Here is a 144,179-nt window from a genome sequence, read left to right as displayed (position 1 = left end):
CCGGTCACTTTCTATACATTCTCGTTAACACCTTCTGATATTACGTCAGCCATACAGAAGTCCATATTTTGACCAAAGGAACATATTTCTGGCCAAAGAGTCCTCAATCTTGAACTTTCTAAACATATCTCCTTCTGATGCTTCATAAGCCATATATGGCCATATCTGACCTATTGAACTTATTTCCGGTCAAAGGGTCTTAAGTTTTTTAAAAAGTTATAGACTACTTTTGATGAAAAATCTGCCATACAGAGTCTTTGAATTCTGTATACAGAGGTCACTTTTTGACTTACTGGACATAATCCTGGCCAAAGAGTACCTGAACATTAACTTGCTATTCATAAAGATTGACTTGTTGGTTATATTAGCCATACAGAGGTCCATATTTGACCCTAGGCAAATATTTCTGGCCAAATAATCCTCAATCTTGAACTTTCCATACATACTCATAGACTCCTTCTGATGCTTCATTAGCCAAGTCCATTTAGAAGTCCATATCTTGACTGATTTAACTTATTTCTGGTCAAAGGGTCCATAAATGGTTTTAAACTATATGAACTTAGAGACGACTTCTGATGTTAATCAGCCATTAAGAATTCCACAATTGACCTACTGAACATATTTTTGGCCAAAAAAAATGACAAAAGTCCATATTTGACTTACTGAAAATTGCTCTGGCCAAAGAGTACACGAAAATTTAACTTTTTATACATACTCGTTAACACCTTCTGATATTACGTCAGCCATACATAAGTCCATATTTGACCAAAGGAATATATTTCTGGCCAAAGAGTCCTCGATCTTGAACTTTCTATACACAATCAAAGACTCCTACTGATGCTTCATGAGTCCAATAGATATCCATTTCTTGAATGATTGAACTAATTTCTGGTCAAAGGGTCCTTAAATGGTTTTAAACTATATAAACTTAGAGAATCCTTCTGATGTTAAATCAGCCATTCAGAATTCCATATTTGACCTACTGAAAATATAACTGGCCAAAGAGTACTCATAGATTAACACTATACATTCAGATTGATTTCTTCTGAGGTTATATCAGACTGAAAAAAGTCCATATTTGACTTTCTGAAAATGGTTCTGGCCATAGACTACTCGAAAATTCAACTTTAAATACATACTCATAGACTCCTTTTGATGCTTCATAAGCCATATATGGCCATATCTGACCTATTGAACTTATTTCCGGTCACTTTCTATACATTCTCGTTAACACCTTCTGATATTACGTCAGCCATACAGAAGTCCATATTTTGACCAAAGGAACATATTTCTGGCCAAAGTGTCCTCGATCTTGAACTTTCTATACATACTCAAAGACTCCTATTGATGCTTCATAAGTCCAATAGATATACATATCAGGTCTATTGAACTTATTTCTGGTCAAAGGGGCCTCAAAAGATTTTAAACTATATAAAGTTATAGACTCTTTCTGATGATAAATCAGCCAAATACAGAGGTCCCTTTTTGACTTACTGGACATATTTTTGGCCAAAGAGTTCCTGAACATTACTTTGCTTTTCATAAAGATTGACTTGTTGTGATGTTATATTAGCCATACAGAAGTCCATATTTGACCCAAGGAACATATGTCTGGCCAAATAATCCTCAATCTTGAACTTTCCATATATACTCATAGACTCTTTCTGATGCTTCATTAGCCATATAGAAGTCCATTTAGAAGTCCATATCTTGACTGATTGAACTTATTTCTGGTCAAAGGGTCCATAAATGGTTTTAAACTATATGAACTTAGAGACGACTTCTGATGTTAATCAGCCATTCAAAATTCCACAATCGACCTACTGAACATATTTTTGGCCAAAAAAATGACAAAATTCCATATTTGACTCACTGAAAATTGTTCTGGCCATAGACTACTCGAAAATTAAACTTTAAATACATACTCATAGACTCCTTTTGATGCTTCATAAGCCATATATGGCCATATCTGACCTATCGAACTTATTTCCGGTCACTTTCTATACATTCTCGTTAACACCTTCTGATATTACTTCAGCCATACAGAAGTCCTTATTTTGACCAAAGGAATATATTTCTGGCCAAAGAGTCCTCAATCTTGAACTTTCTACACATACTCATAATCTCCTTCTGATGCTTCATAAGCCATATATGGACATATCTGACCTATTGAACTTATTTCCGGTCAAACGGTCCTAAGTTTTTAAAAAAGTTATAGCCTACTTTTGATGAAAAATCATCTGCCATACAGAGTCTTTGAATTCTGTATACAGAGGTCACTTTTTGACCTACTGGACATAATCCTTGCCAAAGAGTACCTGAACATTAACTTGCTATTCATAAAGATTGACTTGTTGGTTATATTAGCCATACATAGGTCCATATTTGACCCTTGGAAAATATTTCTGGCCAAACAATCCTCAATCTTGAACTTTCCATACATACTCATAGACAACTTCTGATGCTTGATTAGCCATATTGAAGTCCATTTAGAAGTCCACATCTTGACGGATTGAAATTATTTCTGGTCAAAGGGTCCTAATTGGTTTTAAACTATATAAACTTAGAGACTCCTGATGTTAAATCAACCATTCAGAATTCCCTATTTGACCTACTGAACATATTTTTGGCCAAAGAGTCGTCAATCTTGAACTTTCTACATATACTCACTGACTCTTCTGATGCTTCATAAGCCATATATGGCCATATCTGACCTATTGAACTTATTTCCGGTCAAAGGGTCTTAAGTTTTTAAAAAAGTTATAGACTACTTTTGATGTAAAATCTGCCATACGAGTCTTTGAACTCTATCTTTCTAAACATATTGACTCCTTCTCGTGTTAAATCAGCCATACAGAATTCCAAATTTGACCTACTGAAAATATAACTGGCCAAAGAGTACTCATAGATTAACACTATACATTCAGATTGATTTCTTCTGAGGTTATATCAGACTGAAAAAAAGGCCATATTTGACTTTCTGAAAATTGTTCTGGCCATAGACTACTCGAAAATTCAACTTTAAATACATACTCATAGACTCCTTTTGATGCTTCATAAGCCATATATGGCCATATCTGACCTATTGAAATGATTTCCGGTCACTTTCTATACATTCTCGTTAACGCCTTCTGATATTACGTCAGCCATACAGAAGTCCATAGTTTGACCAAAGGAACATATTTCTGGCCAAAGAGTCCTCAATCTTGAACTTTCTACACATACTCATAATCTCCTTCTGATGCTTCATAAGCCATATATGGACATATCTGACTTGTTGAACTTATTTCTGGTCAAAGGGTCCTAAGTTTTTAAAAAAAGTTATAGAATACTTTTGATGAAAAATCTGCCATACAGAGTCTTTGAATTCTGTATACAGAGGTCACTTTTTGACTTACTGGACATAATCCTGGCCAAAGAGTACCTGAACATTAACTTGCTATTCATAAAGATTGACTTGTTGGTTATATTAGCCATACAGAGGTCCATATTTGACCCTAGGCAAATATTTCTGGCCAAATAATCCTCAATCTTGAACTTTCCATTTATACTCATAGACTCCTTCTGATGCTTCATTAGCCAAGTCCATTTAGAAGTCCATATCTTGACTGATTGAACTTATTTCTGGTCAAAGGGTCCATAAATGGTTTTAAACTATATGAACTTAGAGACGACTTCTGATGTTAATCAGCCATTCAGAATTCCACAATTGACCTACTGAACATATTTTTGGCCAAAAAAATGACAAAAGTCCATATTTGACTCACTGAAAATTGTTCTGGCCATAGACTACTCAAAAATTCAAATTTAAATACACACTCAAAGACTCCTTTTGATGCTTCATAAGCCATATATGGCCATATCTGACCTATTGAACTTATACATACCCATACATACTCATAGACAACTTCTGATGCTTGATTATCCATATTGAAGTCCATTTAGAAGTCCATATCTTGACTGATTGAACTTATTTCTGGTCAAAGGGTCCATAAATGGTTTTAAACTATATGAACTTAGAGATGACTTCTGATGTTAATCAGCCATTCAGAATTCCACAATTGACCTACTGAACATATTTTTGGCCAAAAAAATGCCAAAAGTCCATATTTGACTTACTGAAAATTGCTCTGGCCAGAGAGTACACGAAAATTTAACTTTTTATACATACTCGTTAACACCTTCTGATATTACTTCAGCCAATCAGAAGTCCATATTTGACCAAAGGAATATATTTCTGGCCAAAGAGTCCTCGATCTTGAACTTTCTATACACACTCAAAGACTCCTACTGATGCTTCATGAGTCCAATAGATATCCATATCTTGAATGATTGAACTTATTTCTGGTCAAAGGGTCCTTAAATGGTTATAAACTATATAAACTTAGAGAATCCTTCTGATGTTAAATCAGCCATTCAGAATTCCATATTTGACCTACTGAAAATGTAACTGGCCAAAGAGTACTCATAGATTAACACTATACATTCAGATTGATTTCTTCTGAGGTTATATCAGACTGGAAAAAATTCCATATTTGACTTTCTGAAAATGGTTCTGGCCATAGACTACTCGAAAATTCAACTTTAAATACATACTCATAGACTCCTTTTGATGCTTCATAAGCCATATATGGCCATATCTGACCTATTGAACTTATTTCCGGTCACTTTCTATACATTCTCGTTAACACCTTCTGATATTACGTCAGCCATACAGAAGTCCATATTTTGACCAAAGGAACATATTTCTGGCCAAAGAGTCCTCAATCTTGAACTTTCTAAACATATCTCCTTCTGATGCTTCATAAGCCATATATGGCCATATCTGACCTATTGAACTTATTTCCGGTCAAAGGGTCCTAAGTTTTTTAAAAAGTTATAGACTACTTTTGATGAAAAATCTGCCATACAGAGTCTTGGAATTCTGTATACAGAGGTCACTTTTTGACCTACTGGACATAATCCTTGCCAAAGAGTACCTGAACATTAACTTGCTATTCATAAAGATTGACTTGTTGGTTATATTAGCCATACAGAGGTCCATATTTGACCCTGGGAAAATATTTCTGGCCAAATAATCCTCAATCTTGAACTTTCCATACATACTCATAGACCACTTCTGATGCTTGATTAGCCATATTGAAGTCCATTTAGAAGTCCATATCTTGACGGATTGAATTTATTTCTGGTCAAAGGGTCCTATTTGGTTTTAAACTATATAAACTTAGAGACTCCTGATGTTAAATCAGCCATTCAGAACTCCCTATTTGACCTACTGAACATATTTTTGGCCAAAGAGTCGTCAATCTTGAACTTTCTACATATACTCACTGACTCTTCTGATGCTTCATAAGCCATATATGGCCATATCTGACCTATTGAACTTATATCCGGTCAAAGGGTCCTCAAAAGTTTTTAAACAATATAAAGTTATAGACTACTTTTAATGAAAAATCTGCCAAACAGAGTCTTTGAAATCTATCTTTCTAAAGATATTGACTCCTTCTGGTGTTAAATCATCCATACAGAATTCCATATTTGACCTACTGAAAATGTAACTGGCCAAAGAGTACTCATAGATAAACACTATACATTCAGATTGATTTCTTCTGAGGTTATATCAGACTGAAAAAAAGTCAATATTTGACTTTCTGAAAATTGTTCTGGCCATAGACTACTCGAAAATTCAACTTTAAATACATACTGATAGACTCCTTTTGATGCTTCATAAGCCATAAGCGAAAATTTAACTTTTTATACATTAACTTTTTATATCTGACCTATTGAACTTATTTCCGGTCACTTTCTATACATTCTCGTTAACACCTTCTGATATTACGTCAGCCATACAGAAGTCCATATTTTGACCAAAGGAACATATTTCTGGCCAAAGAGTCCTCAATCTTGAACTTTCTAAACATATCTCCTTCTGATGCTTCATAAGCCATATATGGCCATATCTGACCTATTGAACTTATTTCCGGTCAAAGGGTCTTAAGTTTTTTAAAAAGTTATAGACTACTTTTGATGAAAAATCATCTGCCATACAGAGTCTTTGAATTCTGTATACAGAGGTCACTTTTTGACCTACTGGACATAATCCTTGCCAAAGAGTACCTGAACATTAACTTGCTATTCATAAAGATTGACTTGTTGGTTATATTAGCCATACATAGGTCCATATTTGACCCTAGGAAAATATTTCTGGCCAAATAATCCTCAATCTTGAACTTTCCATACATACTCATAGACAACTTCTGATGCTTGATTAGCCATATTGAAGTCCATTTAGAAGTCCACATCTTGACGGATTGAATTTATTTCTGGTCAAAGGGTCCTAATTGGTTTTAAACTATATAAACTTAGAGACTCCTGATGTTAAATCAACCATTCAGAATTCCCTATTTGACCTACTGAACATATTTTTGGCCAAAGAGTCCTGTAAGGCTGGAGAAACTGGTTGGAGAGATAGACTGGTCTGTGAAACAAGGGACCTTGCTGGAAATTGACATCTGACCTCCCCCATACAGTTTCACTCCCTCTCACACCAAAGACTCACACAAGAATATATATGTGGTTTAATGTGAATGATTAATATGTTTAGTATCATTTAAATTGTCTCAGAGTGAGTGGTACAAATGTCTCATTTCCAACTAAATTAAACAAAAAGAAATCAGGTTTTGAGAAGTTTAGAGAAACTGACACACAAAGGAAGGTTGTCTCTGGCAAATGGTCTCCTACCCCCAAAAGGTGTCAACTCTGAATGTAAATTCCCATTGTTAACATATGAAAGAGGTTTTGGCTATTTAATGGAATGCGGCAGAGGAATCGGGGCGCTTTCTGTATCTAGACTGGCCCGTGATGGCTGGGAGTGACCGAGACTTCCAGCCTCATGTATTTGCATCAGGTTGGGTTCGCATCTCTTCTTTTTATTCATGTTTTATATTGATTATCTTTGAATTGATTATACAATTGACCTGATACCTGATTTAATAAATTGTTACATTTGATTATTCAAACTGATTTTGACCTTGTTCATTTAATAGCCTAGTCTAAAAGTAATAATCAAACATTCGCTCACTTTTAGTGATGCATAGATATTATCAAAACCTTTCATTTATGGAGTCAGATGAAATAACGAGTAAATACATATGAGAAATGTATTGCATTTAACCCAAATTACTTTGAGATGATGGAAAGACGGAACGCGCAAGAAACCTTCCCGTGTTATTGGAAACCCTCATTGGACCAATATAGCGCGGCTTTTACAGTGGTGTCCCCGACGTGATCTCAGATGGATTTCGCGAGCAAAGTCTTTTCCAGAAAAGTTTTGGGAATCTAAAATCAACACAGAGGTTTGAACATCTTCTCTTTCTTCCGCCGCTGTGGTAAGTCAACTTTTTCTGCCCTTTTTAGAAGTGTTTAAGAAAATGTTTGCATTCTTTACGGGTCGGAAGGCTTTTTGTCTAGAAACACGTGTGAGGACGTGATTAGATTAGCAGCGGCAGTGCAGATGAAGAATGAAAACACTTGTATAGATTTGAAAGATCTCTTTGTTTGCCTAAGCAACAAGAAACGAAATCTGAAATTGGAATAACATCTTCCAAATAATGAAAAACTCGACGAAGAACCGAAAAAATAAAGCCGAAAAGTTTTAAAATCAGCAGCATGTCTTTGCCATTGTTGTATTGGCTTGTAAACAAACCAGCAACACAAAGAGAATGAGCAAACAACAGAAATAAAAATCTAAGTTTATAAACGATCGAAAAACGCGTTTTATAAATAAAAAGGCAGGTCGATTAATTGTTTATGAAAAGCAAAGAAAGTTTGGAAAAACAGGATGATATGATTTACACAGGCTAGAAATCAGATCTCGGCTAAGCTAAATGCTATTGTCCATGCTGCTTCCAAACGCTTAACCCTGCTTTGTGTCGCCGGCCCACCTGTAGGCCCAGAGTCACATTGAAAGCATTAATATCCTATACTAAACCTAAACTAATCTTGACAAACTACATTTGAAAGCTTGAACTTTAACACATATGAGATTAAAAAGCATGCAATAATTCTGTTAATTTTCAAATTGGAAATTGTATGAACGCATTATGCTCATAGAACATAATTTAGTCGTTTGTACAACAATGTGCATAGGCTAAATTTAAGTTTATTCTTTAAACACGGGATTGCTTTACTGTACGTGTACTAAAAACACTTAGGTAAAGGCTGTAGATATCCTCTAGGCCATGTGTCCTGTGTTGAACTGAATTAAACACGTGTGTCTATGCCATGCTATGATGTGATTCGCAATGAATTTGAAAATCAGAAACCGCAAACGCACATCTTATTAATCCTGAAACAACAAAACTCTCATATTCAAAGTTCCAGAGAACGTCGCGCATTAGGGTTCAGTAACTCTGAATCTTGAACAAAATTTATGCATTGTTACGTTTGAATTCATTCTAAATGACTCTGAGGTTGTTTTTTCCTAAACATATTATTGGATTCGTATATTTCCACAATTCTGCGACCAGATCAGCAAGGGGCTGAGACCTGGCATCATTGCAAGTATACTTGAATGCAGGAGCGGGTTAATTTCCGTTTAGAAATAGCAAAAGCTATTTGATCAATCTAAATTTGGGTACGCTTATACCTCTGTTCTTAGTTTAATGTTACTTTAGATAATTATCTACTAAAGTAAATGATTGGATTAAGTTCCTGAGGGGGCATTCAAGGAGGTTATGAAAAAAGTATATTTTATTGTGTACGTGTGAATTACGGCAAATCTTAGATATATAACCAATTACCTCTGATTGATGACCAGGACTGGCGAGTTTGTGTCGAGAGACCTGCGAAAGACCAGGACCTCTAAGTGATATAGTCTTCTAAATCTAAGCGGATAGAATATAATCAGAGTTTAAAAGAGAATCCTCAAACATTATAATTATAATTTGAAATGAAAGAATAGAAATTTGAAATCTAAAAAGAGAAACCGCGAACGCGCATCTCATTAATCCTATAACAAAAAAACAAAACAAAAAAAAAAAAACGTTTCCATCATTGTGAAATTAAGCAAATATAAATTGGAACATGGATAATGAGCATGTCCTGTTTAAACTATGGGCAGAAAAGGTCGAGCCTACACTGTACAAACTCAGTAGAAAAGGTCTTACCATAGACACTATTGACAATGAAATTTTCACTTGGTGGAAAACAGTGGGTAGCAGTGTTGTTTTTGGCAGCCCTTTTAGTTTTAGTCTTAGTCTTTTTGACGAAAATGCTTTTTAGTTTTAGTCACATTTTAGTCACTTATAAACTTGATAGTTTTAGTCAAGTTTTAGTCGACGAAAACGCAAAAAGGTTTTAGTCAAGTTTTAGTCGACGAAAAAACAAAAAGGTTTTAGTCAATTTTAGTAAAAAAAAAAGAAAGAAAAAAAATAGTCTTTAATAAATTAATTTAGGTTAAAAAGTATTGGAAATGGGCTTAGGTTTGACAGGTTGCAGCAAGTTGCAATTCATAAAACAACAGTTAACCTTAAAACCTTTGCATAATAAACTAGACTTTCTGAATAATTCGATTGGTTGGGTCCTTACATGCGCTTCGTGAGGCACACACGCACACTAAGCACACACACGCAAGGTCTCTCGCTCCCTTTCTCTGCTGTGCGCGCTACACATGCGTGCTCTTACTCGCTCTATCTAGATTCCGAGAGATTCAGATTTGCGGGCAATTCTGAAATTATCGTACATTATGGGATTTTTTTCATTATTGATCGTACATCGTACAACAACGATTAGAATGCGGCATTGCTGATACTTTTTTTTTAGCTCAAAACAGACCGATTTCACGCAAAATAGGCAGAAATGACATTGTGAACGTCAGACTTATAATCATTTTCGTTCCATCTCGTCTCGTCAACGAAAACTCGAAAACGTCTCGTCGTGTTTTAGTCACCTTAGAGCCTTTTTTAGCTAGTCATCGTAACGTTATCGTCATAAAAAAAAGGTGCGTCAACGAAATAATTGCGTTATCGTCATCGTTGACGAAAACAACATTGGTGGGTAGTAAGCAGAAGAAATCAAAACATGGTGAGACAATTGATGCTTTAAACTTCATAAGTTATAAAAAGCTACATAAGTCAACCAAATTTCTATCTTCGCTCATGGAGGTTAAATGTGAAGAAGTGCATTCAAAAAATGCGGAGGCACAAATGTCAGAGGCAAAGATTCAAGATCTTCAAACACAGCTAGATAGATTACTATCTGAACAGTTAGCCCTGACTAAAAAGTGTAAAAATCACAAAGACACCATTGCAGATCTTAAGGCTAAGCTAAATGCTAAAAAGTCCAAGTCTCCCATTACGCTCAACAGCGATGAGACGAAAAATGTGCCCTTCTTAGATGAGGCAGCCTGCTCTAACAATCGTGCATCTTTTCAGACAGATGAAGCATGTGATCAAATTTTGAAAAGAGTGCCTGTCTCAGCCCTTAACGTGATACGGCACCCAAACGGCACAGAGTCAAGCATCCGACGTCCTTTAACGGTAACTGAATGTAACTTGTTTAAAGCACAGATCGGACCATTCCCCTTGAAAGGGCCATTCGAACCATGGTGGCGACGCATTGTAAGTCTAAAACATGCATTTCAGCTCGAACCAAAAGATATTTGGCAAATTGTTATCAGCTCAATTCCAGATGTTTTGATCTACAAGATACCACAGGTTTTGATGACAGGCACCATTGTGCAGTCAATGTGTCAAAATGAGCCTGAGAGTGAAATCTTTAATAGACTCAAACAATGCCTTCGTGATCTGCGTGGTTGTAGTCCTGTTGGATGGGAACTGATTTTCAATCGGAAACAGAATCCTGAAGAATCGTTTGAGACATATGCAGAAAATATGTTTGAACTTTTTGAGGAGTATGCTGGAATTGAAAATGTTAACCACAACAATCTAACTCTCCTTGAATTACTGCTTACAAATGCAGGTCCGCGTGTACAGCAATCGCTCACGTATGGTGCTTCTCCAGCTCAAAATACATTTGAAGGTATAGTTGGCTGGGCAACACGAATTGAGTCACGAAAACAAATGCATTGTGAGGTAGCTGTGTTAGAATGTCATGAAAATCATCCGTCTGCAGGAGAATCCAGGAAGCCACACTGTGGCAAACTGAGCAGATTCTGTAATTCCTGTCACAAAACAGGCCATACAGAGGAAAAGTGTTGGTCCCTGGACAGAGGCAGACCTCCACCCTATTTCAAAAAACGCAAACAACCACACTCTGACAGAAAACAGCACTCTGCAGATAACCAAAGCTCAAAATCATCTAAAACGCTCACTGAGCTGACAACGTTGATTACTCAAGGTCTTCAGCTATTAGCGTCATTTGCTAGTCGGGTAGCAGCCCAATAGCAAATGGCTTAATAGTTTAACATCTGAATTCTTTTAAATATAGCGATTGTATTATAACTCGAAGTATAATATCATCCTTAAAATTGAATTTCATTTGTGGGCTCACCAGTGCCAAACCGGAGGGGGGTATATCTTTATTTTTGCCTTTACCACTGCAAACACCACTGCAAACATGTGGCACAGGTAACAGCCAAATAAAATTGAATCTGATCAGAGAAGTAAAGTAAGGAGGAGCTGAAACAACAGCAACAATTTAAACCTGGTCAATGAAACTCGGTTTCATGTGAAAACAGGAATTAAAAAAATTTTAACCGTTGAAAATATCTGAATTAACTGTGGTTCTCTCTGCATTTGTTTCTGTCTCAGGTTTTAACACTAAAATTCCTCGAATGACGGAAGCCAGGACGGGCCGGACTCCGCCTGCACCAAAGCAGGACAGCGGGATTGTAGAATATAACCTGAGATGGGTGAAAAGACAACACAAGAGGCCACTCACACATCACAGTAACACACTACTGCATAACTATGGCCTCCCAGTTAGAACTGGATCTAAATTTACAACACAATTGTCATATTTGATACCACCCATCTCTTAGGCATGAACACTGAACACACACCTCCATTACCGCTGAACTCTACACATAGGAAGATAAAGATGGCATAGAGACCAAAAGTGACACTTCACTAATGATCTATTGTCCATCATCACACTGAACAGATCCAGACAGCTTCACACACATAGGATGGTAAAGCTGATCCCATGATGACAGTACACACTACCAACTCATGGGAAAAGACTGTAACATACACATGAATGGCTACAGTCACAAATTGATAATACAAATTCTAAAGCAGAGGCAGACCTGCTATTAAAATTCAAAAATGTTTAACTGATTGTTATTGGTGTGGTTGGAAAATCATAGGGCCCATGATTTCTCAACAATGCTTCTAATAACAGACACATTATAAAAACAAACTAGATCTGAAGTGTGAACGCTTCAATCAATTACACAAAATTACAATTCAACCCTGTCCTGTGACTTAGCCAGCCACACACACACACAAAAAAAACACACACACACACACACACACACACACACCCAAAAACACACACACACACACACACACCAAACTGTCATATGACTAAACACACACACACACAAACAAACACAAACACACTGACACAAGGAATGAACGATCTCCATTCTTGTATTATGCATTGGAAGATTACTGATTACTGAACAAACAATGATTATTATATATGTATTTCTTCATGATTTTTGATTAGATATTATTATTACTGTGAATACAAGATTTGTTGATGCGTACCATCGATTTGATTATTTAGATTACACCGACCTCTTGCTGCATTTCCTTTGAGTAAGTCAGACCAAGAATATTTAAATTCCACTATTTAATATCATCACGGGGGTAGTGAAGAATTGGATATTTAAAATGGGACCACCCTACCTGACCTTGAGGAACACTTGAGACCAGATGTACCATTCACACTTGCTGACATGAACATGATATTTTATATTGAACATGACTTGCTTTTGTTTTGTTGCATTCTTATGCATTTCCTTAAGGACTTTAAGTTCATAAGTGCTCAATCGTGAAGTGGACATTTAAGATGCTTGTCAGGTGTCTCACACAAAGCAGTGTGGAACAAAGGAGAAGCCCTTCTTCCACTGAGGTCTGCCCAGACCACCGTACCGCTGGAGGTGACAGGATTGGTCAAGGAGGGAATCAGATTATCATCATGGGGAAGGTGCCAGAGAAGCAGAAGTTTCTCTATGGAGGAATGACACGTCAACTGAACAAGTCACAAAGGTCCAGATTGACTCTATGAACTTTGCTTACATCACAGGATCACAAGAAGAAAACCTGAACGCATTCATCCACCTGCTGGACTCAAGCTACATACACCTGGTGAGACCAGGTGTTCTGCAGGTGAACACAGCCCACTGAGCTTCTACAGATGCTAACATTATAAAGACACTTTTTGAGTTACATCTCAAGGATTACAACAAACGTCTTACTGTGACCCCGTAAGTGTTCATCCGAATGTGACCCACGGGGCCAAGGAGGGACTGTAAGGCTGGAGAAACTGGTTGGAGAGATAGACTGGTCTGTGAAACAAGGGACCTTGCTGGAAATTGACATCTGACCTCCCCCATACAGTTTCACTCCCTCTCACACCAAAGACTCACACAAGAATATATATGTGGTTTAATGTGAATGATTAATATGTTTAGTATCATTTAAAATGTCTCAGAGTGAGAGGTACAAATGTCTCATTTCCAACTAAATTAAACAAAAAGATATCAGGTTTTGAGAAGTTTAGAGAAACTGACACACAAAGGAAGGTTGTCTCTGGCAAATGGTCTCCTACCCCCAAAAGGTGTCAACTCTGAATGTAAATTCCCATTGTTAACATATGAAAGAGGTTTTGGCTATTTAATGGAATGCGGCAGAGGAATCGGGGCGCTTTCTGTATCTAGACTGGCCCGTGATGGCTGGGAGTGACCGAGACTTCCAGCCTCATGTATTTGCATCAGGTTGGGTTCGCATCTCTTCTTTTTATTCATGTTTTATATTGATTATCTTTGAATTGATTATACAATTGACCTGATACCTGATTTAATAAATTGTTACATTTGATTATTCAAACTGATTTTGACCTTGTTCATTTAATAGCCTAGTCTAAAAGTAATAATCAAACATTCGCTGACTTTTAGTGATGCATAGATATTATCAAAACCTTTCATTTATGGAGTCAGATGAAATAACGAGTAAATACATATGAGAAATGTATTGCATTTAACCCAAATTACTTTGAGATGCTGGAAAGACGGAACGCGCAAGAAACCTTCCCGTGTTATTGGAAACCCTCATTGGACCAATATAGCGCGGCTTTTACAGTCCTCAATCTTGAACTTTCTACATATACTCACTGACTCTTCTGATGCTTCATAAGCCATATATGGCCATATCTGACCTATTGAACTTATTTCCGGTCAAAGGGTCTTAAGTTTTTAAAAAAGTTATAGACTACTTTTGATGTAAAATCTGCCATACGAGTCTTTGAACTCTATCTTTCTAAACATATTGACTCCTTCTCGTGTTAAATCAGCCATACAGAATTCCAAATTTGACCTACTGAAAATGTAACTGGCCAAAGAGTACTCATAGATAAACACTATACATTCAGATTGATTTCTTCTGAGGTTATATCAGACTGAAAAAAAGTCAATATTTGACTTTCTGAAAATTGTTCTGGCCATAGACTACTCGAAAATTCAACTTTAAATACATACTCATAGACTCCTTTTGATGCTTCATAAGCCATATATGGCCATATCTGACCTATTTAACTTATTTCCGGTCACTTTCTATACATTCTTGTTAACACCTTCTGATATTACGTCAGCCATACAGAATTTCATATTTTGACCAAAGGAACATATTTCTCGCCAAAGTGTCCTCCATCTTGAACTTTCTATACATACTCAAAGACTCCTATTGATGCTTCATAAGTCCAATAGATATACATATCAGGCCTATTGAACTTATTTCTGGTCAAAGGGGCCTCAAAATATTTTAAACTATATAAAGTTATAGACTCTTTCTGATGATAAATCAGCCATATACAGAGGTCCCTTTTTGACTTACTGGACATATTTTTGGCCAAAGAGTTCCTGAACATTACTTTGCTTTTCATAAAGATTGACTTGTTGTGATGTTATATTAGCCATACAGAAGTCCATATTTGACCCAAGGAATATATGTCTGGCCAAATAATCCTCAATCTTGAACTTTCCATATACACTCATAGACTCTTTCTGATGCTTCATTAGCCATATAGAAGTCCATTTAGAAGTCCATATATTGACTGATTGAACTTATTTCTGGTCAAAGGGTCCATAAATGTTTTTAAACTATATGAACTTAGAGACGACTTCTGATGTTAATCAGCCATTCAAAATTCCACAATTGACCTACTGAACACATTTTTGGCCCAAAAAAATGACAAAAGTCCATATTTGACTCACTGAAAATTGTTCTGGCCATAGACTACTCAAAAATTCAACTTTAAATACATATTCATAGACTCCTTTTGATGCTTCATAAGCCATATATGGCCATATCTGACCTATTGAACTTATTTCCGGTCACTTTCTATACATTCTCGTTAACACCTTCTGATATTACGTCAGCCATACAGAAGTCCATATTTTGACCAAAGGAACATATTTCTGGCCAAAGAGTCCTCGATCTTGAACTTTCTATACACACTCAAAGACTCCTACTGATGCTTCATTAGCCATATAGAAGTCCATTTAGAAGTCCATATCTTGACTGATTGAACTTATTTCTGGTCAAAGGGTTCATAAATGGTTTTAAACAATATAGACTTAGAGACTCCTGATGTTAATCAGCCATTCAGAATTCCACATTTGACCTACTGAACATATTTTTGGCCAAAAAATGACAAAAGTCCATATTTGACTTACTGAAAATTGCTCTGGCCAAAGAGTACACGAAAATTTAACTTTTTATACATACTCGTTAACACCTTCTGATATTACGTCAGCCATACAGAAGTCCATATTTGACCAAAGGAATATATTTCTGGCCAAAGAGTCCTCGATCTTGAACTTTCTATACACACTCAAAGACTCCTACTGATGCTTCATTAGCCATATAGAAGTCCATTTAGAAGTCCATATCTTGACTGATTGAACTTATTTCTGGTCAAAGGGTCCATAAATGGTTTTAAACAATATGAACTTAGAGACTCCTGATGTTAATCAGCCATTCAGAATTCCATATTTGACCTACTGAAAATATAACTGGCCAAAGAGTACTCATAGATTAACACTATACATTCAGATTGATTTCTTCTGAGGTTATATCAGATTGAAAAAAAGTCCATATTTGACTTTCTGAAAATGGTTCTGGCCATAGACTACTTGAAAATTCAACTTTAAATACATACTCATAGACTCTTTTTGATGCTTCATAAGCCATATATGGCTATATCTGACCTATTGAACTTATTTCCGGTCACTTTCTATACATTCTCGTTAACACCTTCTGATATTACTTCAGCCATACAGAAGTCCATATTTGCCCAAAGGAATATATTTCTGGCCAAAGAGTCCTCGATCTTTAACTTTATATACATACTCAAAGACTCCTACTGATGCTTCATGAGTCCAATAGATATTCATATCAGGCCTATTGAACTTATTTCTGGTCAAAGGGTCCTTAAATGGTTTTAAACTATATCAACTTAGAGACTCCTTCTGATGTTAAATCAGCCATTCAGAATTCCATATTTGACCTACTGAACATATTTTTGGCCAAAGAGTCCTCAATCTTGAACTTTCTACATATACTCATTATCTCCTTCTGATGCTTCATAAGCCATATATGGCCATATCTGACCTATTGAACTCATTTCCGATCAAAGGGTCCAAAAAAGTTTTTTTAAAAGTTATAGACTACCTTTGATGAAAAATCTGCCATACAGAGTCTTTGAACTCCGTATACAGAGGTCCCTTTTTGATTTACTGGACATATTCCTGGCCAAAGAGTTCCTGAACATTAAACTTGCTATTCACAAAGATTGACTTGTGATTTTATATTAGCCATACAGAAGTCCATATTTGACCCAAGGAAAATATTTCTGGCCAAATAATCCTCAATCTTGAACTTTCCATACATACTCATCGACAACTTCTGATGCTTCATTAGCCATATTGAAGTCCATTTAGAAGTCCATATCTTGACTGATTGAACTTATTTCTGGTCAAAGGGTCCTAATTGGTTTTAAATTATATAACATATTATAACCAACATCTGACTTCCAACATGACGTAGAAAAGACCTCATTTGGAGGTAACTTTGCAAACCTAGATCATGTCAATTTCCTGCACCTGTCTTAGACGTTGCATTACAATGCATTCAAGAACTATCTCAATCCAAAGTGCACTAAAGATATTTGCGATGCAATCTGCTGTTGCATCGCTTGCTTATACGCTCAATTGTGCAATGAAGAATAACAATAAAAGTATCATGCACTTTGTTGCCTTGAAATGCATTCAAGAACTAACTCATTTTGAGTTGCATTGCATTGAAGATATTTGTAATGCAATCTGCTGTTGTATCGCTTTGCACATATGTTAAAGTTTTGTGCATTAAAGAATAAAAACAAAAGTAACATGCACTTTGTTGCATTACAATGCATTCAAGAACTTACTCAATCCAAAATGCACTGAAGATATTTTCAATGCAATCTGCTGTTGCATAGCTTGCTTATACGCTCAAGCGTTGTGCATTGAAGACTAACAATAAAGGTATCATTAACTTTGTTGCCTTGCAATGCATTCAAGAACTAACTCATTCAACAATGCATTGAAGATATTTGCAATGCAATCTGCGGTTGCATCGCTTGCTTATAAGCTCAAGCGTTTGTGCATTGAAGAATAACAATAAAAGTATCATGCACTTTGTTGCCTTGTAATGCATTCAAGAACTAACTCATTCAACAATGCATTGAAGATATTTGCAATGCAATCTGCGATTGCATCGCTTGCTTATACGTTAAAGCGTTGTGCATTAAAGAATAACAATACAAGTAAAGGCAAGTGCACACTACAGGATTTTAAAACGTTGGGCTGAACTGTGCAGTTCACACTACATGACTTGCTCTCTGTGAAATCAGGAGTGTTCAAGTTGTTGAGCTGTTCACACCACACGACACAACGTGATTGATCCGCAACAGGAGGTAACTCACTACACGAGGTGACAACAACTCTGTCAGCCAACGATTCTATCTTGTCTACAAACCACGTTTTATCACGAAGAAATCACGCGATAAAACGAACCGGAAATTACGCAATACAGCACGCGCGCCACCACCCAGCGAAGAAGAACACAAGTGCACAACACGCGAGTCTTTGTTTGAATATGGACGTCAGAAAGAAATTAGTGCTGCAAACTGTTTGCGCGATGATTTGCTCTGGAAAAAAAATTAAAAATTCCCATAGACAGTATATAAACGGTATTTTCCCAGTGACCTCAACCCATGCCTTGCTCTGATTGGCTGTAGCTCATGGCATCACATGTGGTTGAGTCGTGCGACAGCTCCAGATATCTAGCATGCTAGATATTTTTCTGGGCTCGGCGACGCGTCCGCGAGGCGTCTGCGAGCGTCTTTGATGCGTTGTTGGCTCTTTCATACTAACAGATTGGCGAGCGTTCATCGGCCGCTAATCCCCCGCGATTTGCACGCGATAACAACCCGACCTGTCGGCGAGCTCAACGATTTGCAAATCGGGCTTAAATCGGGCTTAAAATCCTGTAGTGTGAACTAGGCATAACATGCACTTTGTTGCATTACAATGCATTTAAGAACTAACTCATTCAAAGGGGCGTTGACGATACTTGCAATGCAATCTGAAGTTGCATCGCTTGCTTATACGCTCAAGCGCTGTGCATTGAAGAATATCAATAAAAGTATCATGCACTTTGTTGTCTTACAATGCATTCAAGAACTAACTCAATCAAAAGTGTACTAAAGATATTTGCAATGCAATCTGCTGTTGCATCGCTTGCTTATACGCTCAAGCGTTGGGCAATGAAGAATAACAATAAAAGTATCATGCACTTTGTTGCCTTTCAATGCATCCAAGAACTAACTCATTCAAAGGGGCGTTGAAGATATTTTCAATGCAATCTGCTGTTGCATCGCTTGCTTATACGCTCAAGCGTTGTGCAATGAAAAATAACAATAAAAGTATCATGCACTTTGTTGCCTTGCAATGCATTCAAGAACTAACTCATTCAAAGGGGGGTTGAAGATATGTTCAATCTGTGTTTGCATCGCTTGCTTATAAGCTCAAGCGTTGTGCAATGAAGAATAACAATAAAAGTTGTTATGCTTTTTGTTACCTTGCAATGCATTCAAGAACTAACTCATTCAACAGTGCATTGAATATATTTGCAATGCAATCTGCTGTTCCATCGCTTTACACATATGTTAAAGTTTTGTGCATTAAAGAATAAAAATAAAAGTAACATGCACTTTGTTGCATTTCAATGCATTCAAGAACTAACTCAATCCAAAATGCACTGAAGATATTTGCAATGCAATCTACTGTTGCATCGCTTGCTTTATACGCTCAAGCGTTGTGCATTGAAGAATAACAATAAAAGTATCATGCATTTTGTTGCCTTGCAATGCATTCAAGAACTAACTCTTTCAAAGGGGCGTTGAAGATATTTTTAATGCAATCTGCTTTTGCATCGCTTGCTTATACGCTCAAGTGTTGTGCATTGAAGAGTAACAATAAAAGTATCATGCACTTTGTTGCCTTGCAATGCATTCAAGAACTAACTCAATCCAAAAAGCATTGAAGATATTTGCAATGCAATCTGCTGTTGCATCGCTTGCTTATACGCTCAAGCGTTGTGCAATGAAGAATAACAATAAAAGTATTATGCACTTTGTTGAATGCAATGCATTCAAGAACTAACTCATTCAACAGTGCATTGAAGATATTTGCAATGCAATCTGCTGTTGCATCGCTTTGCACATATGTTAAAGCGTTGTGCAATAAAGAATAAAAACAAAACTAACATGATCTTTTTTGCCTTGCAATGCATTCAAGAACTAACTCATTCAAAGGGGCGTTGAAGATATTTCCAATGCAATCTGCTGTTGCATAGCTTTGCACATACGTTAAATCGTTGTGCATTAAAGAATAACAATAAAAGTAACATGCACTTTGACAATGCATTACAATGCATCTAAGAACTATCTCAATCCAAAGTGCACTAAAGATATTTGCAATGCAATCTGCTGTTGCATCGCTTTGCACATATGTTAAAGTTTTGTGCATTAAAGAATAAAAAACAAAAGTAACATGCACTTTGTTGGCTTTCAATGCATTCAAGAACTAACTTAATCCAAAAAGCATTGAAGATATTTGCAATGCAATCTGCTTTTGCATCACTTGCACATACGCTCAAGCGTTGTGCATTGAAGAATTACAACAAATGTATCATGCACTTTGTTGCCTTGCAATGCATTTAAAAACTAACTCAATCCGAATTCCTTTAAAGATATTTGCAATGCAATCTGCTGTTGCATAGCTTGCACATACGATTAAGCGCTGTGTATTAAAGAATGACAATAAAAGTAACATGCACTTTGTTGCCTTGCAATGCATTCAAGAACGCATTCTGAAGTGTATATAAGTAACTTATTCAGTTGTTTTTTGAAGGGAAATTATTTTATCAGCTGTTGCAATGCATTAGAAAACCTTATTCCAATGTGCAAATAACCTATCATATGTGCTCATTGGATATGAAGAATAACATAAGGAATATGCACTTTGGTTGCCTTGCAATGTATTCACGAACTAACTAAATCCAAAGTGCGTTGAAGATACAAGGCAATCTTCTGTTTCATTGCATTGCTTTACGATCAAGCGTTGTGCATTAAATAATAACATATGAGGAATATAAACAAGAACTAGCTCATTCTGATATAACTAACTCATTCAGTTGATTATTGAAGAGAAATCATTTTATCAGCTGTTGCAATGCAATAGTTTTATTGCATCTATATAACAGTAGATGTTATATTAGCCATACAGAAGTCCATATTTGACCCAAGGAAAATATTTTTGGCCAAATAATCCTCAATTCTTGAACTTTCCATACATACTCATAGACAACTTCTGATGCTTCATTAGCCATATTGAAGTCCATTTAGAAGTCCATATCTTGACGGATTGAATTTATTTCTGGTCAAAGGGTCCTAATTGGTTTAAAACTATATAAACTTAGAGACTCCTGATGTTAAATCAGCCATTCAGAATTCCCTATTTGACCTACTAAACATATTTTTGGCCAAAGAGTCTTCATCTTGATTTCTTCTATAAATACTCATTGACTCCTTCTGATGCTTCATGAGGCATATTTTGCCATATCTAACCTATTGATCTTATATCCGGTCAAAGGGTCCTCAAAAGTTTTTAAACAATATAAAGTTATAATTTACCTTTAATGAAAAATCTGCCATACGAGTCTTTGAACTCTATCTTTCTAAACATATTGACTCCTTCTGGTGTTAAATCAGCCATACAGAATTCCATATTTGACCTACTGAAAATATAACTGGCCAAAGAGTACTCATAGATTAACACTCTACATTCAGATTGATTTCTTCTGAGGTTATATCAGACTGAAAAAAGTCCATATTTGACTTTCTGAAAATTGTTCTGGCCATTGACTACTCGAAAATTCAACTTTAAATACATACTCATAGAGTCCTTTTGATGCTTCATAAGCCATATATGGCCATATCTGACCTATTGAACTTATTTCCGGTCACTTTCTATACATTCTCGTTAACACCTTCTGATATTACGTCAGCCATACAGAAGTCCGTATTTTAACCAAAGGAACATATTTCTGGCCAAAGAGTCCTCAATCTTGAACTTTCTACACATACTCATAATCTCCTTCTGATGCTTCATAAGCCATATATGGACATATCTGACCTATTGAACTTATTTCTGGTCAAAGGGTCCTAAGTTTTAAAAAAAGTTCTAGAATACTTTTGATGAAAAATCTGCCATACAGAGTCTTTGAATTCTGTATACAGAGGTCACTTTTTGACTTAGGCCTACTAGACATAATCCTGGCCAAAGAGTACCTGAACATTAACTTGCTATTCATAAAGATTGACTTGTTGGTTATATTAGCCATACAGAGGTCCATATTTGACCCTAGGCAAATATTTCTGGCCAAATAATCCTCAATCTTGAACTTTCCATACATACTCATTGACTACTTCTGATTCTTTATAAGCCATATATGGCCATATCTGACCTATTGAACTAATTTCCGGTCAAAGGGTCCTCAAAAGCTTTTAAACAATATAAAGTTATAGACTACTTTTGATGAAAAATCTGCCATGCGAGTCTTTGAACTCTATCTTTCTAAACATATTGACTCCTTCTGGTGTTAAATCAGAAAACTTTCAATACATACTCATAGACTCCTTCTGATGCTTCATACTGTAAAAATGAAAACATAGATTTTATTTATATCTAATTAATAAAAATGAGGCAACAGATTACAAGCAATATTATTAATTAAATTTAACAAATTAGAATTGAGTAATAATTAATCAAATTAATTCCTTAAAAATTACAAAATATATGTTATTGCCAACATTGAAGACACCTGATGTTAACAAGCAGAATCACTGAAGGAGAAAACCATAATTAAAGTCACCATTATGGAGATCGGTGTGTGTTTTAGTTGGGCTCTTCACCCTTAAATTATTAACTTTAAGTTTAGTGTGGCTGCTGTACATGAGTTATAACAGCCAGATGAACAAAGAGAAACGGTGATCTGATGGTGTTGGTTGTGTATTAACATAATCATTATTTCACAATCATTTAACCTGAATCACTGAACTTATGTAGAGTCCAATTTATGAGTTAGGTTTATTTGGTTAATTTTAGCTGCATAATATTTGTAGCTTTTTAAATGAAATTCAAACATATGTGCTACAGCAAATATCTTTAGTACACTTTGGATTGAGTTAGTTCTTGAAGGAAGGAGTTTATGAACACACACAAACTGTGTGCCTGTTTTTTTTTAGGCACACACAGACATCAAGATTTAGCGTATGAATCTCAGCAATGGTGACAAACAGATCACCTCTGATCATAAGCTCATTATTTATTCATGCAGCAATGCATGATGGGAGCCATGAATGAGTTTTGATTGGTGCAACCCAGAATGCACTGCAACATGCTATATAATTGTCACCATTGTTGAGATTCACAGGCTGATTATTGATGTCTGTGTGTTGTCTTTTTTGTACAAGAGAAACTTTTTAGTTATTATTTAGATTACATTGTAAAAGTTAATAATATTATGGTGTACAAGGCCAGTACTACTATAGTTAATAAAGTTAACCTAACTCATGAATTGGACTCTATATGAGTTCAGTGATTCAGGGTAAATGATTGTGAAATAATGATTATGTTAAAACACAACCAACACCATCAGATCACCTTTTCTCTTTGTTCATCTGGCTGTTATAACTCATGTACAGCAGCCCAACAAAACTTAAAGTTAATAATTTAAGGGTGAAGAGCCCAACTAAAACACACACGGATCCCCATAATGGTGACTTTAATTATGGTTTTCTCCTTCAGTGATTCTGCTTGTTAACATCAGGTGTCTTCAATGTTGGCAATAACATATTTTGGTCATTTTTACTCATTTTAAATGGTTAACATTTAAGGAATTAATTTGATTAATTATTACTCAATTCTAATTTGTTAAATTTAATTAATAATATTTCTTGTAATCTGTTGCCTCATTTTTATTAATTAGATATCAATAAAATCTATGTTTTCATTTTTACAGTGGCGGATAATGAATTCACAAGGAAGCATGTATAGAAAGTTGAAGATCAATGACTCTTTGGCCAGAAAATTATTTATTAGGTATGGAGACATTATTAGAATGCTATGAGAATACATAGTATGCTACCCTTTGATTACTATTTGGCCAGAAAAAAATTAAATAGGACAAATATGGACTACTGTATGGCTGATGAAACATCAGAAGGAGTTTATGAGTAAGTAAAGTTAAAGTTCCAGGATACTTTGGCCAGAAATATGTTCAAGAGGTCAAATATGCACTACTGTATGGCTGATGTAACATCAGAAGTAGTCTATAAAAATGTATATAAATTTCCCTTTTGATGACTTTTTGGCCTGAAAAATGTTCAATAGGTCAAATTTGGACTGCTTTCTGACTGATAAAACATCCGAAAGAGTCAATGAGCATAGAAAGTTGAAGTTTGGGGACACCGGCCAATATTTATATTCCGTAGATCATATTCGAACTATGGTTGATGAAACATCAAAAGCAGTCTATGAGTATGTAAAGTTCAAGATCGAGGACTCTTTGGCCAGAAATTTGTTTAGTAGGTCAAATATAGACTACTGTATGGTCGAGGTAACATTATTAGAAGGCTCAGCACAGTATGTTAGCCTTTGGTGACTATTTGGCTATAAAAATGTCTGGCTAATTAAATATCAAAAGGAGTATGCAACGTTAAAGTTTCAGGACACTTTGGCCAGAAATATGTTAAAAAAAGGTCAAATGAACATAGAAGTATGTTCATTAGTTTAAACATGGATAACTATTTTGTCGATATGACAGTCTCAGAATTCTCATTCTTCAATGCATATTGAAATCTTAGTTGTAGGCAGAGCAATAAAACACCAATCTTTATTATTTCTCAATGCAAAATAGAATACTATAGTTAGTGTATCGTTAGAATACATTAGTTCGTTAGTATATTGCATGTGTTTTTCTTACATGCACAAGGGATTCAGTAATATCTTGTATGCAATGCATATCTGAAACAAGTGCATATCTTGTATGTTATTCTTCACTGTGCAGCGGATTAAGTTACATCGTGCATGCAATGCTAAAGCACATATTTTATGTTATCGCGTTAATGCACTTAATAAACTTAATAAACTTAATAAAACAAATCTTGTATACAATGCAATGCAACAGCACACATTGCAATTGTATTGTCTTGTAAGCAGTGCAATGAAACAAACCATATATTCTGCTATATTCTTTAATGCACAATAGAATAAGTTATTTCTTTGTATGCAATAAATAATATGTCCTGTTTCATTGCAGTGCTTACAACAAACATTCCATTGTGCATTGAAGACATGAACATATGAACACATAGCATGTTGTGTTGCTTTGCATTGCACACACGATCTATCTTAAAAAGATATGCATTGAAAATAACATCAAAGATATGCACTTGTTTCAATGCATTGCCTAAAATATCGTTCTTATTCAATTGTGCATTGAAGAGATAAAGCATAACATCTATGACGTGCGTTGCATTGCAATGTGAACACATAGCATGTTGTGTTGCTTTGCATTGCACACACGATCTATCTTAAAAAGATATGGATTGAAAAATAACATCAAAAATATGCACTTGTTTCAATGCATTGCATAAAATATCTTTCTTATTCAGTTGTGCATTGAAGAGATAAGGCAAAACATCTATGACGTGCTTTCACAACCTTTCTTAAACATTTGTGCATGAAGAATAACTCAAAAGACATGCAGTTTCAATACATTTTACAAAATAACTGTTGTGATAACTTGTGTTGTGATAACTTATGTACTATTGCATTGTATGGCATACACGATGTAACAAACCGTGGTGAATTATCTCTTTATTGCACAACTGAATAAGAAAATTAATAACATATATGATTTTTCTCCAATGCATAAAAGGATAAGTTAGTTATTTTAAGCAATGCATCAATACAATTGCATATCTTATATGTTTATTCCTCAATGCACAAAGGTTTAATTTCGTAATGCTATACAATGCAAAACGACAAATGTTTTGTTTTCAATCCACAATGGAATAAGGAATTCTTCATTTTTTTTTTTTTGTAAGCAGTGCAATGAAACAGCACATGTTCTATGTTGTAATATTTAATGCAATATAGAACACGTTAGTTTGTGTATCCAATTTCAAGAAACAGCTAATTTCATGTGTAATTCTTCAATGCACAAGGGAATAAGTTAGATCTTAAACAAGTGCATGTTTTATGATACTCTTCACTGCACAACGGATTAAGTTAAACCGTTTATTAAATGCAATATAACAGCACATATTTTATGTTATTTCTTAAATTCTCAATGAAAAAAGTTAGTTTTTGCATGTAGAGTAGTCAATAAAGTAGTCCATATGGCACCTTTTGAACATATAAAACTCTGGGCCAGAAAAGTCCTCGAACTTCAACTTTTTGTATATAGTTCCCTTTAGATATGGCATTATCCTGAAAGTAGAGCATATTTGACCTGATGAACAATTTTTCTGGCCCAGATCTTGATCTTTCTATACATGTTCACAGATCCCTTGTGATGTTTAATCAGTAGTGCATATTAAACATATTTCTGTGCCAAAGAGTCCTCGATTTTGAACTTTCTTCTGATGTTTCATCAGCCAGACATTAGTGCATATTTGACCTATTGAATATATTTCTGGCCAAAATGTCCTGGAACTATAATTTTACATACTCATAGACTCCTTCATATCTAATCAGTATACAGTAGTCCAAATTTGACCTTTTGAACATATTTCTGGCCAAAGTGTCCTTGATCTTTATCTTTTCATGAATACTCTTAGACTCCCGATTCTTCATGAGACAATTGTCTATATTTCACGTATTGCACATAATCATGGCCAAAGCGTCCTGGAACCTTTACTTTCTATACATACTAGAAGACATCTGAGAATGTTACATCGACCAAATAGTTATCTATATTTAAACTAAAGAACATATTTCTGGCCAAAGTGTCTTTGATCTTGAACATTTTATACATGCTCGTAGTCTCCTCTACTGTTAAATCAGAGAGACTGTTAGTTCAAATTTGACCTAATGAAAGCTTTAAGCCAAAGAATCCTTGAACTTTTACATTTTTAACAAACTTTTAGACTCCTTCTGATGTTTCATCAGCCATACAGTAGTGCAAAATTGACCGATTTAACATTTGTATGGCCAAAGTGTCCTGTAACTTTAATGTTAGATTCTCATAGACTACTTCTAATGTTTCATCAGCCAGACCAGGCAAATATCTGGCCAAAGTGTCCTGGAACTTTAATTTTACATACTCATAGTCTGCTTTTGATGTATCATCAGCCAGACAGTAGTCTTTATTTTTCCAATTGAACTTTTTTCTGGCCAAAGAGTCATCAAAGGCTAACATACTATGCATTCTCATAGCCTTCTGATAATGTTACCTCGACCATATTATAGTCAATTTCATCAGCCATACAGTAGTCCAAATTTGTCCTATTGAACACTTTTCTGACCCTAGTCATCAAAGGGTAACATGTAATGTTACTTCGACCATACAATAGTCCATATTTGACCTACTAAACAAATTTCTGGCCAGAGTCCTCGGTTCTGAAGTTTACATACTCATAACTCAGCCAGAAGTCCATATTTTTCCTATTGAACAAATTTCTGGCCAAAGTGTCCTGGAACTTTAACGTTACATACCCAGACTACTTCTAATGTTTCACCAGCCAGAGAGTAGTGCATATTTGATCTATTGAACATATTTCTGGCCAAAGTGTCCTGGAACTTTAACTTTACATACTCACAGACTACTTAGCTAGACAGTAGTCTTTATTTGTCTGATTGAACATTTATCTGGCCAAAGAGTCATCAAAGGGTAACATACTATGCATTCTCACAGCATTCTAATAACGTTACCTCGACCATACAGTAGTCCATATTTCACCTACTAAATACATTTCTGGCCAAAGAGTCCTTGATCTTGAACTTTCTGTAAATGCTCATTGACTCTATTTTGATGTTTCATCAACCATATAGTAGTCCAAATATGATCTACGGAATATAAATGCTGGCCGAAGTGTCCCCAAACTTCCACTTTCTATACATGCTCATTGACTCTTTCAAGTTCATCAGTCAGACAGTAGTCCAAACTTGACCCATTTAACAGTTTTTAGGCAAAAAGGTCATCAAAGGGTAAATTTATATACATTTTTATATATTACTTCTGATGTTACATCAGCCATACAGAAGTGCATATTTGACCTCTTGAACATATTTCTGGCCAAAGTATCCCGGAACTTTAACTTTACTTACTCATAGACTCCTTTTTCATGATTCATTGGCCAGACAGTAGTCCTTATTAGTCCTATTGAACATTTATCTGGCCAAAGAGTCATCAAATGGTAACATGCTATGCATTCTCATAGCATTCCAATAATGTTACCTCGACCATATCCAGTCCATATTTGACCTACTAAACAAATTTCTGGCCAAAGAGTAGTTTTTGGCCAAAGTCTCATCGATCTTTAACTTTCTATACATGGTCAGAGATTCCTGTTATGTTTCATTAGCAATACAGTAGTCCATATTTGACCTACCTAACTACCTAATAAACAATTTCATGGCCAAAGTGTCATCGATTTTTAACTTTCTATACATGATATACATGAATTCCTTATGAATTCATTATTCCTTGTGTTGTGGGTGAATTTGACCCGTTTCGATTTTCTAGTTGATGGAAATACTGGTTAACCTATGTTTTTTTTCTTGATATTTTGTTACTTTTTTCTCATTTATCTTCATGAATATGCATGCAAAGTTTCGACATGCTCATGTGTTTTGACATATACAAACAAAATTTCTATTACGTTCGTGATGTTCGCGGGTCAATTTGACCCACATATTTTAACGCTCTAAGGCAACTGTACCGACCCAAAATAATAACATTTATTGGTTATATTTTGTTATTGTGGCTTTTTACTAGCTTATGAAGCTAAAAAATTCGCTTTTCCATACTTTTTTCAATACAGAAAAATATTTTGTAAGCCACAGATTGTAAAAATTAGCGATCATTAATTTTTTTCAAGCTACCTGAAATAAAATTAAACCTTTTTTCTTGATATTTTGTGACTTTTTCTCATTTATCATCATGAACATGCATGCAAAGTTTCAACATGCTGATATGTTTTGACATATACAAACAAAATGACTATACGTTTGTACTATTACTAATAGTGTCAATTTGACCCTCATAGGCAGCTATTCAAAAGAAACTGTACATACAAAAAATTAAAAACATTTATTTTATGTATGGCAGGGCACTTGTGATGTGAGGTGTGCCCATCCAAGTGCGAGAGCAAAACCAGCACCGTGTGTGAAGTGCAAGAAATTCATATGCAGAAAACACACACTTGCTGTGTGCTCATCATGTCAGAAGTAACTTCTTGACTTTATGAAATGAGTCTACAAAACAAAAGTTGAGCCAACTTAGGAAAAGTAAACATTATTTTCAGTATACAGCTAAATTTAATTGTTCAGTTAAGATGTTCCAAGCATAAAATGTAAAAATATATATATATAAACAAAAACGTAAAAAAAAACAAAAACAGTATACTGTTAAATAATAATAATAAAATGTTGTCAAAACAAAACTGTTTTAAAAATATTTTCATAAATCATATTTTCATATTTTAAAAAAAAAAAATTATGTTTGACAAATGTTGATATTAAAAGTTTACAATTTGTACCTGAATCTTTGTTGTTTTTCATAGTGCGACTTTTGAGGAATTGTATTGAATCCAATTAGGGTCAATTTGACCCGCACCATAAAGGGTTTACACAGAAATCGAACAGTGCACAAGGGTTATCTGTACAGTAGTCCATATTTGACCTTTTGAACATTTTTCTGTCCTAAGAGTCCCCGATCTTGATCTTTCTGTATATGCCCATTGACTCCTTCTAATGTTTCATCAACCATATAGTAGTCCAAATATGATCTACGGAATATAAATGCTGGCCGAAGTGTCCCCAAACTTCAACTTTCTATACATGCTCATTGACTCTTTTGAACATATTTCTGCCAAAGAGTCCTTGAGCTTGAACTTTCTATACATACTCATTGACTCCTTCGGATATCTCATCAGACATAAAGTAGTAAAAATTTGACCTATTGAACATATTTCTGGCCAAAGTGTCCTGGAACTTTGACTTTACATACTCACAGACTCCTTTTGATGTTTCATCAGCCAGACATAGTCCTTATTTGTCGTTTTGAACATTTATCTGGACAAAGTGTCATCAAAGGGTAACATACTATGCATTCTCATAGCATTCTAATAATGTTACTTCGACCAAACAATAGTATATTAAACCCACTAAACAAATGTCTGGCCAAGGAGTCCTCGGTCTTGAACTTTACATACATGCTCACAGATTCCGTGTGGTTTCATTAGCCATAGAGTAGTCCATATTTGAACTATTGATGATATTTCTGGCATAAGAATCCTCAATCTTTATCTTTCTGTACATGCTCATTGACTCCTTCTGATGTTGCATCAACCATAATAGTAGACCAAATATGACCTAATGCACATAAATGCTGGCCGAAGTGTCCCCAAATATCAACTTTCTATACATGCTCATTGACTGCTTCGGATGTTTCATCAGTCAGACTGTAGTCCAAATTTGACCTATTGAACATATTTCTGGCCAAAGGGTCATTAAGGCTAACATACTCTGCATTCTCATAGCCTTCTGATAATGTTACCTTGACCATACAGTAATCCACTTTTGACCTACTAAACAAATTTTTGGCCAAAGAGTCCAAGATCTTGAATTTCTATACATGCTCACAAACTCCTTCTGATTTTTCATCAACCATGGTAGTCCAAATATGACATACTGAACATAAATAATGGCCAAAGTGTCCCCAAACTGGATACTTTGGCCAGAAATATTTTCAATAGGTCAAATTTGGACTACAATGAGTCAATGAGCATGTACAAAAAGTTGCATAGTATGTATAGAAGTTTCCAGGACCCTTTTGCCTGAAATTATGTTCAGCAGGTGAAATATGGACAATTGCCCGGCTGATGAAGAAACCAGGAGTCTAAGAGTATGCATTAAAAGATAAAGATCAAGGACACTTTGGCCAGAAATAGGTTCAAAGTTTCAAAAGTTAGCTTTTGTATGTCTGATGAAACATCAGAAGGAGTCACTGAGAAGAAAGTTAAAAATCGAATTCTCTGGCGAGAAATTTAGTTTAGTAGCTCAAATATGGACTACTGAAAGGTACTGCATAGTATGTTAGCCTTTCATGCCATTTGAACTAATGTCTGCCTGATTTAACATCAGAAGGAGACTATGGGTGTGTATAGAATGTTCAAGATCAAGGAAACAAATACTTTCATTAGGTTAAATACAGTCGATGTAAAATTCTCAGAAGTCTATTAGTATGTATAGAAATGAAAGGTTCCAGGACCCTTTTGCCAGAAATATGTTCAATAGGTCAAATTTGGACTACTGTACAGCTGGTGAAACATCCAAAGAGGTCAATGACCATGTAAAAAAAGTTGTATAGTTTAATTTATAGTATAATTTACATTTAAGGCGAGACACTACAGGTGAATAGGGTACAAAATAATAAATATCACCATGAAACTTCCTCAGTTACACAAGTTCATAAAAAAAAATGTATTACAAGTTTTTGAAATTTGTATGTCAGACGGTCCTCGGTCGGTTCTGACCGAAATATTTTCTGTTTTGAATTTCTAAAAATCACAGCTTCATCGGAATGTTATGAAACTTGGTGACTTTTATGGCATTAGGTACAATCTACAAATCGGCCACAATCCTAAAAAAAGTACACAGCAGGGGGGACACTCTACAAAATCAAGAGTGCAAAACAGACACACCCACCCACACACACACACACATACAAACACACGTTTATACACATACACACCAATAAATTCTGATTACAAAAAATATGTTTAGAATTTTTAAAAATCACAGCTTCATCGGAATGTTACGAAACTTGGTGACTTTTATGGCATTATGTTAAGGTCATGATCCGAGCATGCTAAGTGGTCATAAAAAAATAGTCACACTTGTGGTCTTTGGTCAAAAATGACCCCCATAGGAAATGTACATTTTAAGTACACAGCAGTAAAGGGGTGACACTCTAAAACATCAAGAGAAAAAAAAAGTAAAAAAAAAATTTTTAGAATTTTTTCCCCCCAAATTTTTTATTTATTTATTTGTATGCATATATATTTGAAACATATATATTAAACATCATTATATCACTAATCCATGATGACATATTAGGTGGATTGTGTGATTTCCACTCTAGAATAATTTTTCTAGGCAAGCTTCTCTTTCTAACACAATGTTTAGGTTTGACTAATCATAATGCAAAAACTAACCCATTAAATCACTATTTCTAAAAAAAATAAATAAATATAAAACTTGATAAGAAATAGTTTTTGAGATTGTTTAAATATATATTCAAATCCACCAAAAAAAAGAAAAAAAAGTAAATGTGTTCATAAACAGCTGGGGAAGTCACATGCCTCTCCATAGAGTGCTGTTTATGCCATCTAGTGGTTACAACATGGTTCTACGCTTTCTCTCCATACTCTAGCCAGATAGTGCTAATCTGCTTCAACCATTTTTTTTAAGGCCTAGACTCTATATTAAACTAAAATACTGCATGAAAAAAAAAAGAAAAAAAAAGAGGCAAAAATAGACCATCAATATTGCATACATATTAATAAATTCAATAAAATTCTCTCAAAATACAAAATTAAAAAGAAAAAATACTATAGAACAAAAATAAATTGCATTGGTTTTACTGGGATGGAGGAAATAAAACTTTTAGGAGTCCGGTCACTTCTGACCAGGAAGGGCCAGGAGGTGACTCCGAAACGAAGACCATCTGAGGGTTAATTATGCAAATTAGGCATTTTCTCATTAAATATGCGCAATTTTGCATATATTTTCGGTAGATAGATCTGAACATATGATAAAGCCAGGTGCAAAATTCTTTTTTAATTTTGATTACACACAAGATGAAAGAAGATGTTCAGAGGGATTTCAGGATGTATGCTTTAATTACCTAGGAAATCAAAATATACTGTCCACCTTAAAAAAATAATTTTCGCCATATTTTTTTTGATTAAAATGTCACATAAATCAGGCCAGGAATGATTTATTAACAAATCCCTCTGAACATATCTTCAGAATACTGCTAAGTGTATAACTGGAAAGTTTGGTGTACATCGGTGCTACATAGGCTGAGATGTTTCTACTGGAGAATGACAAAAAACTCATTTTGAGAAAAAGGCATTTAAAGATTTGTAATGTAAAAAATCATACTTTTTTAGTGGAAACAACTATTTACTGACACAATATTTTATCAAATCATTAGCAACAACAATACAAACCACATAAATCACATCAAAACTTATAAACACAGCATTTATGGCCTTCAACTGAACAGAAAAACAGCCAAAAACACACATCTAAATGTCAGAGCGCGTCACGTGATGCATCTGAACCAATCACGTTGTCAGAAATTGACATCAGCCAAGGAGATTTCGCTTTTAGAGTTAAATGCCCATATACTTTCACGTTTGGTTGCTGATGAAAAGGAAATGACCATATTTGCATCCGACAGCATTGTAAAGGAGAGAGAGCACTTTCAAGCGATGTGTGAGAACCTACTCGGTTACTAATGTAACCTCGGTTCTCTCTAGAGAGAGGAACGAGTACTGCGTTGTCGTAGCAACGCATTGGGGAAAATCCTTTTCCACGAGAATACTAAAGCAAAAAATTATCCTTAATTTTGTATCAATGTAAAGCGCATTGCCACAGCATAAAGACCTAGGCGAGACAGCTCGCGCGCCTATTGGCTGCTGTGCGGCAAATGCTTAAGCCAATGGAGCGAGCCCTAGAGTGACGTCACACCCAATGAGTGATTTTTAAAGCGAAAAAACCAGAGCGCAGACACGGCAAGAAACGCAGTACTCGTTCTCTCTCTAGAGAGAACCGAGGTTACGTTAGTAACCGAGTACGTTCTCTTACGAGAGATACTCTCGTACTGCGTTGTCGTAGCAACGCATTGGGGAACACCCTGTAAGACGCCGTGTATGCAGTGATCCGACACCATAGACCCAGAGCACTGAGCTGGGGTTCATACAGTACATAATCACCTATAGGACTCACAGAGAATCCTGAAAGAGGTGGGTTCTAACCACCATCTCTCACAAAATCGACTGCACATAGCAGATCAGCATAAATTGACTGCACTCAGCAGCTCAGCATAACAATGCCATAAAACGGCGACTGAAATCTCAGTCTAATATAAACACGGTTATCTTAAACCGATAAAATCCTGGCCTGTAAGGCGGGCACCTCGAGGTTGTAAAACCTGATAAATGTAGACTGTGAGGCCCAGCCTGCCGCCATACAAATATCCTGTAAGGCAATCCCACTCGACCAAGCCCACGAAGAAGCCATACTTCTCGTGGAGTGCGCTCTAACACCCAAAGGGCACTGAATGCCTTTGGATGCGTACGCTAGAGCTATCGCGTCTACTATCCATCTGGATAGACTCTGCTTCGAAGTGGCCAGTCCCTTGAGACACCCACTAAACGAAACAAAAAGCTGCTCCGTCTGTCTGAAAGCAGACGAGCGCGACACGTAAGCTCTCAATGCCCTCACTGGGCAGAGAAAATTATCGTCCATATTGTCCCCGGTGACTGGAAGGGCAGACAGGGAAATAACCTGCGCCCTAAACGGTGTGTTTAGGGATTTTGGAACGTAACCATGCTTAGGTTTGAGCACGACTCTGGAGTCATTAGGCCCAAATTCCATGCACGACGCGCTCACGGAGAGCGCGTGCAAGTCCCCAACGCGCTTCACTGAAGCGAGAGCCAGGAGAAACACCGTCTTGAGCGACAGGTGTTTCAAATCAATCTCCTGAAGAGGCTCAAAAGGAGGACCCTTCATGGCGTCCAGCACCGTAGAAAGGTCCCAAATGGGAACAGTGGGAGGTCTGGGTGGATTAAGTCTCCTAGCTCCTTTAAGGAACCAAATGACTAAATCGTTCCTTCCTATGGACTGGCCGTGAGCGGTTTCAGAAAAAGCCGCTATAGCCACCACATATACTTTGAGCGTGGAAGGGGATCTCCCATTATCCAATAGCTCTTGTAAGAAGGACAAAACCTCTGTTACTCCGCAGTCTTGGGGGTGACACGCCACGAGACGTGCACCAGCCAGAAAAAACAGACCATTTAGACGCATAGAGCCGTTGCGTAGACGGAGCTCTAGCCTGTGTGATCGTGTTCAGCACTCCCTGCGGGAGGTCAGCGGATACCCGTTGATGGCCCACACGTGAAGGGACCATAACTCCGGGTGAGGATGCCAAATCGAACCATTTGCTTGAGAAAGGAGATCCCTCCTCAGAGGCACTGGCCACGGGGCGGTGCTGGCTAACTGCATCACAGCTGGGAACCAGGGCTGATTCAACCACAGCGGTGCTACCAGCAGCACTGAGCATCCTTCCTCCCTGATCCTCTCCACCACTTGGGTCAGGAGGGAGACAGGGGGAAAAGCATACAGCGGGCGGCGCGGCCACTGATGAGCCAGCGCGTCCCTGCTCTTTGAGTAAAATTCCAGACAGTGAGCGTTTTCCGGAGACGCAAAGCGGTCTACTTCTGCTCTGCCGAATTTCTTCCACAACAGTTGCACTGTGTGTGGGTGTAACGACCATTCTCCTGCCGGAACGCGGTTCCTGGACAGTACATCTGGTCCAACATTCAGGTGTCCTGGCACGTGCGCCGCCCTTAATGAAAGGAGGTTGCAGCGCGCCCATACCAGAAGGCGTCTGGTCAGCCTGTATAATGACAGGGACCTGAGGCCGCCCTGGCGATTTATATATGACACCACTGACATGCTGTCTGAACGTATCAGTACGTGGCAGCCCATAAGCAGGGGACGAAAGCGAGTGAGCGCTTTGCACACTGCTAACATCTCGAGGCAGTTTATGTGGAAGAGCTTCTCTCGCTCTGACCAAAGGCCAAACAGCGGTCTGCCCTCGAGCAGCGCTCCCCACCCTGCGTTGGATGCGTCCGTAGACACCACCCTCAGACTCGAGGAAGATGTCACGGGGTGACTTTTGTATGGGGCGGAACCATAGGGGTGGAACCATAGTGGCGGAGATTGGTTCCGCCCGGATCAAACACCTCCACTTCCGGTTCCCTTCCCGGCTCCAAAATCAGGGTTAATCGGTGGCAGGTGCACCAATGAACAGCGCGATCTCCAGATTGGATGAAGGGGAAGCAGGAGGAGTATAAAGAGAGCTTCCAGAATTCAGTTGTCGTCAGTTGTTGCAGCGGTCTTACACAGCCGCAGCTGTTAGTTCCGGGTCGGGCTCAAGCCAAGCGTGGTGGGAACCTCTTCCAGCCGTCGCGGCGATAGGATCTGGGCATCTGGGCAAACACAAAGAGGAAGGAAAGAGACGGGGCTGAGTATAATACAAACCGTGTTTTGCATTGTGATTCAAGTGTCAAGTGTGTGTTCCGCTACTGGGAAGTTACATGCAGGACAGCTTCCCGGAAGTGTTGATAAACGAATCCCTTCGGGAGAGAGAGCACAGCAGCCAGGACGCGAGCCGAACACTGCAAGAGAGAATAAGACGAGAACACGGGTTGGTCAACGTGTGAGTACCCTGAAAAACTTATGCAGTAGAAAACTCATTGGAAGTGTATCATCTGTGAGCTTTGTGAAGTTGGATCTAGGAACACGAGTGGCCCCACTGCGGAGAGTGACCGTGGGAAAGCCAGCGACAGTGGACAGGAAAGACGCCGGGGTGGTGCGGCAGCGACGTTCTCCCTTGCTGGTCCTTCGCTATAACAGCGCTTCAGCGATTCCCCCCCGAGATAAACGACGTGGAAAAAGTGGTCTCTGGACCTTAAGTGCACCTGGACTGTGTGTGGAGTGCCGTGGGTGAGTCAGTGGCTTGACTGTGAGAGTGTACACTTGGAATTTGCCGTGTTGAGCTGTGTTGTGTGCGTGTTTTCACAAAGACCACTTTCCAGGCCGACCCACCCTCTGGGGAGGACAAGATCCCGAAGCTGGCGGAGCCCATAGATTTATGCTGTGAACATCACCCTACCCTCTGTCTCTACGACGATTGTACGATCGGAGCCAAGTAAGAACCCCTTGAGGAACTGTGTTGATACGTGGCTGTGTTGGAGGAAATTGTGTGTGCAGTGCCTGAGTGGAGAGGAGGGAAACGCTTCCGCACGCTCTGAGCAAACATGTCCCGGGCGGATATACTTACCTGCACTTACCTGTGTGGAGTCGCCTGCAGAAGCGTCCGATCCAGCATCACCGCCGTGTTCGAGCCCGCGAGCCATCGCTATCACAGAGCCCGAGACGAGGAGAGAAACAGATGTACCGTGCCTACGAAGTCTGTGAGTGACATCCAGTGAGCAAAGTTATACGTACCTGTATACCAAACGAAAGTCCCAGTGTTGACCCCGATCCAGCGGATGCCCTGGAGTTGTTTACCGTTATACCGCCGGACCACTGACCCATCCCTAAAGGAAGCCGCCGAACCACGCCCGAGACAAGAGGTAATCCTGTCACCCCTCACCCCAGTACTTCTTTGTTATATCTCTGTGCCCAGGAGAAGGAGCGCGCCGTGGCGTGAAGGTCCAGGAGGTGCTTACCTTTATACCGCCAGACTACTGACCCATCCCTCAAGGGAGCCGCCGAATCACGCCTGAGGCAAGGAGTGCGACCTGGGAAAGAGAAGGAGAGACGAGTCAGCGAATAGAAGGACATTGAGGCCAAATATCGAGTCCAAGGAACGAGACAACTTATCTGAGTTTCCCCTGTGCCCGGGAGAAGGAGTGAGCCGTGGCGTGGACGCCTGGAAGGTTCAACCTAGGAAAGAGAGGCGAGTAAGCCAACAGAAGGACATCGGAGCCAGACATTGAGTCAACGAACGAGACGACTTATCTGAGGTTCTCCCGTGACGGAGACTCCGAGGCGGCGTCCTCACCCTCCAGTCCCCCTGGATTTTAGCCCTTCATCTCCCCCTCCCCTATTTTAAGTAAATTAATAAAGAGTTGTATTTTAAAATTCCATTCCAGTGTCCTCGTTCTGTCTGGTCGTCTGGGGTATCCCTGGGAACCTCCCCGAGGTGGAGATCAAGGGAGGGGCGGTACTCACGTGGTCCGCTCCGACCTGTGACAAAATCCCTAGGCTTACACCTGACAGGGACCAGTCTTTTGACTTCCACGGTTTCAAAGCTGCAACGCAAGCTTGATTGACCTTGAGGCGAAGCCGACCGGTGGCCCATGCTTTGCAGGGCACCCTCCCTTTGAGCCATATCTGCAGCGGGCGCATGCGCAGCAGGCCCAGCTGCAGTACTGCAGATGTTGAGGCCATCAGACCTAGCATTTTCTGAAAGCTCTTTAGAGGGAGAACAGCGCCGCAGCGGAATGAGCTGACTGTGCACTGGATGCGCAGCGTGCGCTGTTGTGACAGCTGCGCTGTCATCGACAGCGAGTTCAGTTCCAGTCCCAGAAAATAAATATTCTGACTGGGGGATAGCGAACTCTTTTCCCAGTTTACTGTGAGACCGAGATTCTCGAAGTGACTCAGCAGCAGGGCTCTGTGCGCCACTATCTCTGAATGAGATTGGGCTAGGATGAGCCAATCGTCCAAATAGTTCAGCACTCGAACACCCTGCAGTTTGAGGGGAGCGAGTGCTGCGTCCATGCACTTCGTAAATGTACGGGGTGCTAGAGACAAGCCGAACGGCAGGACTTTGTACTGGTATGCCTGGCCCTCGAAGGCGAATCTCAAAAATCGCCTGTGACGTGACGCAATCTGTATTTGAAAATACGCGTCCTTTAGATCTACTGACACGAACCAGTCTCCTTGGCGAACATGCGCAAGGATTTTTCTGGTCGTTAGCATTCTGAACTGGCGTTTCACAAGCGCTCTGTTCAGCTGCCTCAGATCTAGTATGGGTCTGAGACCCCCGTCTTTTTTGGGTACCAGGAAGTATCTGCTGTAAAGCCCCCCTTCGCTCTGAGCCTGAGATAAAGGTTCGATAGCCCTTTTTCTCAGAAGTTTCTGAATTTCGGCTCGAAGTAGGTGTGCTACATTCAAATCTACCGAAGTCTGCGAAACTGTAGCGAATAGCCTTCTTTCATGATGTTTATCACCCATTTTGAAACCCCGGGAAGCTTCTCCCATGCATCTGCACGTGTAGCTAGGGGTTGAGTGAAAAGCACGCTCTGATCGACTCGCGATACAGCGGCTTTCGTGAGCTGTGACAGAAATGTCTCGCTCGCAACATCTGAGGCCAGGGCCGCGCTTATGAAAGCGGGCAGAATGTCCGCGCTCGACCCCTCGACAGCATTTAGGCGGGAGAGGGAGGGCTGGACGGGCTCCGTAGGAGCCGTGATGCTTGTGTGGGAACGCGGGCACTGGGGACCGGGCACGTTTACCACCTTTATAGCATCGCTCGCCGGAGCGGAGCGCCTGCACGCAGGTTTCGTTTTTACAGAAACCGTGCGATGAGCAGGAGGTAGCATTAGTGGGCACAGGGTAGTGGGCACGTGTGCTACTTTTAACGCGCAATCGAGCTGGGTCGATTTTATGTGCGCGGGCCCTGTGGGTGGGGCCGTGTTTGTGTGTAGGGATGTGCACATTACAGCGGGCAGATTTACTACACAAGAAACACCATCGGCCGTGGCCGGGACACCAGAAAATGCACTCTTTAATGGATTTATCTGGGTAGCTGTGAAAACGGCTGTTGTGTGCAGGCAAGCGGCCAGTGAGACACGCCTGTTGGCTGCAATGATCGCTGGTACAGTCGCTTCGCTTGGGACTGCACGAGCGGTGAGCTTCGGTGAGGGTCCGGCCGCAGCGGGACTTGAACACCGACGCTTCCCTAGCAGTGCTAGGATGTCTTCGAGGGCTCTGGCTTCAACGCTACCTTCTGTCGCGGGCCACGCGGCGCGGGGCGGCAACCGGAAGAGCGAGAGCGCGGTCTCGAGCTCTGCGTCTGGCGGCGTTGAGAAGAGGAGCTGGGCGGCGGTCTGGGCTGTGAACTCTGAGCAGGCGGTTTCGCACGGCCTGCTGCTGAGTTGGAGCGCTTCAGCAGGAAGTGCTTCATCGCCTGGGTCGCCTTCTGCACCTCAGCATACCTGTCAGTAAATTCCTTCACCGACGTCCCGAAGAGACCAGCAGGGGAGAGCGGGGCGTCGAGGAACGCGGTCCGCTCCGCTTCTGGCATGTCTGAGAGCATGAGCCAGAGGTGCCTCTCAGACACGGTGAGCGCCGCCATACTCCGTCCGATGGCTTGGGCCGCAGACTTCGAAGCGCGAAGAGCCAGGTCTGTAGCGCTTCTCAGATCCGCCACGCAGATCGCATCGGGCCTGTTCTCATCCAGCTTGCGGAGGAGATCGGCCTGGAATATCTGCAGCGTCGCCATGGAGTTCAGCGCTGACGCGGCCTGTCCGTTGGCAGCATAGGCGCGATGGAGCAGGGATGACGTCGTGCGGCAAGCCTTTGAGGGCAGCGCCATCTTAGCTCGCTGTCCAGCGGAGGGCGGGCATAAGTGGGCCGCGATAGGCTCTTCGACCGGCGGGAGGGAAAGGTAACCTCTGTTCTTAGCGTCGTCAACTTCGGAGAACGCTAGAGAAACAGATGACCTCGTCCTCGAGGAGAACGGGGAAGTCCAAGCTCTCGCGACCTCCTCGTGAAGCTCAGGAAGGAAGGGGGCGGGCTTAGACGCAGGCGTAGACTTTCCCCGGGCAGAAAATAGCCATCCAACCGGTTGTGGGCAGGCTGCTCGGGCGAAACCCACTCAAGGCCAAGGCTCGCCGTGGCTTGAGTGAGCACGCGGATGAGCTCCGCCTCGATGCTCGCTCTCTTTCCTTTGGTCGCGGGAGTGGGGGGCGCGAGGTCCGCAGAGCTCGCCCAATCCTCGCTGCCGGACGCCAAGACAGAGCACGAGTCCTCATCGCTCAGCATGGCGTCGATCTCATCAATGTCGTCGACGGAAGCGGCGGCAATCTGCGGCCGCTGTCCGTCGGGGATCGAAGCTGAAGAAGCCGGAGAAATAGTTCGCGGGCGCGCCGGCGAACATTGTCGGCCAGGGGATGGTTCAGGGTTCCGCTGTGCACGGCGCTTTTTACGGCGCGGCACAACAGCGGAAAACACGGGCTCCTGGAACGACGCCAGGCGAGTCCGCAGAGTCGCCAAAGGCAGAAGTTCACAGTGATGGCAGCCGCCATCCGCAAGTGCGATAGCCGCGTGTTGCTCACCCAGGCAGGAAGCGCATATAACATGACGGTCCCCGTCGCTGAGTGTTACACGGCATGAGCCGTAGGAAGGCATCCTCGGAGAAGACGGCTTCCTGGATACAAATAACACGTGTGAGTCGCGCCAGCGAACTCACACACACTCAAATAGAGGCAAAAGGATATAAGCGCCGGAACGCGCAGCTGGAAGGCGAAGAAGGCGGCGGTGCCAGCGGCTTCACGTCCTCTCCCGCTGAAGTGCTCTCTCGACGGCGCAGCTTCTCCTCGGATCAGCGAAGTAGGTGTTTCGCTGAAGGATAAAAAATCAGAGTTCATAAGCCTGTGAGCGGAATATATAGCCCTAAGCCACGCCCGTTTCGGCGGGACGTGACGCGGGAGGGCGCGAAGCGCCCTCATTGGGTGTGACGTCACTCTAGGGCTCGCTCCATTGGCTTAAGCATTTGCCGCACAGCAGCCAATAGGCGCGCGAGCTGTCTCGCCTAGGTCTGTATGCTGTGGCAATGCGCTTTACATTGATACAAAATTAAGGATAATTTTTTGCTTCAGTATTCTCGTGGAAAAGGATTTCCCCCAATGCGTTGCTACGACAACGCAGTACGAGAGTATCTCTCGTAAGAGAACCCATTTAAGCCCACCGGCAACTATAGTTTCCACAGTGCATAGTTGTCATTTTCCTTTTTTTAAGAATTTTTTTAGATGTTATCCATGTTTTATTTCTCAATGACATGCAAGCTAACAACCAAATAAAGGATAAAAAAAGGTATTTATTTCCTTCCTGTCACATGAGGCTGTCAACTTCTTACCTCTTCTTCCAAGAAACATGGCGAAGGCAAACCCTCCCAAAGAAAGGTAATTTTCATTTTACTAACAAGTATTTTTGGTTGACATTTATATATCTACATAATCATGAAGGTCTCTAGAGTCATCCAAACAAAACTAATCTTACAAAAGATCTATAGTTTTTTATATACTTTGTCAAAAGTCCAAGCGGCAACTATAGTCTAGCCTTGTAAGTACATATATCATGGGGAAATGCGGATACTGTGTTAATAGGTTAATAAATCAAGGTTATTGGTCTTTTTTAGTGCTTTTTTCTTTCATAATATCATACCTAAAATACTTTAACTAACATCTCTACTGTCCATTAGACCTTAATTTGATAGGGAATAAATCTGTCAAAAGGAGGAGATGAGAGAGCAGTCTTTCCACAGCTCTACTGCCCCACCCCCATGTCTGCTGTAACTATGGGGGGATGGGCTGTCTAAAGTGACAGCAGCAGTTTCCAAACTTCAGTCAATCACACAAAAGGAAGAATGAAAGATAAAGAGTTAAAGCATGGGATTAATTGCTGTAGATTATATTTTTCTCCCTTTTATGATATTATGTCTTGTAAGGGGCAAAATATTGAGGCCCCTTCATCCAGTTTGGATGCGTTTCATTCTAATAAGTCAAGGACCCTAATTATTTTTATGACTAGTAGCTTATGATTCCATTATAATGTTGAAATTCAGACAAGTAATGAGTTTACTTTTACATTATTATATGAAATCACCTATACTATAGTCAGCCATTTAAAGGGCACCTATTATGGATTTTTGAAATTTACCTTTCATGTAGTGTGTAACATAGATCTAAGTGAACAAAAACATCCTGCAAAGTTTGAAATATGAAAGTGCACCGTATATAAAGTTATTGTCTTTCAAAAGTAAGAGTCGACTCGGAGTCATTTTTATGAATCGTTAGAAGACCGAAGCTTTTTCTCTGACTAGATGACGTCAACTTGTCAAGTTATTTGAATACGATACGCCCACTTATTGTGCTCCAAGGCCGCGGAAAATATCATGGCGACGAGACGCTGTGTTCTGAAGTGCGACTCAAAAGCCAACTTTTTTCATCTGCCCAAGGAGGAGCATTTGAAGACTAAGTGGCTACAATTCATATAACTATACCACAGAAGTATAGTCCGAGCCTTGTGCTTTGTTCGCGCCATTTTGAAGACGATTGCTTTTTAAATGCAATCAAACGTGGATTCGCGAGCCGGCTGATATTGAAGGAAGGTTCATTTCTAAGTGTACTGTATTTGCATCAGCTTCCTCCTCCGTATCACAACCTGTAAGTGTTATTAATAATTGTTGCATTTATGTTTTATGTAGCATGGTTAATAATTATTTTGTTTGTTGTGTAAGCACCGTTTAGCTTCTAGGTCTTCAATGACAATTGTATTGAGATATGTGAAGTGTTTGTCGTTGTTTTCGGAGTTGTCTTAAAGAATAGAATAATACCTCGTAGTAACGTAACTGCATTTTTTTTGTTGTAAAAACGTTATGTTTATGCATCGGGCTGACAAAGACTGATTGTACTTTTACAATATGAACTCTGGGCTATGCTCGCTAACATAACATTAAATTCTTTATCTTATTTTTAGTTTTTTACTACAAACTACAAAGCAGTGGACTATAATCATTATTATAACACGATTTAATTGATAAAAGCATCATTGTACTCCGTGTTAAACAATAAGTATTATCTCTGTAAACACTGCTGGGTCATCTGACCAATCGCAGATTAGCGTCGCGCAAAGGAGGGGTTTGGAAAAATGAGTCGTTGAACGAATCATTTGGGAGTCGGTGAGCAAATCAGGTAAAAATAAATGCATATTATACGAAAACAAAAGTGTTTTTTGACATTGCATGCACGTAAAACTGTTGTTGGGGACTCCCTAAACAACATTAGGAACATTTTAAATGTCATAATAGGTTCCCTTTAATACAATGGACCTAAAAAAATCCGTAATTTTCTTTCAGGTATACCTTGGCAGAGCTTTTGGATTTTCTTGATACAGATAATCCATCTGGAAATTTTTGTAATGTAACAGTTGTGCCAGAGTCTGAGAAGAAAGCTCATGACACAGATTGTGACAGCGATGGATCTGATGATGACGTGGCATGCGATTACAAGCGCCTACCATCAAGGTTGCTGAAAGGAGAGGGCTTAATCTCTGATAATGCTTTTCAGCTACCCCTCCTTGACATGGCAGATGTACTTGAATGCCCTGCGGCCTTAGTGAGTGCATCTACAGAGCCAACCATCATCAATGCTGTTGAGGAAAAGGAAAATAGTCCAACAACCCCTGGTCCCATGCTTAAGAAAATGAAAAACAAAGAGCGGAAGTTCAAGAAATTTAAGGCAGATACCAAAAAAACAATACAGGCTAAGCGTCATCAACCCAAGCCAACCAATCCCATCATCACATCAAATGATCCAGCAGACATCTTTCTCACATTCTATCCCAAATCACTACGGGATATCCAACCCGTTCTCATTCCCAGGGCGTTATATCCTTACGCTTTTGTCACGTCCGTCGGCGTCTACTTCCAACGCACATGGCACCCTTCAGCGTCTATAGGAAACGCACAGAGCTTTCCACTAACTCCAATGTAAACCCATCCGCGCTACTATTGGACGCCCAGGGCAACTTCGTCAGTGACCAACTATCCAATATAAACCCGGATGATGGATAATGATATCCTTAATAAAAAAGGTTGATAATTCTACAAAACATTATGATCATGTTATGGACATTATTATTTTATTTTTTTACCCTTTGATGCAGAGAAATAAAGGAATTTGTTCACACTTTTTTATTTTAATGTAATTAAATGTTTTAATGTATTTTGTTTTAATATCCTCAACATTTTATAACTTAATAACACGAAAGTGTGCTTAATAATTCAACAATGCAATAGGATAAATATAACAGTTATTATTATCGATCACGTAGGCTTTATGCCGTTGCACTGGTCAAATGTAGCCAGGGTGCCACACGTTTCCCGCGTGATCAGAACCGATCGGAGCGCACGGATTAACTCTGAAGTGATAAGTAAGTTAGTTATAAACTCTCCAGATGATTTGTATGTCGTTAAAAATGTTTATCAAACATGAAATATTTTCAGAAAGCCGTCTGTTTACCCAGAGAGAACTAATACCGCTGCAACATATTTTTCTTTTGCAACATATTTTGGTGCAAAAAACACTTGCATAGCCAGCTAGCCTGAATTAGCTTTCTTAGTAGATTTTGAAATTAAGTTTGATGGCAATAGTCAGCTAGTCATCTTCTATCTGTTTTCTAAAGATCATGTTCACTTAAAGGAATATTAAGATTTACACTAAATAAACTTTCAAAAGCCAGGACTAATTGGATGTGATTGAGGATACCAGGGCTAACATTTCTCTTGCCACTCGCATTCCAGTAGCCTGTTGGTTAATTACTTACTCCTGTCCCACTATCCTGTGGTGCTATACTTTAATTTTCTACAGTGAATTGAATTTGATATTAGCTTCTGGGGATTTAATTCTGTCTTTGTCTATTGTAGTCAATTCCAGCACTGTGATGTGTAATTTGCTTTAAAAGTAGATTTCCTAATATGTTGAGATGTTAGCAGTTGGTGAAGTGCTGGAAGAGTAAGGGAGTAAAAGTAAATAGTTTACTGTCAAAAAAGTGTGAGGTGTTTGATATTTGTTGCACTAAGGAGAAAATCTCAAAATATTGCATGACTGTAATAACACAAGTGCAGTTGTTAAAAGACTTAACATTAGCTCAGATACTATATTTTCTCTAGGGAGCAGGGTGGCTTAAGAAATGTATTAATTAATGAACAACTACTCTAAGTAATGATATTTCCAATTCCTGCCACAGATAAATGTCAAATTAATGATCAGGCTTCTCAGTTTATTTAAACGTGTTTTATATAAGGTTATTCTCATCTTATTATACTGTTCAAACTGTATCTTCTTTGCATTTAAATCTACTCTTACTGAGTCTTATGAATAAATGAACATCAGCTGCAGATGTCACTTAGTGTTGCTAGCTATTATTTAATAATAACATGTGCTGTTGTTAACAAGTATTGCATAATTTTAATACGAAATTGATAATCCTGACATGATTCATTTTCATTTGCAGAAATGACAAATCCGAAAACCAGACCATGCCCTTCCTGCCAGACTTCTAACAGGCTGAACAGAAAGACCTGCGTTGCCTGCCTATGCTGCCTCCAAATCAATCTGGATCTAATAAAAAAACACCAAAAAGTTAAGAACAGCAACTGGGCCTCGTCAGTTAAAAAGAACCGAAATTTTAGCAAAATTGTAAATTCTGCCCAGCTGTCGGTAAGTTTTCATAATTCTGATTTAACAAGAGGTAGGCCTACCAGATAATTAAATAATCATCACAGTTGTAAATGCATTTAATATCATTAAGAGTTAGAAGGTTTGTGTTTTGGTTGCCAGAAGGGCAGGACAAATATAGTTGGGGTTTAGGACAATTTTAGCTTCTAAAGCTGAAAGCATCCACACTTATACAGGCTACATTGACCTGTCAGAGGAAACTTTTGCAAACTGTGATCTATACAACCATTTTTGCTTTCACACAAGTGAATATGCCCACTTCTTTGCCATCATCAGAGCTGCAATGAACCACGATTCCTTAACAAAGTTGCAGCTCTTGAGTTGGTGCTGTTTAAACTGGCCTGTACTCACCTACACTGTACCATAATCTTCTGTAATACTAATTTGTCAAACCAGAGGATACAAATATTTGTCTTCATTGTTGTTCTTGCAGGTTTTGAAACTCAACGCACTGGGTTACAAGGCCATCCTTTTTCTGGGCCATCAAGACCGCAATGGCCAGATGATTGGAGATATGATCCACTTTCTTGAGCCAGCAGAAGGGGCTGCTCAAGATATCATCATGAAGATGAGCAAGCTGTATGAGCATCTGCTGAGAAGTAAGTTGTCCTTAGTTTAACATGAAAATATATACTGTATTTATGAAAAGTACTGAAATACTGTATTTTGATATACTTTAATTTCCCCCATATAAAGTATTTAGACTCTATTTAGTAGTATAGTATTTATTACTATTCATATCTACATACATTCAAGTGCCTTAGTAAAAAGTTATCAACATATCATAGTGCCCCTGTAGCTCACCTGATAGAGCACGAGCATCATGTACTAAGGTTACCGCAGTTTCCCAGGTTTGACTTAAGCCAATGCCCTTTGCAGCTTGTCATCCCCTGTTCCTGTCATTCTTTGATTGTCCCTATGCCTTTATTCATTAAAACAAAAAGAAAACTATTGCACTCTTTCAAAACCACATATTAGACAACCTGTCCATCCTAATAAAGTCCCTTTAGGGCAGGGGTCGGCAAATAAGTCTGGCATCGGGCCAAATTTTTTTCAAGTCATTAGATGGTGGGCCAGGACATGGTCAATTGACCATTTATATTCTGACATTTGCCGTCTGTGATATTAGGTCAGTTGGTAGTGCACAGGACACCAGTTCGGGGGGTCGTGTGATCAGTCCTCACGTGCTGAAGTAGTATTTATTTTTTTCTTCCTTTAAAAAAATAAATGTGTGTGTGTGTGTGTGTGTGTGTGTGTGTGTGTGTGTGTGTGTGTAGATTAGTTATGTTTGTGATTTAGTTAATAAAACTTGTGCACAATACATGTTTGGTTCTGATTCTCTGCCAGCAACAAGGTTTATTTTACGATTTAGATTTTGACTACAGGCTCTTAGTTGTACAATACAGTAAGAAAGACATTTCCCTTCCCCGGAAATGAATATTTCTTAGAATTAATAAACAATTAGCACTGAGTGTTCACAGGACGAACAGGTGGGTTGATTGTAATATTAACTTTACTAATTATAACAAGTTATTATTTATTATTAATATTTCATAGTTAATTCGTTACAGGGGCCAGGACAAAGAGACACTTAAAGCACTTTAAAACACACAGGAAAAACCTGAATAACGACAATACTATGTATTACATTACAACTTGTAATCGTTGCTGCTATGTAAGCTGCAAAAACATGTCTTATTTAATATGTATACTGTGTATATTTATATTCCACCCAGTTTCACTTAATCGCATTTAATATTCAAAATTTGCAGAATTATGTGCTCATCAACCAGCTTCAGCTACGACGGGGACAGCAGCCTCTGGACCAGTTCCACCAGTGCAGGAGGACTCAGCAGCTGGAGTAGCTCCAGTGGCTGAAGAATATGTGCTTCATCTTGTCCCTGTGTCTCCCCTCTCTCACCCTCCTGCTCTCTCTTCTCCCCTCTCTCACCCTCCTGCTCTCTCTTCTCCCCTCTCTCACCCTCCTGCTCTCTCTTCTCCCCTCTCTCACCCTCCTGCTCTCTCTTCTGTCTCCTCTCACCCTCCTGCTCTCTCTTCTCCCCTCTCTCACCCTCCTGCTCTCTCTTCTGTCTCCTCTCACCCTCCTGCTCTCTCTTCTGTCTCCTCTCACCCTCCTGCTCTCTCTTCTGTCTCCTCTCACCCTCCTGCTCTCTCTTCTGTCTCCTCTCACCCTCCTGCTCTCTCTTCTGTCTCCTCTCACCCTCCTGCTCTCTCTTCTGTCTCCTCTCACCCTCCTGCTCTCTCTTCTGTCTCCTCTCACCCTCCTGCTCTCTCTTCTCCCCTCTCTCACCCTCCTGCTCTCTTCCTCTCTTCGTCCTTCTTGCAGCCTACTTCTGGCCTTCCAGGAGAAGGTGCCACAAGACCCCCAAAACGTAAAATAAAAGGTAAATAATCAAAAGACTGTTAATGTGCAAATGTAACGGGGTAACCTGAGTTGTTTCTTGTTGTGAGTGGTCAAATCGAGATTTGGCGGAGAAACCCTTAGATTTAGTAGCCTGACGTTGTCATACTCAGATTCTAGACAGAATATGTGTCTGATACTGCTCCATTGGGCTGTGATTATGGGGCGTGTTACAACTCTGCACTCAATTGGATAGACCTACAACCAATCAGCATGTAGGTCCACCTCGTCATGCACGGCGAGTTGCATCGCCGTGATGCCCATTTTGGTTGCTTCTTTCATTTGGTCCTCCATGAGTGCGACCATTGTTGGAGAAACAACAATGACCACAGGGTTTTCATTGCACCCCATCTTCTTATAAACCATCGGGACCAGCTGATAAATTAAACGCTTGCCAAATACGTAGGAAGGACGGCAAAAACATCTTTCCGATCGACAAATGCCTTGATCGCGGTTCTCTGTTCCTGTTAAAATAAATGTGCTGTCTACATCTTCTCAGTTCTCCAGCGGCAGCAATTCTTTGTTGTAAACGAATTCAACCAGTTCAGGCATACTTGCTTCTCAACGGATCAAGTCCAGACCGAACTTCCCCACCGTCAAAGTTCGGCTGGCATCCAGGCTAAGTTAGTTTGGGGGGGGAGGTTCCGTTGATGACAACATCAATCATGCTTAAATATGTGTTAATTACATAAATAGAGCCCAGGTTGAAATTAACCAAAGTTTCCCCTTTTAATGCCCAGTTTGACTAGAAATGATGGTGGACCAGAAGTGCCACACAACCAGTAGGGTGTTGACCAAAATCCATTGATCGACCGATATAAAAAAAAACTTTAACCTCAAATTCATCCTCAGCACTGCACAATTAACTATAGTTTATTTCAGTTTAACATTTTAATTAGTGTTTTTGTATTATTGTACTGTATATTGACTGCTATGTAGCAGAAGGGAGTTACAAACTAAATTTCACTTTACAACCTGTTGTAATGTTACAAATAAATCTACCTTGTATATCTTGCTAAACTTTAGATATCTGGGTAGGAACACTGACCCAAAACTAATGCAGTCTACTACAAACCACATATCATTTTTCATTTGTAATTTTTCAGAATGCAGAAAACATCGTGCCCAGAAAATCTTCCCATACCAAGGCATCGTGGACAGAAGAGTTATAAATGTGAGTAATTTTCCCTTTGTTCCTCTTGGTCTTTTGCCTTTGTGCCGGCAAAAGCCATGGCAGGAGACATTATGACTCCACTTCCACACCACTGTACATGAATGAAGCCAAAACATCCAGAATACTCCCCCTCCCTTCCACTAGGCTGGGCGTGACCTCGTAAGAGGGACTCCAAGCCTAGAGTTACCCTTAGTCTAACGGCAAGTTATATGTTTTTTTTTTAAGATTCAGAAGTGATGAATTAAATTACTCAATTGTAAATATACTCGTGTATGCTGGCTTCAAGATTAGCGTGATCCTGCCTGAAATGAGAGTAAGCTATTCGCAAAGCAAACGGGTTCAGGCAGCATGCATCAAAACCAGAATGCCCCCACTCACTGTGAATCCTATTTGCACATGGCCTTAATGAGACATTACACATGATTTGTACCAGGGAGTCGGCAGGATGATAAGTCCGAACCGAATGATTCACAGGGTTGTGTTTACTCTGTTAATGTCCGGACATCTTAGTTTGTGAATGCAGCTATGGAGGGTGTGGGATTAATGGACTATGGAGATATAGAGAGAAAGGTGATTCTCCACAAAATGGACACAGATTTATAGTCACAATATACTCTAAAACCTGGCTGTATATTGTAACGCATAATTTGATAGTATTATGGAAAAGGATTAACTTTATAACAGAGTGACATAGTAGAAATGTGCTTTTTCATAAATCGTCTCACAAAAGCTCTAAATGCAACTCTTGCTGCTTTCTTAACTAACTGTAACTTCTGTCTATATGTCTTGGGTTTCAGGGAAAAGAAGAAGTCAAAGTAATGTGGACACCTTGCTCATTATGGTAGGTCCTAACCCTCCTAGATGAAATAAAGTGGTGTTATGGACTGAAACCAGGTTTATACATTGACAATACAGTAGTAACCGCCATATTTTGAATGAGGTTATTTGGACAATCATGTTAAAGGAGAACTCTGGTCAATTTTAACATTGAGCTCAATTTTTAGTAAATTTGGAGTGCTGTCAATACAGAGAACAACGACAAAAATCGGTGTTGCCTACACTGTGTTATCCTCTTTTTAAAATTTGCACGCTATTGACTTGAATGGGGCAAATTTTAAACCTGCTTTTATCCTCTTAACATCCTTAATGTGTCATTACAAGTGCCCAGCCATGTTGAGTGATTCCTTCAGAGTGAACACGGTGAATCTGACTGCATTAGATGTGAAAGATATGAATAAAAATGATGTTAATTCAACAAGCGCACATACCTGTATTTACTTCCTGTTTTCGGTCGAAAGTCCACAGTAGTCGACTGTCGAGTTCACACGCGTGATCATAGAAAACTAAGCAACAGTGGAGACTCAGACTGACAGCTGTCAGCCGAAGACGGTGCTGTGGTGTTATGAGAATATCAGCTCTGATGGATATTTCTTCCGAATCTGAGTCTCCACTGTTGCTTAGTTACCTATGATAACGCACGTGGACTTCGACCGAAAACAGGAAGTAAATACAGGTATGTGCGCTTGTTGAATTAACATTATTTTTATTAATATCTTTCACATCTAATGCAGTCAGATTCACTCGTGTTCACTCTGAAGGAATCACTCAACATGGCTGGGCACTTGTAATGACACATCAAGGATGATAAGAGAAATAAAAGCAGGTTTAAAACTTGCCCCATTGAAGTCAACAGGGTGCAAATTTTAAAAAGAGGATAACACGGTGTAGGCAACACCGATTTTTGTCGTTGTTCTCTGTATTGACAGCACTCCAAATTTACTAAAAATTGAGTTCAATGTTAAAATTGACCGGAGTTCTCCTTTAAGACAAAGATTTTTGTTGTTTTTAAGATATAAATAATTCTGTACATGTGTAGTATGACATAGGAAGACAAGAGGGCATGTTTCACATGTCATAGCTGAGGTTATTCTTTTAACTTTTATTGTGTGTGTTCTTCCTTTCATTCCTGGACAGTGGCAAAGTGTGGAATGACACCTGGGAGCCAGCACAACAATATGCATGACTCCATGGCAACAGCAGCACATGCAGAAACTGGTGGCTCTGACAGTTTTGGCACAGTTTCTACTTATAATAGAGCATGCTGTCATTTATAAATTGTTTCTTGATCATTTCATTGATGTTCACTTTTTAAATAAAGTTGTTGTTTTTTCATGAGTCGACGTGTGCTGTTTATGCATTATCAATTTTGATAAAAATGACAATCATGATAAAATACTGCCTGTGCTTTTATAAGCAACATATGCCTTCACTGCCAGTTTGAAAACAGTCTACAAACACCCTGAAATAAGTTTTAGAAAACATGTTACATCTACCGCATTCTAGAGTTTCTGTGTTCAGTTTTGTTAATTTGTTGATTTTCGCCACCTTATCGTTATGCACATACATGCAGGTAAATGGCTGTTCATAAATGTATTTGTTAATGTTTACATTGCACTGTAAGAAGAAAACTGACATTTCAGTTTACCCTATCTGATGGGGTCTCATTAGACACATTAGAGACATTCAATTCAATTTTACTTAAATAGTGTTTAAACTATTTTTCACAAAGCACTTTACAGAACCTGAACCCTGTATAACAACTTGGTAGACAATAGGGCCAGGGAAAAACTCCCTATTTGACATGAAGAAACCTTGAGTAGTTACCAGACTCAAAGGAGGTACCCATCAGCTTGTGACTGTCAGAGTATAATATAACAATTAATATAATAATTAGTAATTTAGCTGACGCTTTTATGCATTGTGCCTTACAATTGGCACACAATCGCCTTACAATATACCAGAGGTTGCACGTGTCTCTGGAGCAACTAGGTGTCTCGCTGGTGAACTAGAAATTGAGAAGAAGACGGAATGCCAATGATCCTGCATCAACGATTTTGTACCTCCAGCTCTTCGGAGAGATCCATTGTCAACCTACTTCAAACTGACTCAGATTGGATGATTGAAGGTCAGGTATATTTGCTTTACAACATTATATGGTCAACCTCTTTTGGCAACATTGAGGTAATGGATCATAAGCCTCATCTTTGAGAGCAAGCTGGCACACAGTATGTCAATGCATCACATGCAGAGCAGGGTCTGTGTGCAGCAGGTCGATGGGAATAGGCAGCTATAAGCATAGGGCCTCTAGAAGTACTGTAGATTAGATAGACTGCAGAAGCAGCATGCCAAAAAGGAATCTTAAAGTTATAAATAAATAAAATATCTGGGGTATTGTAAATAATAGCCTATATAAGCCAACAAACTGCTAAGGTGAATGGGTTGGCCCTTAAACCAATCTTTTCAGGCCTGTAGTAATTCCATATAATTATTTATTATTATAATTATTTTTATTAAATGAAGCTGACTCATTTTGCTCACATAAAAAGATAAAAACAAACAAACAAACAAAAAACAAGCAAAACGCTTCTTTGTATCTTCAAAGTGCTCTTTGAAGCGTGGTCCTAGATATCATATGGACCTAGAATGCCAAAATTAAAACTTTGGATTAGAGCCAAACCAAGTACATAGTTGGAAAGGTCACGCCCTGGAGAGTAACATATGTCAGTAAAAAGATTCTTCATGGGTCCTGCTTTGGTATATTGACATTTGAACCCTGACCTCGGTGCATATATTAAGTTCTATAATTAAGCAAAAAAAATAGATACAGACATGGGACCAACTGTTATGGAAAGCTCTTGACCTCATCTAACATGTCAGTGTGGTCAATAACAGGGGGCGCAATCACATATAGGTCAAATATATTTTCACCCATTTCACAATTATATATTTAAAATCTGAATACACACATGTGTGTATCATCCCCTTAAATACCACAGTAAGCTCTCACTTCAGTATTTACAACTTCCAATTCTAGGAAGAACAGTAATGTAGACTAAAAACTACAATTCCCTACAGCCGCGCTATGCAGCTGTATAAAATAAGCGCCATATATGTAGTTTTTTGGTTTATAAACCCTAGTTAATACCAATTAGAGTTGTAAAAACATATATCAGCTTCACATATAGCCTAAACTATATATTACAGTCAAACTGTGATTACACGGCACCTATCAAAATAGCACGATTACTGTTAACTTAAAGTAAATATCGCGGTTGATTTAAGTTATTTGAGCAAAAACACTAACTTCCGCATGACGTAAGTGTCACATTGTTAATTGTTTTCTGTTGTTTCCATGGACTTTTAGGTTGTTTTTTCTCATTCAGTGTTTTTCGTCATCTCTGTCGTCATTTTCATTAGTTCATTTTCATCACCTGTCTAGTTAATCAGTTAATCACCCTTCATTGTCTTCACCTGTTGTACCCTCGTCATCCTCTGTATTTAAGTTCCTGTCTTTCTCCCTTCTGTTGTCGGTCAATGTTTGTTTGTTTATGTTACGTTGTATGGAGAGTGTTACCCTTGCCTGTACCAGTTTTGTTTGAGTTTTATTATAGTAAAAGTTTGAATTGGAACTTTGGGCCTCTGCCTGTCTTCATCCGCACCATACCCGTGACAGATTGACCGACCACTGAAGTAATGGAGGACGCTATGGAGGCATTTCTGTTTGATCAGAATGGGAGTTCATTGGAGGAGTTTGTGGATGTTTACCTGCATCTACATCAGGATGTTTACTGGGAGGAAGAGTTTCTTAAGCAACGGTTCTGGAGAGGACTTGATGATCCACTGGCCCAGATATTGCTGCGCAGGGACTTAGATCGACCGTTTATTGAGTTTATGGACAGAGCTCTTTGGGTTTGTGGTTCCTCCCTCACGGTAACACCAGCCGATCCAGAGCTTCCTGCACCGCTGGTCTCGTCCAGCCCAGAGCTTCCTGCACCGCTGGTCCCGTCCAGCCCAGAGCTTCCTGCACCGCTGGTCCCGTCCAGCCCAGAGCTTCCTGCACCGCTGGTCCCGTCCAGCCCAGAGCTTCCTGCACCGCTGGTCCCGTCCAGCCCAGAGCTTCCTGCACCGCTGGTCCCGTCCAGCCCAGAGCTTCCTGCACCGCTGGTCCCGTCCAGCCCAGAGCTTCCTGCACCGCTGGTCCCGTCCAGCCCAGAGCTTCCTGCGCCAGAGCCCGCTGATCCTGCGCCAGAGGCCGCTGATCCTGCGCCAGAGCCCGCTGATCCTGCGCCAGAGCCCGCTGATCCTGCGCCAGAGCCCGCTGATCCTGCGCCAGAGCCCGCTGATCCTGCGCCAGAGCCCGCTGATCCTGCGCCAGAGCCCGCTGATCCTGCGCCAGAGCCCGCTGATCCTGCGCCAGAGCCCTCATCGCTGCCCAGCACAGAGCCCTCATCGCTGCCCAGCACAGAGCCCTCATCGCTGCCCAGCACAGAGCCCTCATCGCTGCCCAGCACAGAGCCCTCATCGCTGCCCAGCACAGAGCCCTCATCGCTGCCCAGCACAGAGCCCTCATCGCTGCCCAGCACAGAGCCCTCATCGCTGCCCAGCACAGAGCCCTCATCGCTGCCCAGCACAGAGCCCTCATCGCTGCCCAGCACAGAGCCCTCATCGCTGCCCAGCACAGAGCCCTCATCGCTGCCCAGCACAGAGCCCTCATCGCTGCCCAGCACAGAGCCCTCATCGCTGCCCAGCACAGAGCCCTCATCGCTGCCCAGCACAGAGCCCTCATCGCTGCCCAGCACAGAGCCCTCATCGCTGCCCAGCACAGAGCCCTCATCGCTGCCCAGCACAGAGCCCTCATCGCTGCCCAGCACAGAGCCCTCATCGCTGCCCAGCACAGAGCCCTCATCGCTGCCCAGCACAGAGCCCTCATCGCTGCCCAGCACAGAGCCCTCATCGCTGCCCAGCACAGAGCCCTCATCGCTGCCCAGCACAGAGCCCTCATCGCTGCCCAGCACAGAGCCCTCATCGCTGCCCAGCACAGAGCCCTCATCGCTGCCCAGCACAGAGCCCTCATCGCTGCCCAGCACAGAGCCCTCATCGCTGCCCAGCACAGAGCCCTCATCGCTGCCCAGCACAGAGCCCTCATCGCTGCCCAGCACAGAGCCCTCATCGCTGCCCAGCACAGAGCCCTCATCGCTGCCCAGCACAGAGCCCTCATCGCTGCCCAGCACAGAGCCCTCATCGCTGCCCAGCACAGAGCCCTCATCGCTGCCCAGCACAGAGCCCTCATCGCTGCCCAGCACAGAGCCCTCATCGCTGCCCAGCACAGAGCCCTCATCGCTGCCCAGCACAGAGCCCTCATCGCTGCCCAGCACAGAGCCCTCATCGCTGCCCAGCACAGAGCCCTCATCGCTGCCCAGCACAGAGCCCTCATCGCTGCCCAGCACAGAGCCCTCATCGCTGCCCAGCACAGAGCCCTCATCGCTGCCCAGCACAGAGCCCTCATCGCTGCCCAGCACAGAGCCCTCATCGCTGCCCAGCACAGAGCCCTCATCGCTGCCCAGCACAGAGCCCTCATCGCTGCCCAGCACAGAGCCCTCATCGCTGCCCAGCACAGAGCCCTCATCGCTGCCCAGCACAGAGCCCTCATCGCTGCCCAGCACAGAGCCCTCATCGCTGCCCAGCACAGAGCCCTCATCGCTGCCCAGCACAGAGCCCTCATCGCTGCCCAGCACAGAGCCCTCATCGCTGCCCAGCACAGAGCCCTCATCGCTGCCCAGCACAGAGCCCTCATCGCTGCCCAGCACAGAGCCCTCATCGCTGCCCAGCACAGAGCCCTCATCGCTGCCCAGCACAGAGCCCTCATCGCTGCCCAGCACAGAGCCCTCATCGCTGCCCAGCACAGAGCCCTCATCGCTGCCCAGCACAGAGCCCTCATCGCTGCCCAGCACAGAGCCCTCATCGCTGCCCAGCACAGAGCCCTCATCGCTGCCCAGCACAGAGCCCTCATCGCTGCCCAGCACAGAGCCCTCATCGCTGCCCAGCACAGAGCCCTCATCGCTGCCCAGCACAGAGCCCTCATCGCTGCCCAGCACAGAGCCCTCATCGCTGCCCAGCACAGAGCCCTCATCGCTGCCCAGCACAGAGCCCTCATCGCTGCCCAGCACAGAGCCCTCATCGCTGCCCAGCACAGAGCCCTCATCGCTGCCCAGCACAGAGCCCTCATCGCTGCCCAGCACAGAGCCCTCATCGCTGCCCAGCACAGAGCCCTCATCGCTGCCCAGCACAGAGCCCTCATCGCTGCCCAGCACAGAGCCCTCATCGCTGCCCAGCACAGAGCCCTCATCGCTGCCCAGCACAGAGCCCTCATCGCTGCCCAGCACAGAGCCCTCATCGCTGCCCAGCACAGAGCCCTCATCGCTGCCCAGCACAGAGCCCTCATCGCTGCCCAGCACAGAGCTTCCTGCACCGCTGGTCCCGTCCAGCCCAGAGCTTCCTGCACCGCTGGTCCCGTCCAGCCCAGAGCTTCCTGCACCGCTGGTCCCGTCCAGCCCAGAGCTTCCTGCACCGCTGGTTCCGTCCAGCCCAGAGCCTTCGCCGCTGGTCCCGTCCAGCCCAGAGCTTCCTGCACCGCTGGTCCCGTCCAGCCCTGAGCTTCCTGCACCGCTGGTTCCGTCCAGTCCAGAGCTTCCTGTACCGCTGGTCCCGTCCAGCCCAGAGCTTCCTGCACCGCTGGTCCCGTCCAGCCCAGAGCTTCCTGTACCGCTGGTCCCGTCCAGCCCAGAGCTTCCTGCACCGCTGGTCCCGTCCAGCCCAGAGCTTCCTGCACCGCTGGTCCCGTCCAGCCCAGAGCTTCCTGCACCGCTGGTTCCGTCCAGCCCAGAGCCTTCGCCGCTGGTCCCGTCCAGCCCAGAGCTTCCTGCACCGCTGGTCCCGTCCAGCCCTGAGCTTCCTGCACCGCTGGTTCCGTCCAGTCCAGAGCTTCCTGTACCGCTGGTCCCGTCCAGCCCAGAGCTTCCTGCACCGCTGGTCCCGTCCAGCCCAGAGCTTCCTGCACCGCTGGTCCCGTCCAGCCCAGAGCTTCCTGCACCGCTGGTCCCGTCCAGCCCAGAGCTTCCTGCACCGCTGGTCCCGTCCAGCCCAGAGCTTCCTGCACCGCTGGTCCCGTCCAGCCCAGAGCCTTCGCCGCTGGTCCCGTCCAGCCCAGAGCCTTCGCCGCTGGTCCCGTCCAGCCCAGAGCCTTCGCCGCTGGTCCCGTCCAGCCCAGAGCCTTCGCCGCTGGTCCCGTCCAGCCCAGAGCCTTCGCCGCTGGTCCCGTCCAGCCCAGAGCCTTCGCCGCCGGTCCCGTTCAGCCCAGTGCCTTCGCCGCTGGTCCCGTCCAGCCCAGGACCGCCTTCGCCGCTGGCCCCGGTCAGCTCAGAGCCCTCTTCGCCGCTGGTCCAGTCCAGTGCTGACCTCCCCAAGAAAATTTTGGGGGGGGGCAATAAGTCCTCTGAGGGGATCGTGGAGGCCCTGCCGACACGGTCGCCATGGCCGCCCGAAGGGTCCTCACCGCCATGGCCGCCCGAAGGGTCCTCACCGCCATGGCCGCCCGAAGGGTCCTCACCGCCATGGCCGCCCGAAGGGTCCTCACCGCCATGGCCGCCCGAAGGGTCGTCTCCGCCGTGGCCACTCGAAGGGTCCTCACCGCCGTGGCCGCCCGAAGGGTCCTCGCCGCCGTGGCCGCCCGAGGGGTCGTCTCCGCCGTGGCCGCCCGAAGGGTCCTCACCACCATGGACGCCTGAGGGTCCGTCTGCTCCGCCATGGCCACGCCCTCATCCTGCTCCGCCCTGGCCACCTGCACGTCCTGCTCCGCCCTGGAGGCTTCCTGCTCCAGATCGGCCACCTGTTCATCAGCCTCCAGGGCGCCCACCCTCCCACCCCTTTGGATGTTTTACGGCGCGAGGACGCGCCTGGGGGGAGGGGGGGGTTCTGTCACATTGTTAATTGTTTTCTGTTGTTTCCATGGACTTTTAGGTTGTTTTTTCTCATTCAGTGTTTTTCGTCATCTCTGTCGTCATTTTCATTAGTTCATTTTCATCACCTGTCTAGTTAATCAGTTAATCACCCTTCATTGTCTTCACCTGTTGTACCCTCGTCATCCTCTGTATTTAAGTTCCTGTCTTTCTCCCTTCTGTTGTCGGTCAATGTTTGTTTGTTTATGTTACGTTGTATGGAGAGTGTTACCCTTGCCTGTACCAGTTTTGTTTGAGTTTTATTATAGTAAAAGTTTGAATTGGAACTTTGGGCCTCTGCCTGTCTTCATCCGCACCATACCCGTGACAGTAAGTGAATATGAGCCAATGGGAAGAGTGAAAAACTCCCCGCCCCATGGGGTACGTCCGCGCGCGTCGCTTTTATTATTGTGAAGGTGCACGTCATAGACTCGTCTCAGAAGTATAAATCAGAGATTGAACGTGACAATATTAATTGGAAGACTGCTTTCTTTTTGTAAAAGTGGGAAAGAGGTGTTGATGCATATGTTTTTTGAATGCAAAATTATCCAAATTTTCTGGAAGGAATTGACAGAATTTATCTTTAATTTAGTTAAAATTAAATACTATTTTACATTAAAGGATATTATTGTATATTATGAAAACAATGTGAACAAAGGTCTTGAATACATTGTTAATTTATTTATACTTTTGGCAAAATTTTAAATTCATTAGCAAAATAAACTATGTGGCACAGTCATAGACTAAACTATTTGAACTATGACTAAGTACCTATACAGTAACTTCCCCATTCTTTTTTTTTACAAATCGAAAATAGTAGCAGTACCCCTCATTTAAACACTTTGAGCCCAAGCATTGTTTACAAATGTGTCCTTTCAAAAACATGGTAACAGAAACAATTATATAGAACATGTTTCCCACAGTTTCCCACAAGTCTTTAGAAAGCCAGAGATAACATCTAGAGAATTTGTGTTTATTGTTCAATAACATCAAGTCTTAACCATGTTTTTTTGGGGGGTCAATTGCCAGGGCAGTTCATAGCTCAGGAAAATCAGACTGGTAGTTAGACTAATCAATTAATCTGTAACATGGCAACATATACTGACAAGGTGAAAACACACGCCTCTTTAATCTTTTAATGACTAGCCTACACAACCAAGGTCTGTGGAATTTACTTTCAATACATCATGGTAAGCTAAGTTCAGTGTGAAACTATGAACCTAGACAACAGTAAATAATACACATTAGACAAACAATTATTAAGCACAGAAGACAATATACACTGTACTCACAAAATCTAAAGCATTCTCTGACAGTATTAATAAAAATTGCCACAGGATATTTACAGGAAATGTAAGTGCTGCTTCCTAAGTCAGGTTTAGAGGAAGTGTCCTTCAATGCAATGGGTATACAACTTTTAAATACAGGATGAATTTGCTGCGGAGACCTATAAGGTTGCTGACATTATTTGGTAGAATCAAATTCCTCTACAGTACATTCAGTCTTCATCTGAAGTGCTGGAATCCAAGTCAGCTGCATCACCTTCTGACATCTCCTCCTCCGACGAGTCCATTTCCAGAAGTGGTTGATGGCTGAGAATTCTACTGTAAAAGCCCTTGACTTTTACCATTTCTGCTTTCAGTACAGTTTGTTTTTGAAGAACCAGACACTGTAGTCCTCTTTGTGCATCCTCAGACTGGTCAGCAAAAGAGGCTGTAAAAACAAAAGATTTCACACACTATTCTTAAAGTCAATAATGACACTTTAATAAGCATTTACAAAAGTAGGTTTCAATAGTCATATTACAACAGGGTTGTGAAATGAAATTTAGGTACAAGCTTCAGGGGGCAGTTTTTATATATATATATATAAAAAATAAAAAAAAATTATAAAAAAAAAACACTCAACAGTTGTACAGACATTTCCCTTTCAGTAGAAGAATGTGGGAAAAAAAAACCTCTAGTGACAAATTTTGCACAGATACAATTTAGTATAGTCCAGATCTAAAATATTTCAGAAGACATACATACTTTAATTGGAGGGGATCAGTAAAAAAAAAAAAAAAAAATAGCGCTTACAGTTTGCAGAGAGAGTTGCCAGCATCATAGATTGTGCCTTCATTGCTGTCCAGTGTTGCTGCATCTCTTTACAGATAATAATTTCCTCCTCCTTCAGACGTCGCACAGCCATAACCTTCTCGAACACTGTTCTTTTGGTGTGAAGGTCTGCAGCAGCTTAAATTCATCAACATCAAAACAGAAGACAGAGTTAGAAGTTTTGTTCTTTGGATTAATACAAATAACATTATGCAAGAAGTGCTCAGATATAGATTTGATTTAAATGGATAACTTACTTTCACTTCTGTTGTTCCAAGGCCATGCATCAGTCAGGACACTAGCATCAGTGGACACAATTTGCTCAGATGGTTCAGCCAAGTTGTTGTACTCAAAAATGGTCGCTGCCAAGCGTTTTTTCTCATCAAGAATTACTTTTCGAATCTTGTGACGCCTCTTGTTGCTATCTGCAACAACAACAAAAGTCAGAGTATGTATGTATAGAATCAAATGCAAATCATGTGCATTTTATTCCTTTAACCAACCTGGATCAGATTTGTTGGTGTTTTCTGAACTCCTGCATAGGTTACCATGTGCATTTTCTAACTAGGAAAGTGTCAAATGTCTGCAACTGTGACCTACCAGTTTGTTTGTAAAGATTTTGGGTTCGCACTTTGATGATGACTGCTAGCTCCTCTATTCGTGCCTGCAATGCCCCAAGGCTGCCATCACCTGGATCAGTTTCTAAATCAGAGTCACATTATTGAGTATACACAATCACAATCATTCTATTACATTCAGCAATAATTTTTCTTTAAGCACAATTCGGCTAAACCTGTGGTTCACGTTGGCTCTGTTGTGTAACCCCATAACCTTCCCAGGAATTTTAATGACAAGACCACTGCTATACAGTGTGTGCTATTTATAATAATTAAACGCAAATGTGCCGATAAGGCAAGCAAAGCAACCTTTCAACCAGCCAACTCACCCTCAGCCCATTGCTGCACTTCAGACACCCATAGCTGCAGTGTGTCATCATCTACACCAAGCTCATCTTTGGTAGCATTCAGGATGTCCACTTGTTCTTTGAGCATCCTTACGGTCTACAATAACAAATGTCCGTACATGTACACATGTACATTATTTGTGTTTATTTTTCATTATGATATCTACATCACTGTTAAAAAAATTACCTTGGTGTATCTCTGGCTTAAAGTGCGGCCCATATTCTTGACTTTCTTTTTATTCCACCCGGAAGCCAGAAGGGTCAGCATGTTTGTTCTTCCTGAATTCAATGTCAGTACAAATTATTAACAACAACAACAACAACAACAACAAGTCCCCCCCACACCACACCACACACACCTGCTTTGGACATGTACTTGGTCGTGATTGCTGCTCTGGACAAGAAACTGTTCACTTGCTCAACCTCTTCTCCAATTGTTGAGCCTGCACCTTCCTGAAATGCGCCTCCCCATTTGATCTAATAAGAAGTGCGTACAATAAATGTTATTTCTAAATTATTCAATGACTCAAATGACTACTAACTTAGTCATTAACGTTGCAATGTACCTCGCATTTCCCAGTGTGAGCCTTTGCATGCATTACAGACAGGAAAGAACGCATGGACAGGAGCTTCCTCATCTCAGGGCATTGCTGAGCCACCTTGGACAAATATGGGAAATATTTGCATGCCACATCGGAGCAAAGGAATGTGATGTTTCCTGGGGCATTTTCTGCTAACATCCTTTGTAGGAAAAGAGGGTAGGCAAAAATCTCCCCTCGATACATGTTTAGTGCTCCAAGGAGGACTCCATGGCGACAGACAGCAATTTCAAGCCCTTCCTCATCCAATTTGCTGGTGTTTTTCCTGGAAGACTCCTTAGCTGCTCTCCAACTTGAAGATACACACGACCCTTTTCCTGAGATCTATAAATTGAAAGACTATACATAAAACTAAATGAATTTTTAAACCCTCTAAGAATTGTGACTGTCAACAGGTTCTCAAAGTTACAGGACTGGATGATGTGTTCTGTTTGCAGAACTAGGATAAACTAGTTTAACACGTGTGGAACCTCCAAATGTATGGATATAAAAAGCCATCACTGTCCTTTTGAAATAGATATTTTTTTTTTTATCTGAGCTTCATTAAGTTTTCAGGTATGCCTTTTCTTACCTTAAAGTAATTTTAATAAGACATTAAACCCTGGAGAAGCCTAAATCAAGCAAGTCCAAAAAATATCAGTAATTTCCTGCACAGGTTACACTTTCTGTTCTTACTCTTTCATGAATAAGTATGTATGATTATGTTATTGTACTTAAAGTAAATAGTGTCAAGACAGCAGTGAGACAAAAACAAATATTGAAACTTGCATGATTTGTTTGTCTGTGGATGTTGTCAACAAACTCAGCAACCTCCTCATCTTTCTGAATAAAGACACCTTCAAAGTTGCCTGGCTCTGAAGTGCTGAAACAATACAATACAATACTCTGAAGTGCTGAATGTTGACATGGGCTACTAGTTAACTTAACCCATATATCTAATGCATAAAATATAATTTCATATAAAAATTTCAACATTTTGGCTCCTTAACCTGATTTGGCTACTATACATTTGAAGTTTAGGAACCAATAGTTAGGAATACTTTTTTGGTCTAAAACCCTAAATGTGAAATACCTTGCATTTGATTTGAAGCGATAAAGCTTGCGGTTTCCGTCAACTGACACTGCAAGCATCTCTGGAGTGCAGGCAGGGCAGTCAAATGATTTATCACGGAATATCTTCTCCACCTCGTACGTCACAGCGACCCACTCAGAAAAGCTTTTGCTGAAGGTATCAGCTGATATTTTGCCAGCCTTTTAGATATAGGACAAACATAAGAGAAAAGTATAAGGAAAATAATATTTGTAACTCACCATAAACACTAACTAATAAACATTGCATGCATCTTCATTAAGCTTGGCAAAATTGAAAACTCACTCTTCCGAAGCGCCCTGTTCTTTCATCAAGCATTTTGATGTACGCCTTAAGTGATACACCTGGTGCGGCCATCTTAAGGTCATAGAAAGACTGAAAGACATCAGTGGTATACAGGGTGCAGAAATTCATGGTGCCAGGCCAGTATCCATCACGCTGGATGTCCTTAATGGTGGGGGACCATGTTAGGAAACAGCTGGTGCAACTCACAGCTGGCAATACAAGGTTGTAGCGGCCTGTAGGGAGCATTAATTCAAATGAATAAATTAAGTAATACTGTTAATTTATCTCAACAGAACAAGGAAACAGGCCGTTGTTTCTAATTCCCTCTTTCTGATAAGTTTAAATGGTTATAGGAAAAGTTCATGCAATTCTCAGCGGGCACAACTCGGCACAAGACTGGCAAGCGAGCAGAGCAGATGTCAACTATATGCCTCAGTTTAGCTGTGGTAAGTTTACAGGGTGAGTTACAGTGACTAAATAATAGAGACTGCAACTCTGCAGCTTCTCAAGATTAAAGCGAAGCTACCATGTGTAAAATGTCCACTTACCATTTATGGTAATGACAGCCACATTTCTGCCAGGTGACACATGAATGTTGCCTGTTGAACAGCCACACACACGATCTGGTCTCTGTATAGGTAACAGCCGTGCTATCAAAAAAATTGTGTATTGTTTAGATACCCCAAAAAAAGCACACACACTAACTTGTTCTGCAAATAATAACTTTTTCTTCAACTAAAAAGATGCATTGCATAGAAAATTTGAAAAACATCAACATTTGGTTTCTTAATGTGAATCCAGTAACAGGAATAGCCCATGTTTCATACATAGTAAGGCATAATACTTGGAAATGGTCTTACACATTTGCTGATGCAACTCTGACAAAGGCTGCAAAAACCCTCCAGTTAGTGACTCTCTGTTGTGCAAGACAGCACGTGAATGAACAGCAGTATCACAGTCCTCACAAAGGAACGGGAAAGGCAGGCAGTCCAGACACCTCACAACAGCTTGCTTGCTGCACTGGCACCCACAATGTGGATGTGGATCTTGGGTAGCCAGCATATTCTCAACAAGAAATGGCCTGGCCTCTTTCCACTTTTGTGAGGACACTTTGTTCCTTATCTCCCAGTCAGTAGCGGCTGACTCAGGTGACGCCTCCCAAGTCACTGCTGTATCCTCTGTACTGTCTACTTCGTCTACTCCATCCTCAAGCAGCTCAAGGAGCTCCTGACGAAGCACCTCAGTTTCAGATCCTAACAGAAAAAGAATTAAATAAATAAACTTCACCAATAAACCAACTCTATTGTTTCAAATTGACAACAGCTCATTCATTTCTACCTAAACCAAAACTGTCAAGAAATGACATATAAACTAATTAAAAGTATAATCTATCCAGGCAATTACAGAACACTGTGCTTTAATGATGTACCTTTTATTAGGTTGACACTGGCAACAACATCAGTGGGTGCCACACATCTGGGCTGTTCTGTGTTAACACATTTTTTTAAGGAAATACAGGTGTCAAAGATATGCAGACTTTATAAGGGAGACTATCAGTTTTCAGTACAATTCTGACAACAACATTTGCTCTGTTTCATTAACTGATGGTATTGCTGATGAGACTGCAACCCCTTCAACGTGACATAAGGAGAGAAGAGAGACAATCTGGAACTTTGAAACTCCTTTTCACAGACTTAATAAGGTTATGGAGATTAAAACCATGTTAATATCAATCTTTATTAGTTTTTCATTAAATCACAAAATTAGTTTTTGCTTTACCTGTGCGTTGATGTTGCTTAGAAGTTGCTGCTGAAAATGACATTAGCCCCATTCACACAGCACTTTGAACCCGGCAAATTGCCGGCAAATTGCCGGAACGCCTTCTGTGTGAACGCAAACACGACCCGGGTTTAATGCCGGGATCGATGCCGGGTTGGGGACCTAGTAACATTGCCGTGTTCAGACCCGGAACGCGCGCTGTGTGAACAAAAGCCAGGACAAATGCCGTAAGGGGTGTGTCGTAGTGATGATGCACGAGCCTTCGCAATGACGTAGTTATCGTGCGACTCTGTTACTCTGTTAGAAGAAAGTTTGTGTTCGTCATCGATACAAGAAAGAACGAAAAGATGTCTGCAAACTGGACTGAAGCAGAGACCCGAGAGCTCCTTGCAATCCGCGCCGAAGCTGAGATCGTTCGCCACCTTATACGTCACATCATAACGTCACGCGTCTATCCGGGACATACCCGGGTTGTGTGTGAACGCGCTCTCTGATTCCGGCAAATCACTGGCAGTGTGAATGAACCATTTTCAAACGAACCCGGGTCAAATCCCGGGTCACTTTATCCGTGTATATTCCGGAATCTCTGTGTGAAAGGGGCTATTGAGACTAATTTAGTAATGGAAAGTGTTAAGTAAACAGAAAGGAGAAATATAAGTATGACTACTAACCAGATGGCATTCCACTGGTTTTTCTACTACTGGATGAAGGCCTCTTAGGAATAACAAACCCATGCCTGTCACGCTTGTTCCATTGGACAGGGGTTGGGTTGTGTTCCCTCTGTGCCTTGAGTTCCTTCTGAGCCTCACTCTGTGTAATTCAACAAGACACAAAAACGCAACACTCCAAATAATGAGTCAATACAGTGCTATGCATAAGTTTAGACACCCATGCTAAAGTTGACTAAAAAGAGGAATAAAAAATCATCTTTTGGAAATTGAACTTAATGCCTTAATTTAAAAAAATAGGAAAAATCCAACCTTTAAGGACACCAATTTTCTTTGTGAATGAATAATGTATCGTAAATAAATAAATTTTCTTCTTTAAAATACAGGGTGCATAAGTTTGGACACCACTATGTTAAATTCCCATAGAGCCAGGCAGATTTTTATTTTTAAAGGCCAGTTACTTCATGGATCCAGGATACTCTGCATCCTGATAAAGTTCCCTTGGCCTCTGGAATTAAAATAGCCCCACATCATCACATACCGTTCACCATACCTGGAGATTGGCATGGTTTTATTTCAGTTAGCATAACAGCTGGTTTGATTTGCATTGAGAGATGATCTTATGGAAAGTACTCCATGCCAATCTCCAGGTATGGTGAAGGGTGTGTGATGATGTGGGGATATTTTAATTCCAGAGGCCAAGGGAACTTTATCAGGATGCAGAGTATCCTGGATCCATGAAGTAACTGGCCTTAAAAAATAAAAATCTGCCTGCCTCTATGGAAATTTAACATAGGGTTGTCCAAACTTATGCACCCTGTATTTTAAGGAAGAAAATTTATTTATTTACGATACATTATTCATTCACAAAGAAAATTGGTGTCCTTAAAGGTTGGATTTTTCCTATTTTTTTTAATTAAGGCATTAAGTTCAATTTCCAAAAGATGATTTTTTATTCCTCTTTTTAGTCAACTTTAGCATGGGTGTCTAAACTTATGCATAGCACTGTAACTGAGGTGTAAAATAATTTTCTTCAAACGTTTTGCCATAATGCAACACTTAACTTACCTCCAAAACCCGAAGAACTCTGTTGACATCCTGAAGCTCTTCCTCTAACTCCAAATCTTCAGCATCAAAACCACTCATTTTCAACAAACTAAACAGAGATAATATTTACAGAACATGTCTGTAACATTAAAATAAAGAGATAGCTTAACGTACTTAATGAAAACCTATAATCAAGTGCATCTTCATAGTTTGTACTCGGGTGAAAATTTAAAGTAAAACAAATATGAAAATACATGCAAAGTTATAACGTGAGGTTATAATGTCATCCACGTTGGCTTTTTTTTTTTTTTTTTTACAAAAATACCTGAATTTTAATTTTACACACTCACTTTAATATAAGAAAGTCAAGAATATAATATTGTAATGCTCGTTTTGTGGCCCGTACAATTAATTAATTTTGCCTCAACTTCATAACAGATTGCAACAGTCTTCTCAACAGATTAACGTTAACCTGCAGCCATGTGTTTCCCTTACGGTAGAATTTAGCTAGCAAGCCCGTTAGCTAACTTCGTTTAAATTGGCTTAAACTACTTTGAGAACGAGTCAAAGATTTACATTACTTCTTGAAAAAGGTTTGCGAGATTTTAGCAAATCAAGCCAGACATGTTGTCTTTCTAAAACTGTCACGAGAGGGAGACGAGAGACGTGGATTCAATAGCAGAGATATTTAATAGGAAGACAACACGGGTAAGGTACAAACTCCAACACTGGGAAACAAACGGGAAGGTACACACGGAACACGTAACATGTACAACGAACCAGCACAGGACAGCAAACACAGGAAGACTAAATAGGGAGGCAAACAAGGAGGGTAACGAGCAGGACAGGTGGGACAACTAAACCAATAATCAGATAACAAGGGGGAGGGACCAGACAATGACAAGAGCACATGGCCCCAAAATAACAAAACACCCATGTGCATCACCAGACAGGACAGACATGTGACATTACCCCCTCCCTACGGAGCGGCTACCAGACGCTCCATAAGACCAGGGCGGGACGGGAGGGACAGACCAGGGCGGGACGGGAGGGACAGGCGAAGCGGACAGTTCATCAGGCGGCCAGGGCGAAGCGGACAGTTCATCGGGTGGCCAGGGCGGTGAAGACCCCTCGGGCGGCCAGGGCGGTGAAGACCCCTCGGGCGGCCAGGGCGGTGAAGACCCCTCGGGCGGCCAGGGCGGTGAAGACCCCTCGGGCGGCCAGGGCGGTGAAGACCCCTCGGGCGGCCAGGGCGGTGAAGACCCCTCGGGCGGCCAGGGCGGTGAAGACCCCTCGGGCGGCCAGGGCGGTGAAGACCCCTCGGGCGGCCAGGGCGGTGAAGACCCCTCGGGCGGCCAGGGCGGTGAAGACCCCTCGGGCGGCCAGGGCGGTGAAGACCCCTCGGGCGGCCAGGGCGAAGACGACAGTCCATCTGGCGGCCAGGGCGGAGACGAACAGGGTGAAGACGACCACTCGGGCAGCCATGGCGGTGAAGACCCAAGCGGAACAGGAATAGACCCTTGCTCAGGAACAGTCACAGACACCACCGGCTCAGGAACTGCAACAGCAACAGACACCACCGGCTCAGGAACAACAACAGCAACCGGCTCAGGAACAGCAAAAGACACCGGCTCAGGAACAGCAACAGGCACCACCGGCTCAGGAACTGCAACAGGCACCACCGGCTCAGGAACTGGAACAGACACCACCGGCTCAGGAACAACAACAGCAACCGGCTCAGGAACAGCAAAAGACACCGGCTCAGGAACTGCAACAGGCACCACCGGCTCAGGAACTGCAACAGGCACCACCGGCTCAGGAACTGCAACAGGCACCACCGGCTCAGGAACTGCAACAGGCACCACCGGCTCAGGAACTGCAACAGGCACCACCGGCTCAGGAACTGCAACAGGCACCACCGGCTCAGGAACTGCAACAGGCACCACCGGCTCAGGAACTGCAACAGGCACCACCGGCTCAGGAACTGCAACAGGCACCACCGGCTCAGGAACTGCAACAGGCACCACCGGCTCAGGAACTGCAACAGGCACCACCGGCTCAGGAACTGCAACAGACAGCGGCACAGACACCGGCTCAGGAACCAGGGCGAGCAACTGGGACGGTCCCGGCAGGGCGAGCAGCTCGGGAGGGGCCGGCAGGGCGAGCAGCTCGGGCGGGGCCGGCAGGGCGAGCAGCTCGGGCGGGGCGAGCAGCTCGGGCGGGGCGAGCAGCTCGGGCGGGGCGAGCAGCTCGGGCGGGGCGAGCAGCTCGGGCGGGGCGAGCAGCTCGGGCGGGGCCGGCAGGGCGAGCAGCTCGGGCGGGGCCGGCAGGGCGAGCCCGGCCGGCGGGGCCGGCAGGGCGAGCAGCTCGGGCGGGGCCGGCAGGGCGAGCAGCTCGGGCGGCGCGGCAGGGATGGCAGTTACCTCCGGGCTGGTCTCTGGGTTAGAACCCACCAGACGACCCGATGAAGAGGTCCGTCTCCGGACCACCGAAATCGGAACAGCAGACACTGGCTCCGACTCAGGAACAGCAGACACTGGCTCCGACTCAGGAACAGCAGACACTGGCTCCGACTCAGGAACAGCAGACACTGGCTCCGACTCAGGAACAGCAGACACTGGCTCCGACTCAGGAACAGCAGACACTGGCTCCGACTCAGGAACAGCAGACACTGGCTCCGACTCAGGAACAGCAGACACTGGCTCCGACTCAGGAACAGCAGACACTGGCTCCGACTCAGGAACAGCAGACACTGGCTCCGACTCAGGAACAGCAGACACTGGCTCCGACTCAGGAACAGCAGACACTGGCTCCGACTCAGGAACAGCAGACACTGGCTCCGACTCAGGAACAGCAGACACTGGCTCCGACTCAGGAACAGCAGACACTGAAGGACTGAAGGGCGTCTCCAGGATCCGAGCTAAACGCTCTAAATAACCGATCAGTGCCCCCCCGGCCATGAGAATGGGCATCTCCCGATCAGTCTCCGACAGGGCAGACGTGGGTTGAACCCTCTCTGGCTGGGCAGACGTGACCTGAACAGTCTCTGACTGGGCAGACGTGACGCGAACAGTCTCTGACTGGGCAGACGGGACGTGAACGGTCTCTGACTGGGCAGACGGAACGTGCATGGCCTCTGACTGGGCAGACGGAACGTGCACAGTCTCTGACTGGGCAGACGGGACGCAAATGACCTCTGACTGGGCAGACGGGACATGAACGGTCTCTGACTGGGCAGACGGGACGTGCACGGTCTCTGACTGGGCCGGCGCAGATCTCCTCCTCCTCCTCCGTCCTCCCCGACGGACGCCTGAAGACTCGAGGCTGGCCAAAACCACCGATGACGTCCCAACGCTGGATGGATCCAGTGACGATGAATTCCTCTCCAGATTCCTTTGGGCGCACATCGAAAAATATTTGAACAAGGAGATCCCATTCTCCCTCTCCGCCGGACAAAGTTCGCTCCGCTGAATCTACATGTGGCTGGTTCGTTCTGTCACGAGAGGGAGACGAGAGACGTGGATTCAATAGCAGAGATATTTAATAGGAAGACAACACGGGTAAGGTACAAACTCCAACACTGGGAAACAAACGGGAAGGTACACACGGAACACGTAACATGTACAACGAACCAGCACAGGACAGCAAACACAGGAAGACTAAATAGGGAGGCAAACAAGGAGGGTAACGAGCAGGACAGGTGGGACAACTAAACCAATAATCAGATAACAAGGGGGAGGGACCAGACAATGACAAGAGCACATGGCCCCAAAATAACAAAACACCCATGTGCATCACCAGACAGGACAGACATGTGACAAAAACAGCTGTATATCACCTTCTGAACTTAAATAATAGCCAAAGTTTGACTTACCTGTCTCAGAAATGCTCATAAAAAAAACTCCCATCAAACTCTGGTGCATTGGGTGAATGCACTGACCCATCAGAGTCTCCATAGCAACAGATTATGGGTAGTTCTCTTCTGCCAAATATTTTATCGAGATTAATTGATTATTAATGGTGAAATGGTAACGTTTGTGGCTAATGGTAGGCTGAATATAAATATACTATTAATAAAATAATCTTTAAACTAATCAATAGGCCTATTCATGACGCTGTTGTAGAGGTAAAAAATAATAATGACCATAACATTTTAATATTGTATTGTAGAATTATCAATCAAATGATTGTGTTGAAATATATAAAAATAAAATGATATATATTTATAAAACGTCAACGCTCAGTTCGCCATGCCCTGGGCGTCCAATAGTAGCGCGGATGGGTTTACATTGGAGTTAGTGGAAAGCTCTGTGCGTTTCCTATAGACGCTGAAGGGTGCCATGTGCGTTGGAAGTAGACGCCGACGGACGTGACAAAAGCGTAAGGATATAACGCCCTGGGAATGAGAACGGGTTGGGATATCACCCTGGAAATGTCGAATACATATGCAGCACAGAAAGGTGCCAACCTCAATCTCACTGATGAAGAGCTCCTAACATTCTATGGCATTCTTTTGACCACTGGGTACAACTCAGTCCCAAGACGACGTTTTCTTTGGTCAGGCGACAATGATGTCAACAACACAAGCATTAAAGATGCCATGCGGAGGAACAGATTTGATGAGATAATGGCTTCCATTCATGTTGTAGATAACATGAAAATCACAGATGACCCTTTCTTCAAGGTGCGTCCCGTGTTTGAGGAGCTGAATAAAGTCAACAAAACCATGACTATTCAGGAATATCTGGCAGTGGATGAGATGATGATTGAGTACTTTGGTAGGCATGGATGCAAGCAATTTATCAGGGGGAAGCCCATTCGCTTTGATTTATGGAGTCTTGCATCCTCATCTGGGTTTGTCTACCAGATGGAGCCAAACGCAGGTAGCCACACTCGTCTCGTTGAAACTGGACTGGGTCAGGGTCCAAGTGTGGTTCTTGGCTTGGCAGAGAAAGCTGGAGTGCCACCTGGATACAAGTTCTATCATGACAACCTATTCACAACACTCACCCTGGTTGATGAGATGACCAAAAGGGGCTACGGCAGCTGTGGCACACTTCGGGAAAATCGCCTCTTTGATATCCCACTGACACCATCAAAGATCTTCCGGAAGACCTCAAGAGGTAATGGCGAATTCCTTTTTGAAGATGGAAAACTGATTGTGAGATGGAATGACAACAGCGTGGTCACTGTTGTGACCAATATGGAGAATAAGTACTCCGATTTCGACACTCAACGATGGAACAAACAGAAACATGCAATGGATAAAGTGAAACAGCCTACTTGTATAAAGAGCTACAACACACATATGGGAGGTGTTGACCTGCACGACCAATGTGTGAACCGTTACCGGATTGGCATCCGATCAAAGAAGTGGTGGTGGCCATGCTACAGCTGGGCACTCACCAGTGCTATGGTCAACGCCTGGTGTTATTACAGGTACATGGGGGTGTAATGGAAGTGGGAGGTGAGGCTGCTGGGTGGAAGGATGGGGTCTATATCTTAAGTGGCATGACAAAAACAAAACAAGTATTCATTAAGTATTTATTTAATTCAATACCCACCAATAGAAAATGAATTCATCCATCCATTCATACAGGTCATGTAAAGAGGGAGACAGAGATCTCCTCTCCTTCCAAAGACTGGTTGCCCAGAGTCTCCTCCAGCGCCATGGGATGAGGCCACAGGGGCATGGAAGAAGGTCAGTGTTGGCTTCTGCAATATGTGAGGCTGCCAGATTTGACAACATGAACCACTGGCCCCACAACACAGGGAGAAAGTACATGAGGTGTCGAAAATGTGATGGCCGCACTTCCTTTGCATGTGAGAAATGTGGTGTTGCCTTGCATGTTGAGTGCTTCAAGAAATTCCATGTAAACCACTAAGAATCTACCCAGGAGAGAGGGGAGCAGAGGGAGAAGAGAGATAGAAAATAGGGAGCGGGGAGGGCACGACATAACTTCCCAATCCAAATGTCTTTTGAAAAAAATTGTCTGTATGCACTGTTAGTTTTGTTGTTCGGTATTTTGTTGTTTGCTTTTGTTTTTTGTTATACGTATAGAAGTATTTTTTTCTTCAATCTATTTATTTTTATTGATTTATTTTCATATTATTTTCATTAACTTTTTTTTTATTTTCTATACTGCCCTGTTGGGGCAACTTAATGGCTGCACTTTGTTCTGCAATATGTTCCACCACTTTAAGACAAATGTATTTGTTGTTTGTTTTGTTTACACAAGAGATTATAAGCTAGATGCATTTTTTGGGGGGTTCGCATCGAATGTTCTTTGACTGTTATACATAATAAATGTGTTTATGAATAAAGGTTGATCTGTTGAAAGCAGTTATTTTGAGTTAGATGCCAAATGTATTCAAATTTGACATTGAAGGGGTGCATACAACATATTTGCCCACCGGCAACTATAGTTACCGCACATTCAAATACGATTTTCAAAAAAAGAAAAAAAAACCTGGGGAAAATAAATGCAGAACATGTTTGCAGAGGACACTATTAACACAATTATATGCATGAAACCATTCAGAAAAATTTGGGCACAAATGGGTTAAAGGAAGCAGAGAGAGATCGCGGAGCAGCGCGTTGATTAAGAACGCCAACTTTTGTTTAATTTCGGAGAAATCTACAGACGCAAATAAACAAAGTGTAGTAAAATAAAGACCTAAATGTGTATTTTGGACTTTTTTTTCACCACAAGTCTGAAAGAAGACATGTTATTGAAGACAAATATCCCAAAATCTCAAAATTGACCAGTGAAAAAAAACGATGTTTTTGCCTGCCGTGTCTCACCAATACTGTACAGCTGGTGAAACATCCAAAGAGGTCAATGACCATGTACAAAAAGTTGTATAGTTTAATTTATAGAATAATTTACATTTAAAAAGGTAAAATGTGAACTAAAGTATGGCTGATGAAACAGAAGTAGTCTCTGAGTATGTTTATAAAGATCAAAATCGAGGACTCTTTTGCCAGAAATATGTTCAGCAGGTGAAATATGGACAATTGTGCGGCTGATGAAGAATCAAGAGTCTAAGAGTATGCATAAAAAGATAAAGATCCAGGACACTTTGGCCAGAAAGATGTTCAATAGGTCAAATTTGTACTACTGTGATGAAACATCTGAAGAAATCAATGAGCATGTATACAAAAAGTTGTATAGAAAGCTAAGGTTCCAGCACTCTTTGGGCAGAAATGTGTTCAGTTGGTGAAATATGGACAATTGTCTGACTGATGAAAAATTAAAGTCTAAGAAAATGTATAAAAACATAAAGATCACTTTGGCCAGAAATATGTTCAAAAGGTCAAATGTGAACAAGTGTATGGCTGAGTCTCTGAGTATGTTTATAAAGTTCAAGATCGAGGACACTTTGTCCAGAAATATGTTCAATAGATCAAATATGCACTACTGTCTGGCTGATGCATTCTCAGAAGTCTATTATTATGTAAAAAAAAGGCAAAGGTTCCCGGACTCTTTGGCCAGAAATATATTCAGCAGGTGAAATATAGACAATTGTCTGGCTGGTGAAACATTGGTTGTGCGTTGTGTCAGAGGGGCGGGGTGAGCAAAGCTCAGGATCATTTAAAGACACATGCACTTAAACGGCGTGCTGAAAACAGAGCTGTTTTTGACCAGGTAAAATTAGTGTTTTCTTACAATACTAATGAGAATTTTTAATTAAAGTATATTACAAACTTTAAATTTAGACCCTAAAGAATCATATTAGCTTGTACAAAAATGGCATTATATGACCCCTTTAAAAGAACTGGGGTAAATGGGAAAATTAACAAGACACAGGTGTCGGGAATTTCTAATTAAACAGACAGGGAAAACTAACAGGACTAAACCAAAATCACAAAGACAGGGGGAAACAAGATTACAACACAGAACAGAGCACATTAACAATGTGACAAGTATAGTAAAATAACCGATTACAATTCACGAAAATAGCTGCGGCAAGTGAGTTGAATCCTTTATTCAACCGATTCATTCAAAAATTAGAATTAATTTAAATAAACAAACGACTATACAGTGAATTTGAATGGGTAGCGTTAAATTAATTAAATTATTTACTCGTCTGATTCGTACGCTGATTCTTTAAGGAACAAAACACCATGTTGCTTAGAGACGCAGCGGTTCTGCTGTTTGTTCTGTTTTCTTTCACCAAGCAAAAACAGAATGTGTCTAAATGAAAGTTATTTAGTAACTTTATTGAACTGTTGTATAAAATCAATGTCACATTTCCGATCATGCAGATGTTCAGAAAAATATCACTCTTGATTGTGTGATAACCCATATATGCATTCAACCTGGTGATCTAGCTCAAGTTAAGAAACCCTGGATGGTAAAGAAGGTTAATCAGAAGTTCACACAACCAAAAGCTGTTGTACAGAAGAAAGCTGTTGTGTTCTCGTTCCATTGTATCTATTCATGTCCACTAGGTGGCACTGTTGTGTTTACATGTTCAACTGATATAAGTAGATAGTTGAGAAAAGTGACTACGTTTTTCACTGCAAATCTCATCTCATTGTTTGTTTTGAAGATGAACGAAAGTCTTAAATAGTTTGGAACAACTTGAGGGTGAGTGATAACAGAATTTAGAAATTTTATTTTTTACAAACTATTACATTAAATAGAAAACTTCAGTGTTATCTCTGGGTATTTCTACCCAGCTTCTTCAAGAGCGTGTCTTTTGGAACATCATTATTTTTAAACTCTAGGTATGATTTGTATTTAATTTATGTTACTTCGTATTTCTGACAGAAAGCATAACAGCACGTATTTTTTGAAAATTTATTAACATTAAATTATTAAGGTTTTAGTGGGTTTAAAGTATACATACCTTATTTATAACCATATGTAGGCCTACTGCAATACATTTTAAATATTTATGTAACGAACATGTGCTTCAGCCTTCTTTTCAAAAGTCAGATTTTTTTATTTAAAAAAACAACATTTTAATACAAAGTACATCAAACAAATACATTTCCATTGCATTGCTATTACTAATTAGTCCATTAGGTGGCACTGTGGTGTTTAAATGTTAATTTGTCAAAAGGAAACCTCATTGCAGCTAAAGACACAAGTCTCATCATGTACAGGTGAAACTTGAAAAATTTGAATATCGTTAGGGACTGTTCGTTATTTATTTAAGGGGCCACCGGAGGAGTTTTGAGATCTATAGTCAAAAAAGACTTGACCCTCCCTTCGCCAGCAATAAATTTTTCTATGACCCTCCAAAATGATTGTAAAAAAAGGCATGACCCTCCCCGATCATTTATTGATTACTTCTGTACTGGTTTGCGCTTGGCAAAGATGTTAAGATATCTCTATGCCTAGACCTACACCAAACGTTCATTAAAAGACTCCTGCACACCCGCATTTTTCAAACTGGCGCAGCGCTGACTCATGGTAGAAACGGCATGATTTGATTTGTTAAACATGAGGATTATCCGTCTGGCATGGCCGCTCACTCTAACATTAACCTAGATAATTGTTCGCTGTTCTTAGGCGCATAACCAAGTGTGTGTGCGGAGTGTGTAGCGCGCACTGCATGACATGGAGGCGCCGATGCGATTTGCATTTTCCTATCAACAGTGGAAACAACTTAAAATACTCTATTTCTGGCCATACAGAAAATAATAATGCATCAGTCGCAATACTTGTATTTGTGTAAACTCACAATAACAAGAAAACGTTTTGCTTTCGTAAAATAAAATAAAACAATCAGGGCGCGCTTTCATGGTCTCCGTGAACTGGAGCACGTCAAAAAAAAAAAAAAAGCAGAAACATATCGTAGGCTATACAGCATAGGCCTACTAGCCTCAAATATATGAAAAAAATATCTATATAAAGCTTGATATGTGCAAAAATCAAAAATCAAATCGAAAGCAAATATCATATTTGATTATGTAGCCTAATCCGTAAGATGCATTTCTCTTAAAGGCGCACTTTACAGCGGAGATGTATGGAGACATGTTTGCAGCGGACACTGATTTAGAAAAAAAGAGTTTATTACCCAGCCAACACGTATATGTTGGCCCCACATGGTTTAAGCTTGGGCTACTTGGGTACCAAGTGGGCATGGTCCCAAAATGGGCATCTTATCTGGGGCCCACTTGGGTCATCTAAGTAGGTCCCACATGGGCAAAAACAGGTGGGCTCCCTATATGGGTCCTAGTTGGGTCACTAATGGGAACTGAGTGCATGGGCTGAAAATGGGTAACACAAATGGGGCCCATTTGGGTTTATCAAATAGGTTAGACTTTGGCAAACACAATAAATCCCATATAGGCTGCCCACATGGGCCCAAGGTAGTACCCACATAGGTAATCTCTGTATGGGTTATGAATGGGAAAAACATATGGGGCCCGCTTGGCCAAACCATATGGGTAAGACATGGGCAAACACAACCAGTCCCATATAGGCTGCCAACCTGAGCCCAAGGTAGTATCCACATAGGTAATCTCTATATGGGTTATGAATGGGAAAAACATATGGGGCCCGCTTGGCCAAACCATATGGGTAAGACATGGGCAAACACAACCAGTCCCATATAGGCTGCCAACCTGAGCCCAAGGTAGTACCCACATAGGCAATCTCTATATGGGTTATGAATTGGAAAAACATATGGAGCCCTCTTTGATAAACTATATGGGTCAGACATGGGCAAACACAATCAGTCCCATATAGGCTGCCAACCTGAGCCCAAGGTAGTACCCACATAGGCAATCTCTATATGGGTTATGAATGGGAAAAACATGTGGGGCCCACTTTGATAAACTATATGGGTCAGACATGGGCAAACACAACCAGTCCCATATAGGCTGCCAACCTGAGCCCAAGGTAGTACCCACATAGGTAATCTCTATATGGGTTATGAATGGGAAAAACATATGGGGCCCGCTTGACCAAACCACATGGGTCAGACATGGGCAAACACAATCAGTCCCATATAGGCTGCCAACCTGAGCCCAAGGTAGTACCCACATAGGTAATCTCTATATGGGTTATGAATGGGAAAAACATATGGGGCCCGCTTGGCCAAACCACATGGGTCAGACATGGGCAAACACAATCAGTCCCATATAGGCTGCCAACCTGAGCCCAAGGTAGTACCCACATAGGTAATCTCTATATGGGTTATGAATGGGAAAAACATATGGGGCCCGCTTGGCCAAACCATATGGGTCAGACATGGTCAAACACAACCAGTCCCATATAGGCTGCCAACCTGAGCCCATGGTAGTACCCACATAGGTAATCTCTATATGGGTTATGAATGGGGAAATACGAGTATAATTTTGAAATAATGAATTATGTAATAAAAATAAATTGTTCATCTGTAAATTACATCATAATCTATATACTTGTAAATAACATATCTGTACAATCATTAAAACAATTATATACAGTATATTTATAATTTATAATCTTTGTTATAATGCCACTAACAGTTGACCGTGGAATATTTAGTAGTGAGGACATTTCACAAATGGACTTACACGGGTGGAAACCTATCACGGTACCATGCTTGAATTCACTGAGCTCCTGAAAGCGACCTATTCTTTCACAAATGTGTGTAGATGTAGAAGCGTGTGTGTATACAGCTGTGGCCATGGAAGTGATTGAAATACCCAAATTCAATGATTTAGAGGGGTGTCCCAACACTTTTGGCAATTGTGGGTACAGTACTATAGGCCATGGCTCTTCAAATCCAGTCCTGGAGTGTTGGTGTTCAGCAGACATTAGTTCCAACCCTAATCATTGACATTAAATTCAAAGTGTCAACTTTTAGTGGTCTGATTTTGTGAGTAACTGCAAAATGCTTATCTCCATAGTTTTTTTAAAATGTATACAAATGGTTCAAAATATCCAGAAAATGGTCACTGTACAATATGAAGAACGGGTTACAGAAGCTAATTATCTATCAAAATAATGGCTTAGAGATGGGTAAAATAAATCAAACCCCTAGCACCAGCCATGTGCCCTCATTCAATGGAGATAGGCTACTCAGTGTTTTCTGGTCAGTCGGTTAGTGACAATGTAATTCTAGAGATGTTTTAATATTGGGCTTAGGGTTGTGATTATTGAAAGGGGAACATCAGTTCAGATGATGAAATAGTCCAAGCAAAGAAAGATAGAATGGAAATTCATGGTTCTGAAGGGAAAATATAAATTCAGAAATCATATTTGCAGCATATACAGGAGTACAGAATAAAGTGCAGTTTCATTAATTTAGCATATTGTGGTTTGTGTTCAGTTTTCTTTTGAGGCCAACAGTTCAGACTTTTATTTTCAGTCGTAGTTGGCACGACATGACTGACCCTCAAAGTTGAAATATAGGCGAAAAAGTTTTTCTTTTTCTTTTTCAAAATCTGTATGTGAATCAATGTCATGTCTTCAAGAAATACTTAACCTTTGAATTATTATTATTTCTAATTATTATTTTAGCATTGTATATTTTGATCAAAACACCACTTCAAAAAGCTAAATTTATGTTAAAACATAAAAAAATTATTATTAACAATAATAATAATAAAAATGGATATTTCAATCTCAAGAGAGAAGTGCAGCAGAAAATGTTTTGCTTTGTGTGATTTTGTTTGGATTTACAATTGTGTGTGTGTGTGCCTAAAGCTTATAGCTACCATGCAGGATTGCATTTTTATTCACACACTGTCATAAAAACACTATTTGACCAACTAATCAAATAATATAGTCTACAAATAAAACTAAACACATTTCTTTAAAAAAAGAAAGAAAAGAGGAAAAGTAATCTTTTCCATTACCAGGCTGAAACAATCGCTATTGGTTGTTTGTTTCACCTACTTTGATAATGATTGGTTAATCTGACTGTCATCTACGTAACTGGCCAATGACAACTGTGCGCGCCTTTTTACTGGTCATGTTTGAAAATACGTCAGTTTGAGTTGATGACTGCGTGTGTGTGTGTGTGCTGCTACTGCTCGGCAAGATTACTCAGTCTTTACTTATGGCAGTTAAATTCTTATTTTGAACTAATTTGCGTTGTGACATGTAAACGGAGGAGAACAGAAGCTGATATGTGAACACAGAGGAAGGTCGGACTGGATGAGGTCCTGCAAACATATTGGCGATATCAGGTAAGAGAACATTTTTCAATCTCTGTTACGTAAAGTTATTTCGTGTTCATGTCCTATATATCCACTATAATTTTAGAAAAACAGATATATTAATAAATATGTCATGTTTAGGTATTACATTAAAATAAGGTGAGAGTGCTATATAGTTAATGGTAGAATAATGCAGATAAACAAATCTTGTGTTAATGGAGTTCATTAACTTCCCAGAAGTTCTGTGTACACACGAGAGTTTAATAAACGGATAACGGACGTAACGTACAACCCTGCAGCTGTGTGTACCATTGACTGTGAAGGTGTGCTTCATCAATCGCGATTAGCATGTGTTTAATATTGTAAGTTAGCCTCTGATGTCAATGTTGTCAGCTAGTTTAAAACTCAAACACAAGAAAACCCTAGTGTAGAACATATTTATGTACTTAATATTTACCCTGCAATTGTACTTTGGTATCCTAAATGATATACTCAAAGTCAATAAGAACAACACATTTTGTACTTAATGCACTTTAGTTATCTGGAAGTGCTGAGGTTAAGTGTATTTGATTGTGGAACTATTGCAAGTATACTTTACGTACACTTTATTAATAGTGATGTATATACATTATATATATATATATATATATATATATATATATATATATATATATATATATATAAAATTCAATTTTTGTTTTTTTTCCAAATTGTTGTAATATAAAAAAAAGTTACATTGTGCACTAAAGAAATGCTCTAAATATAGTTTTATTAGCCTATAAATTAAATATAAGTCTTAGGTGATTGTGTCAATAAATATGTTAATGGGTTTGAAGGATAATAAGTAGGCCTATGTTTTTGTATAGGTTTTTTATTTATTTATTATTTACTAGGGAAGGAGCATCCAAATAAGTAAAGTGACTGATAAAACAGTTATTTACACTCTGAAACACTAGAATCTACTGAAGATTTGAGAAATATTATTGGTCTAAATCTCTTATGTTTTTCTAGATAGCCGTTTCGGAGTATTTTTACATCACCTCTTCAAAAACTGGTAACTGCTAATGATAAGAGATTTGTTTACTTCTATATATTCAAGCACTGGAAGAAGATTTTTTGGGGAGAACAGGCACCCAACAGAGAGACAACTCCACCACGATTATCAACTTCAGTAAATTTTAACCATTGCTTCTAGGGGTGTAACGATACCTTCATTTCACGATTCGATATATATCACGATACTGAACTCACGATACGATATTATTGCGATACTCCCAAGACATATGATAAAAGGTTAACAAAAAATGTACTGTTGATTAAAATGCTAACTTTGATATTACATTGTGGGTTTAAATGAACAGGTTTGGACTTGGTGCTTGTAATTCAAGGACAATGGTGACACCAGAATAAAAATATTCATGATTCTGAAGCTGACCATTGCATTATTATACATTATAATCAACATTATATAGTAGTTTAATGTAGTACTGACACTAAAACTCTGAAAACATGATTTTTTTCTTATACAGTAATTTCTATTTTGGGTGAACTAATCCACGATACATATTGTCACTATCCACGATACGTATTGTTGCATTTTTGTATTGCGATATATTGTGGCACGATGTATTGTTACACCCCTAATTGCTTCTAAACCTTACATTTGGGATTAATATATTATATAGTAAAAGTATTAGTATCATCGTCAAAAGTAATTTCCTCTACCAGTGACAAATCTGAGTAACTTTTTATCCTTTTGTCTTTCTTCCTCTAAAGTGACAAAGAAAGGAGAACATGTCACCATCATCAGTCCTTTATTTAGTTCACTGAAGAACATCAAGGGAAAGGCCCTCAGACGTGTCATAACAGGATAAATGTGGCTACAGGTAAAATTATTAGATTGTTTGATTTTGGTGTACCAATTTGCTTTTTTTAAGCTACAATTGTGTGACGTGACATGTAGCCAAGTATGGTGTCCCCATACTCGGAATTTGTGCTCTTCATTTCACCCATTCAAGTGCACACACACACACAAACACACACACCCGGAGAAGTGGGCAGCCGTTTTTGCTGCGGCACCCAGGGAGCTATTTGTTCATGTTGTCTGAATGTTTTATAATGGCAAATGTTGGTACAATTTAAATACGTTTTGTTTAATATTGTTTAAAGGTATGGTAATAAAAACCTTTCTTTTTAAAGGACTTATCAGCCCACTACACCCCACCCAAGACTGACCAAGGATCCAGATGAGTACTGGCAATTTGGTGGAGGACTGTTACTACACTGCACTGTCACTTCAGGTATGGATCCATTAACCTTTTGTTATGTGTGAGGTGCTTTGATTTTACTTAATTTAATAAAATGTACAAAATTAGATTTTACATACTTTACTTAGAGTAGTTCACTTTAAAATGAAAATTACCCCATGATTTACTCACCCTCAAGCCATCCTAAGTGTATATGACTTTCTTTTTTCAGACAAATACAATCTGAGTTATATTAATAAACACCCTGACGCTTCCAAGCTTCATAATGGCAGTGGATTGCAACCATCAGTTTGAAGCTCAAAAAAGTGCAGCTATCCATCATAAACAAACTCCACGCGGCTCTGGGAGGTTAATAAAGGCCCTCTAAAGCAAAATCATGAGTTTGTGTAAGAAAAATATCCATATTTAAAACTTTATAAAGTAAAATAACTAGCTCATGGCCATACGCAGTCTATTTGCGTATAAAGCACAACTTACGCAACTTGTGACGTCAGAAGTAGCGTAGTGCATAATGGCGTAGCGTAAACATCAGCAGTGCGTCGCATTACTCGCATAAGTTGCGCTTTACCCTTTAAGTGCAATCCGTATGTTCGTTTGGCCGGAAGCTAGTTATTTTGCTTTATAAAGTTTTAAATTTGAATATTTTTCTTACACAAACACATGGCTTTGCTTCAGAAGGCCTTTATTAACCCCCCGGAGCCACGTGGAGTTCTTATATAATGCATGGAAGCACTTTTTTGTGTTTTAATCTGATGGTTGCAATCCACTGCCATTATGAAGCTCGGAAGTGTCAGGGTGTTTATTAATATAACTCCGATCGTATTTGTCTGAAAGAAGAAAGTCATATACACCTAGGATGGCTTGAGGGTGAGTAAATCGTGGGCTAATTTTAATTTTAAAGTGAACTACTGCTTTAATACTATGTGTAGTTAGGATTCTGAATTAGGCTAAGTGTAATGTTTGTCTACTTATCAGAAATATACAGAGCCACATATATTATCAGAGATTAGAGCTGCAATTGTTGAATGATTTTGATCTCGATTCAAATACTACGCAATATTTTCCTAAATGACAACGATTTGTCTTAAACCTTTGTCAAGTAAGATCACAGTGAACATTTATATCTGCGTTGATGCTGTCAGTAGCCACATTAGACGTTTTTTGTTTCGGTCAGAATGAAATCATTCTGATTGATGAATCTGAACATTGTTTTTACATGAATGCTAAGTCATCGGGTTGATGTGCATTTATAAGTCACAAGCATCAAATCTGATTTAATCTTTTGATGTGCACGCACTGCACGAATACCGGTATGCAGTTTCATGTTGTTGTCACAAACTTACCATCCTCCATTGTTTTAAAAAGCAGACTTATATTTACCTATTTCAGGTCCTTATTAGGAGACAAGGAGCACACAAAGCTTTGCCGTGCTGCTTATATTAATCAAGCAGTTTTAAAAATGATGTCCAGATGCCCAAAACAAGGCATCTGCAGATGAGAGTCCGAAACAAGCACTTGTTGGACAACGTTGTCCTGCACCACTTCAGGGAAGATTGAGTGGGAAGATAATTTTAGATTGACACAAAAGTAATTTATTATATTCTTAAATAATATTACAACAACATCAGCTCGTAATTCAAATGATCACAGAAGTACTGAGATAAAAGTTTATAGTTCATAATCAGTTATAAACACTGTCTACAGTTACAATCAAAATAAATCAAAAAGTGACAAGTAAATCAACTTTTGCAAGACACTTAAAGATAAAGATTTCACATTGTTAACAAACAGGTGGTGACGAGACTGGTAAACAAATGTATTTGTCATTTTTTAATCATTAAATAAATGGGAATAGGAGCAGGCTTCACTCAATGATTAAACTTAAACTTTAAGAGTGCAGGCCTGAATACTTAGAATATATAGAACAGGAGAGAGGCCGCACTATGCATAAATAGTTTTATTTGCACAAACGCGTTTCGGCGCGTGCCTTCAGTGTGCTAAAGAAGGCTGAAGAAGGCACACTGAAGCACACTGAAGAAGGCACGCGTTGAAACGCGTTTGTGCAAATAAAACTATTTATGCATATTGCGGCCTCTCTCCTGTTCTATATCATTTTTTAAACATTCATTCTAGAGATTTGTTCAAAAACGCTGATTCATCCAGTAATGAAACAAGTATTTTAGTCATTAAATCATTCATTCAAACTTTTTATTTATTTAGATAAAACATTTTAAATCGACTGTAGAAATTAACATTTTGTCAGAAACTCTAGTAACTGACATGTTATGTTGTTAAGTTATCTGTTCAGAATCGTGATCTCGCTAAAATAATCGGGATTCTCATTTTAACTTAATTCTAACTTAAAGTTATTAAAACTGTGACTCTTAAGTCAAGCCATCCTGGAAATGTAAGAATAGTCCACACCTGTGATCACCTCAATTATTTTCCAAAGACAAAAATAATTATATTTTTACTTTAAAAGTTAAAATTAAAATACTTTATTATGCATCATGTTGTCGGCCCATTCTATCATGGACTGAGAATCTGATTGTGAGAAACTACCTAATATTAAAATGACAAAAAATTCTTGAGACAAATTATTATTATTAATGTTTATAAATTTTTTTCAATGGCTAACCTGTATCAATGAATGAATTGATGCTTTCAAACACATCGCATATTCATACTTTATAAACTGGTTTTATTAATACAAAATATAATCAGAATAGTCTGAATAAATAAACAGTAATTCTCTATTCATTTCCCAAATGCCCTTCCATTGACATTCCAATACCATGACCATTCCAATTGAAGTTTTATGCTGTTTTTGTTTTTTATCCTGAGTAAAAGTTGTTATTCTTTCATAATGTATTGTGACATGTGTAAGTAACATGATTTCTCTAAAATCATAATCAAATTTGTTTTGCAGAGGCTCTTAAGAAGACTGCACACAGATCAACTGACAAGAAACTGAGAGGGAACTCTCAAAATAGTTTGGGATAAGAGATGGAGGAGGACAGTGTCTAGAATGCGCAAATGACTGTCTGCAGTATAAGCTGTACTGATAAATGTATAGTTGCTGCTGCTTCTAACTGTCCCCAATTTATTTCCTGTTCAAATGTTCAAAGCTTTCAGTAAAGACTGGGTCAAATACAGGTTAAAAATATGTATTTTAACAATTAGGTATATAACTTTAAAGAGATACTCTTTAATCTGACAAAAATCTGCTTCTTTAAATATTGTCTCTGGAATTTCAGAATATAGCATAATATGATGGGTAATTTCAATAAAGTTTAAATTTGAAAAGATTTCAATCTCACTGTGTGCTCTAATGTTTTAAAACTTGTTTGTGTGGTGTTGCTACTCATTTAGATGGAACCCAGATGATCCCTAGTTGGGCCACATGCCTATGATTCCTAGTTGGGCCCCACCTAAAGCCCTGTGAAATCCTGCATAAAACCTATATGAGTAAGTTGCTGGGGCCAACATGGAACCCGTGGACAAACCCACTTACAGCCCGTATTTCAGCCCATGTAGTAACCTTGTACCCACAAAAAAACTAAAGCTGGGACCAAGATGGGTCTTGTGCATGTTGCCCAGTCGGGGCCCACCTGTTTATAATTGCCATCCTATATGCAATCCATGTGGGCAATGAACATGGGGCCATAATGTAACCCGCGGACAATCCCATACAGAGCCCATTTTTCAGCCCATTTCAAACCCACATGGGCCTCACATACAAATGTCGTGGGGTTAAGCTGGGACCGAGATGGGTCTTGTGCATGTTGCCCACTTGGGTCCCACCTAGTACCGAGAGCAATCCTACATGAAATCCATCTGGGCAATTAACATGGGGCCATAATGTAACCCGCGGACAATCCCATATAGAGCCCATTTTTCTGCCCATATCAAACCCACATGGGCCCCACATACAAATGTCCGTTGGGTTAAGCTGGGACCGAGATGGGTCTTGTGCATGTTGCCCACTTGGGTCCCACCTAGTACCAAGTGCAATCCTACATGAAATTCATCTGGGCAATTAACATGGGGCCATAATGTAACCTGCGGACAATCCTACATGTGGCCCATTTTTTCAGCCCATTTCATACCCATATGGGCCCCACATACAAATGTTGGCTGGGTAATAAACAATTAAAATGCATCGTTATTTTTAAATACATTTTGGGGGGTTCGCATCGAATGTTCTTTGACTGTTATACATAATAAATGTGTTTATGAATAAAGGTTGATCTGTTGAAAGCAGTTATTTTGAGTTAGATGCCAAATGTATTCAAATTTGACATTGAAGGGGTGCATACAACATATTTGCCCACCGGCAACTATAGTTACCGCACATTCAAATACGATTTTCAAAAAAAGAAAAAAAAACCTGGGGAAAATAAATGCAGAACATGTTTGCAGAGGACACTATTAACACAATTATATGCATGAAACCATTCAGAAAAATTTGGGCACAAATGGGTTAAAGGAAGCAGAGAGAGATCGCGGAGCAGCGCGTTGATTAAGAACGCCAACTTTTGTTTAATTTCGGAGAAATCTACAGACGCAAATAAACAAAGTGTAGTAAAATAAAGACCTAAATGTGTATTTTGGACTTTTTTTTCACCACAAGTCTGAAAGAAGACATGTTATTGAAGACAAATATCCCAAAATCTCAAAATTGACCAGTGAAAAAAAACGATGTTTTTGCCTGCCGTGTCTCACCAATACTGTACAGCTGGTGAAACATCCAAAGAGGTCAATGACCATGTACAAAAAGTTGTATAGTTTAATTTATAGAATAATTTACATTTAAAAAGGTAAAATGTGAACTAAAGTATGGCTGATGAAACAGAAGTAGTCTCTGAGTATGTTTATAAAGATCAAAATCGAGGACTCTTTTGCCAGAAATATGTTCAGCAGGTGAAATATGGACAATTGTGCGGCTGATGAAGAATCAAGAGTCTAAGAGTATGCATAAAAAGATAAAGATCCAGGACACTTTGGCCAGAAAGATGTTCAATAGGTCAAATTTGTACTACTGTGATGAAACATCTGAAGAAATCAATGAGCATGTATACAAAAAGTTGTATAGAAAGCTAAGGTTCCAGCACTCTTTGGGCAGAAATGTGTTCAGTTGGTGAAATATGGACAATTGTCTGACTGATGAAAAATTAAAGTCTAAGAAAATGTATAAAAACATAAAGATCACTTTGGCCAGAAATATGTTCAAAAGGTCAAATGTGAACAAGTGTATGGCTGAGTCTCTGAGTATGTTTATAAAGTTCAAGATCGAGGACACTTTGTCCAGAAATATGTTCAATAGATCAAATATGCACTACTGTCTGGCTGATGCATTCTCAGAAGTCTATTATTATGTAAAAAAAAGGCAAAGGTTCCCGGACTCTTTGGCCAGAAATATATTCAGCAGGTGAAATATAGACAATTGTCTGGCTGGTGAAACATTGGTTGTGCGTTGTGTCAGAGGGGCGGGGTGAGCAAAGCTCAGGATCATTTAAAGACACATGCACTTAAACGGCGTGCTGAAAACAGAGCTGTTTTTGACCAGGTAAAATTAGTGTTTTCTTACAATACTAATGAGAATTTTTAATTAAAGTATATTACAAACTTTAAATTTAGACCCTAAAGAATCATATTAGCTTGTACAAAAATGGCATTATATGACCCCTTTAAAAGAACTGGGGTAAATGGGAAAATTAACAAGACACAGGTGTCGGGAATTTCTAATTAAACAGACAGGGAAAACTAACAGGACTAAACCAAAATCACAAAGACAGGGGGAAACAAGATTACAACACAGAACAGAGCACATTAACAATGTGACAAGTATAGTAAAATAACCGATTACAATTCACGAAAATAGCTGCGGCAAGTGAGTTGAATCCTTTATTCAACCGATTCATTCAAAAATTAGAATTAATTTAAATAAACAAACGACTATACAGTGAATTTGAATGGGTAGCGTTAAATTAATTAAATTATTTACTCGTCTGATTCGTACGCTGATTCTTTAAGGAACAAAACACCATGTTGCTTAGAGACGCAGCGGTTCTGCTGTTTGTTCTGTTTTCTTTCACCAAGCAAAAACAGAATGTGTCTAAATGAAAGTTATTTAGTAACTTTATTGAACTGTTGTATAAAATCAATGTCACATTTCCGATCATGCAGATGTTCAGAAAAATATCACTCTTGATTGTGTGATAACCCATATATGCATTCAACCTGGTGATCTAGCTCAAGTTAAGAAACCCTGGATGGTAAAGAAGGTTAATCAGAAGTTCACACAACCAAAAGCTGTTGTACAGAAGAAAGCTGTTGTGTTCTCGTTCCATTGTATCTATTCATGTCCACTAGGTGGCACTGTTGTGTTTACATGTTCAACTGATATAAGTAGATAGTTGAGAAAAGTGACTACGTTTTTCACTGCAAATCTCATCTCATTGTTTGTTTTGAAGATGAACGAAAGTCTTAAATAGTTTGGAACAACTTGAGGGTGAGTGATAACAGAATTTAGAAATTTTATTTTTTACAAACTATTACATTAAATAGAAAACTTCAGTGTTATCTCTGGGTATTTCTACCCAGCTTCTTCAAGAGCGTGTCTTTTGGAACATCATTATTTTTAAACTCTAGGTATGATTTGTATTTAATTTATGTTACTTCGTATTTCTGACAGAAAGCATAACAGCACGTATTTTTTGAAAATTTATTAACATTAAATTATTAAGGTTTTAGTGGGTTTAAAGTATACATACCTTATTTATAACCATATGTAGGCCTACTGCAATACATTTTAAATATTTATGTAACGAACATGTGCTTCAGCCTTCTTTTCAAAAGTCAGATTTTTTTATTTAAAAAAACAACATTTTAATACAAAGTACATCAAACAAATACATTTCCATTGCATTGCTATTACTAATTAGTCCATTAGGTGGCACTGTGGTGTTTAAATGTTAATTTGTCAAAAGGAAACCTCATTGCAGCTAAAGACACAAGTCTCATCATGTACAGGTGAAACTTGAAAAATTTGAATATCGTTAGGGACTGTTCGTTATTTATTTAAGGGGCCACCGGAGGAGTTTTGAGATCTATAGTCAAAAAAGACTTGACCCTCCCTTCGCCAGCAATAAATTTTTCTATGACCCTCCAAAATGATTGTAAAAAAAGGCATGACCCTCCCCGATCATTTATTGATTACTTCTGTACTGGTTTGCGCTTGGCAAAGATGTTAAGATATCTCTATGCCTAGACCTACACCAAACGTTCATTAAAAGACTCCTGCACACCCGCATTTTTCAAACTGGCGCAGCGCTGACTCATGGTAGAAACGGCATGATTTGATTTGTTAAACATGAGGATTATCCGTCTGGCATGGCCGCTCACTCTAACATTAACCTAGATAATTGTTCGCTGTTCTTAGGCGCATAACCAAGTGTGTGTGCGGAGTGTGTAGCGCGCACTGCATGACATGGAGGCGCCGATGCGATTTGCATTTTCCTATCAACAGTGGAAACAACTTAAAATACTCTATTTCTGGCCATACAGAAAATAATAATGCATCAGTCGCAATACTTGTATTTGTGTAAACTCACAATAACAAGAAAACGTTTTGCTTTCGTAAAATAAAATAAAACAATCAGGGCGCGCTTTCATGGTCTCCGTGAACTGGAGCACGTCAAAAAAAAAAAAAAAAGCAGAAACATATCGTAGGCTATACAGCATAGGCCTACTAGCCTCAAATATATGAAAAAAATATCTATATAAAGCTTGATATGTGCAAAAATCAAAAATCAAATCGAAAGCAAATATCATATTTGATTATGTAGCCTAATCCGTAAGATGCATTTCTCTTAAAGGCGCACTTTACAGCGGAGATGTATGGAGACATGTTTGCAGCGGACACTGATTTAGAAAAAAAGAGTTTATTAATAAACAATTAAAATGCATCGTTATTTTTAAATACATATTTATTATCATTAGCCTGCTTTTGCGTCAAGATTATACATGCACTTGAGCGCAGAATGGGCTATATCCCATAAGCAGAAATTAACGTGCGACTAGTCAAATATTTAGTATATGGCAACAATACATTTACTATATTTTACATTATTTAATTAGTAAATATCCAGCTCTTTACATTACATTTTTTGAGTTAACAATTAGGCTAGTTAATGAACTAATAAAATAATAGAACAAGTTAAGATGCTAACTATAATTCTATTTAGCATGACTTGTTCCACCACGCAAATGACTTTTTTTAAGGTGACAATCTGTTTTCACATCTTCACATTTGAAGATTTACTGTATCTTGAAGATTGTTGTATTGTGTTGTATCTTCTGTTATAAAGATTGACATTTCGTTAATTAAAAAAATAAGCACATAAGGTTGTTAAAATGTTCTGTGTTTACTACTTTTTGAATTGTGTATAATAATATATCTAATGAAGATATATTAACAAAAAAATCTTATATATTATATAATAAAACATAGCCTAGGCTATATAAAATAAAAAAAGGTCCTCATTGGTTAATTTTGCCGGGGCTCCCACTCAGTGTTGGTTCGCCTCTGTCTTGCGATGAATAAGGGGCTGTTTACACCTGGCCACTTCATGCGTGTTCTGTGATGGGATAACTATCCGATCGTGAAAAGACCAGGTATAAATGCCCTCTGAAACGCATTCGAGACGAATTTGAATCCGATCGCTCAAACCACTTCAGGGGAGGTCTGGGCCACATTCCCGACAAAACTGGACACGTGTAAATGCATCTGGTTGTGGAAACCACATAGGGCCTATGTAAATTGTACTCCTCCCAAAAAATGCAATAAAATAAAAATAAACGTGAGAGCGTGTTATAGGCTTTATGTCATGTTATAGCCAGACATGACGACGCTACTGCAACACGCATCACTGCAGATGATCGAGCCAACGTGCAAACTATTTGAAGAATTGAAGATAGTATTTAAAATCCGTTTTGCAAAAACGCATTTATGCGACCACACCAGGTGTAAATGGAATCGTTTTGATAAATCAGATAGCTCTATCCGATCTGAGAAAACGCATGAAGTGGCCAGGTGTAAACAGCCCCAATGTAGCACGCGTCATTTGTGTTTGTTTTCAGACATGATAGCCTAACAGTCGTTTTATACTTGTGCTTATGCGATATCACAATTTTTGATCGTGGATGATGTAATATCTCCACGATCTGCTTTTGAAGAAATATGGTAGCCTCGTGCTACAGCGCACATTCTATCAGCTGCAGTTCTGGCGCCTCAGTCCCTGTAAACTCGACGTAGGCTACATATCACATGCAGCGGTAGAGTTACACTCACAGGACACTGCTTGTGATTCGCAATCACAAAAGTTTATTATTTGCTCGTGGTAAATATTTCATTGGCGTTCTGTTCTGACATGATGCACTTTTTCTGAGCGCGTGCGCACTGTCAAACAGCGCCAAACTGGACTTGATCTTTCGCGTCTGATTTTTGTTGGGTCAGACCCATCTGCTAGCTATGGGGGGACCGAGACTGAGAGAGCTACATGGAAAAATATGCACAAAACAAGCCACTTTGAAAGTTTGTTGTTTTCATGAGTACAAAAGTTGGGTGACCCTCCCCCTAGACTAAAAAAAGTTGGATGACCCTCCCCTCAACAAAGAATAAAAAGGCATGACCCTCCCCTATTTTCCTCCGGTGGCCCATTCCATAAATACCGAACGGTCCCTTAGAATATCTTATTATTATAATAATACGTTTATTTCAGTAATTCAACTTAAAAGGTGAAACTAATATATTTTAAAGACCAGGGGTTTTCAAAGTCTAAGACAGTGGGCCTCTCTTTTGACACAACTTACCCAATGCTTACTCCAATAACCCAAACAAAACACACACACATAGCAATGTCAGGTGGAAACGCATGCAGTCGGATATTTCGAGATCAGTTTCAGGCCTCATTATGTGGAAATAAATCAGATATAAATCAGATATGTGCAATGCGACTGTCATATGGTGTAAACAGTCAGATCGGATTTTCTGAGGCATTAGGCAATGTCTCCACGGTTAAATGACGAGAGAAACCCCCGACGCGCATCTGCAAAGGGACGGGTGGCCCGACGAAATGTCGTAGGAGAGGAATGTGGACAAATGTTGACACATATCAACATATCAAAGGTTGGCTTGCTCATCCTAAAATTTCGGACCCTCTGCTCCTTGTTAAAGCCAATATTTAAACACAATATGCTCCCACCATTCCTGAGATCTCTCTCGCACACAATACCTGAAGCATGCGCAGGCTGCAATGCTGGCACTTTTCGTCCTCCTCCACCTCAAAATCATGGTGATGTTTGGCGAACATCAAGCATATTTCGTGTTCGTCCACTTCATCTGTGCAAGAGAATTTAACCCTTGAAGCATGTGCGATGTTTCAGATATATGGCAAGTGGTAATGAATCAGATACAATTGAAAGAACGTGTACACGGACGGTCAAACATTTGGATAAAGGTAACTAATAAGAATTGGGCATCAATACCTTCAGTGTAAACGATAGAGATGTGCGGATGGGCTATTATTTAATCCGCAACCGCATCACAAAGCTCATCATCTGTCCGCCATCCATCCACACCAACGTTTTTGACCAATTTTTAAAACCGAACCCGCCCGCCATCCGCAGATTGGGCGATGCAAGGCGCTGCTGATGACAGCCGCGAGACTAGAAAGCTCTTACATCAGAATATCAGCAGTGAACTCCATCTCCGATCGGTGCGCAGGGACAAAAATAAATAAATAGCCTAAATTAAATGCACTTCGGCAAACCTGACCTTATCTGATAGGCTACTGTACAATATTTTCATTGTAGCCTAATAGAAAACGCATTTTGGCACATTATTTCAACATGCTGCTATTTAGCCTACTACTAATGAATGAACGCCCCACACTTTGAAAACCCCTGATATAGACTCATTACATGCAAAGTGAGATATTTCACTTTCAATATTCTAATTTTGAATTTGAGGTTTTCATAAGCTGTAAGCCATAATCATCCAAAGTATAAGAGTCTATACACCCAGAGGGGGAACCATGCACATGGCGGCACCTAGCCAACGTGAAAGCTGCCAGAGGCATAACTCTGGCGTTGACATCAACAGCGCTGGAGGAACTCAGGGCTTATCAGGCTCACCTGAGGAGAATATCGCACGTATCCAGTCCGTGGAGTGGAATGGCGAGCAAGCGAAGACACCTGAGCGGGTCCTAGTACCGGCGGGTTGAAGTTGAGTACACGGGAGGACACTGGCTCCACTCCAGATTGTAGAATCTGGCGAATGTGTTGGGTGTCGCCCAGCCTGCAGCTCTGCAGATGTCTGTTAGCGAGGCGCCATGCGCTAGAGCCCAAGAGGAGGCCACACTCCGGGTGGAGTGGGCCGTCACACCAAGGGGGTACGGTCGACCTTGCTGCTGGTAAGCCAAAGCAATGGCGTCCACTATCCAGTGAGACAATCTTTATTTGGAGAGAGCCTTTCCCTTCAGCTTCCCACCAAAACAGACAATGCGTTTTGTCTACGTAAGCACCGAGTGAGCACTGAGCAAAAGTGAGAGAGATGTATGCATTTCATTCAGATAAAGTACCTCGTATCTGCATACAGATCTACATTTTGAGGAAATCATTCATCATAGTAACACAGCTTGTTATATTAAGGTAGGAGTTACATACTATTAAAGTGTTAGAATTAGAAAGTGCAGGTCTGACAAACCATTGGTGCGATCACTGCGCATCACGTGCACACAACTGACTGACAGCTTATGCTGCGTTCACACCAAACGCTAATAGAGCGTCAAATTCGCGTCTATTGCGTCTAGTTGGACGCTTGAACATTTTGAATCCATTCACGCGTCCAAAGTGAAATTGACGTATGAATGAGGCGAATTCCTGTCTACTGCGCCACGCTAAACGCCTCATTCGCGCCGCAGGAACGCGTACCGCGTCTTTAAATTGACTTAACATTGAAATCACTCGCGCCAGATGCTCCAATCGCATTCCAGATAAAACTGGACAGATTGCATCTGGTTGTTGAAGCCACACAATTTTACTCCTAAAATGGTAAAAACGAAACATGCAAGAGCGTTTTATAACGGCTCCCGGTACCCAGATATGACAGAGCTACCGCAGCACAGCAGAGAAGTAGCTGAACATCTCTTCAGCAAGCCGACGCACTTTGATTTTGATCTTGCTTTCTTTGACGTGAACGCTGTTAAATTTGCATATAGTACAGGAATTAAAGATTAGATTTATATTAGTTTTGCAGAGACAGTTACGTTGCCCAGTGTAAATGGAACAGTTTTAACAAAACGGATAGCTAGCCTATCTGATCATTTAAAACGCATTAATGACCAGGCGTAAACAGACCCATTGGAAATCTGTTATTCAAAGTCTAATTTAAAACTGAAAACAATCAAACTAAAGGATTTTGACAAAAGTAAAACATTTTATGAAAAATTGCTTCAGAAATAGGCCTATTTAAAGTTCTGCACTATTTCTATGTTAGCCATTATGAATATTTAAAATTTGTATGTGTATTTATAAATATTGGGTTGGGGTTATGGCACAGTGATAAACTCAGACACTTTAAAATGGCACTTCATGACAAAAAGGTTGCCGACCCCTGCTCTACCGGAAGTGATGGTAGTCACCATCGCTGGTGGTAGCGTACTCAAACCTACCTTGTCCTGTCCAGGAGCCACACGTGGAGGTTCCAAAGATCTGGCCGAGGGTGCCAAAGGGTGCCCCATCCCTGAGAAAGGAGGTCCTTCCTCAGAGGAATTGGCCAGGGAGGTGCTGTCGCGAGGAGTACAAGTTCGGCAAACCAGGTCCGGGTGGGCCAGTGCGGCGCAACCAATATGACCTGCTCCTCGTCCTCCCTGATCTTGCACAGGCCTGGGGATGGAGTCTCCATTCTACAGGAAGAGGCTGAAGCCGTGAGAGCTCGTCGGCTGCACAGTTCAGGTCTCCCGGGATATAAATGGCTCGAAGCGACCTCAGATGCTTCTGACACCATAGGAGGAGGCGAGTTGGGACATACGGCGGGAGCGCAGATCACCTTGTCGGTTGATGTACGCTACTGTCGCGGTATTGTCTGATTGGACTAGTGGCGTGCTGGTTCTTGAGCAGCCCATGGAAGCGGTGCAGAGCGAGATGTACTGCCAGCAACTCGAGGCAATTGACATGCCATAGGCGGTGGGGTCCTGTCCAGGAACCCGCGGCAGCATGTCCATTGCACATGGCGCCCCAGCCCGTGGAGGAGGCATCCGTTGAGACAACAACATGCCTGAAAACTCGGTCTAAGGGCTAGGGCTGAACGATTTTGGAAAATAATCTAATTGCGATTATTTTTACCAATATTGCGATTGCGATTTAATATGAGATGATTTTTTAAGCTCTTTATCTTTTATATTATTCAACAAACACAAGCAACAAATCATTGTAAAATATGGATGGGAATCTTTAGGCACCTCATGAGCCGATCAACTTTTTTTATTTATTAATTGATCTTATTAATAAAACTTTAAATATTTATTTAATTACATATAATTATAAGTAGGCTACTTTTAAAAATAATTACACATTAAAAAACGAAATTAATACAATTACATGTTAATAATTTTAAATAGGCTATACAAACGAATAGCTTCAAAACATAAAAGCTATCGATAACAAAGAGGGGAAAAAACATTACAAGCAATAAACAAAGAGTGCTTTCAGTATTTAAGAGTAGTCTGAATGTTTTCCATTCAAAAGCTGTGATTAAGTGATTTTTCTTTCTCAGTTTAGATACGATAAGCTGCTTCACACTAATGCACAGATCTCTTTTAAAATATAAGATGTGGTTTGTCCTGTCTGTTTAATAACTTAAGACATAACTGACTGTTTACATTAATTTCGCGTCATAAACGCATTTTGAGACGCAAGTACATTTAACCACGTAGACAGAGTCGCTCACAGCCTCATGTGAGAGCGCTCTTCACAAAGCGGGTGTGAGTATTTGAAATTGAAAGCAGCTTCTGTCGATGGTTTTCATATTTTTATTTTAAATATATAAGCCAACTGCATTCCAAAAGACATATGATGCCTTTATAGACCATTTGTAAGGAAAATACCGGCGGGCGAGACTGCGCACTACTAGAGTAACATCAAGCAAAGCACGAGTATTTCACAGCGCATATCTCTAGTGCCATATGATCTAGTAGTGCAATGAAGCCCGCGAATGTCCAATTCGCTTCAACTTTTCCGAACTGTATGAAAGACAATTTTTCGGAAGGTTCGAATGTGTGTGTGTGACAGAGGAATTAGAAGCAAGCAGAATACGGTTGTTTATAAAGCACACGCAGCGTCATCACGCATCTGTGTTTAAAACTAAGCTCAGACTCGATTCTGAAATGATCTGAATCCATACAGAATCGTTGAAGAGAATCTATAACACAATCACATAAATTAAACAAACTGTTCAAACTGTTCTTTCCTGTAGCCTATGCCAGGCCTATATGCGTAGCGTGCCAAGTTGATGCTTCATCTGCAGTGCAGACTGCTTTACTATCGCGTACTCGGGACTCGATCGTGAAGCCAGTGCTGAAGCGGTCTCATATGAAGCAATCCGAGCGGCGTTGCCGCTGCTGCAGATGCCATATGCCCCAGGAGCCTCTGAAAAAGTTTCAGTGGAACCGCACTCTTGCCCTCGAATTGTCTCAGGCAAGTCAGCAGTGACTGCGCTTGCTTGCTCGTAAGCTGCGCGCACATGGCGACCGAGTCGATTTCCATACCGAGAAAAGAGATCCTCTGCATGGGGCAAAGTTTGCTCTTCTCCTAGTTGACCCGAAGGCCCAGACGGGCTAGGTGCCGGAGCACTAGGTCCCTGTGTTCGCAAACCTGGTCCCGAGAGTGCGCTAGGATTAGCCAGTCGTCGAGATAATTCAGGATGCGAACCCCGTGTTGCCGTAGCAGCACAAGGGCTGCCTCGACGACCTTTGTGAAGACGCGAGGAAACAGGGCCAGCCCGAATGGGAGAACCGTGTACTGGTATGCCCGCCCCTCAAATGCAAACCGCAAGAACAGTCTGTGTAGAGGAAGAATGGAGACATGAAATTAGGCGTCCTTCAGGTCGATCGCTGCAAACCAATCCTGTGGCTGCACACATTCGAAAATGTGTTTGGCCGTGAGCATCTTGAACGGAAGCCTGTGAAGGGAACCCAGACAGGGGAGGCATAGCATCCCGGTGCGGGGGCACGGTCTTTAGCCGCGTGCTGCCAGAAGAGGCCAGGGAAGGCGACAGAGGGGGATGAGAGCGGCGAGGCCCGTGGGACCTCGCGGCGAGGCCCGTGGGACCTCGCGGCGAGGCCCGTGGGAACTGGTCGCCATCTCTGAGCAGCCCGTCTCAGGAGCGCCGCTTGGCCTGGCGTTTAGCGGGGCTGGGGTGCCTTCCTGCGACTTCCTCCACGACGCAGCCCGGGTGAAGGGAGGGCGCCCTCGGGAGGCGTCTGTGCCGACGGCTGGGAGGAGGCAGCAGCGGGCCGTCAGGGCAGAATGTGTTTTATGTGCCTGAGTCTGCATCTGGGCGGTTGAGAACTGTTGGGCGAAGTCCTCAACCGCTCCGCCGAAGAGCCCAGCCTGTGATAAGGGGGCGTCTCTCATATCAGCAAGGTTGAGCCATAGATGTCGCTCCTGGACCACATTTTCTTTAACATCACCTGGCCCAGAGAGCGTGCGGTCACTTTCATCGCCCGGAGAGCGAGGTCAGTGGCGCAATGTTGTTTTCGTCAACGATGACGATAACGCAATTATTTCGTTGACGCACCTTTTTTTATGACAATAACGTTACGATGACTAGCTAAAAATGGCTCTAAGGTGACTAAAACATGACGAGACGTTTTCGAGTTTTCGTTGACGAGACGAGATGGAACGAAAATTATTATAAGTCTGACGTTCACAATGCATGTAATTTCTGCCTATTTTGCGTGAAATCGGTCTGTTTTAAGCTAAAAAAAGTATCAGCAATGCCGCATTCTAATCGTTGTTTTGGGTACGCCCAGCACCCGGCTGCCGCGCACCAGATTCCACACTACAACAACCAGTGTTGCCAGACGTACGATATTTATCGTATTTGTACGTTAATTTTGACCCCTGTACGATGTACGATCAATAATGAAAAAAATCCCATAATGTACGATAATTTCAGAATTGCCCGCAAATTAGTTAAAATCTCCCGGAATCTAGATCGAGCGAGCAAGAGCGCGTGTGTAGCGCGCGCACAGCAGAGAAAGGGAGCGAGAGACCTTGCGTGTGTGTGCTAGTGTGCGTGTGTGCCTCACAAAGCGCATGTAAGGACCCAACCAATCGAATTATTCAGAAAGTCTAGTTTATTATGCAAAGGTTTTAAGGTTAACTGTTGTTTTATGAATTGCAACACTTGCTGCAACCTGTCAAACCTAAGCCCATTTCCAATACTTTTTAACCTAAATTAATTTGTTAAAGACTACTTTTTTTTTTTTTACTAAAATTGACAAAAACCTTTTTGTGTTTTCGTCGACTAAAACTTGACTAAAACTATCAAGTTTATAAGTGACTAAAATGTGACTAAAACTAAAAAGCATTTTTGTCAAAAAGACTAAGACTAAAACTAAAAGGGCTGCCAAAAACAACACTGCAGTGGTGGCAAGCAGCTCATCAAAGAGCCCTGGGTCAGTCCTCCCCTCGTGCATGTCCTTGAGCATCTGGGCCTGGTAGACCTGCAGAGTGGCCATGGCATGCAAAGAGGCCACTAGGGTTGACGAAAACCTACAGGCTTTGGAGGGGTGCTTAGGGTCACCACGGGAGGAAGCACTCTGAGAACACAATTGCATCGCAACAAAGCGTTCCACCATAGGTACCCCAGTGTACCCGTGGACAGCCGCCTGATCGAGAGGAGGAAAGGCGGAGGAGGTTGCCGAGCGATCACGGGAAGACAAGGATACCTTCTAGGACCTCGTGACCTCCTCATGCACGTCCGGGAAGAAAGGTATTGGGGTCGGACGCCGACGTGAATCAGCAGCTCGGGCAATGCTGACGCGCCCGTAGCGCAGCACAGCACAGCCAAATCCTCATCTCCCGAGGACTCCTGCCCACCTTGTGATGCGGCGATAGACATGGAGTCGTCCTCAGGAGCGCCAAATGACACACGAGGCTGGTCCGCGACCGGTGGCCGGGACTGGTCAGGTGCATCATCCGGTCGGCTCTCGGGTTGTAACACTTGAGAGGGGGGTGTGGCCCGAGGACGAATCGTCGGTTGTTGTTGCCACACCATCACCCTCAGGTCACCCTAGCCACCAGCCGAAGTACCAGCTCTATCACTAGAGGGGGTAGATCGGGGTGTGAATGAGGGGACTCTCACTCTTTCGAGATCAGGGAGTCTCGACCGTAGTGTTACGATTGCCATGTTTCCGCAATGAAAACATGAGTCATCCACAAGCGCCGCCTTGGCGTGCTCTAAGCCCAAACACGCAAAGCAGCGATTGTGCCCATCTAAGTCAGACAAAAGTGTACCGCAACCAGAAGGGCACGGGCGATGCATCTTTAAAAAGACGTGCCATGCGCTGCTCTTTTAGAGAGAAGGAAATCCCCGCAGATGCTGAAGCGACCATGGAGAGAACACACACACACTGGCAGATCACTGCTCAGATCGCAGGGAATGTGCATTCGCTGAAACTCGCCGTCACACCAACACCTGGAGGGAAGCTCGTCTCGAAGAGGAAGTAGAGATTAACTCAGGATGGGTTGAGGAGTGAAGAAATAAACTTAACGAACGGAAGTGTCTGTGTTTTAGTGTGTGCACAAGAATAAATCTAATGTTATGGCGGTCAATGTAATTGCTTCCTCCAGCTTTAATGAAAGATTATTTCAGGTAAAAGGAAGCAAAAAATTCTGCTGATGATATTTAATGTTGTGTCTGCTGGCATTATTTCTTCAACAGCTTCAAGTTTAATGCGCTTGCGTGTTCTATACAGTTTCGCGTTAATTTTCACGCACCACTTAATGCGTCTATTTCTTTGCGCCCAGACTTTTCTCAGCGATTTGCAGTCTTTAAATCCATATAATTTGTGCTGTCATTGATCGAAAATTCTGTTTGCTTATATTAGTACTTGTAACAGTATAGAAAGAACACAAAGTGACCCCAGTTTTGCGTAATGCATATCTGCGTTGTGGCGCAACTGGCAAAACGAGTGCGTTTGTGTAGCAGTGACCCGTGTTCGATTCCAGTACGTGGTGGATCCTACATTAAATGTATGGTCTCTGGATATGCGAGTTACTGATATACTGGGTGTGTCTGTAAAATGTCAGTAGAAGGCAAATACTTAAGCTGTGCCATTATTTATAAAGATTACTTTATTGTATTTGAAGCACAAAATAATGATGCCATTAGCAAACTTCAAGTTTACTTAGAATGCAATGTTTTTTAAAGGCACTAAAAGTTTGTTGTCAGTATAATAATAATATATGTTCAACACTCTTGCAGTGTAATTGAAAAGTACATTAAATACAACTTTAGTTGAATAAATGCATTTGTATAGAAATGTAAATGTAAAATGTATGTAAAATGCATTTAGGACAAAATTAGTTTTTTACAGACTTTAAGTATACAGTACCAATTTATAGTGGGCCACAAATATATTTACTTATACTACAGCACAAATTGTGCTTAAGTATACATTTTTTTTATTAGGGTGGACACACCAGAAAAACAAAATTACTATTGCATTCAATGTGTGTTTGTCAGTGATATGCCCATTTCCTGCTCCTCCCAATGCTCAGCGAAGCAAGTTTCCTCTCTTATTGTTGATATAGAACTGCTTCTCAGATCCATTGTATTAGCATTCCAGGATGTGCACTCCATACTAATATTGTCCATGCTTACGGCTGTTTGTTCTGTATTTCCTAGAGACTAGGATTTTCCTGTAGAATTAAATGGAAAACGTTTTTGGGCAAGTATCCTGAGTGCCGTACTTATGTGAAAGTACTCTTAAGTTAAAGGGATTTTCTGTCAATAACGAAAATTTGCAAAAAAAGACTTAGGAGCTGATTTCAAACCATGGATGTTTTAAACTCAGAGGACAACAGCAATTATGAGGACTATTATAATGCAGAAGGACTTGAAGAATATGGACTCTGCAAGAAGACACATCTAAAGGAATTCAGCAATGTGTTTCTACCTATATTCTACTCCATTACCTGTGCGCTGAGCATTATTGCTAATTTAACCCTCCTAATATTGTTCATCAAATACAAAATTCTGAGGAAGGTGTTGCCTCTGCACATGGTCATATCGGATTTTATTTTTACACTGAGCCTTCCGTTCTGGGCAGTGTATGCCAGCAGTGAATGGATCTTTGGTGATCAAAGCTGTAAGGCAATCACATTGGTTTACATGGTCAGTTTGTATAGCAGCAATCTCTTTGTTGCTAGTCAGAGCTTGCAAAGATTTATGGACATTGTATGTGTTGTTTCTACCATCAGGATCTTCAACAGTCCAAAGAGGAATACTATTATGTGCATTTTGGTGTGGCTTTTATCAGTTTTGGCTGCTGTTGTTCATGTCAACTTTGTTGAGACTCAAAAGGTCCATGAACAGAACATTTGCACTTTCAACTTCCACAATAAAGTGGGCTGGAAAATCTATGTAAGATTTCAGATGAACATACTTGGGTTTGTCATACCATTTTCAGTGCTCCTATTTTGTTCCATCAGACTACCATGTGTTTCTGTGGTAAGGAACACATTCCAGATGTTTAAATATGAAGTTGGATTCACTGTCATGTTTCTTCTCCTCTGGTTCCCCTACAGTGTTGTAATTTTCTTGCATGCTTTGCAAGACCTTCACATTTTTTATACATGTTCCACTAACATACACTTGGACTTTGCTATTCAGGTTACAGAATGTATTGCTTTCATGCATGTTTTCATAAATCCTCTTTTGTATATATTTTTAAACAAAAAAGTCTGGAAACGATTGAGAAATGCTTCCAAAACTCCAAGGGAGTATCTGCTTGAGGAATGCAACAGTTCATCAAACATGTCCAGTCAGGATGATGCAATAGAACTAAGGTCAGTTCAGCAATATCAAGCCCATGACCTGAGCTTTTGTGCTGAACGACCTAATAACTTACTACCAGAGCCAATGTAAAAACTTGTAAAAAAAGATATTATGTTTACTGTTTGTATCTCAGTTTAAGAATTATACTGACACAGATTCCACTCCACTACTATTGTTTTTTTGTGCACATAATTATGTATAAATACATTTTTTGCAGTTTATGTTTATATTAGCTGGTTTTATATAATTTGTATAAATGACAAAATTTGTTGTTGAAGTTTCTTTCAACACAAGAAATGGCTGATTCAGCAAAAAATATAACCCAAGTCAAAATAATGTGTGTGTGTGTGTGTGTGTGTGTCTCTTTAAGATTAAACCCTGTGAGGTGGGGGGAAAACACTATATCAGCATTTTGTTGTCAAGCTAAAATGCTTATGCAAGTTTTTCCTGCAAAACACTAATACTGACAATGTAAAATACAATGTTTTCAAAAGATTTTGAGATATGCTGAATCAGTTCAACAAGTGGCCTTTCCCCAACATTCTTATCATAAAGATAACGGTAGCCTTGATCTTTCACGTTTTGGATAAAAAATTACTCAGCTCGAAGCATAATTAAACAAAGCTCAATTATTCTTTTGTTTTCTTTTATCTTCAAGAACTTCAGTTTAAGTTTGGATTGTTGTTGGATAGTTATATTATGCAACACACTGGTATTTTGTTATATATTTGACAGATTTGTACAGTTTACCAGGATCTTTATTTTATTTTTTTACTTACAAATAAATGTTGTATTCTATAATTTTACATTATATAATTTTACATTCTACAGACCCTTTTATATTCTATCTTTCCCCCCCAGAAATTACAATGGAAGGTCAAATTCATTCATTGTTTGTTGTTTAAAAGTCATGTCTCTCATGGCAAAAAAAAAAAACTGTATCTGTAGTGCAAAGTTCAAGGCCTATTTAAATTGTTGCTCTCAAACTTTTGGAGGCAATCACTAGGGCCTTTATCAAGCTGAATGGCCAAGTCAGAAAGAGTATTTCTAGCCTAGATCTACAGTATCCGAATTGTGCATTTTTGAGGAGGTCAAATATTTATAATTGTAAATTCCTTATAGCAAATGTCTAAACAAGATTTGTTACTTTTTAACAAGATTAGTTAAACTAACTTTAGCTGGAAAATAACATTATTCAGGAACTGCTATAAAGCCAACCTTAACTTATACTTTATCTCTGTAAATCAGCTTTTAAGCAATCTACATTGTTAAAACCGCTATATAAATGAAGATGACTTGACTTTACTTACAACACCCTCGTCACACACCCCCTTTTTCCATTTTGCGGTTTTAGGGGAGTGAGCATATGGCCCACTAAAGAGCTAAAATGCAATGTTGTCAAATTGGACAGATGGTGAATGAAGAAAACGGTGCTGAGTTTATAGATCAATTCAGATGATTGACACCCCAGAGTGCAGTGCACCAGAATTTTGGTACTGATGTGTGAAAAGTATCTTACCAGTAAAAAGACAGAATATGTGTAAACAGCACATTTGTGTATTTACTGGAAAAGTCAAAATCTGGTCATTTTACAGTAATTTACCGGGTTTAATGTGTAAAAGGGGCTAATGATTTCCACTGAGGGGGACCACCACCCATTTGGTCAGTAGCCACTCTGGCGCCCGGTCTGGGCATTTCCCTTTGGTCTGAGATGCTGGGATAAGCTCCACCATCCCTATGATCCAACATGGACAAGTGGTCTGGAAAATAGATGGATTTAGAATTTAAGATTAAATCATTTATTTCCATAACAACTTTGTATTTTACATTATGGTCACTGGTCAATAAACATCTTAGGGTTACATACGTATGTAACCTAGTTACCTGAAAATGCTTTCAGAAAATGGTGTCTAAGGCACATGTGAAATCAGGCCAGTGCTTTTGACCACGGCAGTCATATAGCGTCACTGGCATGACTATAAAAGGGCGATTGCATCAACTTCGATTTAAGGAAGACGATCAGGCCTGCCTGAAGAATGAACAAGACAAGAATGTCATTCCCTTCTCAGGGAACTAGGTTATATACCTAACCCTAAAAGTAGTCTTTGCCAGTTCATGATGCGGTGGACGGCAGGTACTTGGGGAAGCACTGCCTGATCATCAGGTTCCTGAGAGGCGCCAGGAGGCTAAATCCCCCTAGTCCACACCTCATCCCCTCCTGGGATTTTACTGTAGTACTTTCTGCTCAATTTCATCAAGAGGGTGGCGGACCTGCAGGTATTTTTGGTCAGCGAAACGTGCATAGAATTCGGGCCAACCCACTCTCACGTGATCCTGAGCCCCCGGCCCATACACGTTCCCAAAGTTCACACCACTCCCTTCCGGGAACAGGTGGTGAACTTGCAAGGGCTGCCCCCGGAGGAAGCAGACCCAACCCTTGCATTGCTGTGTCCCGTTCGTGCCTTGCACGTGGCATTACGTGGAGCTTCAGAAGCTCTGAGCAGCTTTGCCTGATTTGGAGGTCAGCAGATGGGAAAGGCTATCTCCAAGCACAGGTTGGCCCACTGGATAACGGATCCCATCGCATTGGCGCACCGATCCCAAGGCGTGCCGTGCCTCTGCGGAGTAAGGGCTCACTCCACCAGGAGTTTCCTTCAGGTATCCGAAGTCAGACGTGCCAGAGGCGTCTGAAGCCTGGCCCAGTACTTGAGATGCATGCCTGGTTGGTTAGCCCCTGTACTGGGCTAGATGCCCCATAGTACCCTCTGGTAATCCCATATGTGTATTATTCCATGGTGTGGTTCCCTGTCAGTAAACCTGTGTCCTACCCTTGGCAGATTTTGGTTTGCCCCCTCTCTGCGTCTGTAGTACTCCCGTCCCTTTTCAGGAAGGACCTACCGCAGAGATTCTTCAGGTGAGTCCATAAGTGTATTTCCACACGTCCATCTCCACCTGGACTAGGTACGCTTCCCCAGTATTAACCATTGGTTATTGGCTGAAAGAAAATAGCACTCTTTCCCTAAAGAACATAGAGGAACAACAGCAACTGACATCTGCAAGGTAAGCCCTGTCCATTCCACCCCGTTGGTTTTTGGGCTTACATGTGGTGCTGGGTAGGTTACAACTTAGCAAAAGCAGTTGCCAACAGGCACGCTACAGCTTGACAGCAGCTGCTTCACCAACACTCATAATACAGTTCAGTGGTTGTTGCGCTTTCCATAGGGACCCCATTTGTCAGTTGACATAACATCGAACATGACTGACAGAAAAGGAACGTCTCGGTTAGGGACCGTTCGGTATTTATTAGGGCTGTAACGATTAATCGCGATTAATCGCGATTAATCAAAATTCAAAATAAAAGTTTGTGTTTACATAATATATGTGTGTGTATTGTGTATAATTATTTTGTATATATAAATACATACACATGCATGTATATATTTGAGAAATATTTGCATTTATATACTGCATATATATTTTTATATGATTTATATTATATATAAATAGAACTATTTTATATATAAATAACACATTTTTATTAAATATATACATGCATGTGTGTGTATTTATATATACAAAATAATTATACACAATACACACACATTTATTATGTAAACACAAACTTTTATTTTGAAGTTTGATTAATCGCGATTAATCGTTACAGCCCTAGTATTTATGGAATGGGCCACCGGAGGAAAATAGGGGAGGGTCATGCCTTTTTATTCTTTGTTGAGGGGAGGGTCATCCAACTTTTTTTAGTCTACGGGGAGGGTCACCCAACTTTTGTATTCATGAAAACAACAAACTTTCAAAGTGGCTTGTTTTGTGCATATTTTTCCATGTAGCTCTCTCAGTCTCGGTCCCCCCATAGCTAGCAGATGGGTCTGACCCAACAAAAATCAGACGCGAAAGATGGAAAGATCAAGTCCAGTTTGGCGCTGTTTGACAGTGCGCACGCGCTCAGAAAAAGTGCATCATGTCAGAACAGAACGCCAATGAAATGTTTACCACGAGCAAATAATAAACTTTTGTGATTGCGAATCACAAGCAGTGTCCTGTGAGTGTAACTCTACCGCTGCATGTGATATGTAGCCTACGTCGAGTTTGGGACTGAGGCGCCAGAACTGCAGTTGATAGAATGTGCGCTGTAGCACGAGAGGCTACCATATTTCTTCAAAAGCAGATCGTGGAGATATTACATCATCCACGTTCAAAAATTGTGATATCGCATAAGCACAAGTATAAAACGACTGTTAGGCTATCATGTCTGAAAACAAACACAAAAGTGCTACATTGGGGCTGTTTACACCTGGCCACTTCATGCGTTTTCTCAGATCGGATAGCTATCTGATTTATCAAAACGATTCCATTTACACCTGGTGTGGTCGCATAAATGCGTTTTTGCAAAATGGATTTTAAATCCTATCTTCAATTCTTCAAATAGTTTGCACGTTGGCTCTGCAGTGATGCGTGTTGCAGTAGCGTCGTCATGTCTGGCTATAACATGACATATAGCCTATAACACGCTCTCAGATTTATTTTTATTTTATTGCATTTTTTGGGAGGAGTACAATTTACATATGTGGTTTCCACAACCAGATGCATTTACACATGTCCAGTTTTGTCGGGAATGTGGCCCAGCCCAGACCTCCCCTGAAGTGGTTTGAGCGATCGGATTCAAATCCGTCTCGAATGCTTTTCGGAGGGCATTTATACCTGGTCTTTTCACGATCGGATAGCTATCCCATCACAGAACACGCATGAAGTGGCCAGGTGTAAACAGCCCCTTATTCATCGCAAGACAGAGGCGAACCAACACTGAGTGGGGGCCCCAGGCAAAATTAACCAATGAGGACCTTTTTTTATTTGATATAGCCTAGGCTATGTTTTATAATATATGATTTTTTTGTTAATATATCTTCATTAGATATATTATTATACACAATTCAAAAAGTAGTAAACACAGAACATCTAACAGAACATTTTAACAACCTTACGTGCTCATTTTTTTAATTAACGAAATGTCAATCTTTATAACAGAAGATACAACACAATACAACAATCTTCAAGATACAGGAAATCTTCAAATGGGAAGATGTGAAAACAGATTGTCACCTTAAAAACAGTAATTTGCGTGGTGGAACAAGTCATGCTAAATATAATTATAGTTAGCATCTTAACTTGTTCTATTATTTTATTAGTTCATTAGCCTAATTGTTAACTCAAAAAATGTAATGTAAAGAGCTGGATACTTACTAATTAAATAATGTCAAATATAGTAAATGTATTGTTGCCATATACTAAATATTTGACTAGTCGCACGTTAATTTCTGCTTAAATACTGCATGGGATATAGCCCATTCTGCGCTCAAGCGCATGTATAATCTTGACGCAAAAGCAGGCTAATGATAATAAATATGTAGGCCTATTTAAAAATAACGATGCATTTTAATTGTTTATTAATAAACTCTTTTTTTTCTAAATCAGTGTCCGCTGCAAACATGTCTCCATACATCTCCGCTGTAAAGTGCGCCTTTAACCCATTTGTGCCCAAATTTTTCTGAATGGTTTCTTGCATATAGTCGTGTTAATAGTGTCCTATATGAACATATTCTGCATTTATTTTCCCCAGGTTTTTTTTTTTTTTCTTGAAAATCGTATTTGAATGTGCGGCAACTATAGTTGCCGGTGGGCAAATATGTTGTATGCACCCCCTCAATGTAAAATATGAATAGGAGGAGAACATTTGGCATCATGGAAGAGGTGTTAGTGAGATTCTTAAATATGAAAACGATAAATCCATTTGTCTTAACCCTTGTGCGCTGTTCGGGGTCTTTTTGACCCACATTTCTAACTTTCATTCATGGATAACATGGATAATTTGACACGGTTTAGTGTAAGATTTTTGCACATCTTTTGGAAAATGCAGTTTTTAAAGTAACAAATTATCACTTTAACCAGTAGATGGCTATTTGCTATTTGACTAACTGAAAGACATATTTTCACAACTTTTTCCAGTTGTATTCATATACATATTATGAATTAATAATAATATGTAGATATGAATCTAATCTAAATTTAAATTTTTTGAAAAGATGTCTTTTAGAGCTCTGCAGCCATCTACTGGTTAAAGTGATATATTTTTTTACTTTTAAAACGGAATTTTCCGAAATATGGGCAAAAATCTTACACTAAACCATGTCAAATTATCCATGTTGAATGAAATTTATAAATGTGGGTCTTTTATAAGGTGAATTTGACATTAAAAAAATGTCAAATGTTTTTTTTATATCTTAAAATATTTTTCTATATATTCAAAATATTTTTTTTACATTTATTTATATACATTTTGTGGAGTAAAAATGTCCAAATGTGAAGTAAAAACATTAATAAACTGAGTAAAATGACATTGTGAAAACAAAAACAAAAAACATTTTTTTTGTTACAATATTAGCCTACATTTTGTTGCCTGGGGTCTCTAACCCCCAATTTCCACCAGATGCGTAACGGCTGCGTAACGGCTCAGCTGCGTGACAGCTCCGTGTTCCGTCGTCCGTCAATACCCACCAGGTCCGGATTTGTTGCGTAGCGGCTGCGGCCGAGGACCCACGAGATCTCGCTAATTCACGTGTGATCGCGCGATATGTAGTTTCGATTAACAGAACCACCAAACCAGGAACAGTTTTCCGCCATGATCATCATATTTTCCGCCAAATATGATCCACCATGATCACGGTGTATTTTATTTTGAAAATTAAACGGATCTTTTATTTTGTTTTGGTTTGTTCTGTTTTTTTGCTCGACTTCCTGTCCTGCGCACTCTGCCCTGTAGTGCTGCGGAGCTCTCCGGCATCCGGCAAAAATAGAAGCTCTGCGTATCAGCTCCGGAGGCCTGCGGATCGCCGGAGTCGGAACGCAGCTGTTCTGCATTCAGTGGAAATACACACATATACTTTAATGGAAACCGATTGACTCCGCCGCCGTGCGCGAGCCGTAACGCAGCCGTAACGCATCTGGTGGAAATTGGGGGTAAGACTCCAAACAGCCCGACTGTAAACCACAAACGAAACACGCACAAGGGTTAAAGTGGTGGAACATAGTTCAGAACAAAGTGCAGCCATATCAGGGCATTGTGTATCAAAAAGTTAAATGAAAATAAATAAATAAATACAAATAAATAGAATGAAGAAAAAATATATATCTATATAACAAACAAAAAAACAAATAACAAAATGGCAAATAACAAAAATAACAGTGCATACAGATGTCATTTAAAGGGTTAAGTTATGTTTATGCACTATGCACTATATTATGCACTTTTGACTAAGTATACAAAAAACTATAGATCTCTTGTAAGATTTGTTTTGTTTGGATGATTCTAGAGACCTTCATGATTATATAGATATATATATGTCAACAAAAAAAATCGTATTATTAACATGAAAATGACCTTTCTTTGGGAGGGTTTGCCTTTGCCATGCTTCCTGGAAGTAGGGATAGGAAGTTGACAGCCTCATGTGACAGGAAGGTAGTGAATACCTTTTTTTTTCTTCTTGAAATCCTTTACTTGGTTGTTTGCTTGCATGTCATTGAGATATTAAACATGGATAACATCTAGAAAAATACTTACAAAAGGAAAATGACAACTATACACTGCGGCAACTATAGTTGCCGGTGGGCTTAAAAGAGAAATGCATCTTATACGGATTACATAATCAAATGATATTTGCTTTCGATTTTATTTTTTTCGTTTAAAAGTGGACATATCAAGCTTTATATAGATATTTTTTCATATATTTGAGGCTAGTATGCTATATAGCCTACAATAATTTCTGTTTTTTTTTTTTTTTGACTCGCAGTTCACGGAGCGCGCCCTGATTGTTTTATTTTATTTTACGAAAGCAAAACGTTTTCTTGTTATTGTGAGTTTACACAAATAAAAGTATTGCGACTGATGCATTATTCTTTTCTGTATGGCCAGAAATAGAGTATTTTAAGTTGTTTCCACTGTTGATAGGAAAATGCAAATCGCATCGGCGCCTCCATGTCATGCAGTGCGCGCTACACACTCCGCACACACACTTGGTTATGCGCCTAAGAACAGCGAACAATTATCTAGGTTAACGTTAGAGTGAGCGGCGATGCCAGTCGGATAATCCTCATGTTTAACAAATCAAATCATGCAGTTTCTACCTATCGCGAGTCAGCGCTGCGCCAGTTTGAAAAAGGCGGGTGTGCAGGAGTCTTTTAATGAACGTTTGGTGTAGGTCTAGGCATAGAGATATCTGAACATCTTTGCCAAGCGCAAACCAGTACAGAAGTAATCAATAAATGATCGGGGAGGGGTCATGCCTTTTTTCACAATCATTTTGGAGGGTCATAGAAAAATTTATTGCTGGCGAAGGGAGGGTCAAGTCTTTTTTGACTATAGATCTCAAAACTCCTCCGGTGGCCCCTTAAATAAATAACGAACAGTCCCTTACTGTTGTAAACCTTGTTCCATGACAAGACACTGACAGGTTATGATGTATTGGTTTATGTCAAGTTGTCATAACAAAGGCATCTCAAACAATGTCATATTTGATTTATAAATGTTATAGTTGAGCGAATGACACTTAATGGCAGTTGTCATAAACATGCATAAAACCTCCTTCATATTCACGACATGTGTTGTCATGATTATGTCATGTCAGTCTTATGCACAACCCTTCAAGTAAAGTGTTACCTAAATAATATCAATATTTAAGGAAATTGGACCATATAAATTTCAGTAAACGGTACTGATTAATATGTCTGTTATTCTTCAGTGCTCTGCTGTAAGTAAAGTAAATGCAGGTATTGGTAGAAATGTAGCAACAGGCAATGAATCAAGGTAACCTTTATTGCACCATCAAGGTTATTTCTAACTACTGCAACACAATCTCTCTTATCTCAGTGATAAGAATAGCCTTGATCCTTTCCCTTTACATAATTACATATATCTGCAGACTGTGATGTAGAAGATAGATATTAGGCTAATGTAGGCTAATCTGAATCCAGCATAAACTATTCTTTGCTTCCTCCACACTAGCCATAGTGTGTGAATGATTAGTAAAAACTATTGAATTATTATTAAATAGATTTATTAATGTTTTGTACTTACAATTTGTTATTTAAAATCAAACCCCAGCTTTCTTTTCACATACTATTTGTTACTATAAACATACATTTCAGAAAATAAAGGATTCAATTTATAAATTATAAATTTAGTGTCTAAATTAAATTCTGGAGTGAGACATTCGGTGAGAAATATCAAATGATATCACCTTGGTTGGGAAAATAAATAACAGATTTTTTTTTCCATTTAGGGAAGCCCTGATCTTATACATTATGGCAATTTAATTATGTGATTCAACCAAAATGTCAAATTGTTTGAGTGAAATCTAAGCAAAATGTTGACAAACTGATCGCTTAAATTATCTGAATATTGTCAACTTGTTTTAAAATATAGCACAAAAACACATACAAAAAGGTTAACACTGGATACACAAAAACAGACTCTTTTTTGGCAGCTGTGTGTAGGCCCCACCCCCTTCCAGTCATTCCAAATCACATGACTTCTTGTGAATAGTTCAGGGAATGACTCTTAAAGGGATAGTTCACTTCAAAATGAAAATTCTCATCCTCATGTTGTTTCAAACCTGTATGAATTTCTTTCTTCTCCTGAACACAAAGGAAAATATTTTGAAGAATGTCAGTAACCAAACACTTAACTGGACCCATTGACTTCCACAGTAGGAAAAAAAAATACTGACATTCTTCAAAATATCTTCCTATGTGTTCAGCAGAAGAAAGAAATTCATACAGGTTTAAAACAACTTGAGGGTGAGTATATGATGACAGAATTTTCATTTTGAAGTGAGCTATCCCTTTAAGAGTCATTCCCAGCACTACAGAAATTCACAAGAAGTCATGTGATTTGGAATGACTGGAGGGGGTGGGGCCTACACACAGCTGCATAAAAAAAGAAATTAAAAAGAGAGCATAGTGCAGCTACGAGAACGCTAAAAGAGGAACATGGGCAGCCTTTTTCAAATCCTGCTTGCACTTTTTATCTCTGTCATAGGGGCCCTCTATCTTTTGGGGTCTTTTCGCCGCAGACGACCTGGAGAACCCCCTCTGGATAAGGGACCTATTCCCTGGCTTGGTCATGTTCTGGAATTCAGGAAGGACACAGCCAAATTCCTGCAGAGAATGAAAGAAAAACATGGAGATATTTTTTCAGTGCAGCTGGGAGGCTTTTATTTCACTTTCATTACAGATCCACTTTCTTTTGGGTCAGTGGTGAAAGAGGCAAGAACAAAGCTGGACTTTACTAAATTTGCAGAACTACTAGTTGCAAGAGTATTTGGCTATCATTCCTTGGAAAATGAACACAAGTTTCTCCAGGCATCAAGTACAAAACACCTCATGGGAGATGGTCTGGTTGTCATGACTCAGGCCATGATGTGCAATCTTCAGAATTTGATGCTTCACAGCGTTGGATCTGGGAATGACAAGCCATGGCAAGAAACTGGACTTTTTGCTTACAGCTACAACATTGTCTTTCGCGCTGGCTATCTGGCGCTGTTTGGTAATGAGTCACACAAAAGTACAGGGACTTTGGAAAAAGCTAAGGAAATTGACCGGGAGCATTCGAATGAACTTTTCTGTGAATTCAGAAAATATGACCAGTTATTCCCGAATCTGGCTTATGGTGTCCTGGGACCTAGTGAGAAGATGGAGTCAGAGCGTTTGAAAAGGGTGTTCTGGAGCACACTTTCAGTGCAGAAGATGAGATCTAGAGACAACATCAGCGGATGGGTAAATGAACAGCAACAGGTGAGAGCTGACCAGGGCATGCAAGAGTTCATGCAGGATCGATACATGTTTCTGCTTCTGTGGGCATCTCAGGGAAACACAGGTCCTGCAGCATTCTGGCTACTCTTGTATCTGATGAAGCACCCTGAGGCTATGGACAGCATTAAGAATGAAGTTGAGCGGGTGCTCAGAGAAACAGGGCAGGAAGTAAAACCAGGTGGGCCACTAATTGACCTGACTAGGGATATGCTCCTCAAAACTCCCATTCTAGACAGTGCAGTGGAGGAGACTCTCCGTCTTACAGCTGCCCCTGTCCTTACAAGAGCTGTCATGCAGGATATGACCATCAACATGGCCAACGGACAAGAGTACAAGATCCGTGAGGGTGACAGAGTGGCGATTTTCCCCTACACAGCTGTTCAGGTAGACCCAGAAGTTTACCCAGATCCCTTCACCTTCAAGTATGACCGTTTTCTCACACCAGATGGAAGCAAAAAGACTGATTTCTACAAGGGTGGAAAGAAACTCAAGTATTACAACATGCCTTGGGGAGCAGGAACCACTATGTGTCCAGGAAGATTCTTCGCCACAAATGAGCTGAAGCAGTTTGTCTTTCTCATGTTGTCCTACTTTGACTTGGAGCTAAAAAATCCAAATGAAGAGATTCCAGGCATTGATATCAGACGATGGGGCTTTGGCTCCATGCAACCAACTAAAGACATCCAGTTTAGATACAGACTTCGATTTTAAAAACATTCAAGTTATTTTTATTCTATGATTTAATACACTGACTATTTAATTTAATTCAACAATACTTATTATCAGACAGTATTCCTTTATGAAAGCTGACTTTAAAACCGACATGCTCACATTTCCTCTGTATTTAAAATGGTGAGATTGCTGGAAAAGGTTAATTACTGTCTTAAATACCTGAGGTGTTGCTTTTGATATATCTCACAGCCTGGAAGTCTCAACAGTCCCATGTGCTTGCAATTACGCTGTGTTACACAAATATTGTATCTATGCAAGAACAAATGTCATACAACAAACACAGGAACAAGATATTTTTGTGTATAATCATCTACTTAAAAAACAAACAAAATCAACATATTGTGTTGATTGCCCATGTGCTATTTGAGAGAAAAACAAGATATATATGAGGTGTTTATCATTAATAAAATAAAGACATAAAGCTCCTTGTCTTTTTGTTGTTCCTTATTGACTATACTGAACTGATATTTATTTTAAATTGCCAATGTAAAATGCCCCATGTCTAAAAACAAACAAACAAAAAAACTCATTTAGGGTCAACTTTATTTGCTTGACCTTTGCACCAAGGCACTTTATAATATATTTCTATATATTATTGACATAGAAAAAGTTCTTATTTATTTGTTGGACTTTGTACTGGGGGTTGAATGTACTGGGAGTTATCAGACCTTATGTGCTTAAGCTTAAGCTTGATTTTGAGTCAAAAGTTTACAATTACATTTATTTTCTCCTGTAGTGATTCTTGGTGGGACAAGTTAGCTATTATTATTATTTTTTTTTTAGGAACAGTTCATAAAGTTCATAGCTCCAAAATTTTTATCCATAAAATAATGAAAGTCCAATGTTGCTTTGGACCCCAATCACACCCATTGCATAAAAGTAAAACATTTGTTAGTTATAATAGTTAAAATATCTCCCAGAAAAGGTTTGGAATGACATGAGGGTGAGTAAATGATGACAACATTTTTATTTTTGGAAAATATTTTAAGGTATTTGTCTATACAGAATTTTAAATGTAACTATCCTGCTAACGGTCATTGAAGAAAAACGTGTGACAATTAGTCTTTAAAATCTCCCTTATAATTTGTCTACACATACAGAAAAAATAGTATAACTTAACTGCTATAAAAGTTCCTGTCTTCTGTTACAAATTTTCCAAAGATTATTTATATTAACAAAATCTGCATTATCAAAGTACTTATTTGGCCCTAACATGCAAATTCACTGTAGACATCAGTTTTACAAGGATGACAGTGTAACATGTTGTGGTAACATTCTTTCTGCCTTTTATGGGAGTGGAAGTCATTATAAGACCTCTCTTTTGTTTTGTTTTGTTTAGGAGGTATGAAGCATCAGATAAACAGGAAGGAACTATGAGTGTTGGGTCTGTTTTTGCAAGCAGGCAGATAAATGGTGAAATATCCAACATAACCAGCATGATTTCTGTGTTGGTGTATGTTGATTAGTGGTATGAAGCTGGTGTAGCTGGTGGACCAGCATAGTCAGGGCTTAAAGAAGAAGAATTAAGAAGTAGAAATGCAGCTATAAAGTGTGCATGATGTTTTGGTGATGACCTATTGGATTTGACCGCCATTTACATTTCCAACACATGACAAGCAAAGTATAGAGATTATAGGCCCTTCTGCACTTCTGTTATGTTGGAAGCGGTTTTCTGAAACCTATGCATGTAAGTCAAGTCGCTTGGATATTTTCACATTTAAATCTTTGTGTATAAAATCTTTTGTGTCACAAAAAGTAAGATGTGAATAAAATCACCAAAATCGGCATAAATTGAATGCTTGCTTAAGATGGATAATAAAATAAAAAATAAAAAAATGTGCATAAACTATGTTACATAATCTCCTGGTTAGTGGAGAAACATATTTTATTACAGCATTGAGCAATGATAAATGCAGGTAAGCAAATCAATGAAAGCTTTAGCATAACTTCTGCAGGGAAGACTCAATTGTTATGTCACTCATTACTTTCTCATCTATCCAATCGTGTTCTAATTCTTGTGGTATAAAATATAGGTAGGTTTCTTACACATGTCTGAGTTCACAGACGCTGACACTTTCACTCAGTTCGCAGAAACCGACGCCGGTGTTCTGTCGATCTGTCCTACATTTTCGTACCGTAGCGCAAAACTATTGCCATATCTATCGGTTCATCCTACCACATCGTAAAATCCTACTGCGCGTTTCTGCTTCGCGTCTGTGACTACATAAAATAATTAAGTGTAACTTTGCCGAAGATTCTTATTAGGCCATGGTAGGGTGATTTTACAGTGCAAAGTAACGTTACCTCATCAGAATCCCACTAAACATTGGACGTCGGATAGATGTGCAGATCATGTCTTTATTGGGTCCGTCTGTCCATGACCAATTCTGGAGATCTGTTCAACGTCCAAACTAGGTCCACTATTTGGACGTCCAACCATGACCCAACTTGGACGTCATATTGACGTTCAACATTTGACCTTTGAACTGGGTACATTTTTTTGACGTCTATGTGCAAGAAATTTACATGATTACAGTTTTTCTCGATTGCTTAAACACCATAACCAGGCCTTTGAACTAAAATTTTAAAACCATAATGACATTTATCAAAAAGCACACCCATTTTACTAAACCATAAACACAAATCCCTTCATTTCTCATTGCCTACACCATGTGGTCATTTAGAAAGCACTAGTATTCAATATTGTTCACTCAAGTCAGCACAGCTTCAGCTCAGTTAGCACACAATGGGATCTTGTCCTTTCGGTCATGACCCAAAGCTCATGACCATAGGTGAGAGTAGGAACGTAGATTGACCGGTAAATCGAGAGCTTCGCCTTGCGGCTCAGCTCTTTCTTCACCACGACAGACCGGTACATCGACCGCATTACTGCTGAAGCTGCACCGATCCGTCTGTCAATCTCCCGTTCCATCCTTCCCTCACTCGTGAACAAGACCCCAAGATACTTGAACTCCTCCACTTGAGGCAGGAACTCTCCACCAACCTGAAGTAGGCAAGCCACCTTTTTCCGACTGAGGACCATGGCCTCGGATTTGGAGGTGCTGATTCTCATCCCAGCTGCTTCACACTCGGCTGCAAACCGTCCCAGTGCATGCTGAAGGTCCTGGTCTGATGGGGCCAACACGACAACATCATCTGCAAAGAGCAGAGACGAAATTGTGTTGTTCCCAAACCAGACACCCTCCGGCCGCTGGCTGTGCCTAGAAATTCTGTCCATAAAAATTATGAACAGAACCGGCGACAAAGGGCAGCCCTGCCGGAGTCCAACATGCACCGGGAAGAAGTCTGACTTACTGCCGGCAATGCGAACCAAGCTCCTGCTTCGATATATATATATATATATTTAGAGGAGAGAGTTAAAAAAAAAGAGTAAAACTGGAAGATAAAAAAAGTGAAAAAAGTGTCTTCCTCTAAAACAGGAAGTGTGTGTTTGTTGTACTGTGTAGTACATGAATGAATAAAAATGTGCCAATGTATCCTGTATTGGTTGTGTCTTTAGTGGCCACGGAGTGATATATATATATACGTGTTTCTGATAAAAACGAAAAATAAAGATAAAATATTTCTGTTCTTGTGGACACTCCGCTTTAAAAAAAAACGAAGAAATAAACTAATCACTATCCTAAACTATCCTCACCGATCTAATGTTCCTGAGACTGCTGGGCGGGAGCAGTCTCAGCCTACTAAAGCTTCTCGCAGCAGAAGCCCTGACGCTGAGGCTGCAGGCTTCTGAGGGTGATCCCCTCCGGGGTAGGGACGGTTTTGAGAAATCGTTTCTCCTCGGCGCCCTCTGGGGTGTGACTCTCTGAGGAGGGTCGCAGCGCTGCCAGTTCGGTTGTTCCCTGCCGGTTCCCTGTTCAGGGCACCGAGGTGTCAGTGTCCCCAAACGATCCTCCGAGGAGGGTCGTAGAGCAGTCAGTTCGGTTTCCCTGCCGGTTCGCCGTTTCAGGGCGCCGAGGTGCCTGCTTTTTCCAACGATCCTGCGAGGAGGGTCTTAGGAACTAAGCTAGTTAGAGGTAGGCAAGATCTGAGGACTGTCGTAGGGGTGGGCGATATGGCAAAAATATCATATTACGATTTTTTTCAGGAAAATCACGCTTCACGATTTTATCACTATTCCTTTTCATGTTGGTTTTACTATTTTGCAAGTGACTGAGCATTACAGCCAAGCTAATGTCCCTATTTTAAAAACAAAGCCTTAGGTAACAAAATATAAAATAAAATAAATGGCAGACATTTAGGCCAAAGTGGCGAAGATAAAAAATCTTTGTCATTATTTTTTTTTGTTATTAAAAAATTAAGAACAAAGATACACATACACAACTTAATATACAAATGAAATAAACAGTGCTTTATTGTTTTTTCAGCTACAGTTGGTGTATTTAACAGTATTGAAGAAAGTAATTAAATGAACAAATATGAAAATAAAACACAACATAGACTTTACTGTATAAATTGTACATTGATTCTTATTATGGCTACTTTTATAAAATTCTACATTGATTCTTATTAAAGCTACTATTAAAGTTCTCAGCCAAGAGCAGTGCTCAAATTTGCTATTTGTATTTAGTTGTTTTATTAACTGGGATATTTCTCTCAAAAATTTAAATTGTCATAATTTATGCTCTCAAGCTGTTTCAAACCCGAATAAGTCGAATAACCCGAATAAAGTTATTTGGATAATGTGGGTAACCAAACAGATGATGTACCCCAGTGACTTCCATAATAGTTTTTTCCTACTATGGTAGTCAATGATGACCAGCAACCGCCCGGTTAGCCACACTCCTCAAAATATCTTCTTTTGTGTTCAGCACAAGAAAGAAATGCATACAGGTATGGAACAACATTAGAGTGAGTGAGTAAATAATGACAACATTTTTATTTTTGGGTAACTGTCCCTTTAAGGTCAAGCGGCTGCATGTTTACTATTAGGGCTACTGTCACTTTAAGATCTGCACGCAACGAGTCTAATATACACGCATTTGACAAGCAGATTTTTTCTTAATTTTTTCTATTGTTCTTTCACTTTAGACATAACCAACTTTGTGTATGTAAACCTTTGACAGTATTAGCGCAATAAGACTCGAAAGATAACTTATGGCGCTTTTCCATTACCAGTACCAGCTCAACTCAACTCGACTCGGCTCGGCTCGCGTTTTGCTCCGTTTTCCATTGCAGACAGTACCTCCACAATAGTACCTGGTCGTCATAGTGACGTGACACACACCCGCTACCCACACACACAGAACAATGGAGGAAATCGAATGTATGCTGTTTTACATAATATTAGTAATGGGTATATCACGCAGTCTCTGGCAAAACTATTTAAAAATGTCGGGGTTATTCAGGATACTCTGTCTGGCGCGTGCAATGATGATACAGTGAATAGTGACGATTCTCTCTGACCAATCAGCAGTCTGTCGTGTGTCACGTGACATTTTAGTATCGCCTCAGCTCACTTAGAACCTCGCTGAAGGTGATACGAAAAAAAGTACCTGGAAGCAGGTACCGGTACAACTTTTACACAGTGGAAAACCAAACCAAGGCGAGTCGAGTCGAGGCGAGCTGGTACTGTGTAGTGGAAAAGCGCCATTGGTCCAGTAATCAGGCGCTGTTAGACAGGCTTTTAGTGCTTGTGCGCGTCGGGTGTATTGCGTTTAGAAAAGCGCTCGTTAGAACAGCGCATCAGCAGCGAATGACATGCTTAACCAGCAAGGCTTTAAAGCACATGCAAATAATATAATTTTTATGAACTACAGTGTCCCATTCTCCTGCATTTCATGTGAATATATGTCGCGTTGTACAGTATCTTGAGACGGAGGCACCAGAACTGCAAACTGAGAATACGCACAATCCTAAGATATTTCTTCAAAAACAGATCGTGGAGACATTTTAATCATCCACGATCAAAAATTGTGATATCGCACACCCCTAGACTGTCGTTATCTCAAATTAAACTTAGACAAGAAGTCCTGACGCTGAGGCTATCAGGCTTCTGAGGGTTCCTCCGGGGCAGGGACGGTTTTGAAAAATCGTTTCTCCTCTGCGCCCTGGGGGTGAGACTCTCTGAGGAGGGTCGCAGCGCTGCCATTTCGGTTGTTCCCTGCCGGTTCCTTGTTCAGGACACAGAGATGTCAGCGTCCCCATACGATCCTCCGAGGAGGGTCTTAGAACGGTCAGTTCAGTTGTTCCCTGCTGGTTCGCCGCTTCAGGGCACTGAAGTGACTGTTCAACCAAATCCAGAGGCCAGTCTCGAGAGACTGGTGCCCTTAGTAGAAAACTACTGCCACATATTTCTCAGTGGGTCCTGCACACTATAGAATAGGGTTTCAGAATTCAGTACGGTTCTCGTCCGCCCAGATTTCTAGGGATCCTCCCCACAGTGGTGGACCTCGAGAAGGCTCTGGTTATGGAGCAGGAAGTACTGACACTTCTGCAAAAAGGAGCTATAGAAGGGGTTCCTCCTCCCAGCAGACAGTCAGGGTTTTACAGCCGTTACTTCATTGTTCCGAAAGAGGATGAGTGGTTGCGTCCTTTTCTAGACCTGCGTCAATTAAACAGCAGGTTTCAGAATCTCAAGTTCAAAGTAGGCTAAAAAATAATATGATTGTGTCACAGATTCAGCCCGAGTACTGGTCTGTCACAATAGACTTGAAGGACGCTTACTTATCTATCCATCCTCATCACAGGAGGTTCCTGATGTTTGCTTTCGCGGGCGAAGCATACCAGTATCGGGCTCTTCTATTTGGCCAAGGTTTATCACACTGCACCTTTACAATATGTGTGGATGCAGAGCTCTGATCCTTTTCCTATTTAGCACCAAAACTTTGGAACAGTCTTCCTAACATTGTCCAGGAAGCAGACACATTCTGTCAGTTCAAATCTAGACTAAAAACACATCTCTTTGGCCTAGCATACACATAACACATAATTCTATAATTCAATGTTAGGCTGCATAGTTTAGAACAGCCGGGACCGGGAACACTTCCCGTAAATCCTGATGTACTTGGTACATCATAAGAAGGATGGCGTCTACTAGGGGTTGAACGACTTGAGATTTTTTGAAGTCGACTGCTATGACATCAAAGTCGAGTCGACGTCGACTAGTCGCTGACGTCATTTATAAAAAAAACAAGAGATGGGACTGCTTTGCAACATGCCACAATTAGCAATTTATTACCATAAAATTATACAGACAGCTTTATAATATGTCGCAACTTAACAGTAACAATGCAACAATAACTCCTGTTTTAGTATTAAAAAAAATATTTGATGCATTATGTCGGCATAACAATCTCATTTACGCAAGATAGGCTGTAAGCTTACTCACTGTCACAGTCCTGCTCATTCACAGTTTTTACGTGTCGATCGTGGTTTTCATGTAAGAAGACAAGGGCATCGACGTGAGCTGGATGGAGGCTTGCCCGCTGTCGGCTGATGGTATTCCCAGCTAGTGAAAAAATTCTCTCGCTTGGGGTGCTTGTAGCTGGAACAGCCAAGTATCTTTTGCAAAGCTTGGCCAAACGGGGGAAATTTTCGTGGTTACGGGCCCACCACTGCAAGGGGTTCTCCATCGTGGGAATATGTGGTGCTAAAAAATATTCACGTATTTCTTCGGCTGCTGTGGAGTGTCCCGTTTTCCTCCCACTGTGAAAGTGTGGCCCAAAAAGCTGTTCAAAATCTTGTTCAAGTCGGGCCTTTTTTCCAGTTACTGGCTCACACACGCTGTTTACATCATCATCTAGGATCAGGATGAAAAGAAAAAAAGCTATAAATTCCCAAGTAATTCAAAATAAAATTCCAATTAATTGCGGGTGAATTAGAGATAAATCATTAATGTTTAAAAAAATATGTTTTAATGATTTTAATAAAGAGACATTTACATTTCCCGGTAAAACGCAATTTTACTTTCATTTTCAACAATATCTCGAGCACCTCCTAGTAATCTTAATATAACATGAAAAGAAAAAGCTACAATGGCATTGCTTAACTTAATAGTTAACAGAAACTATGCTAGCGCAGTTTCATTCAGCGGACCCACCTGCTGCAAGCGGCTCTCCCGCATCCTGGACGAGGCTGTTCAGGTGGCTGTGAGCGGCCTCTCTTTTACCCTCTGGGATGAAATGAAGATGTTTGAACCGAGGATCGAGCATACAGGCCACAATGGGGATGGATTCTGTCAGATCGTCGGACTCCAGTTTAAACCGTGTTTCCAACTGCCATCGAACAGTGTTCTTAAAGGCACGCACAGCTGTCATGTCAGATGCCTCGACGCGCAGAGTGGTGCTGATCATGTTGAAAATGACTGGAAAGATGAAAGACAGCCCAACGTGCAACTCCGCACACATTATTTCAGTGGCCTTGGCCAAAGGTTGCAGCACTGGAATCAGCTGTTCCAACAGCTCCCACTGTGATGCTCTCAGAGCGAGTGACTTTTGGATGGCTTGGTTTGGTGACGGTTTCATCTGCGAGCACAGATTGCACCGCGATTCTTTGCTCAAACAGCCGCTGGATCATTACGTATGTGGAATTCCATCGGACCGCACAGTCAGTCTGGAGTTTGTTGGGTCTTATGCCAAGTTGTTCCTGTCGTTTCCTTAGGGCACAAGTGGCCACCGCTGAGTGGCGAAAGTGACTGACAACTCTCCTTGCTGCATCAATACCCTTAGAAACGTCAGGTAAGACTAATCCAGCTTTTATGGCTAGCTGTAGGGTGTGTCCGGTGCACCCCAGATCTTTAGGAAACATTTCACATAGCTCCATGGCTAAGTTCATGTTACTGGCATTATCGTGGACTGTGCAAAACACCTGTATGCCCCATTCCGCGATTATCTCCGAAAGACGGTCAGCAATGTTAGCTGCAGTATGTCTCTCTGGCATTATTGATGTACACAGCACTCGGGCCGTCAGCTTCCATGTGTCGGTGATGTAGTGAACTGTTACTGTGATGTACGGCTCCATAGTGGAGGATGTCCACAAGTCAGTTGTTAGCGACACAGTCTGGTCTCTCATCTCCTCCACAATTTTTTCACGCAGGCTGTCGTACTGGTGTTTGATAGTGTTCCACAATGTGTTGTACGATGGAATTATGTAGCCATGTTCAAAAAAGTGCAGTATTTCTCTAAAACCTTCTCCGTGCACTGCAGCTAATGGTCGAATGTCTTTGGCGATGAAATTCACCAGTAAATTGGTAATTTGCTGCCGTTTTTTCTCTGTCACAGCAGGTTGTTTAGTGAAGTTTTTAATTGACTGCTGTCGAGACGGAATACATTCCTCAGCTAGCGTTAGCGGATGCCTTTTTAGATGCGTGTGCATTGCACTTGTACTTTTGTTGTACTTCAGGACAGACTTACATATTTTGCAAGTGACATTTTTACCAGCTTCATCTTTAGTGAAGTATTTCCACACAATTGATGTACCGCTGCTTTCTTTCTGCAATGACCCTCTGGGCTCTTCATCTGTTGTCGTCTGCAACGCAGCCATGTTGTTCGTATCAAAATTAGCGCAATCATAGTGTCACATGATCAACGCGACTAGTCGACGCCAAGCTTAAAGCGTCACGGCATTGCATTAAGGTCGACTAGTCGACTAATCGACTAGTCGGTTCAACCCCTAGCGTCTACGCTAATATTAGTCTCTCTGTCTATCCCGAGGTTTACCGCTGTCCACCGGAACCAGGCCGTATCCAGATCTGATGAAGGACCAAGCGCCAGGACACGACGACGCCGCTGACCTGAAGTGTCAACCAGTCTCTCCTCCTCTCCACTCCGACTTCAACCAACCGGAACTGGACAAATACTCTGATTCATTCTGACTTCTGACCTGTAATGCTCCTGAATCATAATCATCCACTGTTCGCTCGTTGGCCATAGGAGAACTGGCCCCCAACTGAGCCTGGGTTCTCCCAAGGTTTTTTTCTCCATTCTGTCACCTGATGGAGTTTTGGTTCCTTGCCCGCTGTTGCCTTGCCTTCTGGCTTGCTTAGTTGGGGACATTTAATATTCAACAATATTATAGATCTGCCTTAAGGTGGACGATGATGAAATTGTTTTTTTGTATTATTTTCATGTTATCACTGTGAAACTGCTTTGATACAATCTGTATTGTAAAAAGCGCTATATAAAGGTGACTTGACTCATTTAAAGATGTTGGGGTTGCGACTCAACGCCAAGAAGAGTGTGCTCCTCCCAGCTCAGAGGACCACTTTTCTAGGTGTATTATAAACGATTCGCCATAAATGGGGTAAAACTAGGCCAGTCACTCACTGTGGAACAGTTTCAGACTTTTGGGTCTCATGGCAGCTGCGTCCAACGTAATTACTTTTGGCCTTCTGTACATGAGACCCCTGCAGTGGTAGCTCAGGACCAAGGGGTTTTCTCCGAGAGGAAATCCGTTTTCGCATGATCAAGGTAGGCTATGCCTACAGTACGTGCCTCGGTCATGTGGAAGAACCTTGGTTCCTCGCCCAGGCCCAGTGTTGGGGGCTTCTTGTCGACTCTTAATGCTATCAACGGATGCTTCCCTCACATGTGGGGGGTGATCATGAGTGTTCACTCGGCGAAGGGTCTTTGGCAGGACCACCTTCCTTTTGGCACATAAATGGCTAGAAGTGATGGCAGTATTCCGAGAATCTCAATACTTCCTGTCAGACCCAAGAGGTCACCATGTGCCTGTCCTTCTGGACAACACATGGTCTCATATATCAGAGCAGATATCCTGTTGAGGCAGGAGCTGAGGCCTGGGGAGACTTCATCCTGAGGTGGTGAAGCTTCTTTGGGAGAACTTCGGTCAAAACTTTGCCCTTGTGGTTCTCCCTGACGCATCCAGCTCCGCTTGGACTGGATGCAATGTATTAGGTGTGGTCGAGGCTACACCTGTACGCATTTCCCGATATCTATGCTCCTGGGACTTACCATCATCTGGACTTATGGATACTGTGGGCTCAGCCTCTGAGGGGGCCCAGCTCATAGATTCAGGTCTCTCGACTGAGGTCGTGGAGACCATACTCCAGTCTAAAGCTCCCTCCACGAGAAGACTGAATATGCATTGAAATATAAACTGTTCTCTGCCTGCCTGGACCCTGTCGCACACTAAGAAACAAGCACCCTAGACCCTGGAGTGGAGTCTAGGTCCAAGTCATAAAAATGGACAAATGTATGCGGTGAGGACCAGCCTGCCGCATTATAGATGTCATGGAGAGAAACTCCTGAAATTAAAGCCTTAAAGGCAGCCATACTCCTAGTAGAATGGGCCCGGACAGCCAAAGGTGAAGGCTGTCCGGCTGCTTTATAAGCAAGTGAGATAGCCTAAACTACTCACTTGCTCAATATCTGTTTAGCTTTTCCTGATCTGGGGTATTAAGGTGGAGGACAGAAGGCCTGCAGCACAAATGACCCGCAAATTTAGTAGGGACCTAGGAATACAACTCGGCCAGGGGTGAAGAAAGACTATCACCATACCAGGTGCAAATCCAACTATGTGCAGGCCTCAGCCTCATGTACCTCGGAGAAGATGAAATAAGGATCTCTCCTCAGAGATAACCCAGCAAAGAAATTTTTATTGCAGAAATAAAGTACTGTACCATCAGGGCACATAACAAGATTCAGAAGGTGTTCTCCGCACCAGGCAGAGATTAGTTTCTATTTCAATGCATATTCAGTATTCTCGTGGAGGGAGCTCTAGACTGGAGTATGGTCTCCACGACCTCGGTCGAGAGACCTGAATCTATGAGCTGTATACAATCACAGTATACTGTACATAACTCCGGAAGAGGGTGAAACATTGTATCCCTGATTGGGACTCTAAGTCCCTCCTGATCAGAATCTCAAAGGGAGAGCCATCTAGAAGGGACAGTAGGTCTGAGAAACACACTCGGGCTGGCCAGAATGGGGCTACTAATAATAGACGAGCCGCTACCCGGCAAACCCTCTCCAGAACTCCCGGGAGCAAAGATACCGGGAAATGCGTACAGGTGTAGCATCAACCACACCTAATACATTGCTCCACTACCTCAGGGTGAAGTCTCCATTCCCCGGGCCTCAGCCCCTGCCTCAACAGGATATCTGCTCTGATATACGAGACCATCAGTGTGTTTTCCGGAAGGACAGGCACATGTTGACCTCTCGGGTCTGACAGGAAGTATTGAGATTCCCGGAATACCGCCATCACTTCTAGCCAATTATGTGCCAAAAGGAAGATGGTCCTGCCAAAGACCCTTCGCCTAGTGATCACCCCCCACTTGTGAGGGAAGCATCCGTCGATAGCATTATGCGTCGACAAGAAGCCCCCAACAATGAGCCTGGGCAAGGAACTTCTCGAAGAACGTCCTCCTCGAAGAACGCCCGGCAGGAGCGGAGCGTCCTCACGGACAGCTTCTCGCAATGCTTCACAGTTAGTCCCCTCGAGAACTGACTGTTGGCATGCTCCACTCCCAAACAAGCTGATGTGTGTGTCCCCACTCGTGATATAACGTGGGCAGGGAACAACACAACGCTTGCTTGCTCTTTTTTGCCATAAAATATATATATATTTCAACTATATATGTGATAAATGCAAGGAGACAGTCAGGCTGACGGAGAAGATTTCAGAACTAGAGACACGCATTCAAACTTTAATCGAGAATAGTAAGAAGAGTGCTAGAGCTTTAGATACTATTTTGGATGCGCCTAACCTAGTGAACTCTTTACATGAGTCGGTTCCGGCTGAAGTAGAGCCCGTGCAGCAGGGCAGATGGGTGACAGTGAGAGATCGCTCTAGTCGTGGATCAAAAAACCACTTTTCCGTTCCGATAACAAATCGATTTTCCCCGCTCAGTGAAACACCCACTGAGAATTATTCTGATTGTGCCCTAGTAATTGGCGATTCTATTACACGGAACGTGAAAATAGAGACACCAGCCACCATAGTCACATGTTTGCCGGGAGCCAGAGCGCCTGACATCAAAGCAAATTTGAAAGTGCTGGCTAATGCTAAACGTAAATTCTCTAAGATTATTATTCACGTCGGCACTAATGATGTTCGACTCCGCCAGTCGGAGATCACCAAAATTAATATTAAAGAGGTGTGTGAACTTGCAAGTACGATGTCAAGCACTGTAATTTGCTCTGGCCCCCTTCCTGTTCGTAGGAGTGATGAGATAGTTAGTAGATTGTGTTCACTCAATGGCTGGCTGTCTGGGTGGTGTCCGCAGAATAATATAGAATTCATAGACAATTGGAAAAGTTTTTGGGGCAAACCTGACCTGTTGAAAAGAGATGGTATTCATCCCTCCTGGGATGGTGCTGCTCTTCTCTCTAGTAATTTGGCTCATAGTCTTAGAGCTAAAACATGACAATCTGGGCCTCAGGTCAGGAAGCAGACAGACTGGCTTAACCGACCGTCTGCTAGCGGCCTCACGTCACCAAGGTCAGATAAATCCCATCACATAGAGCCTCTTTCACCTAGATATCATCATATAGAGACTGTGTCTGTTCCCCGAACTTGGAAATCCAAAAAACGTTCAAACCCATCTAAGGTTAAAAATGTAATTGATGTTCAACAAATGCAAAACAGATATAATACGGATGAGCAAATGATAAAGCTTGGGTTGCTGAATATTCGATCTCTTACCTCAAAAGCGCTAATAGTTAATGATATGATTACAGATTATAACCTAGATGTGCTGTGTTTGACAGAAACCTGGCTAAAACCAAACGATTACATTGCCTTAAATGAGTCAACCCCACAAGATTACTGTCACAGTGTCTGGTTTGGGTATTCCTGGTGTCCTCTTCCCCACGGTGTCATCCACATTATACTACATTTCCCATAATCCTTTGTCTGTTACCCATCAATGTTAATTTCACACAGCTGTTCCCTGTCTTCATTGTTCCCAGCTGTTCCTTGTTAGTGTCTGTGTATAAGTACCCTGTCTGTCTCAGTTCATGTCACGGAGTCCTTGTTTAATGTCCCCACACTTCCGTTCCTGCCCGTTTGTTGTTGATGTCTTGTGTCTTTGGATTGCTCTACTGGATTTTGACCCTTGCCTGGACTGGTTTTGTGAGTACGGATTTCCCCTAATAAATACTGCTATTGGATCTACCCGTTTCTGTGTGTGGATCGTGACAGAAGGACTCCGTCACACTTAGATCCAGCGGTATGGATTTCCGTGGCTCTTCCGCAACTTGTGAGAGTTCGCAAGCTGGAGAGGCACCTCGCATGAACATTTTTCAATGCTTTGCGTTGTGGGCCCGTCTGACTGAGGAGAACATGGCAGTAGAATCTCCCGAACCCCCTTCCATCGGACATGGACAATCCTTTAAGGGAACCCGTCTGGCTAGGTTTTCTGGGACCCGTGGAGGTCGCAGGAGAGGAGGGGCTAGAGATGAATCCCGGCACCACTCTCCTCCCCGGTCTCGCTTCGACCCTGGGCCGGGGATGCCCAACCCAGAGCTCCTTTCACCGTTGGTTTTTTCCAGCCTGGAGCCTGCACCTTGCCGTCAAAGACGGCGGAGGGGGAGGAAGCAACCCGCTGTCGTCCCGGAGGCCGCCCCCTCCGAGCAGCCCGCTGTCGTCCCGGAGGCCGTCCCCTCCGAGCAGCCCGCTGTCGTCCCGGAGGCTGTCCCCTCCGAGCAGCCCGCTGTCGTCCCGGAGGCCGTCCCCTCCGAGCAGCCCGCTGTCGTCCCGGAGACCGTCCCCTCCGAGCAGCCCGATGTCATCCCGGAGGCCGTGCCCGTCGAGCCCGCTATCATCCCAGAACTGCCCATCATCAGTCCTGCCATGGTCAAGAAGGTGGTCTTCCTTTTTTATACATTGGCGGTTCTGCATACATGGAGGAAGCACACGTCTGCCGACCCAGTGTCTGCTCACGTCACGTCTGCCGAGCCTGAGCCGGTGGTGCCTGTTCCAGTTCCTGAGCCGGTGGTGCCTGTTCCAGTTCCTGAGCCGGTGGTGCCTGTTCCAGTTCCTGAGCCGGTGGTGCCTGTTCCAGTTCCTGAGCCGGTGGTGTCTGTTGCAGTTCCTGAGCCGGTGGTGTCTGTTGCAGTTCCTGAGCCGGTGGTGTCTGTTGCAGTTCCTGAGCCGGTGGTGTCTGTTGCAGTTCCTGAGCCGGTGGTGTCTGTTGCAGTTCCTGAGCCGGTGGTGTCTGTTGCAGTTCCTGAGCCGGTGGTGTCTGTTGCAGTTCCTGAGCCGGTGGTGTCTGTTGCAGTTCCTGAGCCGGTGGTGTCTGTTGCAGTTCCTGAGCCGGTGGTGTCTGTTGCAGTTCCTGAGCCGGTGGTGTCTGTTGCAGTTCCTGAGCCGGTGGTGTCTGTTGCAGTTCCTGAGCCGGTGGTGCCTGTTGCAGTTCCTGAGCCGGTGGTGCCTGTTGCAGTTCCTAAGCCGGTGGTGTCTGTTGCAGTTCCTGAGCCGGTGGTGTCTGTTGCAGTTCCTGAGCCGGTGGTGTCTGTTGCAGTTCCTGAGCCGGTGGTGTCTGTTGCAGTTCCTGAGCCGGTGGTGTCTGTTGCAGTTCCTGAGCCGGTGGTGTCTGTTGCAGTTCCTGAGCCGGTGGTGTCTGTTGCAGTTCCTGAGCCGGTGGTGCCTGTTGCAGTTCCAGTTCCTGAGCCGGTGGTGTCTGTTGCTGTTCCATTTCCTGAGCCGGTGGTGTCTGTTGCTGTTCCAGTTCCTGAGCCGGTGGTGTCTGTTGCTGTTCCAGTTCCTGAGCCGGTGGTGTCTGTTGCTGTTCCAGTTCCTGAGCCGGTGGTGTCTGTGACTGTTCCTGAGCCGGTGGTGTCTGTACCTGTTCCTGAGCCAGGGTCTGTTCCTGTTCCGCCTTGGTCTTCACCGCCGTGGCCGCCCGAGTGGCCGTGGCCGCCCGAGGGGTCTTCACCGCCGTGGCCGCCCGAGGGGTCTTCACCGCCGTGGCCGCCCGAGGGGTCTTCACCGCCGTGGCCGCCCGAGGGGTCTTCACCGCCGTGGCCGCCCGAGGGGTCTTCACCGCCGTGGCCGCCCGAGGGGTCTTCACCGCCGTGGCCGCCCGAGGGGTCTTCACCGCCGTGGCCGCCCGAGGGGTCTTCACCGCCGTGGCCCCCCGAGGGGTCTTCACCGCCGTGGCCGCCCGAGGGGTCTTCACCGCCGTGGCCGTCCGAGGGGTCTTCACCGCCGTGGCCGCCCGAGGGGTCTTCACCGCCGTGGCCCCCCGAGGGGTCTTCACCGCCCTGGCCGCCCGATGGACTGTCGTCTCCGCCCTGGCCGCCCGATGGACTGTCGTCTCCGCCCTGGCCGCCCGATGGACTGTCGTCTCCGCCCTGGCCGCCCGATGGACTGTCGTCTCCGCCCTGGCCGCCCGATGGACTGTCGTCTCCGCCCTGGCCGCCCGATGGACTGTCGTCTCCGCCCTGGCCGCCCGATGAACTGTCTGCTTCGCCCCGGCCGCCGGTTAAGTCGTCATCCCCTGTTCCTGTTCCCCTTCATGGTCCTGGCCCTCCATTCCTCCTGATCCTTCACCATTCCACCTCCTGCCTGGACTCTTTGTTTTGTTTGTTTTTTTGTGAGTCTTGGAGCGTCTGGTAGCCGCTCCGTAGAGGGGGGATTATGTCACAGTGTCTGGTTTGGGTATTCCTGGTGTCCTCTTCCCCACGGTGTCATCCACATTATACTACATTTCCCATAATCCTTTGTCTGTTACCCATCAATGTTAATTTCACACAGCTGTTCCCTGTCTTCATTGTTCCCAGCTGTTCCTTGTTAGTGTCTGTGTATAAGTACCCTGTCTGTCTCAGTTCATGTCACGGAGTCCTTGTTTAATGTCCCCACACTTCCGTTCCTGCCCGTTTGTTGTTCATGTCTTGTGTCTTTGGATTGCTCTACTGGATTTTGACCCTTGCCTGGACTGGTTTTGTGAGTACGGATTTCCCCTAATAAATACTGCTATTGGATCTACCCGTTTCTGTGTGTGGATCGTGACAATTACGGTTATAAACATGAACCTCGTCTGAAACGCAAAGGAGGAGGTGTTGCTGTAATTTATAGTAATATTTTCAAAACCACTAAGAAATCTAGTTGTAAATATAATTATTTTGAAGTGTTGGTGCTTAATGTAAAAATATCTAGTGTAAACGATAAGTCACGTTTGAAAATTCTGCTGGCTACTGTATACAGGCCACCAGGGCACCATACAGACTTTATCAAAGAATTTGCTGACTTTCTATCAGAATTAGTATTGGCTGCAGATAAAGGACTAATTGTTGGTGATTTTAATATACACATTGATAATGAAAAATATGCATTGGGATTGGCATTTAAAGACATTATAAACTCAATTGGAGTTAGACAACACGTGTCAGGACCAACTCATTGTCGTAATCATACTCTAGATCTAATACTATCACATGGAATAGATGTTGATGCCGTTGAAATACTGCAGCAGAGCGATGACATCTCAGATCACTATCTAGTCTCGTGTAAATTACATTTAGCCAAGGCTGCAAAGCCGTCTCCGTGTTATAAATATGTTAGACCGATCACTTCTGCCACTAAAGATTGCTTTATCAATAATCTTCCTAATCAGTTTCATCATCTCAGCATCCCGGATAGCTTAGAAGAACTTGATATTGCAACAGAAACTTTTAACTCTCTCTTTTCCAGCACTTTAGACACAGTTGCTCCGCTGCGCTTAAAGAAGATTAAAGAACATAGTCCAACGCTGTGATACAACGAGCACACTCAGGCCCTTAAGAGAGCAGCCAGAAAAATGGAGCGCAACTGGAAGAAAACAAAACTAGAGGTGTTTCGGATTTCATGGAAGTGTCACAGGTCGGGGGGTCAAGCCAGACTGCACCCACCCTTGAAACCCAGGACCACCTCGAGGAGCGTACCAGGAAAACCAGACAGACGAGAGAGTAAAAGTTGACAAGGTTTATTTTGTTAAAATCAATTAAAAGTCTCAATGCTAATTCTGTATCTCCCCACCAGAACGGGATCGGACCGCGGACGCCGGGAGGGCGTGGAGTTCCCTTCGGCAGCTCGTGCCTGTGCGTGGCTGGTAAGGGAAAAGAGGAGTCGGCCACCCGTCCACTGAGTGGGGGAGTATCCTGGTAAGTAGAACTTGTAACTGCTTTAGTCAAGACGATGCAAGGAATATTTCTTATGTCCACCTCTCTTCACAGCGACATCACATACGGCGTTGGCCAGGAGGATCCTTCAATCTGCACAGCAGAGTAAGTAGTTCAACAACAGGTATATGTTCTTGGAATGAGTGATGGGGCTTACGGCTGGGAGATGCTTCGATCCAGACGAGAAAAGGAATAACTCTGGTGCCCACCTCTTTTCACAGCGACATCACATACGGCGCTTGGCCAGGAAGATCCTTCAATCTGCACAGCAGAGTAAGTAGTTCAACAACAGGTATATGCTCTTGGAATGAGTGATGGGGCTTACGGGTGGGGGATACTTCGATCCAGACGAGAAAAGGAATAACTCTGGTGTCCACCTCTTTTCACAGTGACATCACATACGGTGCTTGGCCAGGAAGATCCTTCAATCTGCACAGCAGGGTAAGTTAATACATATACACACAATCTTCCAGCAGGTAGGGAGAGTCTTCACACTGAACGCCTGGGTTGTTTTGTTACGGTGACGGTGGTGGGCTTTCGAGGTGGTGAGCGTACGCCATTAACTCTGCATATATTCCCCACACCCTGTAACTTCACTTCAAGCAATTTCTTGTGCAAACACACCACTTCAGGCACTGCGTATATCCACTCTTAGTGTAAATAGAGCCAGCACTCACCCAACGATTGCTCCTTCCACTGTCGGGCTGGATCGAGTCCCACCCAATAGCGAGGAAGTGCGAATGCCTCCTTACTGACCCGGGGACCAAGCGTTTCTTGCCCACACTCGAAGGAGAAGACGGGAGTACAACTGATCCCTTAATCCACACACTCTCCGGTGATACAACCCTCGTGAACAATCCACTCCACAACGTTATGTCAATCTCAGTGCAGGTACAGTACATACATTCAATCAAATTCCACGATCATATTACTTATCTTCCCTCAGATGATGATGGCGCGGCTTGGTCTGCACTTGGTTCTCGTAACTCACTCTCTTTCCGTCCTCAAGATCTCCACTCGATCGCTGTTATATCTGTCGCACAGCCGAACGGCCAAACCCCACAACAATCCTCAGATACCTTCGCACGCCAGCCCAACCGTCAAAGGGATCCACTTCTCTCAGGGGAACGCATCCGAAGAAAGGACAACCAGGAAGAACGACCGGGAGAATGAACAACCAGTGGGAATCACCACTTCCTGGTCTCTGAACTTCCTTTTTATATGGTTACTCCGCCTCCATAATCCTCGCACAGACCCCAACATCTAACTCTCCGCACCAGATGTCAATCCGTCATTAGCGTTGTTATGGTGACATCATGCGCAACCCGGAAATGAACCGGTGTTACAGCAACACCGTTCCGGGGGGGAACACAATTCCAGCGGGACTTAGTTCCGCTTCCCTTTCGTCACCCCGTGACAGAAGGAGAGCTCGATTGCTTACAGAGAGGCTTTAAAAGCTGCTAGATCTGCTTATTTTTCAACCATATTAGAAGAAAATAAACATAATCCTAGCTATTTATTTGAAACAGTGGCTAAACTAACGAAAAAGAAAGCTTCAGGCCCAGAAGTTTCCAAGCAACACAGCAGTAATGACTTTATGAACTTCTTCACTTATAAGATCGATAATATCAGGGACAAAATTATAACTATGCAACCGTCTAATACAGTATCGCATCAGGAAGTGAATTGTAGTCTTCCTGAGGGAAAATTTGATTCATTCATTGCTATAGGAGAGGAAGAATTTTGCAAACTCGTCAAATCATCTAAATCGACAACGTGCATGTTAGACCCTATACCGACTAAGCTGCTGAAAGAGATGCTTGCAGATGTCATAGATCCTCTTCTTAATATCATGAATTCATCTTTGTCTCTAGGATACGTACCAAAAACCTTTAAGCTAGCTATGATTAAACCGCTTGTTAAAAAACAGCAACTTGATCCTACAAAACTAGTCAATTACAGGCCGATCTCTAATCTGCCATTTCTGTCAAAGATATTAGAAAAAGCAGTATCCTCACAACTGTGTTCCTTTCTTGAAAGAAATGATATCTGCGAGGATTTTCAGTCCGGATTTACACCGTACCATAGTACCGAGACAGCTCTCGTTAGAGTCACAAATTATTTGCTCTTATCATCCGATCGTGGTTGTATCTCTCTATTAGTATTACTTGATCTTAGTACTGCATTTGACACCATTGACCACAACATCCTTTTAAATTGGCTCGAACGTTATGTTGGCATTAGTGGAATTGCACTAGCATGGTTTAAATCATACGTATCTGACCATTATCAGTTTGTAGCAGTAAATGAAGAGATGTCTTATCAATCACAAGTTCAGTGTGGCGTACCACAAGGCTCAGTACTAGGACCGCTGCTGTTCACTCTGTATATGCTACCATTAGGAGATATCATTAGGAAACATGGAATTAGCTTTCACTGTTATGCCGACGATACTCAGCTGTATATTTCTTCAAAACCTAACGAAACCTACCAATTCACAAAATTAACGGAATGCATAGCTGATATAAAAAATTGGATGACTAGTAATTTCCTACTACTAAATTCAGAAAAAACAGAGATTCTAATTATTGGACAAAAAACTTCCACACGTAATAACCTAGACTACTGTCTAACACTTGATGGCTGCTCTGTTAAGTCTTCGTCGTCGGTTAGGAACCTGGGTGTGCTCTTTGAGACCAATCTTTCATTTGAAAGTCATGTGTCTAGTATCTGTAAAACCGCTTTCTTCCATCTTATAAATATATCTAAATTACGTCATATGCTCTCAATGAATAATGCAGAACAATTAGTTCATGCGTTTATGACCTCAAGGCTAGATTAATGTAATGCTCTACTGGGTGGTTGCCCTGCACGCTTAATAAACAAACTACAGCTGGTCCAAAACGCAGCAGCTCGAGTTCTTACCAGAACCAGGAAGTATGACCATATTAGCCCCGTTCTGTCAACACTGCATTGGCTGCCTATTAAACATCGTATACATTTTAAAATATTGCTGATCACTTACAAAGCACTAAATGGTTTAGCTCCGCAGTACTTGAGCGAGCTCTTAACGCATTATAGTCCTTCACGTCTTCACTGCGATCTCAAAACTCCGGCCAGTTAATAATACCTAGAATATCAAAATCGACTGCTGGCGGTAGATCCTTTTCCTATTTAGCACCAAAACTTTGGAACAGTCTTCCTACCATTGTCCGGGAAGCAGACACACTCTGTCAGTTCAAATCTAGACTAAAAACACACCTCTTCGGCCTAGCATACACATAACACTTTATAGACTTATATAATTCAATGTTAGGCTGCATAGTTTAGAACAGCCGGGACCGGGAACACTTCCCGTAAATCCTGATGTACTTGGTACATCATAAGAAGGATGGCGTCTACGCTAATATTAGTCTCTCTGTCTATCCCGAGGTTTACCGCTGTCCACCGGAACCAGGCCGTATCCAGATCTGATGAAGGACCAGCGCCAGGACACGACGACGCCGCTGACCTGAAGTGTCAACCAGTCTCTCCTCCTCTCCACTCCGACTTCAACCAACCGGAACTGGACAAATACTCTGATTCATTCTGAACTTCATACACTGTTCACTCATTGGCCAGAGGAGAACTGGCCCCCGACTGAGCCTGGGTTCTCCCAAGGTTTTTTTCTCCATTCTGTCACCTGATGGAGTTTTGGTTCCTTGCCGCTGTTGCCTTGCCTTCTGGCTTGCTTAGTTGGGGACATTTAATATTCAACAATATTATAGATCTGCCTCAAAGGTGGACGATGATGAAATTGTTTTTTTGTATTATTTTCATGTTATCACTGTGAAGCTGCTTTGATACAATCTGTATTGTAAAAAGCGCTATATAAATAAAGGTGACTTGACTTGACTTGACTTGACAGGCAACAATAAATAAGACAAGGACAGATACACAGAGAGTGCTTGCTGAAGGCTCAGAAGCTGTCACGCACTGCGTTCAGGGGTGCTTTAAAGCTTCCTGGTCTATGACGTCACCCGCCTATGACGTCTCGCTCATTCATTGGACTGATTATATACGTGCTTCATGACGCAACACTCAGAGGTGTTCCCACAGCGTAAACGCAGCGGGAGTTCCCTTCATAGGGAACCAGGGTTACATATACGTAACCTGAGACGTTTCAAATTGTGGATTTTTCTGCAGTCAGCAATTACGAAAGATAGTGCTATAAACTTGTAATGTCACTTAGATGCTGCATTATTTACCTTTAGTGTCTTGTACTTTATCTCCAGATTCGATTTTTAAAGGAATAATACAATTGTAAATTCTCTCTTCATTTATTTGCCCTCTTTATCATTACATACAAACATGTAAGCTGTTATTTTGTAAAACACAAAAGCAGAATGTTCAGAATTTCATACAATCAATACAGTAACCACACACAAACTCTAAAAAGGAAAAAAAAAGACAAAAGTCTCATGAAAGCAGTTTGTATGACATATTCCAAGTCTTTTGAAGAGACATTAAAGGGCACCTATTATGACATTTAAAATGTTCCTAATGTTGTTTAGGGAGTCCCCAACAACAGTTTTACATGCATACAATGACAAAAAACACTTTTGTTGTCGTATAATATGCATTTATTTTTACCTGATTTGCTCACCGACTCCCAAATGATTCGTTCAACGATTCATTTTTCCAAACCCCTCCTTTGCACGACGCTAATCTGCGGTGATTGGTCAGATGACCCAGCAGTGTTTACAGAGATAATACTTATTTTTAACACGGAGTACAATGATGCTTTTATCAATTCAATTTTGTTATAATAATGATTATAGTCCACTGCTTTGTAGTTTGTAGTAAAAAACTAAAAATAAGATAAAGAATTTAATGTTATGTTAGCGAGCATAGCCCAGAGTTCATATTGTAAAAGCACAATCAGTCTTTGTTTGCATTAGCCCGATGCATAAACATAACGTTTTTACAAAAAAAAAAAATGCAGTTACGTTACTACGAGGTATATTACTCTATTCTTTAAGACAACTCCGAAAACAACACATATCTCAATACAATTGTCATTGAAGACCTAGAAGCTAAACGGTGCTTACACAACAAACAAAATGATTATTAAGCATGCTACATAAAACATAAAAGCAACAATTATTAATAACACTTACAGGTTGTGATACGGAGGAAGAAGCTGATGCAAATACACTTGGAACTGAACCTTCCTTCAATATCAGCCGACTCGCGAATCCAAGTTTGATTGCATTTAAGTTAGGCAATCGTCTTCAAAATGGCGCGAACAAAGCACAAGGCTCGGACTACACTTCTGTGGTATAGTTGTATATATGAATTGTAGCCACTTAGTCTTCAAATGCTCCTCCTTGGGCAGATGAAAAAAGTTGGCTTTTGAGTCGCACTTCAGAACACAGCGTCTCGTCGCCATGATATTTTTCCTGGCCTTGGAGCGCAATAAGTAAAGTGGGCGTATCGTATTCAAATAACTTGACAAGTTGACGTCATCTAGTCAGAGAAAAAGCTTCGGTCTTCTAACGATTCATAAAAATGACTCTGAGTCGACTCTTACTTTTGAAAGACAATAACTTTATATACGGTGCACTTTCATATTTCAAACTTTGCAGGATGTTTTTGTTCACTTAGATCTATGTTACACACTACATGAAAGGTAAATTTCAAAATTCCATAATAGGTGCCCTTTAAAGTTTTCTGTGAAGAACACTTTCATTTCAAGTCATTGACATTCACATTCAAGTCATTATTCTTCACTGGTGCATTTTTTTCAAATCTCATTCATCTTTCTACTTGCCACACCCAAATCAGCTATGACACATGCAAGTTTGCCATTACTGATACTCCTTTTCAGGCTCCTCATGTTAATTTGTAATGCCTTTTTCCAGATTATGAATATGTCCTTTAATTATATAATATGCCTATGATATTTCTCATTTTAAATAAGCAAGGAAGATCACCCATTAGAAAAACATAACTGAACAATCTACTATCAATAATCAGTGTTAAAATTAGGACCCTTTTAGGACTTAAACAAAAAAAATGTATTGCCTTTAAAGGGTTGAAGACTGTAACTGAGATGATGGCTCTCTGACAGAATCATGTTGGAAACCACAATAAAAGAAACACAAACAGAAGGGAGAACAATGGATCTATTGGCTTGTGGTGTTGTTCCTGTGTGTCACTGCCTGTACTTGGTAGTGAATGGTTTTGTGGGAAAATGATCCATTGTGCCTCTTTTTGCCTTGTTGTGTTGATAGAGTCAAAGTTTGTTGGTTCGTGATCAATTCCTTGTAATTTTACAAAGACTTAAGAAGATCTGCCATCACTATGGAGAGGTAGGTGATTTGCTTGTACTAAGGAAAAATACTATTGTAAGAGTACTTTTTAAAATCTTTTTTGTGTATATTTGTAACATTATTTAATATTTGTAGTGGTTAATTAAATTTATGTTTTTATGTTTTCTTGTAAACTATTATCAAACAATCAGGGTGATTTGTTTTTTTTATGCAAAAAATCTAATAATTTGGTTATCAGATTAATACACCTACTCGATTCATCCTATCTGGCAGGTCACAGCCTATCTGCCAAACACATTTATAAGTTGCAAGCAATGCACCAAGACTATTTTCATATGGATTGAAAAAGACTAGCATTATTTAATACTCTATTCACACCTTGTTAATAGAAACTGCAATCTAACTATATTATTTGAGGGCATAAGAGGAGTCCATTGCAACATTATTCAACTCTGAAGAAGTTGGAAAAGCATGCCTTTGGCAGGGTTAATATAATTAACAAAAACTAAAACCTTAAAAAATGATGTTACTGCAAATAAAATAAATGTTAACAGACAATAAAACATTAAACAAAACATTAAAAACGTATTTTATTTCAGCTAATTGGCAAGGCAACATTTCTCATTTTCATTTAGCATTACCTGACTAAAATAACTAAAAAATAACTAAAAAAATAAATATATAGACGTGGAAAAAAACAACAAATAAAAATGGCATAAAAACAACAACAAAATGACAAAAAACTTTAACTAAAAGTAAAATAAAGGACAAAAATATAAAACTAAAAACTAATTCAAAATATTGCAGTTTATTTTTAAAATCACTAAGGCACATTTCTCATTATATGTGACTTTTATATGTGACTCTTCGCACAGTTTCACCTTACCAACTTTCAACATAGCAGTTAATTTCACATAAAAAAATCACTAAAACTACCAAAACAGGTCATACATGTATGTCTCAAATAAACTTATTCTTCCATAACACTAGCAATATGAGAGGTCATTTAGTTTGTTGTTTTATGAGCGATAAAGTCTGTTTTGTGGCATGACAACCTTTGCTAGTGTTATGTAAGAATGAGTTGATTTGAGACATTAATTAATTGTTTTGTTAATTTTAGTGCATTTTGAATTTGAAATTACAATTTTCACCCAACAAACACAGTTTGTCACTCAAACAACATCCTAAAAAAGACTAACAGGTAGCATTATACAATGTTTTATTTTGTTTGCATGTTTAATGTTTAAAATGACTGCAGTGAATTCATTATTTTGTGTTACATGGTCCATGTTTAAATTACAGTACAAAATCATTCCTAATTTTGCCCCTTTTTTAATGACATTGAAAGCCTAACAGCTGTGTAGTTGTTCAGCTACATCACATTTTTTTAATAATATAATTTTTTTTAGATGTGGAATTCATTTCAATATGGTATTATTGTAGAAATGTAGCAAATGTAGCTCGGGTCCTGCTCACACTGAAGAGACTGAGATCGTGGGAATCTCAGATGGAGCTCGTTGAGGAGTTTGAGAGAGGTGTGAATCTCTCGCGCCCCTCAGAAGCTGAGGAGGCTGAGGTGCTGGGAGAAGATGCATCATTAGATGGGTCTTTTGGCCCAGCAGCCAGTGCCCCAGGACGAGCAGGAGGTGGCTGATGTGGGTGAAGGGGCTGAAATGGCTGAGCCCTCCCAGCCCCGCGTATGTTGAGCTGGTGGAGGTAATAAGGGAGGGAAGAGATGGCTCATGGAAGGCTGGACGAGCGATTACTTTTTGGTCATAGCCCACCAGCTCCTGTGAGCCTTCCATTCCTTCCCAATCTGCATTTTGAGATCGAGAAGGCATGGAAAACCCATACTCTGCACACATCCATCGATATCAGCATGCTAACTATGCAAATATTGAGGGAAAGCGCGAGCACGGGAAGCCTCCCATTGAAGATACGTTTGCGAGCTAATACTATCTCTTGCTAGATGAGACATTGACACTGAAAGCTTCAGCCCTGCCATCTAAGCCACTGAAAACTACGTCACGCTTAAATGGAAGGGCATATGCAGCAGAAGGTCAGGCTGGGATTACACTGCACACCATGGCAGTGCTCCCAGCATACCAAGCCGATCTGCTGGAGACTTGGACCAGGGTCAAGGTCTTTCCCCTGACGTGATCGCCGAGTTGCGCCGCACCACAGACCTAGGATTTATAAAATGTGTGTAGGATCCTTACTAAAAGTGTACCTGCGCCCGAAAGCCAAAAATGGCGTATGCCAAAAAAGATTCAGACTTATAAAACCATGCGTACGCCAGAACCTGTGCAGAATTCCCTTAATAAATCATAGTCAGCGGAAGATTATGCGTACATGCCTCTCCTCCCCGAAATAACCATATATGGAGCTTACACCTCATTTTAATATGCATATCCTCATCTGCATATCATTTGCATATGCATAATGCATATTCATCCATGTGAGGAAAATTAGGAAAATATGAGATACGAACGTGCCGTCATATTAAACCGCTAACAACAATTTAGTAGCCTATCCTTGCCTTGTTTTTGAATAAATAAATAAAATAGTATAAAATACTTTTCAGAGAAAGTTTTTCTCAATCTGTTCCACTGGGCCAAATAGTATTCTTAAGTGATTTATATTTTTAATGAAAACAGATAGGCCTTATTGTGTAGCCTGACGTCGTCATGCTCAGATTCTAGTCAGAATGGGAATCTGATACTGCTCCATTGGGCTGTGATTATGGGGTGTGTTTCAACCGAAACAGGAAATAAAAGGCCTCTGCAGTCAATTGGATAGACCTAGAACCAATCAGAGCAACGGAGTAAGTGATGTATGTTGAGCAACGCATAGTTGTCAACAGAACTCATCTGTCTCTTCTGGTGTTTGTTCCGGTTCTTGTACTACATGTTGATAATAAATAAATAAAATAGTAATAATAGATAATAAATAAATAAAAAGTAAAATACACGGAGGGTTTCATTGCGCCCGATCTTCTTAGCGACCATCGGGGCCAGCTGATAGATTAAACTTTTGCATAAATCCCGTAGGAAGGACAGCAAAAACATCTTTCCCATCGGCAAATGCCTTGATCGCGGTTCTCTGTTCCTCTTTTAAAATTAATGCGCTGTCTATATCTTCTATAACCGACATGATAGCGGAATCTACACAACTCAATTCTCCAGCGGCAGCCATGAATTCAACCCCTTTGATGACGTGGATGATTACGTTACCGTTGTTCATCTGTCCCTCATCATATAAAGCCCGCCCTGACAATTTGATTGGTCCGAACTATTTTTTGTAGTCCAGACCGAACTTCCCGACCTAAACATTTTGTGGGTGGGGTTAAGTTCGGCTGGCATCCAGGCTACTTATTGTGCATTATTTGCGCGAAAATAATTTCTCAGATCTGCTATTATCATGGTAAGCAATCCTCGCTGTAGTTAAAACATTAAAACACAGCATGCCACAGGAAAAGTGTTCAATAGCATCGCATCCTCAACAAATATTTCTATTTATTAGAATATAAATTTACTTAACTTCTCAGTAATAATTTCATGTAATATACGTGGTAAACTCCATTAATGAGAATTGCATATTTCATCTAAATGTGCATATCAGATGTAAAACATAGTTTAAATCATTATTTTATTTATTTAAACTGTTGTGAACATGCACAGTATTAATGATTAGGACTCATAATGAAGATTTACGGGTGTCCTTCATCTCCCGTCAGATATGCTACAATCAGCTTCACTAAACGGCCCAATGCGCTCGCTCCGTGGACATTTAAGAAAGGATGGGTGTTTTCTTCAAGTGATAGGCTAGAGTGAAATTATATTTGTATCATCTTGCTGTATATGTGTACGTTTCTAAAAGTGACCAAAAAAATATTTAACTCCAGCTCACCATCGGTGTCGCCAAACTGCTCTGTCTCCAAAACGTTTGTACGCATGGGTTAGAGCTTGCGTGCTGGTTCGCTCATTTTTCTGTCAAGTTTTTTTTGATAAATCACAACTTATGAGGAAGTGGCGTACGTTTTGTGCGTACGCAACGGTTATAAATGAGGCCCCTGGCGCTCCGGCCACCAAGCAGACCGCCTCTGCGGTCGGGAGATCGACTATGAGAAAAAAAGAAGGCCTTTCTCCTTGATGCTCCAGTTTCCCCCTCTGAGTTGTTCGGCACATCCGTCGAGGCGGTGATCGGAAAATTCAGAGAGGTGAAGGTGGCTCGGTGGCTTTTCGTTCCTATATACCGCAAGGACAAGTCTGCACCCAGACAGCCAAGGGGCCCTGGCTTGAGGACCGAAGACCAACTAAAACGGAGATTTATTAGAAAATGTTTTATATCAGTGTTTGATATCAGTAAGCTCTTTGATGTGGATTTTGGTTTGATTTCAATAGACCAAGAGAAAGCATTCGACAGGATTGAACATAGTTATTTATAGGAGGTTTTAGAAGCTTTTGGTTTTAATACAAATTTGATTGATAAGTTAAAAGTTTTATAAGTTTTATAAATTTTTTAAAAAAAACCCTCTTCCTTTAATCCTCCCTTGTTTGGCTTATGCTACTCTGAGCAATGCCTGAACTTTGTATTTTGAGCACTTCTTGCGTTATTGCCTCTTCACGATGACTCGCTTGCTGTAGTCCTCAGTTGTAAGTCGCTTTGGATAAAAGCGTCTGCTAAATGACTAAATGTAAATGTTGTTGTGGCAAAAATTCATCAAACAAACATCACTGCGTAAGGGAGACTCAGAGTCAAATTATAAAATTAAAGTATTTATTCTTGCAAGAATAGGAGCAGTCTAATACACAGCTGTTACCCTGTGCAGAAGAGTGACACACCCCCAGACAGACTGAACCAGCTTTTATCTAAGATTCAAGGTCTTCTTCTTCAGAGCCCTCCTCCCACAGTAGTTTTCCATCCAGTGGTTTTCCATAGACAAGGAAGCCATAACACTAGTTTCGATTCGTCACTAGAGCCAACTCCTAAGCCCTCCTTCACCAAATGGCCTTCTGACATCTAGGTCAGAGGTCCTCGTTCGTCTGTTCTCTGGAGTGTCTCTCCCTTCTGCCTTCCCAGGTACATAAACAGAATCTTCTCACACTAACAAGTGAGAGTCACACATGTGACATTCTTTGAATCATCTATATTTTACTAAAGATCAGTGAATATCATAAAATAGCCACTACACTCCTCACTTTTTATCATTATTAATCAAACATAATAATAATAATAACAATAATAATAAAATGCAAGTTCAAGTCATTACATCAACATCCTAAAAGATCA

General features: G+C 41.1%; 4 protein-coding genes and 1 long non-coding RNA gene across 8 annotated transcripts; 4 read left to right on the top strand and 1 right to left on the bottom strand.

Moving 5' to 3' along the window:
- The first annotated feature begins 44,258 nt into the window (after positions 1 to 44,258).
- Positions 44,259 to 52,184, top strand: LOC306998191 (uncharacterized protein). 3 transcript variants are annotated; one of them, XM_079612065.1, is made up of 7 exons: positions 44,259 to 44,289; positions 46,190 to 46,395; positions 46,847 to 47,012; positions 48,186 to 48,818; positions 49,942 to 50,009; positions 50,807 to 50,850; positions 51,984 to 52,184. In XM_079612065.1, exons 1-7 carry the CDS (start codon positions 44,274 to 44,276, stop codon positions 52,030 to 52,032), a joined length of 1,182 nt encoding a protein of 393 aa, XP_079468191.1. In that variant the 5' UTR covers positions 44,259 to 44,273; the 3' UTR covers positions 52,033 to 52,184. The 3 variants fall into 3 exon arrangements, with proteins under 3 accessions (XP_079468191.1, XP_079468190.1, XP_079468189.1); XM_079612064.1 differs by lacking the exon at positions 44,259 to 44,289 and adding an exon at positions 44,537 to 44,767; XM_079612063.1 differs by lacking the exon at positions 44,259 to 44,289 and adding an exon at positions 44,933 to 45,106.
- A 7,428-nt stretch (positions 52,185 to 59,612) lies between these two features.
- LOC306999043 (uncharacterized protein) lies at positions 59,613 to 68,007 on the bottom strand. 2 transcript variants are annotated; one of them, XM_079613438.1, is made up of 17 exons: positions 67,393 to 68,007; positions 66,328 to 66,466; positions 65,657 to 65,686; positions 65,307 to 65,363; positions 64,738 to 65,130; positions 64,426 to 64,527; positions 63,878 to 64,110; positions 63,575 to 63,753; positions 63,271 to 63,364; positions 62,470 to 62,826; positions 62,263 to 62,380; positions 62,091 to 62,182; positions 61,886 to 62,000; positions 61,540 to 61,641; positions 61,197 to 61,364; positions 60,922 to 61,077; positions 59,613 to 60,556 (listed from the first exon to the last, which is right to left on the bottom strand). In XM_079613438.1, the coding sequence occupies exons 1-17, from the start codon at positions 67,468 to 67,470 to the stop codon at positions 60,342 to 60,344; spliced, it is 2,628 nt and encodes an 875-aa protein (XP_079469564.1). In that variant the 5' UTR covers positions 67,471 to 68,007; the 3' UTR covers positions 59,613 to 60,341. The 2 variants fall into 2 exon arrangements, with proteins under 2 accessions (XP_079469564.1, XP_079469565.1); XM_079613439.1 differs by having other exon boundaries at positions 65,657 to 65,683.
- A 12,318-nt stretch (positions 68,008 to 80,325) lies between these two features.
- Positions 80,326 to 85,778, top strand: LOC306998308. Its single transcript, XR_013797543.1, has 5 exons — positions 80,326 to 80,509; positions 81,579 to 81,650; positions 82,256 to 82,365; positions 82,679 to 82,779; positions 85,676 to 85,778. It is a non-coding gene; the product is annotated as an uncharacterized lncRNA (long non-coding RNA).
- A 15,891-nt stretch (positions 85,779 to 101,669) lies between these two features.
- LOC306998542 (atypical chemokine receptor 2) lies at positions 101,670 to 103,612 on the top strand. The gene has a single exon (XM_079612729.1). It carries the CDS (start codon positions 101,876 to 101,878, stop codon positions 102,965 to 102,967), a length of 1,092 nt encoding a protein of 363 aa, XP_079468855.1. The 5' UTR covers positions 101,670 to 101,875; the 3' UTR covers positions 102,968 to 103,612.
- Positions 103,613 to 112,867: 9,255 nt separating this feature from the next.
- On the top strand, positions 112,868 to 114,912 carry LOC306998255 (5-beta-cholestane-3-alpha,7-alpha-diol 12-alpha-hydroxylase-like). The gene has a single exon (XM_079612175.1). The coding sequence runs from the start codon at positions 112,934 to 112,936 to the stop codon at positions 114,464 to 114,466; it is 1,533 nt and encodes a 510-aa protein (XP_079468301.1). The 5' UTR covers positions 112,868 to 112,933; the 3' UTR covers positions 114,467 to 114,912.
- The last annotated feature ends 29,267 nt before the right edge of the window (positions 114,913 to 144,179 follow it).

Source organism: Phoxinus phoxinus (genome assembly GCF_949152265.1).
Source record: "Phoxinus phoxinus genome assembly, chromosome: 5".
NCBI lineage: Eukaryota > Metazoa > Chordata > Actinopteri > Cypriniformes > Leuciscidae > Phoxinus > Phoxinus phoxinus.
This window is presented reverse-complemented; position numbering and strand designations above follow the sequence as displayed.

Bases quoted from the DNA above. Each gene is read 5' to 3' on its own strand.
- LOC306998191 (XM_079612063.1), top strand. From the start codon at position 45,013: ATGCCGTTGCACTGGTCAAATGTAGCCAGGGTGCCACACGTTTCCCGC. The intron at 48,819-49,941 runs GTAAATAATCAA...GTAATTTTTCAG, and splicing joins CCCAAAACGTAAAATAAAAG to AATGCAGAAAACATCGTGCC. The intron at 50,851-51,983 runs GTAGGTCCTAAC...ATTCCTGGACAG, and splicing joins TGGACACCTTGCTCATTATG to TGGCAAAGTGTGGAATGACA.
- LOC306998542 (XM_079612729.1), top strand. From the start codon at position 101,876: ATGGATGTTTTAAACTCAGAGGACAACAGCAATTATGAGGACTATTAT.
- LOC306998255 (XM_079612175.1), top strand. From the start codon at position 112,934: ATGGGCAGCCTTTTTCAAATCCTGCTTGCACTTTTTATCTCTGTCATA.
- LOC306999043 (XM_079613438.1), bottom strand. From the start codon at position 67,470: ATGAGTGGTTTTGATGCTGAAGATTTGGAGTTAGAGGAAGAGCTTCAG. The intron at 65,364-65,656 runs GTAAAGCAAAAA...GTGTTAACACAG, and splicing joins TAAGCAACATCAACGCACAG to AACAGCCCAGATGTGTGGCA. The intron at 61,642-61,885 runs GTGAGTTGGCTG...ACTCTGATTTAG, and splicing joins AGTGCAGCAATGGGCTGAGG to AAACTGATCCAGGTGATGGC.